The sequence below is a fragment of the Oreochromis niloticus genome, linkage group LG3, assembly GCF_001858045.2.
Source record: "Oreochromis niloticus isolate F11D_XX linkage group LG3, O_niloticus_UMD_NMBU, whole genome shotgun sequence".
NCBI classification, from domain to species: domain Eukaryota; kingdom Metazoa; phylum Chordata; class Actinopteri; order Cichliformes; family Cichlidae; genus Oreochromis; species Oreochromis niloticus.
This window is the reverse complement of record NC_031967.2, coordinates 49,524,401-49,655,384: the sequence shown is the minus strand read 5'-3', so window position 1 is coordinate 49,655,384 and position 130,984 is coordinate 49,524,401. Positions and strand designations below refer to the sequence as shown.

General features: G+C 39.4%; 3 protein-coding genes and 2 long non-coding RNA genes across 13 annotated transcripts; all 5 read right to left on the bottom strand.

Annotated features, from left to right (window-relative positions):
* Nucleotides 1–32,176: 32,176 nt before the first annotated feature.
* LOC112845976 (low affinity immunoglobulin gamma Fc region receptor II-like) lies at nt 32,177–34,959 on the bottom strand. The gene is made up of 5 exons (XM_025905145.1): nt 34,448–34,959; nt 34,176–34,220; nt 32,626–32,886; nt 32,295–32,540; nt 32,177–32,193 (listed from the first exon to the last, which is right to left on the bottom strand). The coding sequence occupies exons 1-5, from the start codon at nt 34,476–34,478 to the stop codon at nt 32,177–32,179; spliced, it is 600 nt and encodes a 199-aa protein (XP_025760930.1). The 5' UTR covers nt 34,479–34,959.
* A 14,081-nt stretch (nt 34,960–49,040) lies between these two features.
* Nucleotides 49,041–50,537, bottom strand: LOC112846492 (uncharacterized). The gene is made up of 2 exons (XR_003219488.1): nt 50,089–50,537; nt 49,041–49,119 (listed from the first exon to the last, which is right to left on the bottom strand). It is a non-coding gene; the product is annotated as an uncharacterized LOC112846492 (long non-coding RNA).
* A 21,082-nt stretch (nt 50,538–71,619) lies between these two features.
* On the bottom strand, nt 71,620–75,553 carry LOC106096983 (uncharacterized). Of its 3 annotated transcripts, XM_019353909.1 has the most exons (9): nt 75,150–75,553; nt 74,878–74,922; nt 74,492–74,752; nt 74,165–74,410; nt 73,475–73,627; nt 73,234–73,290; nt 72,489–72,554; nt 72,261–72,346; nt 71,620–71,958 (listed from the first exon to the last, which is right to left on the bottom strand). In XM_019353909.1, exons 1-9 carry the CDS (start codon nt 75,175–75,177, stop codon nt 71,914–71,916), a joined length of 987 nt encoding a protein of 328 aa, XP_019209454.1. In that variant the 5' UTR covers nt 75,178–75,553; the 3' UTR covers nt 71,620–71,913. The 3 variants fall into 3 exon arrangements, with proteins under 3 accessions (XP_019209454.1, XP_019209452.1, XP_019209453.1); XM_019353907.1 differs by having other exon boundaries at nt 74,878–75,553; XM_019353908.1 differs by having other exon boundaries at nt 72,261–72,343; nt 74,878–75,553.
* Nucleotides 75,554–88,619: 13,066 nt separating this feature from the next.
* On the bottom strand, nt 88,620–122,540 carry LOC102080065 (low affinity immunoglobulin gamma Fc region receptor II). 6 transcript variants are annotated; one of them, XM_019353911.2, is made up of 9 exons: nt 92,302–94,421; nt 92,028–92,072; nt 91,642–91,902; nt 91,315–91,560; nt 90,663–90,782; nt 90,431–90,487; nt 89,489–89,554; nt 89,261–89,346; nt 88,620–88,958 (listed from the first exon to the last, which is right to left on the bottom strand). In XM_019353911.2, the coding sequence occupies exons 1-9, from the start codon at nt 92,330–92,332 to the stop codon at nt 88,914–88,916; spliced, it is 957 nt and encodes a 318-aa protein (XP_019209456.1). In that variant the 5' UTR covers nt 92,333–94,421; the 3' UTR covers nt 88,620–88,913. The 6 variants fall into 6 exon arrangements, with proteins under 6 accessions (XP_019209456.1, XP_013121774.1, XP_013121775.1 ...); XM_013266320.3 differs by lacking the exons at nt 88,620–88,958; nt 89,261–89,346; nt 89,489–89,554; ... (4 more) ...; nt 92,028–92,072; nt 92,302–94,421 and adding exons at nt 110,820–111,169; nt 118,899–118,981; nt 119,703–119,852; ... (2 more) ...; nt 121,966–122,010; nt 122,231–122,540; XM_013266321.3 differs by lacking the exons at nt 88,620–88,958; nt 89,261–89,346; nt 89,489–89,554; ... (4 more) ...; nt 92,028–92,072; nt 92,302–94,421 and adding exons at nt 118,693–118,981; nt 119,489–119,529; nt 119,703–119,852; ... (2 more) ...; nt 121,966–122,010; nt 122,231–122,540.
* Nucleotides 97,165–98,403, bottom strand: LOC109198440 (uncharacterized). Of its 2 annotated transcripts, XR_002059238.2 has the most exons (3): nt 98,199–98,403; nt 98,062–98,122; nt 97,165–97,438 (listed from the first exon to the last, which is right to left on the bottom strand). It is a non-coding gene; the product is annotated as an uncharacterized LOC109198440 (long non-coding RNA). The 2 variants fall into 2 exon arrangements; XR_002059237.2 differs by having other exon boundaries at nt 98,062–98,403.
* Nucleotides 122,541–130,984: the final 8,444 nt, after the last annotated feature.

Genomic DNA, 130,984 nt, shown 5'->3' with positions numbered 1-130,984 from the left:
TTGATCCTGTACAAACAGCAGAATCATGATGGTCATCACTGAAGAGGGACAAAATAGCTAGTTACTATAACAAATACTGTATAATTGCTAAATATACTGTACTAAGTATAAATGTAAAGTATTATTACATCTCATACGTAGTACATAAAAAATACAATAGCCAACTTTTCTTACCTAAAATATAAAACAAATAAAACTGTCATGTTTTTAATCAGAATGAATGACATAAATTTTATAATAATGTAGAAATAGAGAAAGTACTCACACAGTCTGATGCAGAGAGCGCTGATCTCCATGTCGTCTTGATGTATACTGAAGACTGAAGTGTAACAGCAGTGAGCAGGGGTATTTTAAATTTTAGGACTTAGGACACAGTTATCTAGTTTAACAAAACCGTTTCCAAAGAAGCTAAGTTGTCTTTGTGTGAAGCCTCACTGTTTCACATCACTGTCAATGGGCGGAACAACAAACCTGTTCAGAGTAATGCTGTGTTTAATGCAGCATATGGGGCTTTGGAGTGTGATGTCACGGGAGGGGGCGTGGCTGCCGAGGCGCCATATTAGCAGGCCAAATAAAGGGCTAAAGGAGCATAAGCAATGGATCGCACTTGTTGTGGTGTCGGTTGTAATATTAGATCGCACAAGGGAATAAGCTGGAAAATTAGCTCTCTTTTTATCCTTTTCCACCTGGAAGCATCATGAGGGAGCTTATGTGTTGGATGTTACCAAAAGAAGGCATCTAGCCTGGATAGCAGCTATGAGATGAGCTGATATTCAGTTCTCTACCATCCCCAGATATCTGTTGGTGCTCCAGACATTTTCATTCAGGTAAGATCTAAATAAGTTCATATTATTCTTTATACCCTGTTAGTTTTATTTTCAATATGCTCTGAGGTCATAGCAAACTAGAACAAACATCCTAATGAGTGATTTTGCAGATATACATTCTATTTATAGATTTGCTAATTGTTTTTCATTATTGCAGCAAACCAGCCAATGAAATGAATGAAACAAATCCTGACTGGGTTCCAACGCTACACATGGGGCACTACGAAATCCCTGCTTCAAACTACATGCTACATACCACCATGCCAATCAGATTACTTCTTCCATGTGAGGGTGAACATGTGCCCCAGTGTGGTAGTAAAACCAGGGAAAAATGCTCTTGTTAAATATTCTTAAAAGTCTTGTGCTTTATATGTAGTGAAAAGTTTTCAAAAGAGACAGTAAATAACAGAATGCTAGTAGTGGGTGATTTAAATGTTGTCATGATTTTATGTGAACATTTTGTCATTTGTAAACTATAAACAACATGGATTCTACATTGTTACTGATGTGATGTTCTACAAAGTGGTTTTAATTTAAAAAAAAAAGGCAAACGTTTGTTTCTGTATTCAACTTTTTAACAGTGTTACTTAATAAGTACATATTCAATAAATGCACATTAGTTACATGGCAATGCACTTGAGGTATAAATGTAGACCCCCTAAATACAACATTATGGGGCGATCGTGACTCAAGAGTTGGGAGTTCGCCTTGTAATCGGAAGATTGCCAGTTCGAGCCCCGGCTCGGACAGTCTCGGTCGTTGTGTCCTTGGGCAAGACACTTCACCCGTTGCCTACTGGTGGTGGTCAGAGGGCCCGGTGGTGCCAGTGTCCGGCAGCCTCACCTCTGTCAGTGCGCCCCAGGGTGGCTGTGGCTACAATGTAGCTTGCCATCACCAATGGGTGGATGACTGGATATGTAAAGCGCTTTGGGGTCCTTAGTGACTAGTAAAGTGCTATATAAATACAGGCCATTTACCATTTTTACCATAACATTATGGGTTATTCAGAACAGAACTATGCTTGGAGAAATATTTCCCCATCAATTGAACATCAAACTCCTCCACAGTAGCAGGTGGAATTTTTCTTTTTTGAGGACGGCTTCTTTTACCTGTCACTATGGGTGGTCTGTTTATGTTTTGATTGAGAGCCTTTTTTGGGGCAGCCAAATAGAAGAAGTCTATCTTATGGCCAACCACTGACTGTATCTTGGTCATATTACCCCACAAAACCCAGTTTGCAGGTTCATCTGTAACAGTCCTTGTGCCACGGATCAACACTGTTGCTTCTACTTTAAACAGAAGAGCAGTGACATGGGTGCAGGTCTCCACAACTCCGGCCATACAGGTGCAGTGGGCGGCTTCAACCTTCCCTGTGATGCTCACAGTGACCCATGGCTGCAATGCTGGTTCATTCAGTCTTTGAGAGTGCAGCACCTGAAACACACAAAGACAAAGTTAATTTAAAGACAAGAACTTTAATGAGCCAAGGCCGACATAAATGTGTTTAATCGACTTTCAAATCCATTTATCATGAATGTAACAAATAAAGTGTATTTATGTATCCATCTATAGAACGCTGCATGTTATATTCTAAATCTGCCTGTTTTTTTTGTTGTTTTTTTAAATCTGCCAGCAAAAAATGAACCTAAAGTATGTAATGCAAGGATGCAATCAAGATGGGGAAAGCATAAAGTTTGACTATAAGTGACAATTATGAATCACTTAATATGATAAGGAGATTCTGCAGGTCATTAAGGAATGTATAAAACTAAAATAGAATGTATTTTTAGTGACACAGGACACAAACACGGAAGCAAGATGTATAATTAGGATTATTTATAATAAATATGAATTAGTTACTGCAACTTCTTTAACCACAGAGAATGACTAAATCCTTCAGGAGAATGTCACATTGATGCACTGAACTCACTATGTTATCCATCTAACAGAGCCTCCACATGTTCTCACTGTAATTTTCCCCTCATGAATGTGAATTTATGCTGCACTAATCTGAATGTTCGGAGGGAAATCAAACGCATTTGACTCACAGTACGCAAGCTGACTTACCTTTGTTTGAATGATGGCGTATTCACGACGTGGAGGCTTAAAAATAGCCAAATCTTGTACCCAGTCCTTGGTGTATTGGATGTGCGCCTCCAGAGATTTATAACTGCGAAATTGGTGCGCCGTGTATGCGCTGACTCCACAGACAAAGTAGGACAATATATCAGGCTGAGTCAATCACGGTTGGTCTTCAGGGTTTCTACTCCACTGCCGTATTTCCACATTTCCCATGCACGCTATTTTTTGCAAGTACCGTCTCTTTGCATCCGAGTGCAATCTGTCTCTCAGGGCAGACTGCTGCTTTCAGTGCAACTTGCACTCATGTAATCCAATATTTTGGATTTTCTTGAAGCCACACAGGGTCAAAAGTGAGTAGATTGTTCTGGACTCCTGGATACTTGAACATTCTTCTTGCCAGAATTGTTAGAGTTCATTTAAACTAGTTTAACTGGCTTTTAAGCATAGTCTACAAACTTTAGTAGGGAAGTGGGCTTTGGGAAGTCCATTCTAGTTTTCCACCAATCCCAGAGTAAAGATTTGGCTGGTCGAAAAATCTGTATTATCAGTGTCAGTAGAAAACATTATTGTAAGTTGCATACTGAGAGGTTTTGCTTTTGACTACTACCAACAGTTGAGCAAATGTCTGCAGCAGATTTCACCAGTACTACTCTTCCCCCTGCTGTGCAGTATTAAATACTGCACCATTTTTCCAAGGCAGGTACTTTAGTAAAGTTACTTAAAATTTGACACTGAAAATATGTGGATAGAATTTTATTATTTTAAAAAATATTAAACTATAAAATCAACTGTACAAGATAAGTGTGAGATTCATATATTAAAATCATTTAAAATCACATTTCATTGTTTTCTTGTTATACTGTTATCCCTATGTGTTTGATACACCGTGTGTGTTAACGTAGGTCAACAGCAAGCCAAACTCAATTTTCATGAGCCAGGAAACTGAGCGTCTTGCTCCTTTATTGCGGTCTTCTTGACAGCTTACAATTCTTTACAACTGCAGCTTGAATATCTCGATGAAAGGGTAAAGTGAAACTAAAAATAAACAAATTACAAATTACATATGCAAATATACAAACAATTATATAAACACATCAACTCTTATAAAACATATAAAGTGAACCAGCACATTGCTTTCGAAGATGTAAATAAAGACTCAGTACACAGGAGGTGAAGTTTAGACACAGATAGCCAAGTTTTCTGTCCAATGTTTTTTCACAAAGGACTGTGGCTTCTGCTTTCCACAGATTACACCTTCAAAATAAGATACAGATAAATTGATGCTGATTGTTTAGAAAATATTTTTAACTAAATGACTCTCTTTTTTGACATAAATTATCACTGATTAAATATGACATTTTTTAACACTAAATTATTATGAACCACTTTTAACGTTTTAGTTGGGGCCGAGCACTTGTTGTAAACATACCAGTGACAGTGATGCTGACAATGTTGCTTCTGTTCCCTCCTTCACTCTCATACCAGTACTCTCCACTGTCGTCTGGATAAACATTTGAAATGGTGCAGCATGATCCTGTTGGTGTTGTCTTAGTTTTGTCACATGATTCTATTTTCTCTTTGGATTCATGGATAAGTTTGGAAAAATAACCCACTCAAAGTAAAATGTTACTGATTCATATCCAAAGGACTGCAATCTGTTTGGACTGATTCAAAAGGACAGTACATCTCAGAAAATAAGAAGAGAAAAGTTTTGGTTTAGACTTTTAGTGTTAACACTGATAAACAGTGAAAACAACATTTGATAAAATGAAAGCAAAATACTTGAAAAAAGTGCATCACAGCTCCCCACATGTAACTGAGGAGACAGTTCACCATCATCACAAAAGAACTCTGTTTTTTCTACTTTTCATATATTTGGTCCACCAAACACACAACAGTCAACAAAATTTACATCAGTGGGCACATTTTTTATACTCAGCAACTCTCCAATCATGTGCATAAAGAATATCATCACGGAAGAGACAAAAAAGAGCTAGGTTACAAAAAAAGTCAAAGTGATATGACATCTAATAAAAGCCCTGCAAAAAGCAACAGTTGGCCTGTATTTGTTTAGCACTTTACTAGTCCTTAAGGACCCCAAAGCGCTTTACACATTCAGTCATCCACCCATTGGTGATCGGAAACTACATTGTAGCCACAGCCGCCCTGGAGCGCACTGACGGAGGCGAGGCTGCCGGACACTGGCACTACCAGTAGGCAACGGGTGAAGTGTCTTGCCCAAGGACACAATGACCGAGACTGTCGAAGCCGGGGCTCGAACCAGCAACCTTCCGATTACAAGACGAACTGCCAACTCTTTGAGCCACGATTGCCCCATAACTCATCTGAAAACTGAATTTCAGATATATTTCAGATAGATAGATCTATGTCGCATACTTCACTTTGTCAGATGAATTCTCGAACAGGTATTATTACCGTATTTTTGAGACCATAAGGCATACTGGATTATAAGGCGAATTAAGCGAAACAAAACAGTCAGATAATCAAACTTCCCTCAACTCATTCTTCTTGCTTCCTCCACTTCTGTACCATTGATTCATTAATGTTGAATTCTCTCGCAGCTGCTCTATTCCCATAGTGTTGCAGTATATTAACTGACCTCATATTGTGGATGGATTATCTCAGTTGTTCTCCTGATGGAAATTTGGTCCGTTTACAGTATCCTGCCATGCGATTGCATTTGTCCCTGCATTTATCCTGGGAGGATCGAGTGGAAAAAAGTTAGTGTCCATCCTCCAGCTTCACTGTGTTTATATTATGCTAACATAGCTGTGTCGCTAGCGGTCACGTAGCACATCATTATATACCAGCTAGTCCAACTTCAGTAACCCTACAAACGTCACTGCTGTTTAGTTTTCTGTCTTCATTTATGTTGGAAGTGATAGCAGAGCTGTACGTTTTAATTCAGAAATCTCAGTCAGAACATACTATATTATGTTTAAGTGGAAAATAGTGAGCTAACTTCCTGCTAACTTCTAACTCCATTAAATTTAATACATTCTGTTTTCACGGATGCCTGCATTTAAACTTAAATGTTACACCTGGTAAAGCAGCATGATATTTTGTGCCTTCAAGAGATGAGATTAAAAACACATGCAGATATATATGAATTAAATAAAATGTGGAACACTGGTCATTCAATAATATCGGGGGGAATAGGGGAAGACAGCTCTGACGGAGTGGGTATTTTCTTCAAAAAAGATATGGTAAATATAATCAAAAGAAGAGACATAATACCGGGACGACTCCTCCTTGTTGATTGCTGTTATTACGGGCAAAGGTTGCGTATTATTAATGTATATAATGCACCCAATCGAGCGAAAAAGATGCAATTATTGAAAAAACTGAAGTATTTGTTAGAGATTGGTTTTAATAATATTCTATGTGGAGATTTTTATATTGTTACTGAAGCAACTGACAGAACATCTAATGTTGAGTTTAGAGAATTGCGAGAAAGTAAATTGTTGGTCAAAACTTGTAAGGAAGCAGCACTTCATGATCTGTACAGAATCTTGCATCCTCGTACCGTACATTACACTAGATTCGACTCGTTAACCAAAACAAGGATTGATAGATTTTACATATCATCTAATCTTCAAAGCCTTAAATATGACACACTCTTAACAGACTTTTCTGATCACATGGTGGTTATGGCAACAGTATCGTGTTGCTCCCACGAATGTTTGAACTATTGGAAATTGAATACATCTTTGTTAGCAGACGGGTTGCTTTTGCCCGAAGTTAAATCTGAAATTAAGAAAATATTACATTTTAAGATTTTTACTGCCTCCTTCTCTGAACTTTGGGAACTTCTTAAACGACGTTATGTGTAAATTTTTTAAATTTAAAGCGAGAGAATTAAATCATGCAAAGAATATAAAATATAATGAAGATGTAAGTAAATATATATATTTAAGGAATAAGAACGAGAAACAAGAAGAGGAGGAAAATCAAATGATGTCTCTTAAAGAGAACATTGATCGAGTCAATAGAGAAGTTTTATTTAATATGTTGAGACGTACTGAATTTCACGGGAACAGCGATTATAAATAATCAAAAGAAACGTAGAAATGATTTCATTGTCTCAATTAAGGATAAACACGGAAAGTCAGTTTTTAAAGAAGAAGGAAAAAGACAAGTTATTAGGGACTATTGTTCGGAGATGTTTTCATCCACAACTACAAACAGTGACACTGTTAATAATTTTCTGAGTGAGGTTGAACCATTAGATTCTGTCATTTATGAAACCTTGGCTGGAAAAATTAAAAGAGAGGAAGTGAAGTCAGTAATTAATCAACTTGGTCCACCTGGTCTGGATGGACTCCCTTCTGAATTTTACAAACTTGTGAGTAAAGAACTGTCTGAATTATTAACTCAGTATTATAACGAAGGAATAGAAAGAGGAACAATGGGTAAATCGTTTTATGAAGGAGTTATGTGTTTATTATATAAGAAAGGTGATAGAGAAGACATTAATAATTATAGACAATTAACAATAATGAATGTAGATTATAAAATTTTTGCTAAAATAATTATGACCAGACTAGAGGATGTATTAGATAGTATCACTGAAAATGAACAAACGTGCAATTAAGGGACGACTGATGTGGGATAATTTATGCATAAGAGAAATTATTCATAATGGAAAGGATTCAGAGCTCTGCATCCTAGGCTTAGACCAAAGGAGGGCTTTTGATTCTGTCTCCCATTTCTATTTATGGCAAGTAATGAAAGCTTATAACTTCCTGGTTACTTGCAACAATACTTCCTCCTCCGAGAAAAAACTTAATTAAAATAAGTAAAATGTGCATTAAATTTATCTGGGGATCCAATCGTGAGGTGACTAAGAGGAAATTTATGTACAAGGGTAGGAAGCATGGGGGATTGGGAGACCCAGACTTAGAGATTGTTTTGCGAATCCCGTTTATTAAAAATACTCAGCGCAATTTCTCGGGGTGCCCGTGGGTTAGAGGGAAGGAGGAATTGTGGAACAAAAAAAAAGAGGCAAGGCCAGAGCAGGCATACCATACCACAGACTCATGTTTGGAGATTTATCAAGTCAATGGGAACACTATAGTCTAAATATTCTCCAAGATAATACGAAAAATATTTATAAAAAAATTAATGAAATTAAAAATGAAGGTTTAATTCAGTATAAGTACATAGATAAAAACGAGAATCTTTCGATAGTTAAGAATATACAAGACAAATTGTTATCCGAAAACATGAGAGATGTGGTATGGCTCATCTCGCCGTGGCACCTCCCCCGTGAGGGCAGTGGTTCAGTGGAGTTGTTTTGTTACCACAAAGAAATGTCCTATGATAGATTGTAATGAAGATGAGACCTTAGAACATCTTCTATTGGACTGTTATAGGACAACTGAGACAAGGCAGAAGATGACAGAAATTGGTTATGATGTTGATGTTAACATTAAAGAAGTTAAATATGGTTTGTTTAAAGAAAAAATGGGTGAGGACAAAAGGAGACTCTTTTGGTTAGTAATGTGTGTAATAAACACACATATTTGGAAAACCCGTACCAAAGGAGTGATAGAACAAAGGATGATAAGTAGTGATGTGCTGAGTAAACATATCATTAAAGATCTACGGACAAGAAGAACAGTGGACCTGAAAATTGGGAAAGTTTTCCCCTGGGATGTATTGAAACTGTAAGTTTAATAAGTGGTTTGGTGGACTCAGATGCTTGACTTTCCTCTTTTATATGTATGTAATTTTGTATACTTTAAATAGAGTGGTAAAGCAGCAACACTGATCATTTTATCAAAGATGAAAGAATTTAGACAGTTTTTAACTCTCGGTGATGCTGCAGTGTTCATTTGACTTTGGGACCGAAGCAGACGGACTTTTGGACCCAGATTACTCCACAAGGCTCCTGAATAGGGCAGCCATAATACTCTGACAATGCATCAAGCGGTGCTGCTCCGTAGCTTACCAAAGTCGTACTAAAACATTTGAGAGATTTTTGAGTGCCGTGTACCACATAAATCTGTTCGAGATCAGTAAGCACAACCAAAATTCATACATAAAGCGCACTGAATTATAAGGCACACTATCGATTTTTGAGATTTTTAGTGCGCTTTATAGTGTGGAAAATATATTATTTTTGATGTAATGAAATGAAGAATTTTTTTCCTATACTTTGTACTGAAGCAAGGATTTTTTCCACATATGTATTATTTCATGGCAGTTTTATCTAACACAAATGTTTGGGAGTAAGTATACAAGCTTTATGTAATTTAGTGAGATGTGTTAGCATTGGAGTGTGTACAATAGAATAGCATAGTTTATTTTGAACATTTAAATATAACTAAAATAACAAGAGAAAAAACCTAAAAACATCATCAAGTTTTCATGACTATTTCTATATTTACACAATGTATGCGCTCGAAAAAGAAGTTTACACTTTTTTTTGTTCCTGCCTCCTTATTTTAGATTACAATATTTGTAACTCAATATTCATAATATGACATTATATAATCCGACAATATACATGTTTAACTATGTACAAGTCAATACTCACATGCAATACACACAGAAAACAATTTAAGCTCACAAACCAAAACAGCAAACTACATTTTTACACATTAGCTAAACACCCCTGTGATTAACACAGTTTATTTACAGTGGCTTGCAAAAGTATTCGGCTCCCTTGAACTTTCCCACATTTTGTGACATTACAGCCACAAACATGAATCAGTTTTATTGGAATTTCCCGTGAAAGACCAATACAAAGTGGAACAAAAATCATACATGATTCCAAACATTTTTTACAAATAAATAACTGCAAAGTGGGGTGTGCGTAATTATTCAGCCCCCTGAGTCAATACTTTGTAGAACCACCTTTTGCTGCAATTACAGCTGCCAGTGTTTTAGGCAGTGTTGGGTAAGTTACTTTAAATTAGTAACTTAGTTACATTACTAGTTACTTCTCTAAAAAAGTAACTCAGTTACTTCAAGTTACTCGTTACTTTCAAAGTAACTAGTTACTAGGGAAAGTAACTTTGGTTTTACTCAGAATTCTCTTGTTAATGTGTTGCTTCTGTAACTGGATACCCAGCAAGATTGTCAGTCTTCTATCTTGCTTACTTGCCACAAGTGCACTGTGCCACCTACCAATAGAAAGGAAAAAATAATGTGCACATTTCCATGAGAGAAATCCCACGCCTGGACCGTCGTTGACCGCCGCCATGATTCTAGCCTGCTTTTTACATCCAACACAAAAACTGCAGTCGTGGTGCTTTTGATTGTACTCAGAACTTGGAAATTCTGCCTTCTGAATAGGAAGATGTAGGTAACACCAGACTGCAGATGAACTGCATACAGAGCTGGGCTGGGACAAAAAAATCGTCCCGGGCATTTTGACTAGAGACCGGCCCACCATTATAGGAAAAATCATAAAGCCTTTGAATGAAAATAAACACTGTTGTGACAGTGATGTACACTGTTCTGATGGTATATATGTATCAATCTATCAATTGTTTGTTGTAAGACTCAGATAATTATTTTTTTTTAAAGCGAGACATTTTAAATGAGAATAATAAAGAAGTATTTCCTTGTTCCCCCCTTTCCCTGTTAATGCCCTACCTGCCCCCCTGGCAACACTTTGCTAGACCCGCCCCTGCACAGTTACCAGCTGTCAGCTACGTAGAAAAGGATGCTGGTGTTATTTGTCTCTCAGAAACAGTTCATAACTTCCCTTCAACTCATTCATGTCACCTAAAAGGTAAACCTGTTTCTCCATCACCTGTTCAGCTCTGATGATTCAGTAAGGACATCTCCTGGTTTCATCTGCATGTTTCCCTCTCACCAGATAACCAAACCGATATCATGACCAGCAGCTTTACAGCTGTGGCTCCAGCAAACATCAGCTGATACTAGAAATTAATATTAAATAAATTCTAACAACAGCTGATCAAGCTTAAACTTGCTGCTGTTGTTTAACGCGACATCCGCTGGTTTCCTCTTTCTGGCGCAAAGTGGGCGATAAATAAACAAGAGAGAAAAGCCGATCAGCTGATCATTGATCAGTTTCGTGATTGAAGTAGAAACAGGAGAGAATGAGAGAAGAAGAGGCAGCTGTGCAGCTTCAGCTTTGTGTCTTTTTCATTGTAGCTGAAGTCCGGGACAAACTGTGTTCCTTTTCACCTCAGTACGAAACGCGTAATATTTTCTCTGAATACGAGACGATTCTGTTTTTTAGGGGACGGTTGGCAACTCTAATAATTAACCGTATGAACAAAATAAAGTTCAACATCAGTAACATAGCACCCACCCAGCTGTATAGAAACTCCGTCATGCTAGCTAGCACGCAGTACGAAAATGTCAGCATACCGAAAATAAACTCCACCTAAACTTGGTTTATATCTGACTCCGATAGACTGCAGGTCATAACTTCTTACCTGAAGTTCAGTTCACCTGACACGCGGACCGGCGGCCGCTTCGGGTCTCTCCTCTTGCCTCCCTTTTCCTTCATCCACCTGCTGGCCTCCATCACTTGCTAATGTTATTGAATCTGTGGAAGCTCCGCGATATCCACCACACGAAGTAACGAGTAACGAGCCTATCTAAATCCCAGTAACGAGTAACGCGTTCCTGGTTTTGGCATAATAACTAGTTACCGTGCTCGTTACCACAATAATAACGTAGTTACTGTAACGCGTTACTTAATAACGCGTTAGTCCCAACACTGGTTTTAGGGTATGTCTCTACCAGCTTTGCACATCTAGAGACTGAAATTCTTGCCCATTCTTCTTTGCAAAACAGCTCCAGCATGGGCCTCTTGGCTGCATTTCTGATCAGCACTCTCCTTGTTCGGCCTGTGAGTTTAGGTGGACGGCCTTGTCTTGGTAGGTTTACAGTTGTGCCATACTCCTTCCATTTCTGAATGATCGCTTGAACAGTGCTCCGTGGGATGTTCAAGGCTTGGGAAATCTTTTTGTAGCCAAAGTCTGCTTTAAATTTCTCAATAACTTTATCCCTGACCTGTCTGGTGTGTTCTTTGGACTTCATGGTGTTGTTGCTCCCAATATTCTCTTAGGCTGTGTCCCAATTCAGGGTATGCACGCTTGAAGTACGCATTTCAAGTGCGATTACGTCACCGCCACGCGACGACGGCTGTCCCAATTCAAAGTGTACTCCAAATGCATACTCCAAATGTGCCGTCGATTTCCCCAAATATCAAGCGTGGTCCGGTGCACGCTTCGTGGCCCCATATATCCCACAATCCATAGCGCGGCGGTGGGTGTGGATAATTTTGCCGCAAAATACGGCAGAAGGGAGCGGCCGAAGAGTGAACTGTCAAAAGTAAGTACTGAATATTATGTCACTTATTTATGTGCAAATGTTTAAGAACATTAAAACATTACTGTTGGCCACATGTCGGCAAAGTTATGTGACATTAGTGATGTTTGTACTTTCAGCAGTAACTTGGTTTTAAAGCCTCTACTTCTAAATACATATATATAGTTGACCTTAATCTTACAGAGAATGTGATGATTTTATGGATAATTAAAGTCAGTCATATATCCACAAACACAACAAGCTGAAAGTCAGTGATGCTGCTCGGTTTGCAGTCCTGAATATGACGGCACAAGCAGGATTCACTGCACTGTTAATGTTAGCTATGTTATATTGCTGCCTCTGTTCGGTGGTGTCGAGCCAAACGGACTTTAACGTGTGTTTGAACGAGCTGACGGTTCACTCGTTAAGCTGAAAGAAAGATGCTTTAATCACAGGAGTCACACATGTGTCCACTGGACCATCTGGGAACTCTTCTTGTTTAGCACTCGTAATAACACAAACACTAAATCCTCCTTCTCTTGTGCTGTTTTGTAGCAGTGTATACACCTGAGACTGTCACCTGTCTGTCTGTCCTGCACTCTCTCTCGGTTTCTTTCTCTCTGATTGTGGAATAAAAGTATGAACATGTATTTATAAGTTACACTTGTGTTTGAATCCTGCAGCTTATCACACATTTGATTTCCATGTGTGACAACTGCAAGTGTCCAGAGTGAGGACAGACTGAGGGACCCACTGCTGCACATCATCTGTGAGGCTTTGCACCCCTGATGATCCACCAGGACAAACTCAGCAGTGTGTGAGGAAGAGGAGGAGGAAGAGCCAGCAGCAGCTGACAGATGGAGAGAATAGACAGACTGTTCCCTGTTTGTGAAGGACTGCTAGGAAAGTTTAACATAACTAATTGTCTGTCCTGAATCAGTCTTATTAGGTAATGTTCAAATAATGTGATCATCCCAGTGTTTTCAGTGTGGGAGAAAGTACTCAGGGCCTTCAAGTTACACACTATGAAAGGCAGCAACAAGTTTAATATTCAGAAACCTAAAGTATGTATCAGCAGCAGAATGGAGCTAAAAATAAATGTTTGTTTCAGTTCTATGAAGCTTTGAGTATTTTGGATTAGTAGTACTGCTGTGTTTGTTGCATCATATTGCTGTAATTGTTTATATGCTTTATATATTCTGAGCTAAGTTGATCTATAGTGTTACATCATATTCTATAAGGATGTTATGTGTTTGTATACTTTCTGCCCAGTTTGACGCATTTAGCAGAAGTCAGCCTGTTTAAGGCTCTGATATCTATTCTGTATGACTTAAAGCAGTTATGACATGGTCTGATTTTCTCACCCAATAAAGGAATATTTAATATATCAGTCTGATCTTCATTCTATCAGACACAGTTTTCACAGCTCATACATTTGCTTTTTACACATATATGTAAGCATTGAGCCAAATTTAGTAATGCCAACATATTGAAAGAACAATGTTTGTCTCTTATATATAATACATCTGTATATACACTGTCAGAGATACTTGTCTTTGAGTGAAGATTTAAGGTGATAGGAAATATAAATAACTGCTACTTGCATCTTTGACCCAGAGTTCAAGCTCATATATATATATATATATATATATATATATATATATATATATATATATATATATATATATATATATATATATATATATAAATATAAATAAATAAATAAATAAATATATATATAAATAAATAAATAAATAAATAAATAATCTGACAATACATATAATATTGTCCATATTATATTAACATTACCACAGTGAGATGACTTTAGTCTCATGAACAACATTAGCTAATTATTATTTACTAACTAATCTTGAAATGACTGTTCAGTACAGAAATGAAGCCCAACTATCATGCTTTACAGTCCTGTGGTCTCAACTGATCAAAGTGATGTCATGAAAAAAATGAATGACCAACAAAACATTTTTCTCCTTCATTTCTGTCACACAAAGCTGTATGAAACATTTCTCGCGGTTAGTATCATGGTTGCTAGGCAACCTGAACAGCGCGACGAAGGCTAGACCGTCCCATTTCACAAGCCTCTCACTTCCGCACTTCCCGTACTTGTAGTACGCACCGCACGTAGTACGCGTAGTGTGCGTACTTCAAGCGTGCATACCCTGAATTGGTACACAGCCTTAGACAACCTCTGAGGCCGTCACAGAGCAGCTGTATTTGTACTGACATTAGATTACACACAGGTGCACTCTATTTAGTCATTAGCACTCATCAGGCAATGTCTATGGGCAACTGACTGCACTCAGACCAAAGGGGGCTGAATGATTATGCACACCCCACTTTTCAGTTATTTATTTGTAAAAAATGTTTGGAATCATGTAGGATTTTCGTTCCACTTCTCATGTGTAAACCACTTTGTATTGGTCTTTCACCTGGGATTCCAATAAAATTGATTCATGTTTGTGGCTGTAATGTGACAAAATGTGGGAAAGTTCGAGTTTCCAGGGATCCAGGGATGGAAGGAAAACGGGACTAAAACACACTCCACACGCCTACTCTTCACTCTCCACTTTCACAATCCTCTTCAGCGCTCACGCTCACATCCTCTCCACACCTCACTGCCAGACTCAGGGGAACAAATCAGGAAACAGGGATGGGTCCAGGAATCTATATACAAGGAAACACAGTAAGAACAGACTAGAACTTTAAACGGCAAACAGAGACTAATAGAGCTGTACTGACGAGAGTTACTCAACAATCCAGCAAAGAAGCATTCTAAGCCACCATCTTAAATAGCAGCTCAGGTAATCAGGCAGATTCACAGCCTGATTACAACAGGTGCATGGGCCAAGGGCGGGAGCCCAGCTGAGCTCCGGCCAGGCAGACCGGAGAGATAGAGACAAAAACAAAAACAGCATTTAGCCTGAAATTAGGTCAACGAAGGAGACACGGAGACCATGACACATGCAATGTATTGTTTTTAACTAAGTACTTTTGTTAAATTCATCACTACAGGTGTTCCACACACTAACTCCTGTGACTGTAATGCTGTAATATTTTACATTAGTCCTTACTAAAGGCTTGCTGAACATAAGGATTCCTCTCAGGTCATGAGTATTCGGTCTTATTTCGAACAGGTTTTGAATATTGTGGGGCAAAAATTTGTTTGCTGCTTTATACATTGTTTTTGGAGTTCTGAGGTCAATGAAAAACTTAATTTTAAGAATATATTTAATAAAAAGTGGATTTGATGGTTCTCTTGAAGTGGTTTTATTTATGATTCTTATTGCTCTTTTTTGCAGAATGTGTACTGGGTGGCTGCGTCTTTTATAGGTGTTCCCCTCACATACACACAATATATATATATATATATATATATATATATATATATATATATATATATATTTAGGGGTGCAACGATACACAAAATTCACAGTTCGGTTCGATACTTTGGTGTCACGGTTCGATATTTTTTCGATACAAAAAAAATGTTCATGCCTTTTTTAATTTGTAATTTATTAAGATTATAAATATTTCTTTTAACTCAAAAATACAGTTTTTAAATTAAATGTTGCTGAAACAACAAAATAATAAAAGAATAAAAGAGTTTGGAAACGAGTTTATTACAAAGAAATGTCCTTTTCCAAAATAAAAGCTATGCTATACCCTTCTTCTGGGGTAAATTCTCAGGAGCATGTTGAACATATCAGGTCCCCATAAAATGAACTACTCTCTGATGGACCTCACCTCACACTGTGAGGTGACTATTCTTGGCAGAATATAAAACAAACACACCCAATCCCTGACATGAAAATTTTTTTAGAACCATGTTCTATGGAGTACAGAAAACACATGAAAACTTAAATCTGGTAAAGCTATACTTCACATATTTTCTGTTGTGCAGACTTGGCATCATGTAAAACAAAAAAACCACCATGTAAAGAATAAAAAATAAATAAAATAAATACAAATAAAAGCTATTCTATACCCTTCTTCTGGGGTATATTCTCAGTAGCATATATAACAAATCAGGTCCCCATAAAATGAATCACTCTTTAATGGACCTCCCCTAACACTCATCTTCTGGAGTGCTAGCACTTAGCTGCATATACAGTATAAACAACTTAAATAAAAGGTCCTGTTAAATACAAACCAAAACATAGTTTACTCAATTTCCATGTTCTTTTTCAGAAAAATTAGGATGTCCACATGTTCTGCTGACAGTACAGATCTGCTTGCTGTGACAATGTCACCTGCTGTGGAAAACACCCTCTCACTTGGGACAGAGGTTCCAGGTACAACCAAGTAACACTGTGCCAACTTGGAAAGATGAGGGTACAAGCTGTGATGTTCCTTCCACCACCTCAGTGGGTTACCATCTATGGGAATGCAGTCTGCTAACCTCTGCCACTTCGGCTGCAGACCTGGTCCTTGGCTCCTGTGCCATGAACAGTTCTCCAAACAACTCCTTCATGGCTGACTTTTTCTCTGGTGGAGATGCTGATGGTGAATCTGAAGAGTTTCTGCTCGAGTCTCTGTGGAGGTCGCAGTTTCTGTGGTGCCAGCGGCTTGGTCCTGAGGAAATATAAACAACCAAACTGTTAATTGTATTTGTTTAACTAATATTTATAAATCAAGCAGTAGCAAAATAAAATTTAAAAAAGAAAAAAAAGAAAACCTACTTGTTCAATGTTCAGGACAAGTTCTCTGCTGAGTGCTCCATAGACTCTCAGCTGAGTGACATCATTCAAGTGTCGCAGGGACTTGAATCGAGGATCTAAAGCTGTGCACTTGTGTAGGTAATTCTGAAGGGCAGGATCAGCGTATCTCTGCTCCAGGTCCTCCCTGATGTTTTTTTTACATCTCTCACTGCTGGACTGTCATCATCAGACTGCGCCATAGAGTTCAGGATGTTCATTTTAAGTGGCAGGATCAGGGATGCTGTTGGAGATGACGCTTCACACATCATGACTGTCACAGTTTTTAGGGTTTTCATGACTGTAACAAGATTTTCAGCCAGTGCATGTTCTTCCTGAGTTAGATTCTGAATGGTCTTCATACTCTTCTTCACAGTGTTGTCGGCCATAGCAGCATACACTGCAGCTTGCTGTTCAAGGTACAGGGAGTGCAGAATTATTAGGCAAGTTGTATTTTTGAGGAATAATTTTATTATTGAACAACAACCATGTTCTCAATGAACCCAAAAAACTCATTAATATCAAAGCTGAATGTTTTTGGAAGTAGTTTTTAGTTTGTTTTTAGTTTTAGCTATTTTAGGGGGATATCTGTGTGTGCAGGTGACTATTACTGTGCATAATTATTAGGCAACTTAACAAAAAACAAATATATACCCATTTCAATTATTTATTTTTACCAGTGAAACCAATATAACATCTCCACATTCACAAATATACATTTCTGACATTCAAAAACAAAACAAAAACAAATCAGCGACCAATATAGCCACCTTTCTTTGCAAGGACACTCAAAAGCCTGCCATCCATGGATTCTGTCAGTGTTTTGATCTGTTCACCATCAACATTGCGTGCAGCAGCAACCACAGCCTCCCAGACACTGTTCAGAGAGGTGTACTGTTTTCCCTCCTTGTAAATCTCACATTTGATGATGGACCACAGGTTCTCAATGGGGTTCAGATCAGGTGAACAAGGAGGCCATGTCATTAGTTTTCCTTCTTTTATACCCTTTCTTGCCAGCCACGCTGTGGAGTACTTGGACGCGTGTGATGGAGCATTGTCCTGCATGAAAATCATGTTTTTCTTGAAGGATGCAGACTTCTTCCTGTACCACTACTTGAAGAAGGTGTCTTCCAGAAACTGGCAGTAGGACTGGGAGTTGAGCTTGACTCCATCCTCAACCCGAAAAGGCCCACAAGCTCATCTTTGATGATACCAGCCCAAACCAGTACTCCACCTCCACCTTGCTGGCGTCTGAGTGGGACTGGAGCTCTCTGCCCTTTACCAATCCAGCCACGGGCCCATCCATCTGGCCCATCAAGACTCACTCTCATTTCATCAGTCCATAAAACCTTAGAAAAATCAGTCTTGAGATATTTCTTGGCCCAGTCTTGACGTTTCAGCTTGTGTGTCTTGTTCAGTGGTGGTCGTCTTTCAGCCTTTCTTACCTTGGCCATGTCTCTGAGTATTGCACACCTTGTGCTTTTGGGCACTCCAGTGATGTTGCAGCTCTGAAATATGGCCAAACTGGTGGCAAGTGGCATCTTGGCAGCTGCACGCTTGACTTTTCTCAGTTCATGGGCAGTTATTTTGCGCCTTGGTTTTTCCACACACTTCTTGCGACCCTGTTGACTATTTTGAATGAAACGCTTGATTGTTCGATGATCACGCTTCAGAAGCTTTGCAATTTTAAGACTGCTGCATCCCTCTGCAAGATATCTCACTATTTTTGACTTTTCTGAGCCTGTCAAGTCCTTCTTTTGACCCATTTTGCCAAAGGAAAGGAAGTTGCCTAATAATTATGCACACCTGATATAGGGTGTTGATGTCATTAGACCACACCCCTTCTCATTACAGAGATGCACATCACCTAATATGCTTAATTGGTAGTAGGCTTTCGAGCCTATACAGCTTGGAGTAAGACAACATGCATGAAGAGGATGATGTGGACAAAATACTCATTTGCCTAATAATTCTGCACTCCCTGTATCTTTCCATCATATCATGAGAGGAGTTCCACCTAGTTGGAACATCTTGAATCAGTTTTTTTTCACTAAGCTGCAACAGTTGCTGTTTTTTCTTAACACATTACATCCTGTTGTGCTTCTGTGAAAGAAGGAGACAATTCTTCTCATCTTTGCCAGGAGATGGGAATCCTTCTGCACTGCCATTCCTTTCTGAGCAGCTATATTAATAGTATGTGCAAAACATCTGATTTGTGGCCCCAGTCCAGCAGCTGTGACGGCATTAACTATGTTCTTAGCATTGTCAGTAGTTACAGGTATTGTCACATTTGGTCGCACTAACTTCCAATCTTCCACAGCTTCAGAGAGACCTTTGGCTAAGTCGTCAGTGGCTTGACTTTCGACCAGGCGTGTCTGCAAAACACAGTTTTTCATCTGCCATTCTGGATCAATGTAATGTGCGGTGACAGTGAGGTAGCTCTGTGTAGCTCTTGACGTCCAGCCGTCTGAGGTCAGAGCAACAGCGGTTGCTGCTGACACTGCTGTCTCTAATTTAGCTTTTGTCTCCATGTACAAAGCAGGAACTGCGGTATCGATGAAATAGGTTCGTGAAGGAATACTGTAACGGGGCTCAAGTACTCTCAGCATTTCCTGAAACCCGCTGTTTTCTACTACAAAAAAGGGTCACATGTCCACAGCAATAAAAGTAGCAATTGCCCAGTCGATTTCTTTTGCCCTCTTACAATCATGCGCTAAAGGCTGTCTAAATGACTCTGGCAAAGTTTGTAGCATGTGCGTTTGTTGTTGTTTTTGTCTGCCTTCACTTGTCTTTGCACTAGGGTGATGTTGGCGTAAATGTGCATTCATATTTGTTGTGTTCCCACCGATGTAATTAACCATGGCGTGGCACATCCGACATACTGTTGTAGTTTTGTCCACAACGCACTTACCATCAGGGTCATACTTCACAGGAAAGCCAAAAAAGTTCCAAACGCCATATTTCAATGACAGTGGAGGAGGTTCAGCTTGCCATGTTGCAATGAGCTTAACTTCTGTCTCGCTAGCTTGACTGAATGCATGTAGGTGGCGCTCAGTGGATCTGCGCTTGACAGTGCAGCCTAGGCGGAGTAGTCAAATGCAGATTCACTGAGCGCTCAACACAGACAGCATCGTCAGAAGAAAAGTTGATAGAATAAATTAAAAAATTTGTATTGTTCGATATATATGCATACCGAACCAAAAGCACTGTATCGAATGATTCAATATCGATACGAGTATCGTTGCACCCCTAATATATATGTATAGATATATATATATATATCTATATATATAGAAGGGGTCCTCTGCTATGGGCTGGTTTATACCTGGTGACAGGATCTTTGTGATGGGTTCTGATTCTGCTTTGATAACTGGTGGAAATAAACTAGTTGGTAGCCCAATTTTTAATGTAATGAAATGCTTATTTACCTTAGATTGTTTCAAATTGCTAGGTGATGTCTGCTGTTGCTTTGCTCGCAATGCCACCATTAAATAGCTCTTACTCACAATCAGTCTCACCTTGTGCCCGAGTATGACTCTGGGCTAAGCTGTAGAAGACAGAAGACAATATTCATCTGCTAGAGAAAAACAGTGAGAGAGAAAGGACAGATAACGACAGAAATATTGGTGATGAGACTTTTTTTAAAAGATGCTTCAGAATTACGGAATTATGGACTGTGTGGTTTTCATTTGAGGTGTAAGTTCAGTAAGGTCAAATTTTATTAGTATCTGTACATTTAGAGTATAAATAACATATAAACATAAAAAAACCCATTCAGCACTTTTTTCTGCTTGCAACTTCATATGAATAATGTGCTGCCCTTGTTAAAAAAATCTCAGTAACATGCCATCGTGTTTTTTTTTCTCACAGCAGCAGATGTTGCTCTACCTGCATTCACTCTGCTGGCCTTTATGGACAGGGAAGCTCAAAACAAGAAAAACATTAAAACACTGAAAAATTTCTCAAATATTCATAGTTTTCAAATACTGGTGTCTCCTGTAAAATGTAATTCACCCACAATGCAAGGAGATATTTAAAGAAAAGTAACCATTATTCTGGAATTGTATTTATTTATTACAACTTTGTAAACTCAAGGAGGAGACACAAATCCCTTTGATGTTCCATCTGCCAAATAAAACATGTGACTCCTTGTGATAAGGGACCTTTATTATATATTTTAATATTACATCTTCTAAAGTCACATATTTCTGAGATAAATGAATAAATGACCCTAACCCTAAAACTACTAGTTTTTTGTTCTTTTTTCTTTCTTTTTTCTTTAAAAAAAATATTTTACAAGGGGTGCTGTAACGACTGGCTTTTGTGACAGAGGGTGCTGCCGCACTTCACATTCACCGTATTTCACATGGCCTTTCTCTGAATCGCACCAAATGAATCATTTGCATGCAATATCATACACATTGGAATCACATTTCAACAACATTAGTCACATAATTGTTCAATCTTAAACTCTGGTTTCAATAATGATTGCAGTCCCAGTTTTGCTGCTGAAACAAAACAGTATTTAAAAAAATATTTTCAGTGTTTTCTATCAAACCAAACTAATGCTGCGTTAAATACACCTTGTAATTTAATATTCCTCATGTTCACATTCTGATTGTGATGCATTAACATACTAACACACTCTTATTATCACTAATCCCACAAGTAAACAGTTTTACACATATTTGCTCCTTTTTGTTTTGACCAAGATATACTACAGATAATTGATATTTTTAAAGGATAAAAAATGATAGAAAATGTATACAAAAGTACTGTTTTCCAAGCAATGGTGGGTCCTTTAGAGATGGTTAACAGAGCTTTGGTGGGATTTTACAGACAGTTATATTTTTTAAAACTGTCCCACCACATGATGCATCTGCTTATAGAAGCCCAAAAATACAGCCCTCAAAGTAATCAGTGATGTATGAATGATAATATTAACGGTTTATATTTTAGTTTATGATTTTGGTATATGGCTTATATAATGGTTTGTATTTTCCATATATAGTATTTATGATCATTGCTCTGACTTTCCTACAGCGAGGGAGTCCCAGCAGCAGCACCAAAGCTGCCATTGCTGTGATGAGCACAGTCTGTGAGACGAGATACATACTGCAGGCTGTGAGGAGGAGTCTTTCTGAGTTGCTGTGTGAATGACTGCAGAGATTATATAAATAAACTAATTAGCTGTGCTCACATTTGGCAACCATCTAATATATATTGTGGAGGTAAGCATTAACGGCACAGAGCTCTCAGTTCTCACTCCTTCTTTATTCTTCTCCAACACAAACTGCACACATCGCGCCACACAACACAGGAACACACTTCCTTAACACTGGGTGTGAGTGGAGCCCTCTAGTGGTCCACCACACATGCCCCCCCCGAACACCCAGCAGAACTAGTCCAGGACCCGGGGCTTAAGCAAACGGCCGGAACGGCGGAACTGGGGGGTGGGAAACTGACAGAGGGCAACCCAGCCCGGGAGCGAGGCTGGCACTGGCGGTCAGAAAAAGCTGCAGACGAGTCAGACTCCGTTGATTGTGGGTCGCTCCTGGGGGAAAAAACAGAATCCATCAGCCCGGTGGCAGGTGGGCGGCCGCGGCGAGGGGCCTGGGCCGGGACCACCTGATCCTCTTGCATAACATGTGCAGGCTTAAGTCTGTCAACAGAGACAACCTCCTGCCGACCGCCAAAGTCCAAAATGAAATGTTTGTTGCCTGGTTTAAGAACCCTGTATGGCCCGTCATATGGTGGACGCAGCGGAGTCCTATGGGCATCGTGCCTGACGAAAACGAAACGAGCAGAGTCCAACGAACTGGGAACAAAAGTGTCAGGCAGGCAGTGGTGCACAGGACCAGGAACAGGAAATGAGTCTCTTGGGGGGCGAAAAGGCAACAAAGAGCTATCGAAACATGGGGGAGGGCTCTCAGGCAAGAATTCCCCGGGGACCCGGAGGGGCTGGCCGAGGACCAGTTCAGCCGGGGAAACCCCGAGGTCTTCTTTAACAGCGCTACGCAATCCCAGCAAAACCCACGGGAGACGGTCGACCCAGTCGCCACCTGTTAAGGAAGCCCGGAGCGCGGCCTTAAGTGACCGGTGAAACCGTTCGCACATCCCGTTAGCTTGCGGGTGGTACGCCGTGGTGCGGTGGACCTTGACCCCTAGGCCGTCAGCCATAGCAGACCAAAGCTCAGAAACAAACTGGGGGCCCCTGTCCGAGGTAATGTCAGCAGGGGCACCGAAACGTGAAACCCACGTTGACAAAAATGCTCTGGCCACCGTCACCGCTGTCGTGGACGCCAGGGGTACCGCCTCCGGCCACCTGGTGGTGCGGTCCACCACAGTCAAAAGGTGCGTGAAACCCTGCGACTGCGGCAAGGGACCAACCAGGTCCACATGAACGTGATCGAAACGCCTACCGGGGACACGGAAAGGTTCGAGGGGTGCCTGCGTGTGCTGGTGGATTTTTGAGCGTTGGCATGGGATACAAGCCGCCGCCCATTCCTTCACCGTTTTGCGAAGGCCCGGCCAAACAAACCTGGCGCTGACCAGCTTAACCGAGGCCCGGACGCCGGGATGAGAGAGGGCATGCACCGAGTCAAAAACACGCCGACGCCACGAAAGGGGAACCACTGGGCGGGGCGGCCGGTGGAAACGTCGCAAAGAAGGGGCGGACCGCCGTCCCACACCGGGGTGTCCTCCAGCACGAGGCCCGTTTTCGTTGACTGAAGGGCCAGGATGTCCGGGTCAGCACGTTGTTCAGCGGCCATGGCAGCGTAGTCGACGCCGACATACACCGGAGAAACCAACACACGTGAGAGACAGTCAGCGACATGATTGGACTTACCAGCCACATGCTGAATGTCTGTGGTAAACTCTGAAATGGCCGCCAACTGGCGCTGCTGGCGTGCGCTCCATGGGTCAGAAACCTTGGACATCGCAAACGTCAAAGGTTTGTGGTCAACGTATGCAATAAATTTGCGACCCTCGAGGAAAAAACGAAAATGCCGTGTCGCGAGGTGCAGGGCCAGCAACTCCCTGTCAAAAACACTGTACTTGCGTTCAGCATCCCTGAGCGTACGACTGAAAAAGGCGAGCGGTTGCCAGAGACCTGAAACCCGCTGTTCCAACACCCACCCACTGCCACGTCGGACGCGTCGGTGGTCAGCGCGATCTCCGCCGACGGAAGCAGGTGGGCCAGCAGGGCGGCGTCAGCCAGTGCAGACTTGGCTGCGGAAAACGCCTGGATGCGTTCCGGCAGCCAGTCAACAGGATCTTTGGCTGTTTTACCTTTTAAGGCAGCATAGAGTGGCTGTAGCAGGTGGGCAGCTCTGGGGAGAAAGCGGTTGTAAAAATTTATCATCCCCAAGAACTCCTGCAATGCTTTAACCGATGTAGGACGCGGAAAAGCTGAAACGGCCCGGATTCTGTCGGGCAACGGAACCACACCTTCAGCGGAAATGCGGTGCCCGAGGAAATCCAGAACAGGCAACCCAAACTGGCACTTGGAAGGGTTGATGATCAGGCCGTGCGCTGCCAAACGCTGGAAAACCTGGCGCAGATGGGACTCGTGCTGGCTCGCTGAGCAGCTGGCCACCAATATATCGTCCAGATAAACAAAAACGAAGGGCAGCCCACGCAAAACGGAGTCCATCAGCCGCTGAAAGGTCTGGGCGGCACCTTTCAGGCCAAACGGCATGCGCAAAAACTCGAACAAGCCGAAGGAAGCCAGGTAACACACACCAATTAGTTAAACTGCAGGAATGTCTTAAAGACATAAAGACCTGGATGGCCGCTAACTTTCTGCTTCTTAATTCAGATAAAACTGAGGTTATTGTACTCGGCCCTGAAAATCTTAGAAATATGGTATCTAAGCAGATTCTTACTCTGGATGGCATTACCTTGGCCTCCAGTAACACTGTGAGAAACCTTGGAGTCATTTTTGACCAGGACATGTCCTTCGATGCACATATTAAACAAATATGTAAGACTGCTTTCTTCCATTTGCGCAACATCTCTAAAATTAGAAATATCCTGTCTCAGAGTGATGCTGAAAAACTAGTTCATGCATTTATTACTTCCAGGCTGGACTACTGTAATTCACTATTATCAGGAAGTCCTAAAAACTCGCTGAGAAGCCTTCAGCTAATCCAAAATGCTGCAGCAAGAGTACTGACAGGGACTAGAAAGAGAGAGCATATTTCTCCTGTTTTGGCTTCCCTTCATTGGCTTCCTGTTAAATCCAGAATTGATTTCAAAATCCTGCTCCTCACATACAAGGTCTTAAATAATCAGGCCCCATCTTATCTTAATGACCTTGTAGTACCATATCACCCTATTAGAGCACTTCGCTCTTGCACTGCAGGCCTACTTGTTGTTCCTAGAGTATTTAAAAGTAGAATGGGAGGCAGAGCCTTCAGTTTTCAGGCCCCTCTTCTGTGGAACCAACTTCCAGTTTGGATTCGGGAGACAGACACTATCTCTACTTTCAAGATTAGGCTTAAAACTTTCCTTTTTGCTAAAGCATATAGTTAGGGCTGGACCAGGTGACCCTGAATCCTCCCTTAGTTATGCTGCAATAGACGTAGGCTGCCGGGGATTCCCATGATGCATTGAGTTTTTCCCTTCCAGTCACCTTTCTCACTCACTATGTGCTAATAGACCTCTCTGCATCGAATCATATCTGTTATTAATCTCTGTCTCTCTTCCACAGCATGTCTTTCATCCTGTTTTCCTTCTTTCACCCCAACCGGTCGCAGCAGATGGCCGCCCCTCCCTGAGCCTGGTTCTGCCGGAGGTTTCTTCCTGTTAAAAGGGAGTTTTTCCTTCCCACTGTCGCCAAAGTGCTTGCTCATAGGGGGTCATATGATTGTTGGGTTTTTCTCTGTATTTATTATTGTGCTATCTACTGTACAATATAAAGCGCCTTGAGGCGACTTTTGTTGTGATTTGGCGCTATATAAATAAAATTGAATTGAATTGAATTGAATTGAAGGGGGTAATGACAGCGGTTTTAGGAACATCTTCGGCGCGCACGGGAACTTGGTGATACCCCCGTACCAAGTCAATTTTAGAAAAAATCGACGTTCCAGCGAGATTGGCAGAAAAATCCTGAATGTGGGGGATGGGGTAACGGTCATTCTCCGTGGCATTCTTCAAACGGCGGAAATCTCCGCATGGCCGCCACCGACCGTCCGATTTGGGCACCATGTGAAGCGGAGAGGCCCATGCACTGTTCGAACGCTGTACAATGCCAAGGCGCTCCATGGCTGCAAACTCTTCCCGAGCGACGGACAGTTTCGCGGGGTCGAGGCGGCGCGCGCGCGCGAACACCGGGGGCCCAACCGTGGGAATATAATGCTCAACCCCATGCTTCGTTACCGTGCTAGAGAAATTAGGGACAGACAGCGATGGAAACTCTAAAAGCAAACACTGAAAAGCATCCCCGGAGGTCACTACATTAGCCCGAAACAGGGGCTCGGCAGCCCGAGTAAAACAGGGTAGCGAAGAAAACGAGAGAGCATCAATTAAACGTCTGTTAGCAACATCGACAAGCAGTCCATGAGCGCACAGAAAATCAGCACCTAAAATAGGTACAGAGCTAGCGGCGACAACAAAGTTCCACTGGAAATCCCGGCCATGAAAACAAACAGTCACCAACCTTTCCCCAAACGTTTTGATGGGAGAGCCATTAGCTGCCATGAGCTGCGGTCCACAGTTCGCTGCTAGTCCGTCGGCAGCGGTAGGGGGAAAGAGGCTCTTCTGTGAGCTGGAGTCCACGAGAAAACGTCTCCCGGAGCGCGAGTCCTCTATGAAGAGCAGCCTTTCTGTAATGCCAGCGGTCGCGGCTGCTACGGCGCGCTGGCGGGTCCGTTTCCCTGGGCCGTGAAAGCGCAAGGCGGCAGGCAGCGACGCGCTCTGTCACCAAAACGCTGATGGTAGAAACAGATGCTCTTTCGGCGGTGCCGGCGTGTAGCAATCCCTGCCGTCAGCAAGGGGCGGATGCCCCGGGGGAGGCAGGTGGAGGCGTGGAAGGCGCCGCCGGCGAGTCCGTAGCCAGGGCGTGAACGTCGAAAGTGCGGCTAGCCAGGAGAATGCGATCCGCTTCTTCAGCCAGGGAGCGATAATCCTTCGCAGGCAGAAGCGGGGAGTTTGCGAGGACAGCTCTCACGGCGGCCGGTAGTTGGCGGAGGAAGAGGTGGACGAAGAGGAATCCCCCGTCATCCGGCCCAAGCAACGATAGCATGTTCTCCATGAGCTCGAGCGCGGTACCGCCACCCAAGCCTGACAGGTTGAGGAGCTGTTCGGCTCGTTCAGCGTCGGAGAGGGCATAACGCCGAAGAAGCAGCTCTTTAAGGGCGGCGTATTTCCCTTGGGCGGGTGGGTCCCGGAGGAGCGTCATCGCGCGACGGGTGGCCAGCGGGTCGAGCGAGGCCACCACATGGTGATACTTCGTGTCGTCAGCCGAGATGCCGCGAAGGGCGAACTGAGCCTCCACGTGAACGAACCATGATGGGGGGGTCATGGAGCCAAAAGTCCGGCAGTTTCAGCGCCACAGCGAACGTAGCTGCAACAGGAGGCGGAGGTCCGGTGGCCGCTGATGCATCCATAGCAGAGTCAGCGTTATCTGCAGCCCGTTGCATGCTCGAGTCAGGGGTCACCAATGTGGAGGTAAGCATCAATGACACAGAGCTCTCAGTTCTCACTCCTTCTTTATTCTTCTCCAACACAAACTGCACACATCGCGCCACACAACACAGGAACACACTTCCTTAACACTGGGTGTGAGTGGAGCCCTCTAGTGGTCCACCACAATATCATCATTATTGTTTAGCATTGGCAAATTCAAGAACTGACAATTGACCCGAAACTGCAGTTCCTCTAATGTCCACATGAGGCTGTCTCCACTTTCTCTCTAACTGTGAGTTTGTGTGTGAGTTAACCACGCATTACCTTACAGGGGCAGAGTCCTCCTGGGATCTCCGCCCCTTCCTGCACACCTGTGCTAATCATCTCACCTGTTCATCATCTGGTGATCAGCTGGTTCCTTTAAATGCAGAGGGTTTTCCTTCAGTCTTTGTGTCACGGGGTGGAAATGGACAAGTTGCTTTGGGTTTTTATTGTGCATGTTTTGCTGTGTTTTACATTTTAACATTTTAATACTGTACAGTGGTTTATTTTTATGAGTTTTACTGCATGTTTATTGTATTTATTGGTAACTTGTCCGGAAAGACTCCGCCCCTCCCTGATTATGAACCATATACACCTGCGAGGTTCCCGGAGGCCAATAAGAGGGCCTACCAGACGACAAACAGGCCTGAGAGAGAGAGTAACAGGATGGTGCTCTAGAAGTGGCAGCTGATGGCCGTAAGCGGCGGCGGCGCCGGAGTTGGCGTCAGTGCGAGTCTGGGAGAGCTTGGCGTGAAAGGAGGGAAAGCCAGCGATGCGGGGCGAGCGGTCCGACTGCTGCAGAAACGGGAGTCCAGATTACGCGGCTGCGAAGGACTAGAGGCGGCGAGCCGGGCCAGTGCCATTTACCAGTCACAAGGAAGCGGCGGGCGGAGTTGAGAGCTCTGCCCACCCGGGGTAAGTCTCGTTGACTTGTCCCCTTTTAATGAACGATAGCTCCCTAAAAGAGTAGTGACTGCTGCTGCCTTTCCTTTTTTAGCGCATCGGGGCGCCGAACGCGAAGAGGAAGGCGAGGACACCGCCGGTTCCCTCCCTGTATTGCTTCTCCGGATTTGTTATTAGTGACTTTTATACCGTGGCGGACGCCACTGGACTTTTAACGCTGTGTTTTATTAATTTTTATTGTTGTCCCTTGGCCAGGGTTGTTTGTTTTTTTTTTTTAATTCATTTTATATTTTTAACTGTTTAAATATAGTAAATTATATTTTATCCTTATAGTTTTAAATTGGTGTGCATTCCCTTGGCTGCCCCACTGCTCTGTCCGTTTTTAGGAGGGTTTCCCCCCTTTTAATAACATCTGTGCGAATAAAACACCTTCCCTCCGTTACATTTGTCTGACTGCTAAACCAGTCGCAGTAATAACAAGCCTCTAAACTGTAAGTCTGTTTGTATGCCTGCCATTTTCTTACCCGTCTGCTCCTTTGCCCAGGAGCATGTTCTGTTTTCCTCATGGAGAGGATTCTGTCACACTGTCCTGTGTTAAGGATAACACTATCAGTCTACCTGAAAAGTATGTAGAGATCGTGGATTTTTGTTCTTTAGACATTTCGTAAATTGTTTCCTCATTCTTACTATAAATAAATCCACTGTACTCGAGTCCCGTGATTGGCTTGCTATAGACTTATAGAGACTTTTATGTCTCTTCATAAATGAATTGATGGGCCAAGGTGTGAGTAAACATCATCCACATTTTAGAACAGTATAAATTTACATTTTCAGTTAAATTGATTGGTAATTTCTTTAATTGATAATTGCATTAATAAATTTTATCAGCACACAATTTTCCTCAATATGATTTTCCATGTTTATTATACTATTATGTAACATTGTGTAAAACTAAGTCATGGCATAGGGAGGGGAAATTCTGATTAAATAATTCTTATTCACTGACCTTATTTAGCCTCTCAAAATATAACCTACTGTAACCTGTTGAGGCCAAACCCATAAGAGCTGAACACTTCCTCTCTCAGCTCCTGACTTCTGCTTTCACACAGTCTGACCAAACAAAATTAGGGCTTCAAATCATTTTGTTTGGCTTTATCAAAGCGAAGTTCCTGCATGAATTAAGACACCACCTATTTTGTCTGGGTAATAGACCACACTTAAAGTCAGTTAAAGTCATCCCAGTATCAAACTTGGCAGTTATATTTCGTTGCTGACCACAAACTCAGTACGTCTGTTTTGGAAAAAAGTTATGTGACACTTTGACATTAGCGGTTGACCACAGTGGGTGTCTTTGAAAGCTGCAGCAGCTTCTTTATTGTAACAGCATTCATACATGTGTAAAAACAGAAAGATCAAAGGCGCTGGTTAAAGTTCAACTTCTAAATAACAGTCAGGTGTCTTTGCTTGTGTTCAAACTTTATACATACTTATAACCAAATCAGAATCGCAACTAGCTCTATCTGACTAAATAAAGAAACGTTATAGCAGTCCAAACACTTGTACATCGAGCCCTGATGACAATGTGCAACTTGGCTAATTACAAAAACAAATATGCGATAAAACCGGGTTAGTTCTTTGTTTTCACTCTCACTCAGATGTGATTATGCCCTCAGACAGCTCTCTCTCTCCAACCTGTAAGACACACACGCAATAGCTTAATAATACAGTGGTGATAAGATAAGCTAAGATAACTCATCGTCACTACAAAGTCATACTTAGCACAAGGTAATTTCTAAGTTATTACCACTCATTTACCAAAGTAATAACTGCTTAATATCCAAATAATATCATGGTAGCAACAGTGGTCACAGTTGAGTAATATTACATTGAAAAATGCTTCTTTTTATTGTAATGAAAAGGGACAGTGGGAACGAAGGGAAAAATAACCACATCTATATTATTCATGATAATCTCTGTCTGTTATTCAGTGTATTCATTAGGCTTGATTTAAAATTTTAGGAAAATTTGACATTGAGGGTTACAAAGAAAATCGATGTCATTCCTATATCCCCCCATTTTGTTGCTAACAGAAGACTGAACTAAATAAAAACTTAAATTTCTAATTGAATTTTTGCTGTTTGCCTCGTAATTCTACTTTGACAACAAGAATATGAACTACTCTAAACAGCTTGTTGGTTTTAATGCTGCCTTGGTACAAAACAAAGATATTACACTTTATACTTCTGATCTATTTGTATTATATTTACTGTATAACACACATTTATGTTTTTTTGTTTATTTATTTTCAAATTTATGAGTACTCCATCCATTTTCATTTGTTTTATGGGTTGTCAAAAAGTAAAGTTCTTGGTTGTATTTTTCATTTTTTTCTCCTGCAGTAGAACAATTTGTGAGACAAATAATGCTAGTCATGCTAGTTAAATGCTAGTTAAACAATAAAAGTCAATGCTGTTATTGTTCAAAGGGGAAAGTAATTGAGTTCAACTTAAAGTTAATTTTGAAACTGAATGAGGTCTGAAGTCTTCATGCCAAATATTTTGAGCTGTTGTGATAAAGAATATGTCTAAAAGATCAGCTTTAAAATTGTATTTTATGTAGTTTTCATTTCAGGCATACATTTCGGAAGCTCAAATTATCACTCGCATCTATACATTTATAACTATTACATATATGTCTAACAATGATACAGACAACACCACATGAGAAAACAAAGATAATACCTTTCACAGAATTAATTTTGTGATACTGTTGCTCAGTAAAATATCTGCTGTCTTTCCATTTTATTTAAAAACTGGATAAGAAAATCAGATGTATCTGACAAAAAGATAAAAATTTTAATATACTACTACTAATAATAATAATAACAATTATTTTTATTACCTCTCTTAAAGCAATCTTTGCCAATATGATACAGTCCCACTGCCACCAACAGAGCACTAAATGAAATGGTAGAAATGATCCAAGGTGTGGCAGCAGAGGAGGAATGGCTCCCTTCTTTGTCTGGATTTGTTGTTTAATTTAATTTATTTTGAGAGTCAAAATAATAGTTAGAAAAGACAGGAAGGTTTAAATGAGAAAAGAATGGTAAAACATCAAATGTCAATTTTAGCTTCTTCATAATAACATTAAACCTCTTGGCAATCAACTTAAAAGCTTCTAAAACACTATGGAAAGTTTGGGACACCTCCATCCATCCATCCATTCACTTCCGCTTATCCTTTTTCAGGGTCGCGGGGGGCGCTGGAGCCTATCCCAGCTGTCATAGGGCGAGAGGCGGGGTACACCCTGGACAGGTCGCCAGTCTGTCACAGGGCTAACACACAGGGACAGACAACCATTCGCACTCACATTCACTCACACATTCACACCTAGTGGCAATTTGGATTATCCAATTAACCTATCCCCTCAAACTGCATGTCTTTGGACGGTGGGAGGAAGCCGGAGTACCCGGAGGGAACCCACGCAAACACGGGGAGAACATGCAAACTCCACACAGAAAGACCCCGGCCTGATCGTGGAATTGAACTCAGGACCTTCTTGCTGTGCGGCAACAGTGCTAACCACCGTGCCACCGTGCTGCCTATTTTAGTTAATTTAGTTTAAGTCTGCAATTAAGCTTTGCACAGTGGAAACTTCTCAGTATTTCAAATATGCTAATACAAACAGATTCAACAGCTTTGCATCAAGAGAATCAGCTGTCTTTCATATCTCAGTTATAAATAAAACCTTATTTTAAAACATCTCAGTGTCTCACCTGTGACGTTCAGCCAGCTCTCTGGTGATTCTCCAACGCCTGAGATGCTACACTTATAAAGTCCTTCATCTGACTTGGAAACTCTCTGGATGGTCATGTTTCCTGTGGAGCTTCTGTGGGTGAAAAATCCATTTTTGTAGAAATCAGCTGTGAAGTTGGAGGATGCAATTTTGTTCCTGCAGCTCAGAGTCACAGTTTCTTCCATTAACACAGGAACAGCAGGACTCTCCAGGATCACAGGACCAGCTGAATGACATGCATTTGATAATTAAATGCATGAAATAAATTCAATTAAAAAATATTAGAAATATTGTTATTTCCTCAAAAGTACCAGTGACAGAGAGGTTGATGCTGTTGCTTCTTGTTCCTCCTTCAGTCTCATGCCAGTACTCTCCACTGTTGTATGTGTAAACAATTTGAATGGAGCAGGATGATCCTGTTGGTGTCCTCTTATTAGTTTTACTACATGATTCTACTTTCCCTTTAATTCTATGCACAACTTCACAATAATCGACTCCTTCACAGTGAAATGTCACTGATTCATATTCAGAGAACTGCAATCTGTTTGGAACGATACGAAGAGAAACTGCATCTGAAACAAAGAAAAAGCAAGACTTAGTTTAGAGTTTTACTACTAAAACTGGCATACTGCTCTTCAACAGTGAATGAATAAAACATTAAATAATGTGCTATCTCATTTTTGGTTTTTTTTGTCCCGTTTGGCTCTTCAGCCATCAGAATTGTTGTCTGAAGGCCAAGAAAGATGCCCAACAGATTTACTTTACCAAGTGGATCATCGTGGCCTTGCCATATTGGTCCATTTGATTGAACTTTATTATTACTATGTATTTATTTTATTTTATTTTATTTTCAGTTGTTACAGATGGGACAGACATAACTGGGCGATAAGAAAGGGAGAAAGAAAGAGAGGAAGAGAAAGAACAACAGAGCGGAAGATGGACGGTAAGAAGGGTCACTTAAAAAATCTCCTGGATGACCTGTTGAGAGAAGAAAAAGCAGAAGAGAAAACAAGCAAAAAAGAGAGCAACATAATAAGCGCAACACCATCACCATAATCTAGCTAACAGTAAATAACATTAGATACTTAACTGAATTTTCTTATGGAGCACGCAAGACCGACAGCGCACAATGTGCTTTGACGTAGCAGCCAAGAAAGGTGTAGTTTGTGTCTGAGAACAAGCGTGTATACACCTGTGTGCACACCTGTGTGGATCAGCACGCTTGTATTCAAAAGGTTTCTCTATGTTATGATCTGCTAGAGGGTGTGGGGAGTGATAGCCCTGTCCCCCAGGGCATGAAGAAGGCATGGAAGAGATCCAGGCACCAGACATCCAGAGGCCCCAGAGTATGAGAACCCAAGGAGGACCATCGGATGGGTAACCGTGCCACCCTCCTGGGAAGAGCTAAGGAGAGCCCCAGACGAGGGATCACACAGCAGCCATGGAGCAGAAGCCATAAAGGGGCTGCAGTGACATGCCCGCGGGCTCTGCCGGCAGCCAGCTGTGCCAGAGCGCACCGAGCCCCAGGCCCAGAGGCCTGAGGGCCCCCCAACCCCGGAAGCGGCCTGTCCAAGCCACGGGCCCCAGGCCCCGCCAAGCAGCTTGGCGTGAGCTGGTACATACCCGATCACCCGGCCCCGGACACCAAGAACCACCAGCGTTTGAGGGCATCAGCGGCAGGGAGTGTGCTCACATATACAAATAGTCGGCACTCACCCAATGTGGAGACAGACAGAAATAGACACTGTACACACAATCATACTCCCCATACATACTGTACACCCAGGTCCAGGCTATCTGTGCTATCTCGTTCAAAATGTGACCTGATATTGATAAACACATGCAAACAGCTGGTACTCACCAACTTTCTGATCCTGTACCATCAACAGAATCATGATGGTCATCACTGAAGAGGGACAAAATAGCTAGTTACTATAACACATACTGTATAATTGCTAAATATACTGTACTAAGTATAAATGTAAAGTATTATTACATCTCATACGTAGTACATAAAAAATACAATAGCCAACTCTTCTTACCTAAAATATAAAACAAATAAAACTGTCATATTTTTAATCAGAATAAATAACCTACATTTTATAATAATGTGGAAATAGAGAAAGTACTCACACAGTCTGATGCAGAGAGCGCTGATCTCCATGTCGTCTTGATGTATACTGAAGACTGTAACAGCAGTGAGCAGGGGTGTCTCTTTGCTAGTAAAAGTATTTTAAATAGTTTTAGAACCTAATGCAACTATCTAGTTTTAGAAAAGCTGTTTCCAAAGAAGCTGAGTGTCTTTTGTGTCAAGTCAAGCCTCACTGTGTCAGTTCACTGTCAGTGGGCGGAACAACAAACCAGTTCAGACTAATGCTGTGTTTGATGCAGCTTGTAGACTGGTTCCTGTTTCCTGTGCTCAGTTTGGTGAACTGTGCTGAGATATGTTACAAAATAGTAAACATTTAAACCTCTTCTCAGGGTACTCAGCCCACTCAGGGAATCACCAAAGTCATTGAAGATATGTTCAATCACAGGACAGTAAATGTTACTATACAAAGTAATGCCATTCTGACATTCAAACATAGTTCATTTTTATATTGTTCTATGTCATAAATGTGCAAAAATACTGAGATTTAATGAATGAAACCTAAAAATCATTCAAGTTGAAATTACATCTACAAAACAATACCTCATTACGCCTAAATATAGTTAAAAAGTGAACTGAGACCTTTTCTCCTTAACATCTCTTTAATCTTCTCAGAAAACCACACTACATGGGAACAATAAAGTTTGACCATGCATAGGCTGAAGCTAATTTGGTAATCATGCAACTACCCACACCTGGGCAGAGCATGTGCAGTGTGTGGGCATGATGTTGTCTCTGAGGAAGCCAGTTTTCACAGCCAACCCAAAGAAGTCTGTGGTTGGATGGATGGATAAAATAAATAAATAATAAATAATTTGTTTGACATATTGGACTTTCAGTGTGTTGTATATATTTTGTATAAAGGTGTGGATACAACAATATTTAATACATAGAAATGCTTAATGCTATGATTGTCTTCACCCTGGTTAGTTATGCACATTACTATCTTCATTTGTAAATCATCATATATGCATCACTGGAAAAACTGACTGCTATAAAGTAAGCCCTGGTTTCAAAGGGTCTGTCTAACTTTCAGACGTCTGAAAGAAAATGATGATGAAAGAAAATGATCACAAAATTCGCAGAATGAATCTGTTTTTCCTTGGTTGGTTTAGCCAAAGGAGTTCATTTTCCCTCATCATGCACAAGGGACGTCCTAGTTTAGACTTATACTAAAACTATTGTGATAAATGAAAAAACAACAACACTTGAGCAATTGGAAGCAAAAAAGAGGTGTGTTTTAAATACAGGCTATTACATGTTCCAGAGAAAGAAGTTCAGTAAAAATACTTGTTTCCCCTGCATTTTCTGCTCCCTCAAACAAAATGGTAAGCAACTTTCAAATCAATGAGCAAATTAATGGCACTCAGCGGCTTTCTGATCATGTGCACACAGCAGGATCATGAGGGTCATCACTGAAGAGAAAAAAAAAAGAGCCCCAGATTATAAAAATTCTGTTGACTCCTACACTGTTCCAAAAAATAGTAATGTCAAAGTATCTTACTGTATATTTTACAGTTTTGTACTGTCTTTCTAGAATATCATTAAATTTACATAAGTAGACTGTGATTTTACATGTCAAATGTAAAATAACAAAACATCACTGTAAATATAGTAAAACACAATTTACTTGTTTTTAAATATATTTTTTTGTACATACGCGTATTTAAATTGTAAAAATACATTCAGAAATGTATCATAATTTCACAAATATTTGTCTGTTATGTGAGAGAATGATCTGTTAAATTCAAATGTAATACTGTGGAAAAATATATAAAATGATCGAAAATTAATGAGAATAATCAATAATTAAAGGAGTATTTGAATTATAATTTTGCTGAAAATTTCATGTCATCTAGGTCTGATTCAATAATTCAGAGGTAACAAGTGAAAATATAATTAATAGGAATAAAAACAAACAAACATATAAAACATTGCACGGCCACGCTGTGCTAATTATATATTTTAAAAAATAAATGTAGAGGTAGGAATTGCAATTAATATAAATCTCAAAGCATTCACAACATTCCTGAACAGAAATAGGCCTCTGCACCTGGGGTGAGGGTGTGGCCATGAAAACAATGTGACATGCCATTGGATGTTGGGACACATAATAACATGACGCTAAGCATCGGCCATTGCTATTTAGGGCGATCGTGGCTCAAGAGTTGGCAGTTCGCCTTATGCTCAGAAAGTTGCCGGTTCAAGCCCTGGCTCGAACACTCTTGGTCGTTGTGTCCGTGGTCAAGACTCTTCACCTGCTGCCTACTGGCGATGGCCAGAGGGGCCGATGGTGCGATATGGCAGCTTCGCGTCTGTCAGTCTGTCCCAGGGCATGCGATCCATTATTATTTAAACCAACTGTTAACTGTATATTTCTGTACATTTACGTATTATGATTCATATTGCCACATTCATTGACCTTGTTTATCGGTAATTTCATTGTTTAATCAGGTTAAAATGTTCCTAATTTAATGTCTAAAGGCACTTGGAAAAGGCAGAATCCCATGTAAAATTAGCGCAACAAACTGTATTGTCATTACTGGAAATAACCGTATTTTTATGAGGAAGTTATTTTCTGTTATTTTACGGTAGTATTTTGGCGCCCCAGCTGCCGGAATATTACCGTTTTTTTAAGATGTTTTTTTTAACAGTGTACAGTTGCTTACAAATGGATTGAAACATCTCATAACCACTACACAAAAAAACAAATAAAAAATAAAGGTAATTTTTTGGCATTTAATACATTTTTTAGGTTTAATAAATTAGTTGTAGTTTAGTAGTTATGTGGAAATAGACACACAGTCTGATACACAGAGCTCTGACCTCCATAATGCTGTGGTGCTGACCATGTGGACAACTGCCAAATGTAAAAAATGGGCTTGGCCCTTCTCTTCTTAGCGATTACCAACCAATCTCACACTTAATGTTCATTGCTAAAAAATTTTAAAGGGTTGTAGCTAACCTGCTGACAGTTGTCTGGGACAAATAATTTGTATTTGACAAATTTCAGTCTGGTTTTCGTAAAGCTCATTCTACTGAGACTGTTCTTTCAAGTGCAAGTGAATGTTGTATTTTGGTGATGTTGTCCTCTGTTAACCAACACATTTTGCTTAATTAATTCATTAAATAAGCAAAAGTGTTTTTGTATCTGCTTTGCAGTGGTCTACATCATATCTATTTTGTCTCAGTACTAGACCACACTTAAAGTCAGTTAAAGTCATGCTCAGTTATATTTCATTGCTGATCACAAACTCGATTGTTTTGGAAAAAAGTGATGTGACACTTTGACATTAGCGTTGACCACAGTGGGTGTCTTTGAAAGCTGCAGCAGCTCTTTTATTGCAACAGCATTCATACATTTGTGAAAACAGAAAGAAGATTGAACAAGTTGGTTAAAGTTCAACTTCTAAATAACTGGCAGGTGTCTTTGCTTGTGTTCAACTTTCTATACTTACAACCTCGTGGGAATGGCAACTAGCTGTATTTCACTGAATAAAGAAAAGCTATAACAGTTTATAGGCATGCAAATCAAACTGAGATAAAAATTTGCAGCTTGGTTAATAACAAAAAACAATATATGACAAAAACAGGTTACTTCTTTGTTTTCACTCTTGCACAGATGTGATTATGTCTTCAGTCAACTCTCTGCAACCTGTAAGACACACAAAAGAAATGTGGAGGGGAAAAAAACCCAGAATAAATCACAGCAAAATTTTCTGGCTCAACTTCACCTACTTCCAAGGTGCATGGGGAAGATGAAAAAAATCATAATGCAGGAAAAAAAAACAGAATAGACAAAAAAATTATTGTGATGCATGTCTGTGAGGGTCTGGACTTCTTTAAGTTTCCTTGAAAAGCCTAGCCCCAATATCATGTGATTTCACCGTCAAAGTGGCTCTTCTATGTTGTTCTGAGTGTGTGGTCTGACTCAGTTAAAAACTGGTTCATCCCAAAGACAAAACTGCTAAACACAGATGTAACAATGTAGTGTATGCTGTACCGTGTAGTGAGGAATGCCCGGACCTCTACATTGGAGAGACCAAACAGCCACTTCACAAACACATGGCTCAACATAGAAGAGCCACCTCCACAGAACAAGACTCAGCAGTCCATCTGCATCTAAAGGACAAAGGTCACTCTTTCGAGGATGCCAATGTTCACATTTTGGACAGAGAGGACAGATGGTTTGAAAGAGGAGTGAAAGAAGCCATCTATGTCCACTGTGAGCGACCATCTTTGAACAGAGGCGGTGGTTTACAACACCAACTGTCTGCCATCTATAATCAAGTTCTAAGATCCCGTCCCAGACGCCTTAACGCCCACTCACATCCTGGGCCATCTGACCTCAGAGAAACACATGATAGGATGGGGCCAGGTTTCACAATGAGCTCACCCAAAACCCTGGCTGATTGTGACCTACACCCGCTTTCACACCTTGGCTCATGTGAGTAGGTAGAGGATCATTAGGGGGTCTATGACCCTCTTGGGGGAAACTCCCATAGGGCTTAAAATCTGGGACTCTCCACCAATTGCTCTTAAAAGTGAAGAAGCTTCTCGGATGAGAGGTGAAACATCTTCAAGGAAACTTAATAGAAGTTCAGAGACTTTTTCTTTTCAAGCTCCTTAGACTATGGTACATATTACAGACCAATATTCACTTCTTAGAGTAGTTCCCAAACAAGCATGTTCATTGAAAAACATTAGTTTTCTTATTCTGTGTACTGAAATCAGCATTTTTACATACACATTGGGAGTTAGTTACTGGTATGAATAAAAAAGTATACTTAAGCCATGTATGAAGTTGTCTATTTCACCCATCGCAAACTTAAAGATCTCTTTTATCCATCACAGATTGTGTGAATGCAGCACATAAGGCATCCCTGTCCCCAGTCTTACTTACAGTATTGTAGAATAGAAGGGATCCACAGTGATGGGTTGGCAAGGACTTCCTGAATAAATCGCTCTGCTGGTTCCTGCTTCTGCTTTGACAACACATGAAATTAAATCAGTTGGTAGCCAAAAATTTTTACATATTAAAATACTTATTTCTTTTAGATCAAATTACTTGCTTATGCTTTTCAGTGCCATGATGGAGATGCGTTTGAATCACAATTAGTCTTACCTTGTGGTTGAGCGAGGCTTAAGTTGTAGTAAATGGGTCTAGAGGGTGATGCATCTTCATCTTGTAATGAAGAGGGACAGTGCGAGTGAAGGGAATTAAAACCACAGCAATATCAGTCATGATGATCCCTGTCATTCAGTGTATTCAATAGGTTTTTAAATTTTACAAAAATCTGACATTCGAGGTTAGAAAAGGAAACTGATGTCAGTCCTACATTGGCCGATTTTATAAGGTGTTGCTAATGGAACACTGAGCTAACAATGAAACAAAATCATTACACTTTACAGTTCTGATCTATTTGCATTAGATTTACTGCACAACACATACTTTATGCCCCCAAAATCTCAGATATTTTTTAATGTAATTTTTTGATGTTTCATTCTTTTTGTTTGTTTTTTTGACTACCGCATCAAAATTTTCTTTGTTTTATGGGTTGTCAAATGGTAAATTCTTGGTTTTATTCTGCATTATTTTCCCCCTGCAGTAGAACACTTTGAGACAAGTAATGCTGGTCCCTAAATATTTTTATTTAAAAGAGAAAGTAATTGGGTTCAACTTAAAGTTAACTTTGAAACTGAATGCATGTCTGAAGGTGAACTTCATGCCACATGTAACTATTTTGAGATACAGTAAGTTTCTAAAAGATCAGCTTTAAAATCATATGTGGTTTTTGTTTGAGGTGTACGTTTTGGAATCTGAAATTATCTCTCACATCTATACAGTTATAAATATTTCATACACGTCAAACAAAAACGCAGACAACACCACATGAGAAAACAAAGGCAATCCTTTTTGTTGCTGAGTAAAATACCTCCCGTCTCTCTTACAGCAGCACCTGTTGCTCTGCCTGCATCTATGGAGATAAAAAAAGAAAAAGCATGCATTTTTTGTTTTTGGTTTTTTGGGGTTGTTTAAACACGTTAAACAGATATAAACAATTTGTTCAAGCCAATTAGTTTCTGACATAAGAAAATCAGACAACGTATCTGGCTGACAAACTAAACCATATAGTAATAATAATAATAACAATTATTTTCATTACCTCTCTTCCAGTAACCTTTGCCAAAGTGATAAAATCCCACTGCCACCAACAGAGCACTGACTAAAATGGTGGCAATGATCCAAGGGGTGGCAGCAGAGGAGGAATGGCACGCCTCTTTGTCTGGATTAGTTGTGTAATTTAAATTTTGAGAGTCTAAATGATGGTTAGAAAAGACAGGAAGGTTTTAATGAGACAAGAATGGTAAACCATCAAATGACATTAAAAATCTTGCCAATCAACTTAAACATTTCTAAAACACCATGAAAAGTTTGGTACACCTATTTTAGTTGTTAATGTCCAATTAAAATTTGCACACTGGAAACTTCTGAGTATTGCAAACATGCTAATACAAACAAATTTAACTGTCACGGCTGCGGTGGCAGACGTGTGACATGACTGACTGGGGAATGAAGAAATACACACAAGCGCAGAATTAAACCTAAGAGCTAGAAATCACAATCCTGGAAGATCAACAGAAAACAAAACCCCAATAATCAAAAACCAAGAACCAACAGACTAATAAACAATACAAAATCAAAACACTGGGCCACGAGTCCAGGACCGTATAATTAACAGTTTTGCATAAAGAGCATCAGCTGTCATTCATATCACAATTATGTCTAAACCTATTTTAAACCATCTCAGTGTCTCACCTGTGACTTTCAGGCAGCTCTCTGGTGATTCTCCAACTCCTGAGATGCTACACTTGTAAAGTCCTTCATCTGACTTGGAAACTCTCTGGATGGTCATGTTTCCTGTGGCTCCTCTGTGGATGGGACATCCATTTTTGTAGAAATCAGCTGTGAAGTTGGAGGATGCAATTTTGTTCCTGCAGCTCAGAGTCACAGTTTCTTCCATTAACACCGGAACAGCAGGACTCTCCAGGATCACAGGACCAGCTGAATGGCATGCATTTGATAATTACATACATGAAATAAATTCAATTAAAAAATATTAGAAATATTGTTATTTCCTCAAAAGTACCAGTGACAGAGAGCTTGATAATGTTGCTTCTTGTTCCTCCTTCAGTCTCATACCAGTACTCTCCACTGTTGTATGTATAAACAATTTTAATGGAGCAGGATGATCCTGTTGGTGTCTTCTTATTAGTTTTACTACATGATTCTACTTTCCCTTTGACTTTATGCACAACTTCACAATAATCGACTCCTTCACAGTGAAATGTCACTGAATCATATTCAAAGAACTGCAATCTGTTTGGAACGATACGAAGAGAAACTGCATCTGAAACAAAGAAAATAAAAGACTCATTTAGAGTTTTATTACTAATATTGGCATACTGCACTTCATCAGTGAACAAATAAAACAGTAAATAAAAGAAGAAAAGATATAACATTCATTTCTTTCTCTTACAAAAAAGCTATTTTACCCCCCCCACACACTGCTTGTTTGTTCAAAATGTGACCTGATATTGATAAACACAAGCAAACAGTTGGTACTCACCAACTTTCTGATTCTGTACCAACAACAGAATCATGATGTTCATCACTGAAGAGAGAAGAAAAAAGAGCTACACAGTAACTAAAACACACACTGTATAATGGCTAAATTTACTAAAATCTTAAAAGTAAATTATTATTACATCTCATACATAGTCCACAAAATGCAATAGCCTTCTTAGTATAGTATAAAACAAATAAAATTATCATATTTTTTTATCAGCATGAATAACCTAAAAAATGTTTTTAGAATAATGTAGAAATAGACAAATTACTCACACAGTGTGATGCAGAGAGCTCTGACCTTCATGTCGTATCGCTGTATATAGAAGACTGAAGCTTATCTGAAATGAGCAGGGCTGTCTCTGTGCTAGTAAGAAATATTTTAATTTTAATTAAATAGTTTTCAGACTTAATGTTATTATCTAGTGTTACAAAAGCCAATTTCAGAGAAGTTGAATGTCTTTTGTGTTAAGTCAAGCCTCACGGTTTCAGTTCACTGTTAGTGGGCGGAACAACAAACCAGTTCAGACTAATGCTGTGTTTGATGCAGCTTGTAGACTGGTTCCTGTTTCCTGTGCTCAGTTTGTTGAATGTTGCACCTCTTCTCGGGGTACTCAGCCCACTCAGGGAATCACCAAAGTCATTAACGTTATTTTCAATCACAGGACAGTAAATGTTACTGTTACATAAAGTAATGCCATTCTGACATTCAAACATAGCTTAATTTATATTGATCTTTTTTACGTGATTTAATCCAGATATACTCAAAATGATAAGATAAAATAAGATAAGATAACCTTTATTAGTCAGACACGTGGGAAATTTGTTTTGTCAAAATGATGTCAGGAAGAGAATCTTTTCATGTGTGATAATTGGCATATCTGCTTAAAATGTGTTGCTCTGGTGGCAATAAGCAATAAACACATAATATAAAAAAAACATAGTGTAACATTTCAACATTTATTTAATCTTTGTCACTGAATTGTACTCCATGTTGATGCTATTTGATAAGAGAAACAGATTTCCCATACACATAAAAGTGAAGACATCCCACCAAAAGCACCAGCAGAGCCACCATCATGATAGCAAAGACAGTTCATAAAATAAGGTAAATATGACAGCCATGGTCTCTCTGAGTCTCTTTCTGATTGGATACAGAGATGATAGAAGTTATATTGCGAGACACAGTGGATTACCAAACTGCTGAACTTCAACTGTCTGCTATTTCCTTTAATGAACTTGTAAAGCATTATAGGAAAATAGCAGACAAATGTTCACCAAACAGACCAAAATAAATTGTATATACATATATACATATACATATATGTATATGTATATATGTCAGTGGATCACCAGCTTCTTGACAGACAGAAAGCAACAAGTGAGGCTGGGGGAGATCACCTCTGAAACTCGGTCCCTCAGTATTGGTGCCCCTCAAGGATGTGTCCTCTCACCACTACTGTTCTCCCTCTACACTAATGACTGCACCTCCAAGAACTCAGCTGTAAAACTCCTAAAGTTTGCAGATGACACCACCATCATTGGCCTCATTCAGGATGGTGATGAGTCTGCATACCGGCAGGAAGTTGAGCGGCTGGTACTCTGGTGCAGTCAGCACAATCTGGAGCTGAACACTCTTAAAACTGTAGAGATGACAGTGGACTTCAGGAGACATCCCTCAACTCTGCCCCCCCTCATCATATCAGACAGCCCTGTGTCGACTGTGGAGATCTTCAAGTTCCTGGGTACCACCATCTCCCAGGACCTGAAGTGGGAGACCAACATCAACTCCATCCTCAAAAAGACCCAGCAGAGGATGTACTTCCTGAGACAACTGGGGAAGTACAGTCTTCCACAGGAGCTGCTGATCCAGTTTTACACTGCAGTCATTGAGTCTGTCCTGTGCTCCTCCATCACAGTCTGGTATGGTGCAGCCACAAAACAGGACAGGAGCAGACTGCAGCGGACTGTACAGGCAGCAGAAAGGATCATCGGCGCCCCCCTGCCCTCCATCCAGGATCTGTACCTCTCAAGAACCAGGAAACGGGCAGGGAAAATCATCACAGACCCCTCACACCCTGGACACAGACTTTTTGACCTGCTGCCCTCTGGCAGATGGTACAGAAGCCTGCAGACCAGGACCACCCGACACAGGAACAGTTTCTTTCCCCTCGCCATCTCCCTTCTAAACAGTTGACCTGTCACACTGCTCCCACTGCCAGACTGCAACTGCACCTTATGTACATTCTGTAGTATTCATTCCACCTCATTTCATTTCTGTATTTTATGTATATACGTTTAGATTAGTTATTTATAGTTGGTTTACACAGCTTTGTGTATGTATGTGTATGCATGTGTAATGTATATATAGATACGTGTGTGTGTGGGTGTGTGTGTGTGTGTGTGTGTGTGAGATTTACATTGCTGTGCTGGAGAGCCACCATCTACCGGAACCAAATTCCTTGTATTTGTCTGCACATATACTTGGCCAATAAACACGATTCTGATTCTGATATATATATATATATATATATATATATATATATATATATATATATATGCTTTGTTTTGTTTTCTGAGTCATAGATATCACTTAAGATTTTTAGATAGAAGTGATTTAGATGCTGAGAGGTGTGCTCTGCTTGTTTCTGCTTGATATGACAGGCTATATATTTGTTCTCAAAAGGTCCAAATGGAGATAAACCTTACTGGTAGTAGAAAGAAATGTGCATATGCAAGTGAAAGATGTCTTAATGGTGCACTTTCTGTATTTCATGTTAGAAAAATTGCTTTGAATCAAGCGCTTTGATTTAAGCGCACACACAATAATATACATAGACTATGTCAGCCGACCATTCATGATAACAAACAATATGAAAGGGCAGTAAGTAAAGAACTGATGTACAAGCATTGGTTGAGTAGCAAAAATATGAACACTACAGAAGTGTTAAGTAATATTAAAGCAGTTTCTTTAGCTGTTTCATTGATGTTTGATGATCTGTGGATGATCACAGATTATTATGTAGTGAAGGGAAAAACTTTTCCCCTGCTGCAGTCTAGTGGTTACTCTCTGTACTGTGTCATGTCATCTGACTTATTACAGACTCATTACACTGTGATACAGTGTCTGTGGGTGTGTGGCAAAATTTCAGTTATCTGTGATTTCATTTCCCTGTTATTGGCAGAACTTTGTGCCATCAGAAATTGAATTTGAAAACATTAAATTCGAATTTGAATTGCTCAGATTGAATCTGATTAATTTGCTTTGAAATTTTATTTCATCCTTGTTTAAATTTAGCTCTTGGATGCTTTCAGTTTCACTTCTCATCATTCAATTTCAGTTCTTAAATTCAGTTTATGGGGTCATTCATCCGGGTCCTTCAAGAAAGCCGCAGAGTAATCGAGCGCTGATTAATAGAGCGCCGATTAATAGAGCTACATTATACCTGTGGACCCAGAGTGTTAGTGAGCTGAGTGTTATTACAACATCTTGAGCTGGAGCAGGGCACAGATTACATGTTCAGCAGATAAACTCTCAGGTTGGTAATAAATGTATTACGTGTATAAGAAAAAGCATTATGTAAACAAATGATAGCCTAAGAGTAACTGTAATGCTTATTGTAGCTGTTAGCTTAAACAATTTTATGAAACTTTGAAGTTTCGTAAAATTGGGGACCCAAGGAGCCCAAAGTGACCCAAGAAAACACTCCCAACATCATTCAACCAAAAAGCAACATTTTTCAAATTTGTCACTGCAAAATAGATCAAAGATTTCTGAAATGCTGAGACCAGGCAACCTAACCAAACAAACCTCTTGTTGTCAAGGGCTGTGGGTAGCCAGCAGCAATGGACGACCCAAAAAGTCAAAAGGCAAATGGTAAACTCAAAACAGCTTTATTATTGAACACTTGGAAAATCAACACTAACTAAATGGGCAGGCAGGGAAGCTGGCTGACAAGCAGGCGGAACACACAGTGTGGAACGAGGGACAATACAACACAGGATGGAAGAAAACAAGGGGCTTAAATACACAACGAATGCCAAGGAACAGGAAACATGGGGAACACAATTTTGGCTATTTACACACAACAAGACAGAGGATGCAAACAATGGGACCACACACACACACAGGCCAGACCCAGACAGACATGACACAGACGAGACCGGGAAAGAACAACAATCAAAACATAACTGAGGCAATGAAACACGAGAACACAGAGAAAGCACTGTTACAGTGTACATTTTAGGACATCCTCAGGTCTCAGGAAAAAAGCCGTCAGGTCTCAGAAGTCAGCCAGTCAGTCAGGTCATCAAGTAAGTTGCAGTTAGGTTGTGAAAGTTACATAATGCATATCAGAGATATACCATACCATCTCAGGCGTGTGCCTGCCCAAATCAAATTGAATATTTTTTTCATGTCATGATTGAACATGGTACACTGACCAGGTTGGGCATTCAGATATATTGAATTTAATGTGTTATTTTACAGATGAAGACCCTGAAACTAAAGTGGGTGGTGATGAAATTTGCAGTTTAGGTGAATGCCTGGACATCTAACTAGATCATTAACATTGACCTTTTTTTTTGCATCACATTTCCAGCCCTTACACACTTGTTTACTATGCTTGGTCATTGCACAGTTACAGTATGTAATATGCATCTTATTTTGCAGATGAACTTCCTGAAACTCACATAGGACAAAGTGCTGCAGACCAGGTAAAACCATGGCTTCATCTTGAACTGACCAATTAATTTCTTATAACTGTCATAAATGTGGATTATTTCACAGTGCATCCTACAAAAAGTATATCTTGTCTGAATGTGTTCATAGGATTTCCATCTAGAAACATCCAGCTCAGCTGAATTTGATGCAGGGAGGGTCAGAAAGAAAAGCCAGTCCAAGCAAAGGAAGGAGGAAAATGTAGGGTCATCTCTAGGTCCAGGTGGAGCAGTGAGCCATGGCATGTTACCGCATGCAGTTGTAGAGGCAAAAGAAGCTATGGAGAGAGCTGAAGAACTATCTGAAGGTAATGGAAATAGTGGGCATTTAATAGTTTTTGCAGAGTCTTTCAACACAACTCCAAAATTACCATCATGTAAGCATTCTTTCCCATTTAGGGCTAAAATCAAATCATACGACGAAATTGTAAATAAAGGCATAAATGTTTTCATTCTTCACTATTTGGTGCTCCAGTTGGATAAGATATTCTTCTACTAACTGCTGGATCAGTAATGATTAGCAGTAGCTGTATGTTAATGTATGCTACTGTGTGTTTTTTATTTCCAAGTGTATCTTTCACGTGTTCCATATGTGAAAGAGGCTTTAATTACATACAAGGGACGTTTGGCAAGGTATATAGAGGTTCTCTTCATGGTACTCCAGCAGCTGTTAAAAGGATCATGTGTGGCCAACAAGGGATGGAGGACAGCGACATTCATCATGAGATAAACGTTTCATTGTAATAAGTTTTACATGCTTGTTTTGTTTGATTGTTTGTTTGTTCCTAAAGCTGTAACATACTATGCCTCTGTTTTGTGTTTTGTTTTTTATTCTATTGTATTAGGAGACTGACAATGTTGGGATGAGACAGACTCATGGCAGTTGCCCGCACTGAGTCCTGTTTTTTGTTGGCAGCTGAATACATTCATGACACAACCCTGGAGCAAGTGCTTCACACAGACAGCTGCTTGGTGAAGGTACCAATAGTCATATTTTTATGTTTAATATATTTATGTAGATGTTAATAATGTTATTACATTCATATTCAAAAAATACTTTTTATTGCTGGCATTTGTTTAAATATGTACTTGAAACCATGTTTGTGTACAACATATAAAAAACTGATTACTTTTTTCTTTCTCATGTTTTCGACCATTTAGAATTACCAAAATGATTTTTCTTTGCCAAATGCCAGAAAAGTATGAACTTGGTAAAAGAATAATCTTAACTTTTTCATATTAAGCTTCCTTAGTGTTTTGGTAGAATTGCTTTTTAACATGGATGACTTAGTTACACCAGAATGGACCAAAGTTCCTGTAAAATATTGTGAGAAGCTAGTGGAAGAAAACCTAAAATATTTGAACTGAGTCAGATTTGTTGGCCACCATCAGAGGTGGGTCGAGTATCCAAAAATTGTACTCAAGTAAGAGTAGCATTACTTTAAAATATTATTACTCAAGTAAAAGTAAAAAGTAAAAAAAAAAAAAAAAGTAGTCGTCAAAAAAGTTGCTCAAGTAAGAGTAAAAAGGTACTTGGCGAAAAGACTACTCAAGTAGTGAGTAACTGGTTGTAATGTCCGATTTATGTTTAAATAAATGCTATCAGACAAACAAAAATAAATAAATATATAAATTTTAGTATTTTCAAATATAATATATGTAAAAACATCAACAAAATAAGGCACAACAATTCTAATTTCCAGATTTCAGTTTTTCACAACAAAGCTTTTTCACCAGTACCTACAGTAAATAATATAAATATATAAACAGTGCAAACAATTTCCAGTGACAAGATATGCTGTAAACTTGTAAATATTTTGCTCCAAATGGCACAGCAGCCTCAGAGAAAACATTAGAAAGAGGCATCTTGAACATATGTACATACAAGGCAGCTCACTTTACCATAAATTGTATGGCTGTGCATTTATTTCTGCATATTTAGCAAAAATGTGCCATTTCTTAACTCAGTGAGGTGATGGTTAAGCTTCAGCAGCAGTTTGCTCTCAAGGTTCTTTCTGTGAAGCTGCAACTGTTTAGCAGTGAACAGGAGTCCTGCATGACTAAGAAGTCCTTCACAAGCTCCAGAAGCAGGAAGAGCTGTATTGAGTTTGATCGACAGCTTCTTGATGTGAGGAAAGCCATGCAATAGATCCACACCTCCAGTGAATGGACATAAAAGGTACCTCTCCAGCTCTCCTGCTTCTGGCTTTCCTGACCTAATGGATCCATCATCTTCGTCGGTTAGGCTGCTGTTTGTGCTGGCCTCATCCAGCTCTGTGTCTAGGTGATGTCTGATGAAGTGGAGACCTGTGTAAAGATGTTAGGTTTTCAAAAGAATTAGATGTGGTCATTATAGTGCTGTATATACTGCCAAGCTGCAGATGTTTGTTTGGAGCTAGCCTCCAAAAGCTGGCCATACACTGTGCGATTTTTGGCCCATTTTGAGCCGATCTTTCAGTCACGCAACCGTTTTGGGGATCAGCCTAAGTTTTGCCTTAATCGTGTGTGCATCGTGTAGTATACATGGGGTAATGAAAAGCAGTTAACACCTCACGATCATCTCTCAATCATCAATCGTATGGTCGCAAGATAATCAAACCTGTTTGAAATCCTGTCGCCCCTCAACGCAGCCTCTCACACTGCGCACGCACAAACACAGAAATGAAAGTGAAAAGGTGGAGCAGCACGGCAGTGCAGCGTGTGATCTGGACACAAGAGATGGAGGCACAACTTGTAGGATGAGGCAAGCTCATCCGAGTACGTAAGCGTAGAGCTGCCACCCAGGCAAAAGAAAAATAGAGCTATATCACGTTATAACGTGAAAGGTTTATTGTTCTAACAAAATACTTTTCATGTTCGTGCAATATACCTTTCACGTTTGAACAATATAATATCACGTTCATACAATATAATATTTATATTGCCCAGCTTAATGCAGACTGTTTAAACTAAAAAAGCTGCTGCTTCACATAATAAACTCTGTCACCTGCAGTATTGCCTTCTGTTTTAACAGTTAAAGCAGTAGAGACGAGCTGTGTTTACATGTGCATGGAAATCTAGCGTCATTATCCAGGCTAGCTGTTGGCTTATAGCTCACGCTAGCTAACCAGCGAGCGGTTAAAAGGATAGCCGAAGCTGCACAAAACACCCACAAATTTATATCACTACAATGTAGCGCCGAAAATATGACTCGCCGCTCGAGCTCGACACAGCTGCTGTAACATAAGACTGACATCCAGCTAACCACAGCTAAAAAGATATTTACAGAAAACTTACCGTTTCCTCAGGTTACACGAGTTGAGTTGTTTCACGCTGAAAAGTTGGTTTGTTTTGGCTCTGACTGAAGACACCGACACTGAAGACATAGCTGTTCTTTTGTGCTGCTTTTAAGAGAAACATTGTTAGTATATGAGGCCAAGGGTGTTCATCCTCTTCAGCTCTAGCGTAAACAACTGGCTCTGCCATGTTTTCATGTGTTTCTTCTTTCCGTGTGTCCGCTACTTTGAAACGCTTGGGCGGCTCTGCCCGCCACAGTTTCAAACTGGTCATGTGACTGCATGGCCACATCTGATTGGTAAAAAAGTTACCGGAAACTCCACTGGCGGCATATTATCTAATGTGTTAAACTAATTATTTTTTTTAAAAATAACGAGTCGAATTTTGCAAATGTAGCAGAGTAAAAGTACCGTTTCTTCTTCACAAATGTACTCAAGTAAAAGTAAAAAGTATCGTGGAAAGAAAGTACTTTAAAAGTACATTTTTTTCAAAAACTTACTCAAGTAAATGTAAAGGAGTAAATGTAACTCGTTACTACCCACCTCTGGCCACCATGCTCTCACACACACCATTCACCCCTGCTTTCAAATTTGCAAGAAGACTGCAATCAGAGCTTTTTGATGGTCCCTTCCACACATTGACTTTGTTGGTCTTAGTTCCCATTGTAATTGATTGAAATTGAAATTGTAATTGCATTTGAATACTAGTCCAATTTGGAGTAATAAAGTGTTGTTCACATAATTCACAAATTTCCAGTGGTAGACATGTATGTTAGATTGTCAGACCTGGCTCCAGATTGTTTTATTAATATCATACCTCCATGCCTGATTCCCAAGATCTCGCATGTGAAATGCCATCTGCATTTGACCCACAACATAGAACCTTCCTGGAAAATCTGAAAAGGCAGAAACAGTAAAGTGGCCACTCGTACATAGGATTGAATCATGTTTGGCGCTATGTTTGGTTTTTGGCCTCTGTTACATTCCCCAAGAGGATGCTGGTTTTCCCTTGTGCTCTGCCTAGGCTGTGTTTCTGGGCCCTCCGGCCATTTTGACTGCCATAGTTGCACAGGCTTACATGCCTTTGGGATTGTATGTGCCTCTTGACTGTGTTCAGACTGACGGTAGGGGAGAGCTGCCTTTTGTTTTGTAATCCCTTGTATTTTCCTGTTTATGTGTTGGTTAGGCAGGTTATCGTTTTAAGTTGTATATTTGGTGTTCTTTGGAGCTAAGTAAGTTCCTTTTAGTTTCTATTAGGGATGTTTTGTTTGTTATGTTGGTCTTGGCTCTCCCTGAAATTAACTGCCACTCTGAAATTGAACTTTAAAACTAGCAGGAAATAAACCTTTTAAAAACTGCCTTCTTGAATCCTCCTTCACTATTCATACTTTATCTTGGTCCCCTAGACCAGGCTTGGCCAGCTCCAGGCCTCGAGAGCCGGCATCCTGCAGGTTTTAAATCTTACCCTGGGTCAACACACCTGAATAAAATGACTAGTTCATTACCAGGCCTCTGGAGAACTACAAAACATGTTGTGAGGGTAATTCAGCCATTTAAATTAGCTGTGTTGGATCAAGGACACATCTAAAACCTGCAGGACACCGGCCCTCGAGGCCTGGAGTTGCCCACCCCCTGCCCTATTCTACTCAGGGGAGATAACACCTCAGTTTATCTCACATCCTTAAAGCAACTTTGTACACTGAATATAATAAAATTAAGCAGTAAATGCCATATTCAGACCTACCTGTCAATCCCCAAATGTATCCACATTCCAAAGAACTTCAGTTTATCATTGCCTATATGAAACAACGAATAAGAATTACAAATTGTTTCGACAGAAGTACCATCAAAACATGACAGGAAGGTTAATTGAAAAGATAAAATAAAAACCATCAATGTGCCAGGTGTCATTTGGACCGCGGCTGATGTAATTCCGACAGGGAATTTTCTTCTTTCCAGGAGATCTCCTCTGAAGACCACTGGCATTCATATCCCTCATTATTTTAGCAACATTGTCTCTACAGTGACAATAGATTTTACTCTGAGCTCAACAGTAAAACAAGAGAATACTTGATTATATTAACTAGACACTATGGAAACCAACCTGTAACAAGGCCGCACTCCTCTGACATCACTTACCCACTTTACCATTGCCCTTATTCCTCAGGAGACCACTGTTTCATCTCACTCTAAAAAAGAACCAAACAATTAAATGATTATTTTAAACAATAACTAGAGAAAATAACATTTATTCTTTCTACAATAGCTCATACCACAGACTTCAGGAAAATATATATTTCTTGCAGTGATGTTTTAACGCTTACCTCCACAGCTTTGTGGATTTCAGTAAAAGGTCGTTGGGGGCATCTCCGCGTCAACCCTAGAAGTTTTAGAACTCTTCTCAGATGCCTCTCACTGTTAAAAGACAACACAGACTGGTGACAAGGCTAGTCGCTTGTTGGCACATCAGTTACGACGTCAGGCCTCCTCGCGTGTGATACCCAGTATTAAAAACTCTTATGACATTATCACTACAGATCCCTTGGAAACTAATTCTACCTTTAAAACATTTTACTCTTCGTTGTATAAGTCCGAATTTCCAACGGACAAAGCTAAAATGAATGAATTACTTCATAATCTTTCAAACCCTGTTATTGGTATTAATATTGCCGGGCAATTGGACTCCCCATTATCTGTTGAAGAAGTATTAAAAGCTATTACAGCTGTGCAGTCTAATAAAGCCCCAGGCCCGGATGGGTTTCCAATTGAATTTTATAAAACATTTATTGGTAAATTGGCACCATTGCTTTTATCTGTGTTTAATGAATCCTTAGAAAGGGGTTCATTACCACCTACTTTCACACAAGCCACCATAGCGCTCCTTTTCAAAAATGACAAGGACCCAACCTCCTGTGGTTCCTACAGGCCATTATCTCTGCTAAATGCCGATGCAAAGGTATTGGCTAAAGTAATTGCATCTCGCCTTGAGGATGTGCTTCCACGCATTATATCTGAAGAGCAGAATGGCTTTATAAAGGGACGGCAATTGTTTTTTAATACCCGTACACTCTTTAATGTTATTTACTCAAAGCATCTATCTGAATTTCCCGAACTTGTGATTTCCTTAGATGGTGAAAAGGCTTTTGATAGGCTGGAGTGGGAGTACTTGTTTGCAGTTTTAAAGAAATTTTGGATTTGGCGATACATTTATTTCTTGCTTCTTTATTTGTACCCCAAAGCCAGTGTTCATACTAATGATGTTTACTCTGATTATTTTGCGCTGGGTCGTGGTTGTCGTCAAGGTTGCTCTCTGTCACCTTTACTCTTTGCCATTGCCATCTGAGATCTTCCTCTGTATTCAGGGGAATCATCCGTAATGGAATTGCACATAAAGTATCATTGTATGCAGATGACTTGTTATTACATATGACTGACCCTGCACGCTCCATCCCTGCTGTTTTAAGTATTCTGGAGAACTTCAGCTCGTTTTCAGGTTATAAATTAAATTTGGGGAAAAGTGAGTGTTTTCCCGTTAATACGGCAGCACATCAACTTCAACAGTCCGATCTACCCTTTCATCTCAGTCTATCAGGGTTTAAATACTTGTGGATTAATGTGACTCGCCCTCTGTCTGGCCTTAAATCAGCTAATTTGATTCCCCTCATATCAAGGATTACATCTGATATTCAAAGATGCGATAATCTCCCCCTTTCTTTAATCGGTAAGATTAATGTTGTTAAAATGAACATCTTACCAAAATTTTTATTTTTATTTCAGTCGATTCCCTTATTTTTGCCAAAACATTTGTTTTGTTTCACTGGACAAGATTATTGGTTCTTTCATTTGGGGAGGGAAGCCACCTAGGGTTTCTCAAACTTTACTGCAGAGATGCAGATTTAGTGGAGGACTAGCATTACCTAATTTTCTAGCTTACTACTGGGCTGCTCACATCCTTAAACTTTGCTACTGGCTAAAATCTTCTGGTTCCTCGTGGTGTAAATTGGAGCTATCATCATGCAAGGGCTCTTCTATACCAGCTTTGCTCTATTCCTCTTTACCCGTAAAACCCTCTCTGTATACTGATAATCAGGTGGTTCTTAACACACTCAAGATCTGGTTTCAGTTTAGACGGCACTTTAATTTTGTAATGCCGTCTTCCTCGCGTCCTCTAAGTGACAACCATTTGTTTCCCCCTTCACTCTTGGACTCGACATTCTCAGTGTGGTGTGACAAGGGTATAAAACAGTTCAAACATTTATATGTGGATGGTGTTTTCGATAGTTCCCAATTTGTCTTCTCATTACGATCTCCCTATTACCCATTTGTTTCGCTATTTTCAAATTCAAAATTTTGTTGCCAAGTGTTTCCCAAATTTTCCCTCTTTACCTCCAGAACAGCAGTGGGAAACCATGTTATCATTTATTCCTCATCACAGAGGAACCATTTTGAAACTCTATGATACTATCCTGTCTTTGTTTTAGAGTGTGTTTTTGTTTAGTTGTTTTTTTCTATATATGACTAGGAAAATGAAGAAAGGTTAATTGTATTTTGGTAACTGCAAGCACTGTGTTGTTTTCTTTTTTCAATAAAAAATATTTGCAAAAACAAAAAGACAACACAGACTTACATTATATTAAAGGCAAACTGCATGTTTTGTAATTTTAGAGATTTGTCATGGAAACTGTTGAAATGCAGACTTACCTTATTTTATGCCCATATGAATCCAGTACACAGCTGATTTCCCTTTGTTTTAAGCCTTTGTTGAACAACGTTATTATCATCGTATCTTAAAAGGTTAAGTGTGACAACAACAGTCTAATTGATCACCCACCTCTTACACTGAACATAAGTAACTAACCAGTAAATTATCAAATCTTTTTGGTGGTAATTACACTAAAAGCAAAATCTATTCAGTGCACACAAAGAAAATATGTGTAGCAAAAACACAACAAAATTCATATCAATGGGCAAATTTTTGATACTCATCAACTTTCTGATCATGTGCACCAAGAAGTATCATAAGAGTCATCACAGAAGAGACAAAAAAAAGAGCTAGGTTACAAAAAGTCAAAGTGATATGAGTTGAATTTCAGATAGATTTCAGATAGATAGATAGATCTATCTCGCGTACTTCACTTTGTCAGACTGTTCCCAAACAGGTATTATTATTTTGATGTAAGGAAATTAAGTATTTTTTTTCTATACTTTGTACTGAAGCAAGGATTTTTTTCCACATACAAGATATATCATGGCAGTTTTGTCTAACACAAAAGTTTAGGAGTAATTGTGCAAGCTTTATATATTTTAGTGATATGTGTTAACATTGGAGTATGTACAATAGAAAAGGATAGTTTATTTCGAACATGTAAATATAACAAAAAAAAGAGAAAAGAAAAACCTAAAAATATTATCAAGCTTTGATGAATATTACGTTTGCGCTCAAAAAAACATTATGACGAAGTTTACCTTTTTTTTGTTCCTATTTCCTTATTTTAAATCCCATTATTTGCAACTCAATATTCAGAATACGTCATTTTATAATCCGACAATATACATGTTTAACTATGTATGACTATATAGTCAATACTCATATGCAATACACACATACAACAATTTAAGCTCACAAACCAAAACAGCAAACTATATTTTTACATTAGCTAAACATTGTGATTAACACCCCACTAAATCTGAGCTTTATAAAATTAATCTCATTTATGTTAGTTTGTTTTTTTGTTTTTCTTTTTTTTAATGTTTATGTTTAGACATGCGTTATATGGAGTTATATCAGTGTGACAAATAGCTCAATGAATACCTTAAGTGTGGGTTACTCACACCTTAATTAATAAACATGAAAAAAGGCTTCAATAGAACACAATGAGACAGGTCAATCACTGAGAGGAACATTTCCCATATTTATGCAATTTATTGTTTTTAACTAAGCACTTTTCTTAACTTTATCTGTATAGGTGTTACACACACTAACTCCTGTGACTATAATGCTGTGATATTTTACATTTGTCCTTAATAAAGACTTGCTGAACATAAGGACTCCTCTCAGGTCATGGTGAGTTGGTCTCAAGTTCAAGTTCTGAATGTTGTGGGGCAAAAATGCGTTTGCTGCTTTATACATTGTTTGTGCAGTTCTGAGGTCAACCAAATCCTTAATTTTAATAATATAAAATTTAATAAAAAGTGGATTTGATGGTTCTCTTGAAGTGGTTTCATTTATGATCCGTATTGCTTTTTTTTGCAGAATGTGTATTGGACGGCTGTGTCTTTTATAGGTTTTCCCCCTCACATCCACACAATATATACATGTATTGTCTAATTCAATGTTCTTTATTGTCAGTGTACTATTAGTAGAAAACTATGGATACTTTGAAACCCATATTTATTCATTTTTATGACGTATTATTTTAATTCAGCACATAAGGTATAACTTTCACCACCCTTACCAACTAAATTGCAGAATAGAAGGCGTCCTCTGCTATGGGCTGGTTTATACCTGGTGACAGGATCTTTGTGATGGGTTCTGATTCTGCTTTGATAACTGGGGGAAATAAATTAGTTGGTAGCCCAATTTTGTATGTAATAAAATGCTTATTTACCTTAGATTGTTACTTAATTGCTAGGTGATGTCTGCTGTTGCCTTGCTCTCAATGCCACAATTTAATTGCTCTTAATCACAATGAGTTTTGCCGCGCTATAAATTCTGGGATATGGTGGGCCACGAAGGATACACCCGACCCATCCTTCAAATCTGGGGAAAAGGAGGATGCATTTGTCAGCCGCATTTAGAGTCTACAAATTTGGACAGCCTTTATCGCGTCTCTGTGACGTAATCGGGCTACAAATGCGTCCTCATGAGGATGCAGCCCATGAATTTGGACACCCCCATTGTGTAAAACTAAGTCATGGCATAGGGAGAGGAAATTCTGCTGAAATAAATCATATAGTCACTGACCTTATTTAGCCTCTCAAAATATAACCTACTGTAAGCTATTGAGGCCAAGCCCACATGAGTTGAGCACTTCCTCCCTCACTCAGCTCCTGACTTCTGCTTTTCACACAGTCTGACCAAACAGAAGTAGAAGTTCACATAATTTTCTTTGGCTTTATTAAAGAAAAGTTCCAGAATGAAATAAGACACCACTTATTTGTTTCAGCACTAGACCACACTTAAAGTCAGTTAAAGTCATGCTCACTATCAAGCATGGCAGTTACATTTCACTGCTGACCACAAACTCAGTACGTCTGTTTAGGAAAAAACTAATGTGACACTTTGAGATTAAACGTTGACCTCAGTGAAAAGCTGCAAAAGCTCTTTTAGTGCAACAGCATTCACACATGTCTAAAAACAGAAAGACGATCAAACAAGTTGGCTAAGCTTCAACGTCTGTATTTCAGGCAGGTGTCTTTGCTTGTGTTCAAACTTTATATATACTTATAACCAAATAGGAATGGTAAATAGCCGTATCTGACTAATTAAAGAAAAGCTATAACTGTCCATACACTTGTACATCAAACCCAGAAGACAATAACAACAACAAAACCAAAATGTGATAAAACCGGGTTACTGCTTTGTTTTCGCTCTCACTCAGAAGTGATGATGTCTTCAGACAGCTCTCTCTCTCTGCAAACCTGTAAGACACACAAAAGAAGAGTAGAAGAAAAAACAGAATAGAAAGAAGCTTACAATGGCTTAATAATAAAGTGGTAATAAGAGAAGATAAGCTAAGATAACTCTTTATTGTCAATGTAAAGTCATACTTAGCACAAAAGCACAGAGAAATTGGAAGGTATAGTATGGTAACAAGGCAAAAACAAAAACATAATAATCTTCTAAGTTATTGCCACCCAATTACCAAAGTAGTAACCAATTAATGTCCAATTAATATCATAGTACAGTGGAGCTATATTACAGTAAAAATGCTTCTTCATCTTTTAATGAAAAAGGACAGTGGGAGTGATGGGAATAATAACCAAATCAACATTAGTGATGATGATCTCTGTCTGTTATTCAATGTGTTCATTAGGCTTGATTCAAAATTTTAGGAAAATCTGATATTCAGGGCTACAAAAAAATCGATGTCATTCCTACACCACCCCATTTTGTAAGACTTTGCTAACGGAACACTGAGCTAACGAAAATCTTACATTTCAAAATGAATTTTTGCTGTTTGGCTGATAATTCTATATTAATCACAAGAATATCAGCTGTTCATAACAGTTTGTTGGTTTTAATGTTGCCTTTGTACGAAACTAAGATATTGTACTCTACAGTTCTGTGTTTGTATTAAACTTACTGTACAATATATCCTCTATGCCTCACAAATTTCAGATAGTTTTAATGTTTTTTTTTGTTTGTTTTTTTAAATATATGATGACCTCTCCAGCATTTATTTCTTTGTTTTTTGGGTGGTCCAATGGTAAAATTCTTAATTGTATTATACATTCTTTTTTTTCTGCAGTAGAACAATTTGTGAGACAAATAACACTTAATATTATTGTTTAAAAGTAACTGGGCTCAATTTAAAGTTAATTTTAAAACTGAATGCATGTCTGAAGTTGTACTTCATGCCACATGTAACTATCTTGAGCTGTCTGGGATACAGTATGTGTCTAAAAGAATAACTTTAAAATTGCATGTTGTGTGGTTTTCATTTGAAGTCTATGTTTTGGAAACTGAAATTATCACTCACATCTATACATAATAAATATTACATAAAAGTCAAACAAAGCTATAGACAACATAACATGCAAGCTTTTTCTTCACAGAAGTATTTTTGTCATATTGTTGCTCAGTAAAATACCTCCTGTTTTTCTTACAACTTTCACTTTTATTTAAAAACTTTGGAAAAGAAAATGAGACAGTGTATCTGCCTGACAGGCTAATTTTTAATATAATTATTATAATAATAATAATTTTAATTACCTCTCTTCCAGTAACCTTTGCCAATGTGATACAGGCAAGCTGTCACCAACAGAGCACTGACCAAAATGGTGGAAATGATCCGTGTGGCAGGAGAGGAGGAATGGCTCCCCTGTTTCTCTGGATTGGTTGTGTAATTTACAGAATCTGAATGATCGTTAGAAAAGTAACAAAGGTTTAAATGAGGCAAGAATGGTAAACCATCCAGTGTTAATTTTAGCTTCTTCATAATGACATTCAACAACAGCTTTGCATAATGAGGATCAACTTTTATTCATACCACAATTATGAGTAATAGTATTTTAAAACATCTGAGTGTCTCACCTGTGACTTTCAGCCAGCTCTCTGGTGATTCTCCAACTCCTGAGATGCTACACTTGTAAAGTCCTTCATCTGATGTGCAGACTCTCTGCATGGTCATGTTTCCTGTGGAGCTTCTATGGATGAGAAATCCATTTTTGTAGAAATCAGCTGTGAAGTTGGAGGATGCAATTTTGTTCCTGCAGCTCAGAGTCACAGTTTCTTCCATTAAAACAGGAACAGCAGGACTCTCCAGGAACACAGGACCAGCTAAATGAAATGCATTTGATAATTAAATACATGAGATTACATTTTATTAAAAAAATGTTATGAAATATTCTTCTTTCTTCAAAAGTACCAGTGACAGAGAGCTTGATAATGTTGCTCCTTCTCTCTCCTTCAGTCTCATACCAGTACTCTCCACTGTCCTCTGTATAAACAATTTTAAGAAAGCAGGATGATCCTGTTGGTGATGTATCATTAGTTTTACTACATGATTCTACTTTCCCTTTAATATTATGCACAACTTCACAATAATCGACTCCTTCACAGTGAAATGTCACTGATTCGTATTCAAAGAACTGCAATCTGTTTGGAACAATACGAAGAGAAACTGCATCTAAAACAGAAAAATGAAAGAGTCATTTTAGAGTTTTACTACTAAAACTGGCACACAGCACTTCAACAGTGAACGAATAACACGTTAAATCAAACAATTTAAAAAATCTCAGATACATTTGTTTTTCTCTCACAATTTTTGTTATCCTTTGTTTGTATTCAAAATGTGACCTATAATTGATATAGACAAGCTAAAAGCTGATACTCACCAACTTTCTGATCCTGTACACCCTGTAGAATGATGATGGTCATCACTGAAGAGAGATACAAGAGCTACACAGTAACTAAAATATGTACTGATTGCATTATTGCTAAACATACTCAAAAGTTAAATGTAAAGTATTATTAAATCTCATACATAGTACCCCAAAATACTAAACTGTAATTTTTTAATCAGGACAAATAATGTAAATTACATAATAATATAGAAATAGAGAAAGGACTCACAAAGTCTGAAGCAGAGAGCTCTGATCTCCATGTCCTCTGGATGTAGATGGAAGACTAAAGCATAACTGAAGCAAGCAGGGGTGGGACTTAATGCAATTATCTAGTTTTACAAAATCTGTTTCCAAAGAAGCTGAATGTCTTTTGTGTCAAGTCAAGCCTCACTGTTTCAGTTCACTGTCAGTGAGTGGAACAACAAACCAGTTCAAACTAATGCTGTGTTTGATGCAGCTTGTAGATTTGTAGACTGGTTCATGTTTCCTGTGCTCAGTTTAGTGTACGCTGCTGAGATATGTCAAAGTAGAAATCTCTTCTAGGGGTACTCAGCCCACTCAGGGAATCACCAAGGACAGTCAACATTACTATAGTTAAAGTAATGCCATTCTGACATTGACAGAGTTCATTTTTGTATTGATCTGCCCAGTGATTTAATTAGAATATACTCAAAATGATGTCAGGGAGAGAATCTGTTCATGTGTGATAATTGCCCTGTCTGTCTATGTATTATGACCGTTAGATGCCATATCAGATTAAATGTGTTGCTCTGGTGGCAATGAGCAATAAAACATCACTTTGATGTAGCGTAACGTTTGAACATTTCACGTTATTACGTCTTTGTCACTGAAGTGAATTCCACAGTGATGCCATATGATAAGTGAAACACACATAAACAGGCTTAAAGAGATATAGAGGTTGCTTTTGTGCTGGGAATGATAATAAAAAACAATGACAGAAATTTGGAATATCTTAATGTTTTTGCAAAACAGAAGAAAGTTAATGATATAAAATGTGCATGGGAGGGGATTGTATCTAGGTATTAGTGACACCACGACTCACCCATGAAAACTGAAAGACAAGCACAACTTTCCTAGAAATGCAATAATATTGAGATTTTAAAAGCCTAAAATGTAAAAAGTTAGCAGATTAATTTGAAAATACATTTAAAAGTTAATGGAGACCTTTGCTCCTTAACATCTCTGCAATCTCAGCTGATCACCAGAATATATGCAAACAATACAGTTTGACTAGGCAAACCTCAAATAAATGGGCTACACACAATAAGACTTTCACATGACCAACTTAGTTTCAGTTTATCCTATACACTGCTTTATTAGGTACACCTTAGTAGTACCGTGTTGGACCCACTTGTGTGCCTGCAGGCAGACAGCAACTCTCAGCCTCCCTGTGATGGCAAGGTTTTTGTTTGGAAATGTCCGTCAGGCAATTTTGGATCACTCCCTACCCTGAGGTCCATCGCCCAATCTTCTGGGGAAGTAGGATTGGATCGGAGGACAGCCCCTTTGTTTATGCCTGGTGATTGCAGGACACAGCAACCAGATGGTTGGAGCTTGGATATTGAAGCAGGTTGACCTGGAACACTTTGTGGAGGGCCAGTGGAGGGTGTCTGCTGCCACTGGTAGGCTAATTCGTGCTCTCGTGTGGAGCAGCACTTGGAACAGGTGTATTGGAGGTGCAAGAATGGGGACGTTGTTCTGCATCACTGGGGCTCCTATCCTCCAATCTGGTGGAGATTGCACTGTTAGCCAGTAAGGGTGGTATATGTTATGCCTTTGCATGTAATCCCTCGGCACCTTAGTTGGATGTATGCATGGAGATATCCACAAATATCCCATACTGCCACTGGAAATAAAATATTAAGGGCAAAAAGTACAGAGAAAAGGCATCCATTAATTCTGGGAACAGATTGGTCCGAGGTTTTAAAATGCGGGACAGAGTGGGGATCTGTTTGCAATCTTTAGCAGTGTGCAGTATCTGCACTGCACACAGTTGTGACACAAGGTCATCCATCACTGACTCTGGGGAGCAGGAGACAGCAGGACCTTCTTGTAAGGCCCCATTGGCTCAAGTAATTGATCGCACAAAACATTTCCGACTAGTGCAGTCTCATGATGATACCCTTTGACCGAGTAATGGTCACATAGTGCATTCTGATGCAACCCTGACCTAGCCCCACCTTGTGTTGATCAAAGATGTATCTCTATCTCTGCATCACTACATCGAGTAAGTCGTGACATTTGCATGGAAGAGAAACACACAGTTGTTGGTACCTATAAGCTGCGAAAATTGTTTCCAGGCAACTCATTATAACACCATAGCAGGGCATATAAAATATTACAAAAGTCTGGAGCGAATAACTGCCCAATTTTATTGGTTTCCTTCAGGCACTGGAGTGTGGATCAGGCACTGTTTCAGGTTATCTCTTGAGTTGGCATCTTGAAAGCCATACTGACCAACCAGGGCACATTGTTCATGTCTTGTGCATATGAACATCTGAGAAAGATTAAAGAAAGATTCAGTTTAGACTTGTGGATAAAAAGTGAAAAAACAACGACTTGAAAAAACAAAGCAAAATGACTGAAAAAAGTTTAACTCCAGATGATTATGAGTTCCAGAGGAACAGGTTCAGTAAAAGTATTTGTCTGCTCTTTCAAACACTTAACAACGTTCAAACCAATGAACAAATTTATGATACTCACCAACTTTCTGATCGTGTGAGCACAGCAGGGTCATGAAGGTCATCACGGAAATGACAAAAATGAGCAAAGCTTTGGCTAGAGGAAAAACTAAAGCTCAAAGCTGAAAAAAGAAAAGAGTTAGTAATATTGACCTACTGAAGCCTTCATTATTTATCAAGAGAAAAAAAACCAAACAAAGCTTGACCCGTCTTTTCTTAGCAGTTACTGACTTAGCACGTACCTACCAATCTCAAAATTACTGTTTATTGCTAAGATTTTAGAAAGGGTTGTAGCCAACCAGCTAACAGTTGTTTTCGGCAAATACAGTGTACGTTGCAAATTTTCTTTTCTTCTTCAAATTCAAATTGATTTTAGAATTTTTGTTAGAATTCTTGTTTTAACATACAGAATAATAAATGGCCTGGTCCCACATTATTTATCCAAGCTTCTTATAAAATACACTGCTGCTCGTTGCCTCTGCTCACAGGCTCAGAGTTTGTTGGTTGTTCCCCGTACAAGACTGAAGACGAAAGGGGACAGAGTCTTTTAGTCTGTGCCACCAAGGCTGTGGAACAGTCTACCACCAACCACATCTTTGGTTGACTCTGTGGAATCCTTTAAAAAGCAGTTAAACTTTTCTGTTTAAACAAGCCTTCTGTTGATCAATGCTTTTGAATTTTTACATTTTGTATTTACCTTTAACGTTTTATATTGCGATTATTGTCTATTTTGTTACTCAACTTTCTGTTTATTTTAATCTTTGTGTACAGCCTGTCTATGAAAAGCGCTTAATAAATGAAGTTTACTTACTTACTTACTTAAATTTTCTTTTCCTCAAGGTATTTTGCGCTTGTATTTTGTTGCGAAGTAAATCCACAAGTGAGCCCTGTGTCTGCCAGGCTTGGTGAACAAGTTTTAAATTATTTTGGATTTTTTCTAAGACACACAGGGTCAAAAAAGAGTAGATGCTTCTGATATAATTCGGTCTGGATACTTGACCACTCTTCTTGCCAAAATTAGTAGAGTTAATTCAAACTGGTTATTTTCCTGCCACAAACTTTGCTTTTAAGCATAGTCAACAAATTTTCAGTAGGGATAAGGGAAGCAGGCTTTAGAAAGTTCATACAACAACTTTTCCACCAAGCCCAGAGTAAAGGTTTGCCTGATCAGAAAAATCTGTATGATCAGCGTGGCAAGTTGCCTACAGAGAAATTTTGCATTACGTAACCAACAGCTGAGTGAACGTCTGCAGCACATTTCACCAGTCCTACTCCTCCCCCTGCTGTGCAGTATTAAATATTGCAGCATTTTCTCCAAGGCAAGTACTGTAGTAAAGTTACTTAACGTTAGACACTGAATTTATATAGATGGTATGTTTTGGCTGTTAACAACAGTACTGGCTAAATCAACAGAACTGACCTCCCAGCCCATTGTTCCTTCAGTGGGCTGGTTTCAATCATTATGCAAATGTACTGTTTATAAGATTGGGGAAACCTGCAGTCAGCTGAGACTGAAGAAGTCACTTGGATGATGAGGAAACGTTTCTTCCACTGAAAACATTATGTACAGATGAACAGAATCAACTTTTGTGGATTTACATTCCTGGATGATTAAGCATGCATCAAGTTGTATCATATCCAGCTTCATAGTTCCATGTATTAGCATGTTAACCCAGGTTTATTAGCAATAAACCCAAATTTAACATTTGACAGGTGGATAATTCATTATCAAAACACAAAAAACAAACAGACAAACAAAAAAAACCACTAATTACTATTTCAGTTTCTTCATCATTAATAATGATTAATCTAATATGGGAAACTAAGACCAAATACTCATACAATGCACACTTTCATCTTCTCTATAACATATCCATAAATAAAACAAAAATTAAAAAAAAGAAAATGTTGAATATTTAGTTTATTGATGAATTACCAAACTGACGATCTTTAACTGTACAATAACAAAATTAATTTTTAAAGCATGATGGGAAAATAGCAGACCAGGGCATTTTTAGCCCATTTTTGGGGCTAAATGAATCAAAGCACCCCAAAGGATTTCTTACTGTTTTGAGAATATTTGCTGTTTCTGTGACACACTACTAAAAATATAAAAACCTTACAGTACTAGGTTGAAACTTAATATTTTACCAACCCATTTCAAAGACTCTTCTATTTTTGGAGTGTATTTTTTATGTATCTGTATTATATTATTCAAACACATTAAAAGTGAATCTCTGTCCAAAAAATGCACTCAGTTTACTTTTTACTCACTATGAGCATCATTCATTATTCTCCCAGTAATTAAGGTTAGGATATGTATTTTTTTTATTCCAGTCCATTCTTCTTTAGCAGCATTTAAATAACCTTTATCAGATTTGATGGTTTTGTTACAAACTTTTCAAAAAAGTGTTTTGCTTTTCTTTCACAAATATGGGGATTAAATTGTGTTAAAACGTACAAAACAGTGATGTCATGTTTTGTGACGAGGACCCAGGCACAGAGAGACTTGATGAATTTAAGAATCTTATGATTTAATAAAGAAATTTGCAGACTTGCACAGAGAGGGTAAATTATGATGAATGATAATGGAGACGAAGACAACAGACGACAAGGACAGGGAGGAACAGGGATTTAAATGCACCAAAGAGACAGTCAAAGAGAACTTGGGACAACTGGAGACATTTAAGGATGCAGGGACTGACAGACACAGGGAAGAAGTCTCATCATGATGAGTAAAGTTTATCTTCCCTGGCTGGGCAGCTCTCTGGGTGCTCAGCACCCCCAAAGCTCTGATCCTAGAATCGCCCCTGTAGCAGACAGATGTTCACCAAATTCACCAAAAATATAATTTGCAAATTTTCACTTCTCCTTCTCTAAAATTTCATATTTCTGTCAGTAACAACCTATAACTAACACTTATTATAAAATCAATCAGCGTCAGACTGTGTCACTAATCAAAAGACACCAGATAAGACACTCTAATCTTTTCTGTAGATGACAACCTAAACAGGGAATCACAGATAACTGAAATTTTGCCACATGTCTACAGACACTGGATCTTTACAGTTTAATGAGTCTGCAGATGACGTGACATCATTTGTGGTTCTGGTATCCTCACATTGCAGGACCAAGAGTAACCACTAGATTGCAGCAAAAGAAAGATTTTTTTTCTTTTCACTACATAATGATCAGTGACCATCCACAGATTATCACTTATCAGTAAAGCAGCTAAAGAAACTTCTTCAGTACTTTATTACTTAACGCTTCTGTGGTGTTTATTTTTTTATGCTACTCAAGTAATGTTGGTGCATCAGTTTCTTTACTTACTGGCTCTTGTTTTTTTATGAAGAATGTTTGGCTGACATAGTCCATGTACATTATTCTCTGTGCAATTGAAGAATCAAAGCAATTTTTCTAAGTTGAAATACAAAAAGTGCACCATTAAGAAACCTTTCACATGCATATCTACTTTTTTGTAGAAACTTGTGGGTTTTTTTTGTCAAATTCAAATTTTTTAATGAAATTTGAATATGCAGTGTAACAATTTACTTTGCATATTGTCATTCATGACAAAACATGATGGAGCTTTGTAATATCATAAAAAGACATGCAAAAAGTGCAACAACAGACTGAACAGAATTATGCAGACACAAGACAGTGCCTGCAATAGAAAAGATCAATAATGACAGTGGGCTGTGCAACAATGACTGTAAAAGGTATTTGAGGTAATTGGAATGTATAAACGTGTGTGTGTGTGTGTGTGTGTGTGTGTGTGTGTGTGTGTGTGCGCACGCGCATGTGTCAATCCAATCACTGAGTATTCAGGAGTCTGACAGCTTGGGAGAGGAAACTGTTTCTCTTGCCAGAAGGCAGCAGGTTGAAGAGTGTGTGTGAGGGATGTGTGGGGTCCTCCACAATGCTGGTGGATTTGTGGACCAAAGTCGAGTCCAAAAGTCCGCAAAACTACAGATAACAATCCAGCTGAAGAGCAAAAACAATTAATCTTTCAACTTTGCTGGGTTTGCCGCCAGAGGTAGGCTACTGTATTTGTTAAGGAAGGGCTTTTCACATATTTGGGCAGTGGAGATGGGCAAAGAGAGTCTCAGCTGCATTCTCAGCAGGGAAAAGATTGATTACTATATTTGTTAAAAAAGGGTTGTTCATAACTTTAAGCAGCGAAGACAGGGCAGGAATCTCCCATGAGCATCTTTAGCAGTGCCACGTTCAATTAACCCTATGTTTGGACTTGTCACTGTTGGCCATAACCCTAACCCTAACACAGCAAAGGTTATTTATTGATCCTAATTACTACATTTCAAACAGTTTGGATCAACAGGTGCTCATACAACAAGTGGCACAGACTTCATTAATTTAATGTTACATAATATTTGACCAAAATATGTGGGTCTTGTGATTTGAATGTGAAGGTTAATTGCTTGACACAATGATTCCATTAGATAAAACCACTGACTGTATAAAAGATGGACGACGCGACACCGCCTCCTCCCATTGTGCAAAAATGAAGCCAAAATATCCCGCTTGTGGAGGCTGCCATCTTGCAAATTTGGAGCCAGAGTCTGCGCAGTAGTGACTTGAGGTGGAGCGACTGTGTAACGCTCCCGCCCACACACCCGCTGGACGTGACCGCTAACACGCCCCTCTACACTTTTTACGTAGCCTGGCGACTCGAGTTTTTTGCTGGTTTACCGCGACTGACGACTCGTTTAATTAAGGTAAATACAACCATGTCACTGTTATAAAAAAAAGACGCACAGCTTATCATCTTATAGTTCTAAAATCACTTTGTTGTTAATTCGTTTGCTAGATTAGCCGCTAGCATCCGCACTGTGTTGGAGGCTTGTTGCTAGCTAGTTAGCGATGCTACACACCTGTTACTCTAATAGTCTGTTATTGAAGGATTCAGCACTCCTTAGGTTTTGTTATCCATTTTTAGACAGCGATGAGATCATCTGCACACTCTACAGAGGCCCAGAGTTACTGTTACTATCAAAAATGTAATGCTGTCCTTTGAGATTTTAACATAAGACTGTGAGTGTCATGGATCTAAAACTGTTGAAATCTTCAGAGCCCTCTACAGCCTGGTAACATGGAGACTTTAAAAACAGCAGCATGAGGTTTTGGTAGTGTGGTGTGATTTGTTCTTTTCATTTAATAATAGAGTCCATATTATATCAACAGCTACATTCACCCTGGAGAGAAACTAGTGAGGGAGACCATCAGGACCAAGCTGGGTTTCCTGGGTCCAGAGGTTTGGAGAAACTTCTTGCCTTTCTTTCATCACAGCTGTCCTGTGCCAGAAGTTCTGTTTACCCACTGAAAGAGGCATCATTTACGAAACACCAGGAACACTGAAGCTCATCGGATTGATCAAGCAGGACTCATGATCTTCATCAGCAGCTCCCTCACAGGGAAATCTTCAGCACTCCTTCGTAGGCCCGCCCCAGGAGATGGATAAACCCAGCATTTCATGAACACTGTGATGGAGACCTTTGCTTTGTGTAATGTTATAAATACTCGGATACTCCCCAGAGGCTCCAGACTTTTACATAAACATAATATATTCAGTCCTGTAGAAAGTTATATATTTAAAAATATATGATCCTCTCTGGTTACTCTGGTATGAATAACTCTGAATCACTTTATGGTAAATAACACACTATCTGCAAAAAACTGTGAAAGAATTCCAGATGACAAGTTTGTAGTTCAACATACAAGTGACGACCTTTGACCTTCATCAGGTTTTATTTAATTGTGTCAGAGAAAATCTCATATGCTCTTCATGCAGCTGAGTACATTTAAAACGGAAGCTGTGCAGGTCTGAGATCAGCAGCTTTGTGAAACACCAAACTGAGGTCCAGTTAATGCTGAAATATAGTGACACAGTTACATGGGTGATTAATCCTTTTGTTTTTTTGTCTTTAACTTTATCAATAAAACAGCTGCAGCTTTCACTGACAGCACATGTGGTACTTTAACCTTTGTACTATTTTCATCAGTTCATTTTGCAGTTAACATATGAACATGTTGGATGATCTGTCTACTGTCACTGGGTGGTGCTGAGGTCTGAATCTGAGGGCAGCTCCTGTAATCACAAAGACAACAGAACCATCACAAACTCAAATATGAGTTTTATCTCTCAAAATTGAAATGAAGCTGATTCTTCTGTCCTCACACACTCAGGATCTGAAGTTCTTCTCTTGCATTTTTTCAGTATTACAGTACATTACAGTACTTTAATCCATAGTTCCTGATTAATGAGGAGTTACTGAAGTACAAGCTTTTAAAAAAAATGTTACTGTCTTTACAGATGTGGCAAGAGACTGAAAACATGCTGTTGTTTGCACATATTTAATAATCAGCTCTGCACAGGAGCCGCAGCAGGGTGCAGCCTGTTGTTTTTAAAGTATAATACTTGTAATAAAAGTACAGTAACAGTAATTAGTGACTGAGCAGCCCGGGGTGTTTCTCTTGATTTCTTTAGTCAGGGTAAATTCATTCACCTGCTAGCTAAACGAACCCTGACAGCCGAGTGTTAGCTAGCTAGGTCTCAGGAGCTAGCTAAGGACGGTAGTTACGGATTAGCTTACAAACACGTTTAACTTACCGAAAAAGTGCAGCGGGGCCTCGGGTCCTTCAGTCGGGTAGTCCAGTTTACTGAAGAACACCTCAGGCTGTCAGGTTAAAACACTCGGTCGTGTTTTCGTAGCGTAAACGCTGGCCCTCCTCTCAGACCCTACGCTCTATCTGCTATTCCCGAACAGAGATACACAAGTTTCTCCGTGACTGCAGCTGCCAGTCAAAGCTGCTATGATGACGTTTCACCCCAATTTAACATCAGCGCGGTAGGAATTAGAATCAAACTTATGGGAGAGGAGACCCCTTGGACATCAATCAGCGTGATGAGAACTATTGATAACAAAAGAAAGAATCTTTGGAAAAAACATTATCTGAGGAGAATAAATTTATTTTAGTCTGACCCCAGTCCCATCCGCTAACATGGAGGAGGCGGGGTTTATGACCTATACTGCAGCCAGACACCAGGGGGTGATAGAGACGTTTTGGCTTCATTTTTGGGGAGCTGTCGCATCGTCCATGTGTTCTACAGTCAATGGATAAAACACTGAGGTGTAGGTTTATGTAGTGTATGCGAGTACAGTGCAACCCCGACTTACGAATTCCCCATATAACGAAAAATTTTAAGTTACAAAGGCACTTAACGGCAATATTTTGGCCCAATGGCTTCCGAATCATGTGACAACCCCTTGGCTTTCGTACTTGCGCTTCGCTGTTCCACTTGAACGACGTATTGTCGTTGCAGTTAGCAATTAGCCTATAGCCTATCGTTCACTCAAAAGGCGCAGTGGGTGTTTCGACTTACGAAAATTTTCGACTTACGAAAGACACTAGGGAACAAAATAATTTCGTAAGTCGGGGTTTCACTGTATATATGATTACATAGGTTTATATGTAATAAAAAAATCCCCAAGAAATTACTTTTGATCAATGGTTATGAGTGGCATGTACAGAGAGTTGGGGAATGGCTGCAGTCACAGCATTGTAAGATGGTGAAAGATGTACCCTTAGGCCCCCTCCTCGATTCAGAGATGGTCTTTCCTTTTTCATGTAAATGGCCTCCTTGACTCCACGCTTAAACCAGTGTTCCTCTCTGTCCTCATCATTGAAAGAGTGTCCACTGGCCAGTATACAGGCCACTACAAGGTCCTGGCCTGACGAGTTGGCTCTTCTGCATTGTGCCATCTGCTTATCCAGAGGTTTTTGATTTCCCTGATGTATCATGAATCATGGCAATGCTCCTGGTATTGTACAGTATCACTCTGTTTTTGTCAGGGGACCTGATCCTTGGAGTGGAACAGTTTTTGACGCAGCGTGTTTTGGGGTTTGAAAGTCAAAGAGACGTTTTGTTTAGAGAAAAGGATTCTTAACTGTTCTGATAGTCCTGACAGACAAGGGATCATTAAGGGTTTTTGAAGCAGTTGTCCTTCTCTTCTCCTGAATCGGCTGGAGCTTTCATTTGGTGCCTTCCCAGCTTTGACAAAAGTCCAGCTGGGATAACCACATTTACTCAGGGCTTTCTTGATATGATGTTCTTCTGCTTCCCTGACTGCTGGGTCTCTGGGGATGGTGTCCGGGTTTATTATTGTAGCGTCCTGATGACACCCGGTTTATGCTCCAGTGGATGATGAGAATCAGACCTTAAATACTGATCTGTATACTTTGATTCACTGTAATCAACTTTTAAACGTCCTCCATTACTGATGGAAATCTCACAGTCTACGAAGGCTAACCTGACACTGACACTGACCTGACAGTATTTTGAGTTGGCTGTTTTGGTTTCTGTAATTAGTTTCATCCATGTCTCCCAGGTGTTTGCTCTTTACCCTGTTCCCCTTTTGTATTTAGTGTCTGTGTGTGCCTGTTTGTTGTCGCGTAGTCCCTCATACTAGCCTGCGTGTTATGTTTCATGCACCGATTCTAGCCATCAGTTAAGGTTTTGTTTTGTCTAGTGTCCAGCAATAGAGCTGCCATTTCGAGTTTAAGTTTCACCTCTTTGTTTGAGTAAGCATATTGGGTCATTTTCCTGCCTGCCCGAAAACAGACCATGACATGCTCATTATCTAACTTTGTAGTTATACTTCATTGCTGACCACAAACTCGGGAAAACTTTTGGGAAAATGTAATGTGACACTTTGAAAGTAGCGGTTGACCACAGTGGGCCCTTTTAAAAGCTGCAGTACCTCTTTTATTGTAACAGCATTCATACATGTCTAAAAACGGAAAGAAGATCGACCACGTTGGTTAAAGATGAACTTCTAATTATCAGGCAGGTGCCTTTGCTTGTATTCAAACTTTAGATCTAGTTGTAACAACATGGGAAAGGTAACTAGCCGGATCTGATTGAACAAGAAAATAAGCTAAAGCAGTTTATGGACTTGAACACCAAACTAAGATGATAATGTACAACTTTCTTAGTAACAAAACCAATATGTGAAAATGCTTCTTTGTTTTTGGTCTCATTCAGATGTGACTATTTTTTCAGGCGGCGCTCTCTCAGCAACCTGTAAGACACAAAAGAAGTGTAGAAGACACAATTAAAAACACAGAACAGACAAAAAGTGACTATGGTGCATATTACACACCAATATTCACTTCTTTGAGTAGTTCCCAAACAAGCATGTTCAGTGTAACAAATTACTTTTCTTATTCTATGTAGTGAAATCAGCATTTTTACATATATACATCACCACAAATTGAATATTATGAAGTTGTCAGTTTTACCAATCCCAGTCTTATACATCTCTATTATCCAACACATATTGTGTGAATGCATCACATAAGTTATCCCTGTTCCCAGTCTTACCTGTGGTTTAGTGGAATTGAGGGGATCCTCTGCTTTGGGTTTGCAGGGACCTGCTGAGGACATCTCTGTGCTGGTTCCAGCTTCTGCTTTGACACATGATGGAAATAAATGAATTGATAGCCAAAAGACTTTACACAATTAAAAAAAAAAACACTTATTTGTCATTTCAAATTATTTTTCTGTCTCAATGCTATAAAGGAAATGGCTTTAAATCACAATTAGTCTTACCTTGTTGCTGAGTATCACCAAGGCCTACGCTGTGGCAACTAGGTTTAGAGGGCAATGTATCTTCATCTTGTAAGAAGGACAGTGGAATGAGGGAAATAATAACCACAGCAATATTAGTGATGATCCCTGTCTGTTATTCAATGTATTCATTAGGTTTACAATTTTTGGAAAATTGGAAATTCAGGGTTGGAAAGAAAATCAGTGTCGTTCCTACATGGACCCACCATTATGCAAGGTGCTTCTAAGAAGTACTGAGTTAACTAAAAATTTAAATTTCTATTTGAATTTCTGATGTTTGTCTGGTAATTCCACTTTGAACACAAGAATATCAGATGCTCATAACAGCTTCTTGGTTTTTTAATGCTGCCTTTGTACAAAACAAAGATATTACACTTTACACTTCTGAGTGACTTGTATTAGATTTTTTCCCCCAAAAAGTCTGATATTTTGTAATGTCTTTTATGTTTATTTTGTTTTAAATTTGTAACTACTGAAGTTGTCATTTATGTCACATGTAACTATTTTGAACTGTATGAAATACAGCATGTGTCTAAAAGAAGAGCTTTAAAATTATATTCTATGTGGTTTTCATTTGAGGCGTAAGTTTTGGAAGCTCAAATTATCACTCACATTTATACATAATACATATGCGTTGAATAAAGGTACAGACAACACCACATGAGAAAAAAGGGTGAAACTTTTCTTCACAGAAGTAATTTTGTGATATTGTTTCTCAGTAAAATACCTCCTGTCTTTCTTACAGCAGCATATATTTCTCTGTCTGCATCCACTGTGCCGGTCTCTATCAAGATACATAAAAAAAAGAAAGAAAAAGTTTTGTGTTTTGTTTTTTAAACACGATAAAAAATATAAGGATTTCTTGCTTCAAGTCTTTTAGTCCATGACATTCACTTTTATGTAAAAAGTTTCCACTTTCTACTTTCAATAATAAAAACAATAATGATAATAATAAAAATTTTCATTACCTCTCTTCCAGTAACCTTTGCCAAAGTGATGCAGTCCCACTGCCACCAACAGAGCACTGACTAAAATGGTGGTAATGATGCAAGGTGTGGCAGCAGCTGAGGAATGGCACACGCTATTGTCTAGATTATGTGTGTATTTTAAACTTTGAGAATCTAAATGATGGTTAGAAAAGACAGGAAGGCTTAAATGAGAAAAGAATGGTAAACAATCAAATGTTAATTTTGGCTAGTTCATAATGACATTAAAAATCTTTCAAAACAACTTAGGAAAGTGCCAGACTTTCCTATGGAAAGTTTAGCACACCTATTTTAGTTGTTTAAATTTGCAATTTAGATTTGCACACTGGAAACTTCAATGTATTTCAAAAATTATCATACAAACAGATTTAACCTCTTTGTTTAAAGAGGTGATTCTTATACAGAGCTTTTCTACTCTTCTGGAGCTTTATACAATATGTCACATTCACCCTTTAACAATAGCAATTCCTCCTATGCTTTAAAGCTAACATTCACATTCGGTTGGATGCATCGGAGAGCATCTTCAGCTTATGCAGACTGGGGGAGCCAGAAATTGAACCACCAACATTCTGATCAACAGATAACCTGCTCTACCTACTGTGCAACAGCCTCCCCCAAATCATATGTTATTTATGTAGAAACACATTATTTTAAAACATCTCAGTGTCTCACCTGTGACTTTCAGCCAGCTCTCTGGTGATTCTCCAACTCCTGAGATAATACATTTGTAAAATCCTTCATCTGATTTGAAAATCCTGTGGATGGTCATGTTTCCTGTGGAGCTTCTATGGATGAGACGTCCATTTTTGTAGAAATCAGCTTTGAAGTTGGTGGAAGGATTTTTCATTCTGCAGCTCAGAGTCACCATTTCTTCCATTAACAGAGGAACAGCAGGACTCTCCAGGATCACAGGACCAGCTAAATGACATGCATTTGATAATTAAATACATGAAATCAAATTCTATGAAAATAAATTTCATAAAATGTTTGTTTAAGTACCAGTAACAGAGAGGTTGATAATATTACTCCTTCTCCCTGCTTCAGGCTCATACCAGTACTCTCCATTGTTGTCTGTATAAACAATTTTAACAGGGCAGGATGATCCTGTTGGTCTTGTCTCAGTAACTTCACTACATGATTTTATTTTCCCTCTGAATTTATGCACAACTTCACAATATTTGACTCCTTCACAGTGAAATGTTAGTGATTCATATACAAAGAACTGCAATCTGTTTGGAACGATGCGAAGAGAAACTGCATCTGAAGAAAAAGAAAAAAGAAAAAACTATCAGTTTAGAGTTTTACTAAACCCTACTACTAAAACCACCATAATGCATCTAAACAATGATTGAACTGATATAGATGATCAAACAGCTGGTACTCACCAACTTTCTGATCCTGTACAAACAGCAGAATCATGATGCTCATCACTGAAGTGAGAACAAAAAGAGCTACACAGTAACTAAAACACATACTGTATGATTGCTAAATGTACTAAAAGTTCAAAAGTATTATTATCATTACAACTCATACATAGTCCACAAAATGCAATAGCCTTCTTAGTATAGTATAAATCAAATTAAATATTCAAATTTTTATTAGCACGAATAACCTAAATTTTATAATAATGTAGAAAGTAGAAAAAGAAAGTACTCACACAGTCTGATGCAGAGAGCGCTGACCATTCTGGCGTATTGCTCTATAGAGAACTGAAGCTTAACTGAAATTAGCAGGGGTGTCTCTTTGATGATAAAAATATTTAAATTTTAATTAAACCGTTTTCGGACTTCATGCAATTATCTAGTGTTAAAAAAGCCAATTCCAAAGAACCTGAGTGTCTTTTGTGTCAAGTCAAGCCTCACTGTCAGTGGGTGGAACAACAAACCAGTTCAGACTAACTTGTAGACTGGTTCTTGTTTCCTGTGCTCAGTTTGGTGTACAGTGCTGAGATATGCAATAAAATTTGTGAACATTTGAAACCTCTTCCCCGGGTACTCAGCCCACTCAGGGAATCACCAAAGTCACTGAAGTTTTTTTCAGTCACAGGACAGTAAGATAAGATAAGATAAGATAAGATAAGATAAGATAAGATAAGTGTCACGATCTGGGGGATCAGCAAGGCGCTGATCATTATGTTCCCGTCTCTCGCTCACTCTTTCTCTCTCTCTCTCTCTCTCTCTCTCTCTCTCTCCCTGTATTGGAAACACCTGGACCTCATCAAGACCAGCCGGTATTTAAGAGGGGAAAGGTCTGCTGTTTGGCACTGGATCGTTGTTAAACTCTCGTCAGTAACATTCAATGTTCAAGCCAAAGTTTCTCGTGCCCGTGTGCAGAATATTAACGTGCGTTTCTTTGTATCTAGATTCCCCGAACCCATCCCTGTGTTCCCTGAGCAGTGTGTGGAAGGAGCGACTGGTCACAAAGTGGAGAGAGAGAGGTTGGAGTGGAGTGTGTGTGTGATGTCTCTTTTCCCCGGATCCTGGGAGCCCTGCCCCCCTCATGTCTTGTATATAGCACTATCCCCGCACAGCCTGTAAATACACTTGTTGTAAATAAACTTTCATTGTTAACTCGCTAATCCAGAGTCCTGCGTGTGGATCCTCAAGGACAAACCATGAGCATAAACTCAGCCACTTACAACATTTTGAAACACCTTACTACCATCCTGGTACCTCTAGGGGGGAACACCCCACATCATATCAAGAACTCCACCGACTTCACCGACAAGGTCCAGAAACTTACCCTTAATTCAGATGAAACCATGGTGTCCTTTGATGTAGTCTACCTCTTCACTTGCATACCCACCACGGAGGCAGTGGAGACTGTCAGAAAACGACTACAGGAAGACAGCTCCTTGGAAGACAGGACCAACTTCACACCCGATCACACACATGTAAAGGAAGAACTCAAAACATGCGGTTATCCTATTGGGCGTTTATAAAGGCAGCAAAGATGCACTGAAAAGAAGACCAGACACCAGCGAGGGAGGATAAGAAAGACATACGCAACAACATTGTCATCCCCTATGTAGCCTTTGTATCAGAGAAACTCAGGAGAGTTTTCTCCAAGCACGACATCCCAGTGCATTTCAGACCCAGCAACACACTCAGACAAAAACTGAAAGACAAAACTCCAAAACACAAACTTAACAATGTAGTCTATGCTGTACAGTGTAGCAAGGTATGCTCAGACCTCTACATTGGAGAGACCAAACAGCCACTTCACAAGCGTATGGCACAACATAGAAGAGCCACCTCCACGGGACAAGACTCAGCAGTTCATCTGCATCTAAAGGACACCTCACCCCTGGCGTCGTTGCCCACCTCTCAATTTTAAATACACGTAGACATTGAGGGCTAGCAGGAGGGGCTATGCGCTTACCTGCTGCTCTGGCAGGTAGCTCCATGCCCTCCTGGGTTTTAAATGCACCTTAGAACACACATACATCAACACTACATATGAGCGGGTGGAGGGAGGTTTGGAGTCTTCACACACCCCCGTTCTCTGCGGCCTGTTGGAGCGGGGGGGCTAGGAGGAGGAGTTGGCCGTCCGACTGGGGTCTGGAATGTGGGGCCTCCACGGTGAGCAAATGTCTGCTATGCTAATTCTGGAATAAAGACGGCTCTGTTTTGAGCATACTGACTAGGACATGTTCAGGGAGGCTGCAGCAAATGGTGAACGGGCCAACTTGGAGGAGTACACGTATCATTTTGTCCACGTTTAGAGACTCTACATTAGTTGGTTAGTTGTTGCATCTCCTCTCTAGATGATGACTCATCTATCTTGCTGATTAGACCCACCACAGCCTTGTCATCTGCAAACTTGATGATGTGGTTCGAACACTGCATTGCTGCACAGTTATGAGTCAGCAGAGTGAAGAGCAGTGGGCTGAGCACACAGCCATGAGTGGCTCCACTGCTCAGTGTGGTGGTGTTGGAGATGCTGTTACTGATCGGGACTGAGGTCTCTCCTTCAGAAAGTCCAGACCGGTCTGTCTAGAAACTGCCAAGAAAGAACTGCTAATAGCTGCTAAGAAACCACTACTAAGGAAAAGCAACAAGCAGAAGATATTTGTTTGGGCCAAGAAACACATGGAAACAACATTAGACCAGTGGAAATCTGTGCTTTGGTCTGATGAGTCCAAATTTGAAATCTTTGGTTCCACCTGTCGTGTCTTTGCGCGATGCAGAAAAGGTGAACGGATGGTCTCTACATAAACAGGTTCCCATTGTGGGAGAAAAGAGTGTGGATGTAATTGTCTGGTGTATTACATGGTGGTGGTGTAGTTCATGCATATCCTGCATATTCATGCATATTCCCAAGATGGCGACACGTAAACTCTCGGCGTAGCGTAGCGTCTCCCTCTGGACTGAAATAGGACTTTGGATAAAGCGTCTAAATACTGACTCTGGGTAGCAGGCCGGTCTAAATACTGACTCTGGGTAGGCAAATCTGTGTCTACCGTGTCCGCCTCCACCCGGACTCTGGATGGGCCGGAGCCTGCCGGTGCCTACTGTGTCTACTAGACTTGGAGCTAGCAGGCCGGGGCCTGTTGTGTCCCCCAGACTTGGAGCTAATTAAGCCTGGAGCCCGCTGCATTCCCCGGACTCGGAGCTGGCAGACCGGAGCCGGCTACATTAACCATATTTTGAAGCTAACGAGCCCGGAGTCTGCTACATCGCCCGGACTCGGAGCAAACAGGACGAAGCCTGCTAACTGCCTGGACGCAGAGTAAACAGGCTGGAAGCTACTACATTGCCCGGACACGCAGCAAACAGGCCGGGCTGGAGTCTGCTACGACGCACCTCCATCTGATCCCCGGATTGTTTAGTCCACCTCTGCTCGGAGTCGGAGCTAATAGGTTGGAGCTTTTTGTATTCACCCCCACTTTGGACCCTGGGCTATCATTATGAAGACGAGGACACTCATCGAAGCTTTATTGTGTGTATTCGTGGTTTGGGACTTTGGACATTGCGGTGCTCCTTGGGTGAGAACTGCAAAACACGAGCTGAGTTTGGGTGAAACTTATTTTGGTGGCACTAGGTCAACTGTAGCAGTGCACCTGGAGTCACCAACGATTCAACTGGCTTTGGTTGCTAGTTTAAATCGATATGAAGTATTACCCAAATTACAAGGTTCCCTTGTTCTGTATAATCTTTCACTTTCATTTAAGAAAAAGCAGTATTTGTTGTTAACATCTGCAAAGTACGAAAATGCTTTTAAATGTAACACAAAACGAAGGTTAATGATGATTGTTTTACTTTTACTTATATCCGGAGATGTGCAACCAAATCCTGGACCTGAATTGAAAAGTGTCCAGACCCCTGCTGATTTTAAATCTCAGCCAGGGTTAAAATGTGTTCATCTAAACGTACGCAGTTTATTACACAGAATTTGGTCAGAATTTGGGCGAAATCAACAAATGCGGATATTGTGATTATCTCCGAAACTTGGTTGTCCAAATCTATTACAGATGATGACATCAGCATAACGGGATACAATCTATATCGCACAGATAGGCCTAGGAAAGGTGGAGGCATAGCAATTTATGTTAAATCAAGATATGAAGTATCCATTGTTTTATCCGTATCTATTCCCAAACAAATGGAATTCTTGGCTTTGGATATTAAAATAGTAGAGTCTCTTTCCATAACAGTTGTTGGGTGCTATAGGCCTCCGTCTGCTGTAAAGGAAACTTTATTATCTCTAAAGCATCTTCTATCTAAATTAAAATACAACGAACTTCTATTGGCCGGAGACTTGAACTGGGACTGGCTGAATATAGTTTCTGATGATTTTAAATCTTTCTGTGACTCTGTTAATCTTAGCCAGTTGGTCAACCTACCTACAAGGCCAAATATAAAGAGTCCTGATAAATCTACTTTGATTGACCTAATCCTAACAAATGTCCCTCATAAGTTTCTGTCGCTAGGCGTGTTTTGTAACGATTTAAGCGATCACTGTGTAGTTGCTACTTGTAGGAACACTAAAATCCCTAAATGCAAACCGCGTGTCATTTATAAAAGAAATTTTAAAATATTTAATGAGCAAGCGTTTCATTATGATTTCTCTATGGTAAACTGGGAATACTTGAGTCTGACAAGATCGTTCCAAGCCTGTGTGAGCAGTAAAAGTTTGAAGTTATGGCTGAACTGTCCCAGGCATCTTCTGTTGCTCTAACTACAAATGGGTGGAGCTCCAGGGCAACGGAAAGCCACGTGACCGTGACCGCTTGTTATATCACAGCGGAGAGGTAGATACAAAGCCCTGCACTGCTCTATAGATTACATTAGATTAGATCAGGGGTGGGAAATCTCAGTCCATGAGGGCCGGTGTCCCTGCAGGTTTTAGATCTCACCTTGGGTCAACACACCTGAATCACATGATTAGTTCGTTACCAGGCCTCTGGAGAACTTCAGGACATGTTGAGGAGCTAATTTAGCCATTTAAATCAGCTGTGTTGGTTCGAGGACACATCTAAAACCTGCAGGGACACTGGCCCTCTTGGACTGAGATTGCCCACCCCTGGATTAGATGAAACTTTATTTATCCCTCGGGTGGGTTCCTCCAGGAAATTTTGTTTCCAGTTGCACAGCACCGACAGAAGTTGCAGAATGTGAGCAGAAATAAACCATATATACACATATATAAATACAGAGTATACAAAAGGGATAAATATAAAATAAATAGGAATAAGAATACAAGGGAACGGCACATTTCAAGTGAGTCTATTGGATATTAACAAAAACTATTGCACAGTGAAAAGGCACTACAGCTTACTTGTTCCCCTCTCCTTTGTCCCCATTTCCCCTCCCTCTCGAGAGGGAGGGGAGAGGGCGTGTGGGACAAAGGACTTTTTAAGTCTGCTGGTCCTTGACTTTGGGAGAAGCAACCTGTCACTGAACAGACTCCTCTGGTTGTTTATGGCCGTGTGCAGAGGATACAGAGGATACCCAGCATGGTCCATAATGTCCACATTGCACCTTAATTTGTTTTTATATAAGTGCGTGGAATGAGTCTTCAGTCGAATGTTTTTTAATAGGCAAAAAATACTTAAATAAATAAATGACGGGTCGAGTTTTTGTCTTTTTTTTTCTATTTTTGCTGATCCAAAAATTGATCCGATCCGTGACTTAAAACCGTGATCCGATCCGAACCGTGAGATTTTTGATCCGTTGCACCACTAGTTTTAAGCATACCTGAGACCAGAGGTTTTGGTCTAAACTGATCGATAAATCTGCTTCCCATTTAACAATAGGAAGGGATATTGATTCATCTATTTTGGAAAATGTTCTGTACATTTTAGACAATAATTTGGGGGATTTAAGAGTAAGACATTGTACCACACTTGGTGGTGTTTGTAATTCAACTTGACAGGGTTTAAATTTCTTTTTTACTATGGATTTCATTTGTTGATATTCTAAAAATCTTTTCTTGTTGATTCCCTATTATATAACTAGTTTGTCAAATGGAATGAAGTCTGTTCCTTCTAATATATGTTGTAAGTATTTAATTCTTTTAAAACTACAATCTGGAAAATTAATCATATTGTTGTTTTGCAATATGTGAAAGTTAGGGAGATCTAGTCCTCCTTTATCCTTGGTCCTTTGTAGCATTTTTAAGCTGATAAGGAAAGGAATTTAGAAATATATGAATCCAGAGATCTGAACCAATCTTGTGCTGGTTTGTTCGGGATCATTGAAAATAAATAATTTATTTTTGGCAAGACCATCATTTTTACAGCGGCGACCCTTCCCATGAGTGATATGGGTAGACATTTCCATCTAGCCAGATCGCGTTCTACTTTCTTTAGAAGTGGGATATGGTTTAATTTAGTTAAATCTGCAAGCTTAGTAGAGACATTAATACATAAACATATAATATTTCAAGATTGTAGTGGGGTAGAAGAAGAATTATGGAAGGAGCAATAAATTGGAAGAACTGTAGAATTTGACCAGTTAATTGAATAATCTGAAACTCTTGAGGACGAGTTTATTAGTGTAATTACCTCAGAAAGGTTGGTTTGTGAGTTTTGGAGTAAAGCAACACATCATCCGCATAGAGACTGATTTTATCTTCTACTTTCTAGCCCCCTTTTTATGCCCTTAATTGTTGTAGCCTGTCTAATTGCTGATGCTAGCTGAAGCTGTAGGATGGTTGGTCATTTGTTCTGGCACAAGCTGTTGGGAATTATATAATAGCCAGTTTATGAAAGAGTTTCCAAAACCAAATTTGTGCAAAGTTGCAAATAGAAATTTCCCATTAACTCTGTCAAATGCTATTTCTGCATCTAGAGACAATATTGTGGTTTCAATATTTTTACTGCACGAGTAGTCTATTAAATTAAGTAATCTACATGTATTTATTGATGAATGCCTACCTTTTATTAACCTCCTAGGACCTGGCGTTCACATATGTAGACATCACATTTTGGGTAATTTAGACCAAAATGCTCAATTTTGCTCTACAAGGGCCTGATATCTGCATACAAAGACATTATATTGCTACTGTTCTATCGAAATTTTAAACGAATATCCTCATATGTGGCTCTCATTTTTGTTAGTAACAAAAATTAGGTTAAAAAAAAATCTGACGATTCTTTGTTTTTACATTCATCAGGTCCCAATATGCCCAAATATCAAAGAGAAATTAAAAATGCATGCCGTGGAAGAGTTCAGGTCTTAGGAGGTTAAACCAGTTTGGTCAGGATTAATTAAAAAGGGCAGGGGGGTATCTTCTCTAATCTTTTTGAGAGAGCTTTGCAGATTATTTTGAGGTCTACATCAATAAGAAATATTGGACGATAGCTTGAGGAAAATACAGGGTCTTTGCCTGGTTTTAGCAGGAGACTAATATTGGCAGAATTTGGTGGTAGTCTGACATTTTTCTTGATCTCCTCTAACATGCTGTGGAATACAGGTTCCAGAATTGACCAGAATTGTTTGTAGAATTCTGCTGGAAAGCAGAATAAAGCTGGACATGGAGCTTTATTATTGGGCATACTTATCAGGCCTTCCTGGAGTTCACCTGGTGTCAGTAGCAAATCCAGTGCCATTGCTTGAGTGTCTAGTAATTTTGGAAGAGTTACAATGTCAGTAACATACAGTGGCTTGCTAAAGTATTCGGCCCCCTTGAACTTTCCCACATTTTGTCACATTACAGCCACAAACATGAATCAACTTTATTGGAATTCCACGTGAAAGACCAATACAAAGTGGTGTACATGTGAGAAGTGGAACGAAAATCATACATCATTCCAAACATTTTTTACAAATAAATAACTGCAAAGTGGGGAGTGCGAAATTATTCAGCCCCCTTTGGTCTGAGTGCAGTCAGTTGGCCATAGACATTGCCCGATGAGTGCTAATGACTAAATAGAGTGCACCTGTGTATAATCTAATGTCAGTACAAATATAGCTGCTCTGTGACGGCCTCAGAAGAGAATATTGGGAGCAACAACACCATGAAGTCCAAAGAACACACCAGACAGGTCAGGGATAAAGTTATTGAGAAATTTAAAGCAGGCTTAGGCTACAAAAAGATTTCCCAAGCCTTGAACATCCCACGGAGCACTGTTCAAGCGATCATTCAGAAATGGAAGGAGTATGGCACAACTGTAAACCTACCAAGACAAGGCCGTCCACCTAAACTCACAGGCCGAACAAGGAGAGCGCTGATCAGAAATGCAGCCAAGAGGCCCATGGTGACTCTGGACAAGCTGCAGAGATCTACAGCTCAGGTGGGGGAATCTGTCCATAGGACAACTATTAGTCGTGCACTGCACAAAGTTGGCCTTTATGGAAGAGTGGCAAGAAGAAAGCCATTGTTAACAGAAAACCATAAGAAGTCCCGTTTGCAGTTTGCCACAAGCCATGTGGGGGACACAGCAAACATGTGGAAGAAGGTGCTCTGGTCAGATGAGGTCAAAATGGAACTTTTTGGCCAAAATGCAAAACGCTATGTGTGGCGGAAAACTAACACTGCACATCACTCTGAACACACCATCCCCACTGTCAAATATGGTGGTGGCAGCATCAGCTCTGGGGGTGCTTCTCTTCAGCAGGGACAGGAAAGCTGGTCAGAGTTGATGGGAAGATGGATGGAGCCAAATACAGGGCAATGTTGGAAGAAAACCTCTTGGAGTCTGCAAAAGACTTGAGACTGGGGCGGAGGTTCACCTTCCAGCAGGACAACGACCCTAAACATAAAGCCAGGGCAACAATGGAATGGTTTAAAATAAAACATATCCATGTGTTAGAATGGCCCAGTCAAAGTCCAGATCCAAATCCAATCGAGAATCTGTAGCAAGATCTGAAAACTGCTGTTCACAAACGCTGTCCATCTAATCTGACTGAGCTGGAGCTGTTTTGCAAAGAAGAATGGGCAAAGATTTCAGTCTCTAGATGTGCAAAGCTGGTAGAGACATACCCTAAAAGACTGGCAGCTGGAATTGCAGCAGAATGTGGTTCTACAAAGTATTGACTCAGGGGGCTGAATAATTACCCACACCCCACTTTGCAGTTATTTATTTGTAAAAATGTTTGGAATCATGTATAATTTTCGTTCCACTTCTCACATGTACACCACTTTGTATTGGTCTTTCACCTGGAATTCCAATAAAATTGGTTCATGTTTGTGGCTGTAATGTTGAAAAATGTGGAAAAGTTCAAGGGGGCCGAATACTTTTGCAAACCACTGTATCAAGTTCATTTTTAGACAGGTTTACTTGTGGTGACTATAAATTTTCAAAGAAATCCCTAAAAATGCTGTTTATTCTTTCAGGGACATTTATTGTATTCCTAGATAAATCTTTAACAGCACATATAGTCGTTGTTGTTTTTTTTCTTTCTTTCTCTCTAACTGGGTAGATAAAATTGACCAGATTTGTTACTGTGTTCAAACTTCTGCAAGCGAAGTCTTTGTACTAGCAATTGGGTTTATTTATTAATAATTTCATTTGATGCTAGTTTTGTTTTGCATAATTCGTTCATTGTTTTCTGATCTTGGTCGGACACTTAGGCTTCTTCTAAGGATTTAATGGCTTTTTTTTTCTAGTTCCTGAATATTTTTGTTTTCTTGTTTCTTTTTATCTGATGAGAAAGAAATTATTTTACCTCTCATCAAAGCTTTCCCTGCTTCCCATAGAACAGATGCTGATGTTCCAGGAGTGCCATTATAGTCTAAATATAGTCCAGTCTTTTTTAATAATATTTAATAAGGTCTTCATCTTTGAGTAGGGATGTGTTGAATCTACAGTTTTTACTTGGTGTAGCGTTCCTCTTATGTATTCTTGTCTGAGATACAGGAGCATGTTGGCTGATCTCAGTGTCTGAAATGTCACTCAGCAGTGAGCTGCTGACTAGGAAAGAATCCAGACGAGAGTAGGAGTGATGAACATGTGAGATGAAAGAATATTCCTTACTGCTGGGGTGAAGGGAGCGCCATGCATTGCAAAGACCAAAATTGCTCATATACTGTTTCATTATATTTGTGGACTGCCAGTTGCGCCGAGCTCCTGTTGTGTTGAGCGTATCCATTTCTTCATTTAGTCCCAGGTTGAGGTCGCCTCCAAGAACAAGTGTGCAATCAGGTGTTCAGAGAGTGCACTAAAAAAGGTTGAAAATGGGGATTCATCAACATTTGGACCATATATACTTACAATACATAGCTTTTTGTTAAGTATAGATAGTTTAACAATTAGGAATCTACCTTCTGGATCTATAACTGTATCGAATACTGCAAAATTAACATTTTTATGTATTAACCTTTTAAAACCGATCGGAGTGGGCATGCTCCGTTTTCCACAACTATTTTTAAATCCCTGTAGAACTGCAACCGCGTAAGCTAGCACAATATTTTTGAGTTTTTTTGCATAAGAAACCGTAGGAGTTGTACTTACATCTTATGCTATCAGCTTGCCCTAGGTCACGGTTTCCTTCCACATATAGCTTTGCAAAAATTGCATAAAAAGCTCTTGCAGCAACAAAAACATAATATTCCAGAAACACGCTTTGACGATCTGACCACCTGTTAATAACAATTTCTATGTTGGAATAGACGTCAGCGCGAACTACAGCATGTCCGCCATTACCTGCCCGAAACCGGAAGGGACATTTTCGCGGAAAATGTAGTTTTTTACCTTCGGGGCCTTATAAGCCTACACTGGTGTTTTTAAAAGTCATGTTTGACGGTATGCTTTTCTGTATAGTTTCTGGGATGCTTAGAACTCATATTGCACCACTGGAAATAGTTTATTTTCATGCATATGCTGTTTTTTTTTGTTGTTGCAAATTTCTGTTATAATATTTTTTTTTTCGTTTTTCCTGCAGTATATAAAAATATAATATAAAAATAACTCAAAATAATTTTCCTGTTGTTGGGAAACTATTTTGTGCAACTTTTTTGTTTTTACAGTTTTAAGGGATAAACCTCTAACTAGAAATATATGTAAAAAAAACCCCCAACAACAACGATTTTAAATTTTTTTGTAGTTTATTGCACTTTTTTGCAATTTGTGTGGTTATTATGCACTTAATGCATATATATTATTGAAGTTTGGGCTACAATGGTTGTATTGATATATAGCAATTTGAAATCCTCCCAAAAATGGCACTACAGCATGTAAAAATATAAACTCTGGTGGACTTGGTTCTATGGTAGGTCTTAAAGAGTTAAAATTGCTACCCCCCTTCGTCTAGAAATATAACAGGGTGTGAACACGTTAGGAAACTCAGGTATTTTAAGTTTAAACCTGTGACAGGCCTGTGAGTCTCTTGTAATAAAACAATGTCTGCCTGTAGTGTTTTGAGCTGGTTAAATATCTTTAACCGCTTTTCTCTGGTGCCAGCTCCATTTACATTTGTTAAGGGTCCGATATTGAGGATGAGAATAAAACAACGATGGTCCAGAAGAGCTTGATCAAAACAATTGATTTTAATGAATACACACAGCGTGGGGAGATGTAAACTGCAAAACATCAGTTTTAAATCTCCGCCCAAAAATTCACTTCAGATTGCTTTTATAATATCAGGGTATTATAACGCCCCCTCTTGCGTTTACAAGCACATAATTTGCATCTTAAGAACATTATTTGCCTCATTTATCTCTTAAAATTGATCATTGTCTTTTACAGACAATGATCAATTTTAAGAGACACAGTTCCCCTTTCTGGCATCCTCTTCCAAATATGGTGATGATCTCAGGCCTTTGAGGTCCCCATGGACTCGTCCTCCTTCTGTCACCTGTTGTCAAGTAAACTCTAGTGCAACATGTTGCTGAATACACTGAGGCCTTTGCTCCGCTACTATTTTTACTGTAACAATATACTCAGCATATAAGCTTTTAAGATTATAGATTTAACTCAACGATTTAAAGTGGTTATAACTGCACCTGTAATAAACATGTTAATATGTGATTATAATAACCCCTGTAATACAAATTATAACATAATGCCAACAGCTTCAATAAATGCTTTGATGAAATGATAATTAATGCAACGATAAAGATGATGGTTATGAACAGTAGCAGTAAAATAATTTCTTTAATCCTACACATTCCATGTGACAAACCTTTTTGTGCCCATATTTGGTGTATGGCTAATGATGTACGCTGGATGTTTTGCTTAGATGGGTTAAGAGAATGGAAACACATTACTTGCTTGTAAATATAAAGAAGAAAAAAGTGTCAAGAGGCTGTGGTTGACGAGACAACCTCAGTGGTTGACAAGAGTTAGACCTTAAATACTGATCTGTATGCTTTGATTTACAATAGACATCAACTTTTAAATGTCCCCCATTACAGAGGGAATTCTCACAGTCTAAGAAGGCCAACCTGCTACTATTCATATCTTCACTGGACAATGGGGTCATTAAGAGTTTTTGCAAGAGTCTTCTTTCCTGGAGCACCTGGAGCTTTCTTTGAGTGCCTTTCTAGCTTTGACAAGTGTTTAGCTGTGATAACCACATTTACTCAGGGCTTTCTTGAGGCGATGTTCTTCTGCTTCCCTGCCTGCTGTGTCTGTGGGGATGGTTTTTGCTCTGTGTTGTAGCGTCCTGATGACACCCAGTTTGTGTTTCAGTAGATGATGAGAGTCAGGCCTTAAATACTGATCTGTATGCTTTGATTCGCGGTAGACAACTTTTAAACGTCCCCCATTACTGATGGAAATCTCACAGTCTACGAAGGCTAACCTGACACGTTTCATATTTTCACTGGAGAATGTTGTGTTGGTCTACGGAGTTAATGTGATCAGCAAATTGTGGTACGTCCTGAGATTTGATTTTCACCGAGGTGTCATCCACATCTGAATCAATAAATCGTGGTGTTCCAGGGTAGATAACACAGCCGTCTTTCCCACACACATGTTTCTGCCTTTAGTACTGACCCTTGTATGTGAAATATGTGGAATGAAAAGACATTCTCCATATTTTGCTGTGATTTCCAAAGCACAACAAGTAATTCAAACTATCATGCAGTTCTAGCTGGACCACACTTAAAGTCAGTTAAAGTCATGCTCTGTTACAGTTCTCGGTCATTTTGACCCAGTATTTTGAGTTGGCTGTTTGGGTGTCTGTTTGTTTTTTTGAGCCGCTTTGTTCTGTGCCTACCCTGGACCCTCCTGTGGGTTCCCTCTGTCATGTCAGTCATAGTGTCTCCTCATGAGTTAGTTCAGCATACTTCCTGTTTTACTTTAGTAGTCTTCAGTCTGTGTGCGTAATGTTCTGTTTGCTCTCCCCGTCTCATCTATGTAATTAGTTTCATCCATGTCTCCCAGGTGTTTGCTCTTTACCCTGTTCCCCTTTTGTATTTAGTGTCTGTGTGTGCCTGTTTGTTGTCGCGTAGTCCCTCATACTAGCCTGTGTGTTATGTTTCATGCACCGATTCTAGCCATCAGTTTAGGTTTTGTTTTGTCTAGTGTCCAGCAATAGAGCTGCCATTTCGAGTTTAAGTTTCACCTCTTTGTTTGAGTAAGCATATTGGGTCATTTTCCTGCCTGCCCGAAAACAGACCATGACATGCTCATTATCTAACTTTGTAGTTATACTTCATTGCTGACCACAAACTCGGGAAAACTTTTGGGAAAATGTAATGTGACACTTTGAAAGTAGCGGTTGACCACAGTGGGCCCTTTTAAAAGCTGCAGTACCTCTTTTATTGTAACAGCATTCATACATGTCTAAAAACGGAAAGAAGATCGACCACGTTGGTTAAAGATGAACTTCTAATTATCAGGCAGGTGCCTTTGCTTGTATTCAAACTTTAGATCTAGTTGTAACAACATGGGAAAGGTAACTAGCCGGATCTGATTGAACAAGAAAATAAGCTAAAGCAGTTTATGGACTTGAACACCAAACTAAGATGATAATGTACAACTTTCTTAGTAACAAAACCAATATGTGAAAATGCTTCTTTGTTTTTGGTCTCATTCAGATGTGACTATTTTTTCAGGCGGCGCTCTCTCAGCAACCTGTAAGACACAAAAGAAGTGTAGAAGACACAATTAAAAACACAGAACAGACAAAAAGTGACTATGGTGCATATTACACACCAATATTCACTTCTTTGAGTAGTTCCCAAACAAGCATGTTCAGTGTAACAAATTACTTTTCTTATTCTATGTAGTGAAATCAGCATTTTTACATATATACATCACCATAAATTGAATATTATGAAGCTGTCAGTTTTACCAATCCCAGACTTATACATCTCTATTATCCAACACATATTGTGTGAATGCATCACATAAGTTATCCCTGTTCCCAGTCTTACCTGTGGTTTAGTGGAATTGAGGGGATCCTCTGCTTTGGGTTTGCAGGGACCTGCTGAGTACATCTCTGTGCTGGTTCCAGCTTCTGCTTTGACACATGATGGAAATAAATGAATTGATAGCAAAAAGACTTTACACAATTAAAAAAAAAAAAAAACATTTGTTATTTCAAATTATTTTTCTGTCTCAATGCTATAAAGGAAATGGCTTTAAATCACAATTAGTCTTACCTTGTGGTTGAGTATCACCAAGGCCTACGCTGTGGCAACGAGGTTTAGAGGGCAATGTATCTTCATCTTGTAAGAAGGACAGTGGAATGAGGGAAATAATAACCACAGCAATATTAGTGATGATCCCTGTCTGTTATTCAATGTATTCATTAGGTTTACAATTTTTGGAAAATTGGAAATTCAGGGTTGGAAAGAAAATCAGTGTCGTTCCTACATGGGCCCACCATTATGCAAGGTGCTTCTAAGAAGTACTGAGTTAACTAAAAATTTAAATTTCTATTTGAATTTCTGATGTTTGTCTGGTAATTCCACTTTGAACACAAGAATGTCAGATGCTCATAACAGCTTCTTGGTTTTTTAATGCTGCCTTTGTACAAAACAAAGATATTACACTTTACACTTCTGAGTGACTTGTATTAGATTTAATGTACAAAATATACTCTTTCCCCCAAAAAGTCTGATATTTTGTAATGACTTTTATGTTTATTTTGTTTTAAATTTGTAACTGCTCCATCATATATTTTTTGGTTTAATTGGTTGTCAAATGGTAAAATTCTTGGTTGTATTCTGCATTTTTTTTCTCCTGCAGTACAACACTTTGTGAGACACTTAATGCTAGTCACTGAATGCTATCGTCGAAAAGAGAAAGCAATATGATTCAACTTAATTTTGAAGCTGAATTCAAAACTGAAGTTGTCATTTATGTCACATGTAACTATTTTGAACTGTATGAAATACAGCATGTGTCTAAAAGAAGAGCTTTAAAATTATATTCTATGTGGTTTTCATTTGAGGCGTAAGTTTTGGAAGCTCAAATTATCACTCACATTTATACATAATACATATGCGTTGAATAAAGGTACAGACAACACCACATGAGAAAAAAGGGTGAAACTTTTCTTCACAGAAGTAATTTTGTGATATTGTTTCTCAGTAAAATACCTCCTGTCTTTCTTACAGCAGCATATATTTCTCTGTCTGCATCCACTGTGCCGGACTCTATCAAGATACATAAAAAAAAGAAAGAAAAAGTTTTGTGTTTTGTTTTTTAAACACGATAAAAAATATAAGGATTTCTTGCTTCAAGTCTTTTAGTCCATGACATTCACTTTTATGTAAAAAGTTTCCACTTAATAATAAAAACAATAATGATAATAATAAAAATTTTCATTACCTCTCTTCCAGTAACCTTTGCCAAAGTGATGCAGTCCCACTGCCACCAACAGAGCACTGACTAAAATGGTGGTAATGATGCAAGGTGTGGCAGCAGATGAGGAATGGCACACGTTATTGTCTAGATTACGTGTGTATTTTAAAGTTTGAGAGAGTAAATGATGGTTAGAAAAGAATCTTTAAATGAGAGAAGCTTCTTTAGCTTCTTGACAATGACATTCAAAATCTTTCAAAACAACTTAAAGCTTCTAAAACAGGTGTGCCAGACTTTCCTATGGAAAGTTTAGCACACCTGTTTTAGTGGTTTAAATTTGCAATTTAGATTTGCACACTGGAAACTTCAAAGTATTTCAAAAATTATCATACAAACAGATTTAACCTCTTTGTTTAAAGAGGTGATTCTTATACAGAGCTTTTCTACTCTTCTGGAGCTTTATACAATATGTCACATTCACCCTTTCACAATAGCAATTCACATTCGGTTGGATGCATCGGAGAGCATCTTCAGCTTATGCAGACTGGGGGAGCCAGAAATTGAACCACCAACATTCTGATCAACAGATAACCTGCTCTACCTACTGTGCAACAGCCTCCCCCAAATCATATGTTATTTATGTAGAAACACATTATTTTAAAACATCTCAGTGTCTCACCTGTGACTTTCAGCCAGCTCTCTGGTGATTCTCCAACTCCTGAGATTTTACACTTGTAAAATCCTTCATCTGATTTGAAAATCCTGTGGATGGTCATGTTTCCTGTGAAGCTTCTATGGATGAGACGTCCATTTTTGTAGAAATCAGCTTTGAAGTTGGTGGAAGGATTTTTCATTCTGCAGCTCAGAGTCACCGTTTCTTCCATTAACAGAGGAACAGCAGGACTCTCCAGGATCACAGGACCAGCTAAATGAAATGCATTTGATAATTAAATACATGAAATCAAATTCTATGAAAATAAATTTCATAAAATGTTTGTTTAAGTACCAGTAACAGAGAGGTTGATAATATTACTCCTTCTCCCTGCTTCAGGCTCATACCAGTACTCTCCATTGTTGTCTGTATAAACAATTTTAACACGGCAGGATGATCCTGTTGGTCTTGTCTCAGTAACTTCACTACATGATTTTATTTTCCCTCTGAATTTATGCACAACGTCACAATATTTGACTCCTTCACAGTGAAATGTTAGTGATTCATATTCAAAGAACTGCAATCTGTTTGGAACGATGCGAAGAGAAACTGCATCTGAAGAAAAAGAAAAAAGAAAAAACTATCAGTTTAGAGTTTTACTAAACCCTACTACTAAAACCACCATAATGCATCTAAACAATGATTGAACTGATATAGATGATCAAACAGCTGGTACTCACCAACTTTCTGATCCTGTACAAACAGCAGAGTCATGATGCTCATCACTGAAGAGAGAACAAAAAGAGCTACACAGTAACTAAAACACATACTGTATGATTGCTAAATGTACTAAAAGTTCAAAAGTATTTTTATTATTACAACTCATACATAGTCCACAAAATGCAATAGCCTTCTTAGTATAGTATAAAACAAATAAAACGATCATATTTTTTATCAGCACGAATAACTTTAATTTTATTATTAGAATAACGTAGAAATAGAAATAGTACTCACACAGTCTGATGCAGAGAGCACTGACCTCCATGTCGTCTTGCTGTATACAGAAGACTGAAGCTTAACTGAAATGAACAGGGGTGTCTCTGTGCTGATAAAAATATTTTAATTTTAATTAGTTTATTGTCTGAATGCAATTATCTAGTATTACAAAAGTCATTCTAAAGAAGCTGAGTGTCTTTTGCATCAAGTCAAGCCTCACTGTTTCAGTTTACTGTCAGTGGGCGGAACAACAAACCAGTTCAGACTAATGCTGTGTTTGATGCAGCTTTTAGACTAGTTCTTGTTTCCTGTGCTCAATTTGGTGGACGCTGCTGGGATAGTGAACATTTGAAACCTCTTCTAGGGGTCCTCCGCCCACTCAGGGAATCACCAGAGACACTGAAGATATTTTCAGTCAGTAACAGTAAATGTTACTATACATAAAGTAAAGGTACTCTGATATTTAAACATTCGTTTTTAAATGTATCTGCTCAGCATTGTAATTCAGGTATACTCAAAAGGTAGAGAATGTGTTCAATTGTAATATTTGCCATATCTGCTTAAAATGTGTTGCTCTGGTGGCAATAAGCAATAAAAACATCACTTTAACAGTAGTGTAACATTTCAACATTTATTTAATCTTTGTCACTGAAGTGTACTCAGTGGTGATGCTATTTGATAAGAGAAACAGATGTATATGCCCCACAAAAACAGGCTTGAAAAGATATAGAATTTGCTTTTGTGTTACAAATACTAGCAAAAAATAATAGTGAGGAAAATACTGAAAGTTTTTTTTTTTAGTCCATTTTTGCAAAAGAGAAGAAAGTGTTAGTCTTAGTCTTAGTAACACTACGACTGAAAATATTGTGATTGAAAAAATGAAAAGTTAAAAAACAATCACTCAATTTGAAATCATTTAAATTTATCATATACAGTGACTGCTTTATTTGGTACTTTAAATCTTGATAGTGTCATCTTGGACCAATTTTTGCCTCAAGAGCAGTTTTAATCTTTGTGGTTAATGGTTCAGGAAACATTCTTCTGAATGTTTTAGTCCATATTGACATGATCAGTTAGGCACTGCTTGGGTTTTCAAGACTTAAACAAGGGATTATGGCAGAATTCTATGTCAAAAATGGCCTCCCTGTGGTTCAGATCAATTTGCCACACATCTGTTCAGTTTCTTCAGAGCCCTGAACATTCCTGCACCTCGTGAACAGGGTGCTATATTCACGTGCTTCACATGCTGCTGCGCACCTGGATGGATAAAACAGCAGCCATTGCATCCTGCCTGTGTGCCAAAGCTAAAAAAAAAGAAAAAAAAAGAAAAGGGAGATGAGGTCGTTCTTGGGGCTAGTTGTTACTACTGCTTTTTCATTCCTGGCTTTGACCAGTCCTTTAATTGGTCACAACCAAAAGGGTGCCCCAGATCTGGTCCAGTGGATGGTCCAGTGCCAGGTGGCATTAGTGTCAAGTCAAGTGGCTTTATTTTCATTCCAACCATGTCTTCACAGTGAAACAAGACAGTGTCCCTCCAAGACCATGGTGCTACATTTGACATATAACATATGAAAGTATGCGTGAATGTTTGTGTGAGTACAGCCACTGAGTGTTCAGGAGTCTGATGGCCTGGGTGACTAAACTATTTCGCAGTCTGGTAGTGAGGGCCCGAATGTTCCCGTTGCACTTGCCAGAAGGCAGTGGGGTGAAGAGTGTGTGTTAGGGGTGTGTGGGGTTATCCACAATGCTGGTGGGTTGCGGATTCAGTGGGTTTCATTAAGGGTCTGGGATGGAGATGCTCCAATTATGTTCTCAGCTGTTCTCACTATCAGTTCTACGGTATTGCGATCAGATGCGGTGCAGTTACCTTACCAGACAGTGATGCGGCTGCTCAGGACACTCTCAATATTCCCTCCGTAGAAGGTAGTGAGAATGGACGGTGAGAGATGGGCTTCCCTCAGTCTCTGTGGTAAGTAGAGATGCTGTTGGGTGTTTTTAGTTATGGAGGTGGTGTTGAGGGACCAGGAGAGGTTCTCCGCCAGGTGGAATCCAAAGAATTTGGTGCTCTTGATGACCTCCACAGAGGATACATGGTAAATGGTAAATGGCCTGTATTTGTATAGCGCTTTACTAGTCCCTAAGGACCCCAAAGCGCTTTACACAACCAGTCATCCACCCATTCACACACACATTCACACACTGGTGATGGCAAGCTACATTGTAGCCACAGCCACTCTGGGGCACACTGACAGAGGCGCCCCAATGTTAAGTAGACAGTGCTGTCTCCATGTTCTCCTGAAGTCAGTTGCTGACTCTAAAATAGTCCATTAGCTGTTGCATCTCCCCTTTGTATGCTGACTCATCATTCTTACTGATGAGACCCACCACAGTTGTGTCAAACCCAATGAGGTGGTTCAAACTGGGCATTGCTGCACAGTTGTGAGTCAACAGAGTGAACAGCATTGGGATGAGCACACAGACCTGAGGGGCTCCAGTGCTCAGTGTGGTGGTGTTGGAGATGCTGTTACTGATCCGGACTGAAGTCTCTCAGTCATAAAGTCCGGGATCCAATTGTAGAGAGAGGTGTTCAGGCCCAGTAGGCTCAGTTTTCTCATCAGATGCTGAGGAATGATTGCATTGAGTGCTCAATTGATGTCTGTGAACAGCATTCATACATATGTGTCTTCATTGTCCAGGTGGATAAGGGCAAGAAGGTAGGGTGGTGGCGATGGCATCATCTGCTGACCGGTTTGGGCGATAGGCGAACTGCAGTTGGTCCAGTGTGGGTGGTAGCCAGGTCTTAATGTGCTTCATGATGAGCCTCTCAAAGCACTTCATCATGATGGGTGTGAGTGCAAGGGATGGTAGTCGCCTCAGGCAGGACACTGAGGACTTCTTTGGTATAGGAATGATAGTGGTGACCCTGAGGCATGTTGGGACGACAGCAGTGGTCACGGAGAGGCTGAAGATGTCAGTGAGGACATCTGTCAGCTGGTCTGCGCATTCTCTGAACACTCTTCCAGGAATGTTATCCGGACCAGCAGCTTTCTGTGGGGTAACGAATAGTTTTCCTTACATTAGCCGAGGTCAGACACAGAACCTGATTGTTGTGAGACGGGGTGGACATTCTCACCAAGGTCATTCTGAGTGTCAAACCGTGCATTAAAGTTGTTCAACACATCTAGTAGGAAAGAGTCACCCTTGCAGGCAGGTGTCGTCTTCCTGTAGTTGGTGATGGCCTGGATGCCCTGCCACATGTGCCACGTATCACTGCTGTCCTGGAAGTTAATGTAAATTCTTCTGCCATGTGTGCGCTTTGCTGCTCTGATGGCTCGAGATAGTTTTGCACTCGCTGTTCCCAGCCGCCTTGTTGCCTGCTCTGAAGGCAGAGTCTCAAGACTTTTGCAGCTCATGCGCTTCTGTAGTCATCCACAGTTTCTGGTTGGAGCTTATTATGATCGTCTTGGAGACTGTGACATCACTGAACCACTTCCTGATGTAGCTGGTCACAGATGATGTGTACTCCTCCAAATCATTTGCCATTTGTTGCAGTCTCCTTGAACATGTAACAGTCAGTGAAACTCAGTTTCTTGAAGCTTTTTTGTTTATTTGAATTGTGTGTGTGTGTGTGTGTGTGTGTGTGTGTGTGTGTGTGTGTGTGTCGGGGGTGGTCCTGCCTTTGTTCCTCAACAACAAGATGGCAACATGATAAATAAAAGGATATGGCTTGCATCAGTCACCTGATGACCATTAAGCAATGCTCACCCTTGACAGCAGAACGCTCTATTTATAAGCCTGGATTGAGCTTGCAAAGAGCACGTCCATTTTTGGTGCAGAGCTGTAGGGAAAACACACAATTTAACTGGAAGATACAGACCAATGCAACAGAAACCAGTAAGTAGGGTGTACAGCATACACTATAGTCTATAGCATAGAGGAGTGATAGGTTATTATGTACACGTTGTTAAGTTGTGCCAACTGACAAATTGAAACAAATGAGCATGCTGTGTGTGCACTGTGCAATAGGGTCGCAAAAGATTACCTGTTCTTTAATTAAATGCACAAGTAGTGGTGGTCATTAGCCATGTTCCCTCTAATAGTTCATGTGTCTGAGCGAACACACAAACTCCCTGAGCGATCCCTTGGACCACTGTGAGCAACAGCAGACGTGTGCACTGTGGTCACGTCAGCATCGAATCCATCCAAGTTACATGGTTTATTAAAATAATCAAATTACAGCATTTACATTTATGTTAGACTACTTTTAATTAACTGCTTTAGCCCACTTACAAGGAAAATTACAAAAAAACATCTTGTTCATGACCTGTGTAGTATGTTAACACTATTGGAAGTAAAAATAACTTGAACTCCAATTTTGAAAACACAGTTGTTTTCTTTTTTAATAAAGCTCTGACTTGTATTATGAGTCTGTGGTCTGGGATAGAGTCCTGTAACTCTCTGTCTGCAAAATGCAGTATTTAATGATCAATGTTGGGCAATTAATTATATAGTTAGTTCTTTAAAAAATTAGCATAAAAAGAGTTATGCAAATGTAGCGCCTCTACTCAGGACCAGTACACTTTCACCTCAAATAGAGACCCTAGACATCTTTCCAGGTTCAGAAGGAGGTTTTGTTTTGGAGACTCACAAAAGGAGTTGGCTTGGAAGTGAATAACTGGGACCTTTATTGCCTCAGTACCATTCATAACATGTACAACACAATAAACCAAATTGCACACTAATAGTGCGTTTTAAGGTGAATAGATGCAAAACAGAACAAAATAAAATAAAGACACTTAAATGGAAGACTTATACTGAATTGTATCAGAGCTCTTTTGAATGAATGAAACAGATTAAAGTGTTCCTCTTGTGAAGTTTGAATTGTCCAGTCTGAATTGTCCTTTAAAGTCGTTGAAACCCAAACAGGTGTACTGTAGGGGAATTGTCAGTGTGCAGACCCTATTATCCGGGTAGGAAAAGTAGTGCATAGGGCTTATCTGAAATCCAGGGTTGCTTGAATCAGTTTCTCAGGCAAGATCCACAATCCGATCGCATGGCTGGCCACACCATTTCACGATCATCCAGGATCTCATTTGGGCTGTTCTCGCCGTCAGTGGTTCTCCAGAATCCTTTCTGGTAGTTCAAAAAAACCAATCTACACAAACAGTGCAGAACAATCAATTTCTTTCCCATCTTGCGTACTTAACATGAGCTCATTAACTTCTTTTCCAAATGTATTAATAACAAATGGCATTCTCTTTAGCTTGACCAAGTTACAAGGGTTACAGTAACTTGTTTGTACCAGTATCAACTATTTTATCAAAATTATATCACAAAAAAGAACATCAGCAGCTTAAACAGTAATATAAACAGACATAGCAATGAAAGTGACATTGATCCTTAAGGCTTACAAGCAAATGTGACTTAATTCACAATGCAAATACTATTAAACTTGTAATATGCTCATATCTATTAAGACATAACCATTCTAATATATACAGAGCTAGTGCTTCTATCTGAATACCTCCCCGATCGGAATATGGCTTCGGGCGGTGGGGTGGCTAACAGCTATTAGCAGCTAGCATCGCCAGTAAAACATTGTTAGCTCAAAGCATTCAACACTTATAAACACACTGTAAAGAACAACAAGAGAAGCAAAACAACACACCAGATTCTCATAGCTCCCGATTGGTTTTTGTTCAAAGGTTTCTGAGCTGAATCGGCTAGTGAAATACATTATCTAACTTAACAGGTAGCTAACAAAAGCACGTGACTCACCGGGATTTTCCAACACAAATAACTTGACAGATGTTATTCCTTTGTGGTCAGAGTTCGGGGCCTAATAAAACAGTAGCTTATTAGCATTTATACATAAAACAATCTGGTCTCATTAACCGGGTTGCAGCATTGCATACCAAAATATTATTTTCCATGCGCTCCGACACGCACTTGACCGCCATCAGAGGGAAGATCTCACAGGAAGAGACAAGTAATGCTTCCTGCGCACTAGACGCAAGGTCGTCAGAACACAAGACTGCATCACAGCACCCCCTTGTGACAATAACAGGCTATAGCCTTAAATAACAAAAAGGGATTTTGCAGCCCTGTATTTCACATGGGTTACACAAACAACAAAGTTTTTGCAGCTGTTTATCTACAAATGCATTCAAGTATTTTTTTTAAAATAAACATTTCGAACTATTTACAGAACAATCAGCTGTTCTGCATCAAATCTGATGCCACACAAATCATTTGTGCCACTCCAAAAATAATTTGTGTCCATAATGAGATAAAGTAAAACAACAGCCTGATACCTGCAGGCCTGACAACAGGAGATGTATCACTCCTGTAACACCTGTAACATTTAGCAGTCGCCTCATTGTTCTGACACACACAACAAAACTATTGACTACACTACACACTAACTACACACTAACTACACAAGATTTGTGCTAAACGTCACAAATCTCTCACATCTCAAACACCGCCGTCACTTCTAAAACTTCCCCCCTCCCTAAACAATCAATGCCATGTTGCCATATCATTTTTTGAATTGGTCGACATGGTACATTTTTCCACCAATAGGAAAGGGTGGGGGGTTTTTTGGTTTTGTTTTTGCTCACAGGCTTTTGAGCGTTTTCCTTATAAAACACAGTTTTTCTTCCCGCAGTAAATATAAACAACGACAGTATTCAGGAAGAAAACCAAACATTGCAGATATTTTTATCATAACTCTGGTTTTACGTGGCCTATCAACACAATTTAAAAACTGGTATAAAGTCCACACTTTTTCCCTCAATTGTTCCGTCTGTCCTGCTCACCTCTCCAATGGTTGTACACGTTGTCATTAACGTGGCTTCACTCCACATCAGCCACGCCGCTTTGCTAGCTAAAACACCGGTGTCGGCACATAAGGACGCTGTCATAGCCTGTCAATGACGTTGATTAGCTGCATATATATGAATGTGAAGAGCATTAGTGGCTGGACTATGGGATAAGGTGGCATCGTTCTAATCCCATACAGGAGCAGCCAGTCACTTACTGACTAACACTGCAAAACAGAATTGTTAAAGTATTAATTTTAATTTCGATTCAGGTTAGATTTTTTTTTTTTGTGCGCAACGCAGATTTTCTGTGCGCAGAGACCGTGCCAGCAGTGCGCAATTGTGCACGCGCGCAGCTTAGCGAGAACATTGGTCATTAGCCACTAGCTAACTGAGTAAGAGTGTCACGGGTCTGTAACTCTCTAATCAGCTAACATCTTTCCCAAGGACTTTTTAATGTCTACAGTCAGATCAAAGCAGCCCTGCCTGCACAGTGTTGGGTCCTTGTGTTGCAGTAACATTTTTCAAATCTTCTATTGTGCAGCTTTGGTAAAATCCATGTAAATCAGCTCACATAACCCACCAATCCCAGCAACCATTGCAAATTCAAAGTCACTTGTCTTGCCAATTCTCATATATTCAGTTTGAACTTCAGGAGGTTATCCCAATCATATCCCTTTGCCTAAATCCATTTTGGCTTTGCCATGTGTAGTGGAGGTGTGGTCCCCAGCTCAGGTGCAGGGGAGGGGTGTTGCTGGGTGGAGGGTGAGCCCAAATGTGTGGCAATCCCACTAATGAGAGTCTTCTCTATTATGGTGAGGTGTGAGACCAGTGTGGGGTGTGCCGGTACCAGCTCTGAGTGGAGACTGAGTGACATTATATGCACAAGATATCAATAAAATCTGCAACTGTGAGCACAAACATTGTGTGTTTATTAGATATTTGTTTTAACCCTTTAAGACCTACCATAGAACCTGTCATGATCCTGGGTCGCTGACCCAGTGTTTTGTGTTCCTTTTTGGTTTCATCTTGTGTTTGGTGTTTATTCTGATTCTGTATTAATTCTTTGGGTTGGTTGTCGTGTTTATTATCCCTACCTGTGTCTCCCCTCTGTGCTCCGTTCAGGTCCCTGCGTGTTTTGTTGTAAAACAGTCTGTGTTTCTGGTTTTACTTTGTAGGTCTGCTTCTAATCATTTCCATTAGTGTCAGCTGTGTCCACCCCTGCATGTCATCTCCTCATTACCTAGTGTGTATTTATAGTGTGTGTTGGCTTCTGTTCGTCGTCGGATCGTCTGTGTTTCTCAGTGTTACGTCGTCTCTCTGCATTCTCCACTCTCCGTCTCATGCTTAGGTTTGTCTTTTAGTTTTCCCAGTCTAGGTTTTTTCAGTCGTTCGTCATTCCTCACTGCCTGTTCTGTCACTCCACTTCTGTAATTAAAACATCACTCTCATCACCAGTCAACTGCCTGCATTTTGGGTCCTTTTCCTCCTACACCACATGGCTCACCCCGCCAGCTGTGACAGAACCAAGTCCAACAGATCTTATCTTTATATTTTTACATGCTATAGTGCCATTTTTGGGAGCATTTCAAGTTGCTATAGATAAATACAACTGTTATAGCCCAAATTTTAATAATATGTATGCAGTAAGTCCATAGTAACTACATAAATTGCAAAAAACTGCAATAAACTTCAAAAAAATTGAAAATCATTTTTGTTTTTGTTTTTTTTACATATATTTCTAGTTAGAGAAATTTAAGAGGTTTATCCCTCAGAACTGTAAATACAAAAAATAGTTTCCAGCAACAGGAAATTTATATTGAGTGTCTTCATAGTTTTATTTTTGAGATACACCAATTTTTGTATACTGCAGGAAAAACGAAAATAAATATTATAATAGAAATTTGCAAAACAACCAGCATATGCATCAAAATAAACTATTTCCAGCAGTGCAATGTGAGTTCTAAGCATCTCAGAAACTATAAAGAAAAGCATAACGTCAAACATGACTTTTAAAAATACCAGTATAGGCTTATAAGGTAAAAAACTACATTTTCCGTGAAAATTACGTCACTTCCGGTTTCGGGCGAGTAATGGCGGACATGCGATAGTTCGCGCTGACGTCTATTCCGACATAGGAAATGTTATGAACAGCTGATCGGATCGGCAAAGCGTGTTTCTGGAATATTATGTTTTTGTTACTGCAAGTGATTTTTATGCAAATTTTGCAAAGCTATTTGTTGAAGGAAACCGTGACGTAGGACAAGCTGATGGCATAAGATGTAAGTAGAACTCCTCCTGTTTCATATGTAAAAAAAAAAAATGCGCTAGCTTACGCGGTTCTGGTTCTACAGGGATTTAAAAATAGTTACGCAAAACGGAGCGTCCCCGCTCCGACTGGTTTTAAAGGGTTAATGAGCAACTGAACAAGCATAAAGAAGTGGCTGATAAGTGTTTATATAGATAGCATAAGCATAGCATAAAGAATTGTCATCATGTTGACATTCAGTTGATCCCAAATGTTTGGAACTCCTGCTCACGCAGTTGCGCCACTGGTCGGTGGTGTACGGATATTTTGTACGTCTCTTGTTTTGTTGTGTAGTACCTGCTGAGTGAATAACATCTACAGCTGACATGATTGGAGTAAGTTACTTTGAGAGTGTAACTGGCAAATTCATCCACTTGCATAAGATACCGGTGGAAATAGCGAGGAGACCAGGCTCTCTGTGGATTGTTACCCCTCTGGGGATGAAGCGCAGGCGGCATCGAGGGAGAAGGAAAAGGCAAGGCTGCAGGGCCGGTGGACTGTCCAGGCTATGAAGGCAGCCATTCAAACCACCGCTCTCCAGTCTATTCATCGTTAATGCCATGTCCCTCTCAAACAAGTTGGATGAATTGAGGCTGCAAATACTAGCAAATAACTACGTCAAGATTCATGCATGCTTCTTATCACCATGTTCCGGCTTCATCAATCCGTTCCAGACTCTGAGCTAGCAGGCTACACCACACAGTGCCCCGACCGAACAGTGGACTCCAGTAAAAGCAAAGGAAGGGGGCTCTGTCTGTATGTGAACAACAGTCAGTGTACAAACAGTGATCACAGACCATCACTGTTCCCCGGGCATAGAATATCTGACTTTTAAATGTGGGCCCATCTATCTTCCAAGGGAGTTCACTGTTGTCATAATAACAGCCATTTACATACCACCTGTTAAAAACCCTAACTTTTTGATCTTCAGGCTGAAGGAAGAACAACACTCGGTGTTTAATCTTCATTCAACAATCACTTTAATCAGTACAATTCTCTTTATTCCACACGATACTTTGAGCATTACAAACGTTCGGATATGTGCATGGGAGGATGTCCGGCAGATCTCGAAGTGTCTGATCGTTTCTCACATTCTTATAGCTTTGGCAACCCTCCAAACTAAGCATTCACATTCTTTCTCTCCGCCTTGGCTTCCTGTGCAGTATCTTTTGTTCTCCCTAATCAGAGAAACAAAATCATGATTCTACACAAACAGCATTTCTTATAAATCAACAATACAGGGAGTGCAGAATTATTAGGCAAGTTGTATTTTTGAGGAATAATTTTATTATTGAACAACAACCATGTTCTGAATGAACCCAAAAAACTCATTAATATCAAAGCTGAATGTTTTTGGAAGTAGTTTTTAGTTTGTTTTTAGTTTTAGCTATTTTAGGGGGATATCTGTGTGTGCAGGTGACTATTACTGTGCATAATTATTAGGCAACTTAACCAAAAACAAATATATACCCATTTCAATTATTTATTTTTACCAGTGAAACCAATATAACATCTCCACATTCACAAATATACATTTCTGACATTCAAAAACAAATCAGCGACCAATATAGCCACCTTTCTTTGCAAGGACACTCAAAAGCCTGCCATCCATGGATTCTGTCAGTGTTTTGATCTGTTCACCATCAACATTGCATGCAGCAGCAACCACAGCCTCCCAGACACTGTTCAGAGAGGTGTACTGTTTTCCCTCCTTGTAAATCTCACATTTGATGATGGACCACAGGTTCTCAATGGGGTTCAGATCAGGTGAACAAGGAGGCCATGTCATTAGTTTTTCTTCTTTTATACCCTTTCTTGCCAGCCACGCTGTGGAGTACTTGGACGCGTGTGATGGAGCATTGTCCTGCATGAAAATCATGTTTTTCTTGAAGGATGCAGACTTCTTCCTGTACCACTGCTTGAAGAAGGTGTCTTCCAGAAACTGGCAGTAGGACTGGGAGTTGAGCTTGACTCCATCCTCAACCCGAAAAGGCCCCACAAGCTCATCTTTGATGATACCAGCCCAAACCAGTACTCCACCTCCACCTTGCTGGCGTCTGAGTCGGACTGGAGCTCTCTGCCCTTTACCAATCCAGCCACGGGCCCATCCATCTGGCCCATCAAGACTCACTCTCATTTCATCAGTCCATAAAACCTTAGAAAAATCAGTCTTGAGATATTTCTTGGCCCAGTCTTGACGTTTCAGCTTGTGTGTCTTGTTCAGTGGTGGTCGTCTTTCAGCCTTTCTTACCTTGGCCATGTCTCTGAGTATTGCACACCTTGTGCTTTTGGGCACTCCAGTGATGTTGCAGCTCTGAAATATGGCCAAACTGGTGGCAAGTGGCATCTTGGCAGCTGCACGCTTGACTTTTCTCAGTTCATGGGCAGTTATTTTGCGCCTTGGTTTTTCCACACGCTTCTTGCGACCCTGTTGACTATTTTGAATGAAACGCTTGATTGTTCGATGATCACGCTTCAGAAGCTTTGCAATTTTAAGACTGCTGCATCCCTCTGCAAGATATCTCACTATTTTTGACTTTTCTGAGCCTGTCAAGTCCTTCTTTTGACCCATTTTGCCAAAGGAAAGGAAGTTGCCTAATAATTATGCACACCTCATATAGGGTGTTGATGTCATTAGACCACACCCCTTCTCATTACAGAGATGCACATCACCTAATATGCTTAATTGGTAGTAGGCTTTCGAGCCTATACAGCTTGGTGTAAGACAACATGCATGAAGAGGATGATGTGGACAAAATACTCATTTGCCTAATAATTCTGCACTCCCTGTATAATGCATCACAAAAAAGTGTAATATTCCATTCCTGTTTTTTTCTCAAAATAAACAATCAATTCATTTTATTACATGTACATGGGGATTTTCACAGCTCAGGATCCAACATCAAATTCCCCTGGGGCAGTCCCAGCAGCACTCATTTTATACACAGACATCGACAACCTTTGTCTCTCAAAACTAGGTGCCTGCTGATCCCTCTCTCTTCTGCCTCCCTATCTCATGTCCTTGCTGCACACTTCTTTGCACACTATTTTGTCCTTGCTTTGGCTTACCAACACCTTATCCCACTAACGGCAGCATTCTGTCGCCTCTGCTTCTCAGATAAACCTCTGACCTCTGATTCTCCCAATTCTGTGTGTGTGCTCTATATGTGAATGTTTAGCAGCTTGAACTATGACCTACTTAAATGAATAAGGAATATAATGCTTTACTATGGTTAATACAACTAAATCCCTAATACTACGACAATGTATTCTTACACACCAGATGCAAATGATCGCACGTCTGCATACAAATATCAATAAATGGCAGACTTTTGCTTACTGGGAGTCGACATAGAGAACCTTTCCTAGTGCATGAACACCTCAGAGCTGCTGAAAAAGGCCCAACAGAGAGTGCTGGTGTCCTACAGAGCCTCCATTGAGAGCACATTAATGCACTGCATATGCATCTGGTACACTAACTTCACAGTGGCTGCCCTCTCCCCACGCTGGAAGATCTACACAATACTTGCTGTCTTAAAAAAACTTAGAACATTGTAAAAGCCATTCCCTGTTTGAACTGTTGCCCTTGGGCAGACGATACAGGGCAATAAGCGTGAGGACAAACAGACTCAAACACAGCTTTTACTCAACCTGAATAACATATCTGAATGCTGTCGCTAAAAAATGACCATCACGCTACCCTTGAAATGATCTATGCACTGACTGAGGCATGTGTGTGGAAATGTATGTAAATGTTTGTACATACAGTAAGATTATTCTTATTAGTAATATATATAGTATATAGTATTTTATTTTATTCTATTCTGTACAGTTGTGTACTGTATTTATTCTTATTTTATTCTAATTATTGCTTCATAACTTTTGCACTGTCCACTTCCTGCTGTGACAAAACAAATTTCCCACGTGTGGGACTAATAAAGGTTATCTTATCTTATCTTTAAGTATCTTATTTTATTGATTGTATTGACATTTTTTTATTTTTATGGATGATGCACTGGTTGGAGACCACTTCTAATTTCATTGTACCTGTGACAATGACAATAAAGACATTGTGATTTTGATTGTTACTGGTAGCTGAAATGAACATTGTATATTATATTTATATAAAATGATAAATATTGTACCAAATAATTAAATAAAAACAACAAGATCCTGCCAGGTTCTGCCAGTGGCCACAATTTTCCTTCTGGCAACCAACTTCATTAGTAATTATTAAGATGTTTCACAGTTGAAACTATTTTGTTTTTGTTTTTTACTTTATCTTTACAGTATATTTCACTTGATTATGTTCAAGTAAAGAAATAACTGCAGCCCTAAAACCTGAAAGCAAAATCAATTTTCAGAGAGACTTTTCACAGACAGCCTCACAAAGGCAGGAGAGAGATTCCAACACTGGAAAGAAGAAAACAAAATGCTTTAAAGACACAGGGAATGAGGGAACATGAAACTCATGGGGAACACTGCTGGGGAAAATTACACACGAGGCAGAGAAGGCAAAGCTAAACATAATACATGCTACAAGGTACCTTCAAAGTAAGAGGAGCAAAGCAAAACATGGTGCACACAGACGCCATATTCACAGACACACACAGAGACTACCAAAGTAAAACAGGAAGTAATGGAAACACACACAGAGGTGCAGATAAACACAAAAACAAAGATAAACATGACAAGCAGGGGGGAACAGAATGAAACACGAGACACGAGAAAGAGACACAGAGGGCAACAACACAAGAGGGAATCTAATAATCAAAAATCAAAAGCTAAACAGAGAACAATCTTGGCACTATAGAATAAACTCAAGACTAACAAAGTAGATTTAAACATAAATTATAATACAAAATGACAAAAACACATAAAAACTCAAAATGCTGGGTCAAATAACCCAGGACCATGAGACATATAAAATTATTACAGAAGATAAATCACTGAAATGCAACAAGTGACTCACAAATGTAGTTTTAAAATGATCTACTGTCATGTCCAACGTGATATATATATATGTATTTGATATGTGTCTTGTATTTTATGGCCAATTATTAAGGTACATAATAAAATCTTTGTTTTCTGTATTGATTTTTTTTAAGGAAAATACAATCAGGTAAAAAGAGAGACATATCAGTACGCAGAAAATCATAGGTCACACGGGTGTCCACAAACACACCACAAAGTTTATTAATAGACAAGTAGCAATACAATTGTGACTTTGCAGATATTTGTCAGACTTATGGTGTCTGTTTTAAAAATTGTATTTACATATATGATATTTTTATTCTCAAATATTCTCTCATCTCACAATGACATTTATAGCCTGGCAAGCATGAGATAGCTATAGCTCTGATTTTCCTAAAGTGACGACGTCCCACAAAAAGCAGGGCCAAAGCCAACATCATGATAGTGAAAAAAATTCATAAGACGAGATGAATATGATGGCTGTGGTCTCTCTGAGTCTCTGTGTGATAGGATGCAGAGAAAACAGAAATTACATTGTGAGACAGAGTGAACTTTCTGTGTTGTATACATTTTGTATAAATGTCTGGATACACTTTGAAATGCTTAATACGATTATCCGTGTTCACCCTAGTTAATTATGTACAGTACTATCTTCATTTACAAATCGTCATACATTCACCACTTTGGAGGACCACAAGTCCCACATGCATGGAAACAAAGAACGCTGTGCTTAAATAATGAATGGTACAACAAATTATGCATTCGTAAATTGATTTACGAAATTATGTTTTTAAAATTATTTTATTTACCCAAACAGTGCTAAAGTAATTTATTATTTAATAATTCAATTTTAAATAAAAACACTATTTTTCAAAATGAATTATTAATACATCAATAAATACTTTCGAAAATTAATTTCACAAAAAAGAAATAAACTCTCAATAAAAACCTCATTTCAAAAACCAGTTTCTAATTTCAAAATCAAAAATCTATTATTTTAAAAATTAAAATAGTAGATTTTCAAAATCATTTTTAAAACACAATTTAAAAAGAGAAATAAGTCAATGATTTCAAAAATCAAAGATTTAGTTCTGACATTAACATTATATTAGCTATTGGATTAACTACTGGTTTAGCTAGCTCAAATCCCAAAGCAATACAAACTAGCCATGTGGTGCGATGTAAAGAGCTCTCTGATTGGTTGCTCAGACACTGAGTAGCTGCCTAGATTTTCTACGCTGCCGTTTGTGGGCATAGCTTTGCCCTGCTAAGAAGTGTGTGTGCTTGTACAATACACATTAAGCTCCTGAATTTACACTTAGCTTGACACAGATATGTGAAGAATGAAGGGACCCTACAGTGAAAAGGCGAATTGAACCACACCAACCTGGTAGGAGTACAGATCATCTGTGACCAGCTGCATCAGGAAGAGCATCGATGATTCTTTCAAATTGCTAGGTAATGTGTCTCCTGTTGCTTAATCTCAATGCCACCATTAAATAGCTTTTAATTACAATGAGGCTCACCTTGTGGGTGAGTATCAGCCTGGGCTGAGCAGTAGTAAATGGGTCTAGAAGAAAGTCTATATTCATTGGATCGAGAAAAACAGTGGGAGTGAAGGGACAGATAACCAAAGTAATATCAGAGTTTTCTTTACCTCTGTCACACTAACCTAAAATAATACAGTCCCACTGTCACTACCAACAGAGCACTAAGTAAGATAACGTTAGTGATCCAAGGTGTGGCAGCAGAGGAGGAATAGATCACCATTTGTGACTGTTTGGATTTGTTGTTGAATTCACATTTGAGTGTCTAAATGAACAGTTTGAAAAGAGAGAAGAGTTGATCTTCTCAAATTTTTGACTATACTGAAAGTAACAGAAATTTTACTGCTTCATATTCAAAGAACTGCAGTCTGTTTGGAACAGTATTACCAGAACCTGCATCTGTAACAAAAGAAAAATGTTTCAGTGTAGATTTTTACTACAGAAACTGCTGTATCCTATAAAAGTTCTGTTCTGTTCATCTGGACATAGCATCTTCAATGGGAGAAATGTTTTGTCATCCATCCAAGTGATTTCTACAGCCTCAACTGACTGCAGGTTTCCCCAACCTTTGCTCAATGACTAAAACTACTACCTCTGGTGAACAATGGGCTGTTAGGTCAGTTTCTTTATTAATATGCAAATTGTCATGACCATTGATCAACAACCAGTGATCAAAGACCATTGATCATTAATGAATGATTATTGCAAAGGCCATAAATAGCATGTACAGAGAGTTGGGGAATGGCTGCAATCACAGCATTGTAAGATGGCGAAAGATGTACCCTTAGGCCCCCTCCTCGATTCAGAGATGGTCTTTCCCTTTTCACGTAAATGGCCTCCTTGACTCCGCGCTCAAACCAGCGTTCCTCCCTGTCCAGGATGTGTACATCCTCATCATTGAAAGAGTGTCCACTGGCCTGTAGGTGTGAATGCACTGCAGTGTCCTGGCCTGACGAGTTAGCTCTCCTGTGTTGTGCCATACACTTATCCAAAGGTTGTTTGGTTTCCCTGATGTATAAATCCTAGCAATCCTCGAGGCACTTAACAGTGTACACTATATTATTCTGTTTGTGTCGAGGGACCCGATCTTTGGAGTGGAACAAATTTTGACGCAGCATGTTTTGGGGTTTGAAAGTCACAGAGATGTTGTGTTTAGAGAAAAAGATTCTTAACTGTTCTGATATTCTTGACAGATAAGGGATCATTAAGGGTTTTTGCAGCAGTTGTCCTTCTTCTTTTGTGAATCGCCTGGAGCTTTCTTTTGGTGCCTTCCCAGCTTTGACAAATGTTTAGCTGGGATAACCACAATTACTCAGGGCACTTCTTGATGTGCTGTTCTTCTGCCTCCCTGGCCACTGTGTCTGTGGGGATGGTGTTTGCTCTGTGTTGTAGCGTCCTGATGACACCCAGTTTGTGCTACAGTGGATGATGAGAGTCAAACCTTAAATAATGATCCGTATGCTTTGATTCAGACAATTTTGAAATGTCCCCTATTACTGATGGAAATCTCATAGTCTACGAAGGCTAACCTGACACTTTTCTTATCTTCACTCGAGAATTTGCTATGTTGGTCCACCGAGTTAATGTGATCAGCAAATTGTGGTATGTCCTGAGATTTGATTTTCACCCAGGTGTCATCCACATACCTGATCCAATGACTTGGTGGTGTTCCAGGGTAGATAACAGAGCCCTCTTTTCCACTTCTTCCATGTAAAGGTGGGCAGAAGGGGTGAAACTAGGGAACCGTGGCATACACATTTCTGCCTTTAGTACTGACCCTTGTATGTGAAATATGTGGAATGAGCTGACATTTTCTGTATTTTGCTGTGGTTTCCAAAGCACAACAAGTAATTCAAACTATCCTTTGTTGCCTGGTTTTAGACTTAACATGCACTGCTAAATGAGCCTTCTCACTCAATTCAAATACCTTTTGAGGAGTATTCTCATCTAGAAGCATTCTAAGTCTCTGTCAGATCCTCTCCTCTCTGCACATCGATGGAAACATTTTTTTGTCTCACCCGTTCATTAAGCAGCTGGTTCTATGTATTTTTGAGGATTCCCCAACTCCCTTGAATGATATAAATGGCCACTGATCAATGGTCATTGATTAATGGTCTTTGATCAGTGGTTGTTGATCAGTAGTCATGAAAATTAACATATTAATGATCAAGTAACTGGCATCACAGCCTATTGTTTGCCAGTGGTGCTAGTTTCAGGCATTGTGCATTGTATTGTTTATAATTTGGGGGAAACCTACAGTCAGCTGAGACTGAAGAAGTTGCTTGGATGAGTGAAGAAACATTTCTCCCACTGAAAACACTACATCCAGATAAACTGAGTCCATCTTTTGGGATCTACTTACCTGGATGATTGAGCAAGCATCGAGACGTAATTACAAGTTACCCCTGTAGAGACATTGTTATTTTTGACTACTGCCAACAGCTGAGATTAAAGCTTAAAAAAAAAGAAAATAATCAACTCTATTTGCCTACTTGCATTATGTATGTAGAGCATGTGGATTTTTTTTAAATTAATTGCACATTTAAGTAATTCATAAATGCATTAATTATATCTTTAAATTGAAGACACATTATATTTGCACAAAAGTGCAAATATAGAGCTCCTGATTTATGCTTTTCACACAGTATGACCAAATGTAAAGTAGAAATTCAGATCATTTTCTTTGGCTTTATTTAAGAGAGGTTTTAGAATGAAATAAGACACCACTTATTTTGTCTGGGTAATAGACCACACTTAAAGTCAGTTAAAGTCATGCTCAGTATCAAACTTGGCAGTTATATTTCATTGCTGACCACAACCTCGGTGCGTCTGTTGTGTAATAAGGAATGTGACACTTTGGCATTTGCAGTTGACCACAGTGGGTGCTGTTAAAAGCTGCAGCAGCACTTTTATTTTAACAGCATTCATACATGTGTAAAAATGGAATGATCGAACACATTGGTTAAACTTCAACTTCTAAATATCAAGCTGGTACCTTTGCTTGTATTCAAGCAAAGGTTTATATATACTTATGACCACACAGGAATGGCAAATAGCTGTATATGACAGAAAAAAGAAAACCTATTACAGTTTATAGACATGTAGACCAAACTGAGATGACAATGTACAACTTGGTTAATTACTAAAACAATATGTGATAAAACTGAGTTATATTTTTGTTTTCACTCTCCTTCAGATGTGATTATTTCTTCAGTCAGCTCTCTCTCTGCAACCTGTGAGACACACAAAAGAAGTGTAGAAGAAAAAATGTAAGACAGTAATAATAAAGATAATAAAGAAAACTCTTTATTGTCATTGCACAGTCATACATAGTACAATGAAACTGGAATACTGTCCCAAGTTGGCACTACGTACAACACAACACAACACAACACAACACAGTAACTTTATTTAATTAATAAAAAGAAGAAGACTTGCATGTGTATTGCTGATTGTTATTATTGCTATCATGATCATTATTCCACCTTGTTGTAAATATAAATATTATTATTGTTATTGTTGTTACCTCCCCAAAACGTCCAAGGAGGTAGCCAATCAGGTAAGCTGTTAGCATTGATTAGGTCTATTGCCCTCTTGTAAAAGCTGTCCTTGAGTCTCTTCGTCTGAGACCTCAGCAGCCTTAATCTCCTGCCAGACAGCAGCAGCTTAAACCCGGTGTCCTGGGTGTGTACAGTCCCGTAGGATGCTGCGTGCCCTCTTGAGACAGTGAGTGCTGTACAGGTCCTTCAGGGAGGGAAGAGGATGTCCAATGATTTTTTGGGCCATGTTAATGACTGTCTCAAGTGCTTTTTTGTGTGCAGTGGTGCAGCTGGAAAACCACAGACAGATGCAATATGTCAGCACACTTTCAATGGAGCAGCGGTAGAAGACGATCAGCAGCTCCTTCTTCAGGTCCATTTTTCTGAAGATTCTCAGAAAGTGGAGACGCTGTTGGGCCTTCTTTAAGACCGCAGAGGTGTTAGAGCTTCATTGGAGGTCTGTGTCTATGTGCACACCCAGGAACTTAAAACTGGACACCCTTAACACAGACTCTCTGTTGATGCTTAAAAACTGCAGTTCATACTTCCACCTTCTGAAGTCGACTACCAGTTCTTTTTTCTTGGTGATATTGAGGTCCAGGTTGTTGTCTACACAACAGTCTGACAGCCTCTAAACTTCAGCTCTGTATGCCGTCTCGTCTGCCCCAGAGATGATCCCCACCATGGTGGCATCATCTGCAAACTTAACGACTGTGTTGTCTGGGTGGTGTAACAGCAGTCTGGCGAGGAAGGAGAGGCTAGCAGGTCCAGCGGGCATGTGGTGTAGAGGTTAGCCAGATAACTCGAAACCAGTCAGTTAAATTAAACAACAGACCTTTATTCGTTGTCAGCAACATAAGACCATACAAGCCAGGTCTCCACGGCTCTACTCTGTCCGTACATACATGTGCGGGGCTCGGTAGTCGTCGGCGCCAGGCCGTTACAATGGTGAGGTCTCTCCTGAGAACAGAACACGAGCAGCATGTAATGGCTGCCACGCTATACTCACACACCCACTAGGAGACTCCCCCAACTACTACAATAGCAGGGCAACCCTCCCTAGTGGTGCTATAACACAATAAGGGTTGTTACATCGGGAATTAACACAGTCATGTGTGTACAGAGTGTACAGTAGGGGACTTATCTTTCCCCAGCCCTCAGTACACCACCTTGTGGAGATTCGGGGTTAAGGCTGAGGCTCCTCTCTAGCTCTCTCTACATAGTCTGAGAGGAAGTCTCGGACCCAGCGGCAGGTGGTAGAAGGAAGTCCAATATCCAGCAGTTTCACTATTAGTCTGTTCGGGAGTATCGTATTAAAAGCAGAGCTAAAGTCAACAAAGAGAAGCCTGGTGTAATGCCCCTGTTGTTCCAGGTGAGAGATGGTGGTGTGCAATGGCATTTTCAGTTTATCTGATAGCTTTGTATGCGAACTGGAGTGGGTCGAGTGTGGGTGGCAGGCAGGACGTGATGTGACGTCGGACCAGTTTCTCGAAACACTCTCGAAACTGGTTGGTAGTTGTTGAGGCTGCTAATGTTGGTCCGCTTTGGCTGCCTCTGGTCCCTTCACCTCAAAGTGTGCAAAGAAGCAGTTCAGCTCCTCCGCAAGCATAGTGTTGCCATTTAGTCAACATGGTATTGCAAGGTTTATAGTTGGCTAAGTGCTGAACTCCCTGCCATACCTGTTGTGAGTTGTGGTTGCTGAAGTGATCTTCAATGCTTCTCTTGTACGCTGCCTTGGCCTCTCTGATACCTCTGTTCATCTCAGATCTGGCTGCACTAAACTGCATACCATCACCGGATGTAAAAGTGGCATCACGTTGCTTCAGAAGGACCTGGACCTTTTTAGTCATTCATGGTTTCTGGTTGGAATACACCCAGAGACTTTTGTCCACAGTGACACTCTTCACACAGAAGTTAATATATGAGAGTGTAGCAGAATGAATATTATGTTCTGGCTGATCCTACTTTTAGTCAGGCGCTTTAGGGGGCACTAATATAAATAGTAGAGGCCATCTGAGCATGCCTGAATCGCATACCTGTTGTCATCTCCTTTCGGTCACCTGAACTCCCCCGGAGTTGCAGGCCGTCTGCGCCACACCCAAGGTTTAATTTAGTTTGTTGAATGCCTGACTCTCTGTTGTCTTGATTTGTAATTTTGTTTTTTTGACACCACTGGTAGGAGGCCCTTTTTCTAGCTGCGGATCACCAGTTTAGTCACGCAGTTGGGCTAACCCTAGTGTTTGCATATTAGTTTAAAAAAAATATATATTACAATTTTCTTTGTTTCTTTTATTCTGATGCAGTGGGCCTGACATGGAGGAGACTGGGGTGCCTTGGTGGTGGGATCCTTTGAGTATTACCATTGAGATTTTATTGTTTTTTTTTATTGTTTCTGTGTGTGGCATCCCTGTCCCCGCCACACTGGTAAGCATTCACTGTGAATACTTTTTAGAATACTTGTATATTGATATGTCTGCTTGTTCTTTTATAAGTTGTTTTAAATAATTATTAATGAATTGTCAATCTGTTTTATCATTGAACCACGTCTCTGTAGTGAGTATAATGGGTCTGAGTGTCTTCCTGGTAATTAGTCTGACTTCTGTCCAGTATTCTCTGGGTGAAATTCCCAGGGTAGCGTTGTCTGTTAAACTGTGAAGAGTATTTATTCCATCCCCACCTCCTGCTGTCACAACCTTAGCGTTTGTTTAAAGAGATACTCTTTAAAAACAGAGACGTGTGTTCCTTTGTTTTATTGTTATCTGGTGTAACATAAACTGTTTCTTTTAATTTGTTCTGTACAGGATAAAGGCAAAGCAGCAGCTAATTTGGTGTGGAATTCCACAGCTGTCTTACAGAGATGGAGGAAGAGTTGCAGGAACTCGGGGATTTGATTGCACAGCTTAAAGCAGACAATGAGAGGCTGCGTCAGGAGAGGACTGTTGGGTCAGGTACTAGCGCTACACCTTCTACTTCCACTACGTCATCTGTTAACCCTCCAATTGCTAGTGTATCTGTAGCAGAGGGACTAGTTTTTGTGCCCCGTGACAGGAAATGCCCTATGTTTAGAGGAAAGTCAGGTAAAGGGTTGAATGAATGGTTGGAGGAAATGTAATGTTCTGCAAGGGGACATCATTTGTCCGTGGCTGATTAGACGCAAAGGCTGAAGCAATTCTGTCCCTTCTGTCTATGGCATTCAGTATGGGGTCCATAGCTGTCCTTCTGGAATAGCCCAGTCCACCCATCTGTCTGAGATGAGTGAGATGAAGGAATTGCCGTCTGAATGCTGGACACTCGGAGACCTGTGTCTCTGAGTGGGAGACCAGAGATCACATCAACATGTGTAAAAATAAACTGGGTAAGAAACTGATAAGAAAAACAGTTTATTTTTCTTATCATTGTTGTGAGAAGACCATAAATAGCACTTGCATTTTCTGTTGTACAGTTCATTTGCTGTTATGGAGTTCTTGTTATGGACAAAAGTTGTCTTTTTTTGTTTCAAAATAGCTGATAACTTTTTGCTGATAGCTGCCAACATCTGCGAACAAATATAATTTTATAAAGTGGTTTTATATAGTGTGTAACTATTAATATAGAGTGTTATTAAATATATCGCTAATGCAATCATGTGGCACATTGAAATTTTAGATGGCACTCATCATCAGAAAGGTTGCCACCCCTGGTCTAAACTGTCAGCAGAGGAACAGGGGCAGGTGAGGTCTCTCCTGCAGTAACTTCATGGGAGAGTAATCTCCCATGACATCCTGCTTGTAGATAATGTCCCCGTGAGGCAGCGTTATAGGCGCATCCCCCCTTCTGAATATGAGGTTGTGAAAGAGCAGATTAACCAGTTACTAGGGGCTCAGATGATTAGAGAGAGAAGCAGCCCCTCATTGTGCTCGCTAAGACAAAGGATGGCAGCCCGCGCAAGACAAGGAAAGATGCATTCCGCCTGCTGCGCATTAAGGAATCCCTAGATGCACTGACTGGTGCCCGTTGATTTTCCACCATGGATCTAGCCAGTGGCTACAATCAGGTCCCAGTTACGGAAGAGGATAGGACCAAGACTGCGTTCTGCACTCCCTTAGGGTTATTTGAATGTAACCAAATGCCGTTTAGGCTCTTTAATGCCCCTAGCACCTTCCAGAGACTAATGCAACACAGTTTTGGTAATCAACAATGCCAGTCTCTGCTTCTCTATCTTGATGACATTGTAATCTTCTCATCAACAGTACAGCAACCTCTTGAGCGACTGTATGTGGTGCTATTTCGGCTCCAGCAGGAGGGTTCAAATGCAAAACTTGCCGAATGTCGCTTTTTCCAGCGGGAGGTTCACTACTTGGGCCACATCATCACTGAGCAGGGTGTTTGCACAGACCCTAGCAAGGTAGAAGTAGTGGCTAACTGCACCCCCCCCCCCCCCCCCAAGACTGTTTCGGAACTGTAACCTGCTAGCTCAATAGCCGAGTCCAGAATTGATGGCTGCAGCCAAGTCTCTGTACAATGCTGCTGTCCTGTACATACTTGACTGCAATCTGTAATCTCAGTTTGTCAATTCTGTTGGTTATGGACATGACGTTTAAGAGAAAGATACTCGGAAGCAGTGGCTTAAATGGTTGTTTCTTTAACCGTGCTAGCAGACTTACCCCGCAGCCACACTTTTGCCTCCTTTGTTTATATTTGTTTATATTTCTTCTTTGGCTTGCCGCTGGGAAGAACCAATCACGGAGACCCCGGTGTTCTTATTATTTCCTCCGGAATGCTGTGGAATTGGTGATAGTCTGACGTAATATTCATTGCACAGCGTAACTCCAAATTCAGAAGGTCTTGGCGACTGTAAGTGGACTCTACTCGATGTATAGTAATAGAAAACACATGCACCTACACATATACCCGTATAAAAAGTAAAAAACTAAGCACCAAACGTGAGGAGCAGTGAGCCACTGCATCTGTGCACGCCACCTTCTTTGCTCATACATGTACAATATAGACAGAGAAAAAATGACTATGGTGCATATTCCACACCAATATTCACTTCTTTGAGTAGTTCCCAAACAAGTATGTTCAGTGCAAGGGTGTAGATTTGGTTTTGGCATTGGTGGGGATGGATGATTCAACCACCGAACCCTGCCCTGTTTCTTTTTTTCCTTTTTGTCTTTGCTTCTTGATAACAAAAGGAGAAATATACTTGCCTACATATGCTATTCTACATGCTTTGAAACCATTTAAAATTACAATTCATAGTTTTATATGTGAATTATATAATGTTAAATTACTATTAAACAAATGACTGACTAAGTATTTTAGACTTTAGTTTACTTCAGCCAAATTCCATATAACTCAGGTATCATACAAAAATAAAAATAGCTTCAAATACAATCATGACAATAAAAGAATATGACTTTAAGGACTTAACAACAGTGCACCAACATCTCTGATACATTAGCACTAAGGGAACACTAAGTGACCTGGTGGTTTTTGTCCATAAAACTACTCATCTAAGATGACCACAAAGTAAAAGACCTCTCAGCAAAATGATGCAACATTTTAGGCACTATTGCCCCGATCAGATCAGTGAGCTGGGATTTTTTATTCTAAACATGAACTACAGTTACAGCAACAGACATGGACTACTGGTGCCCCACACAACAACTCAATGTCCACTATGTGAAGGAACCAAACACATGCCTGCTCCTCTCTTTAACTGAGATAAACTGCTGGCATATTTGTTTTACATCTATACTGTCCAGTCTCTCCTGGTGGACATGGCAACACGTTATTCATGGTTACATACAATTTTAGACTGATGTGGGCCAAAGCCTAGCACATACTTGCCAACCTTGAGACCTCAGAATTAGGGAGACATTCAAAAGGGCTGTTGGGGGGGGGGTGGCATATATCTATCTATCTATCTATCTATACATACATACATATATATATATATATATATATATATATATATATATATATATATACACGCACACATATATATGTATACACAACTTGAATGTTACAATGTTTATTTGTCAGATAAAATCAGTAAAATGTCACCGTTATTATTGTTCGGCCAGAAACAGGCCGGGGGTGTCCAAATTCAGAGGTTGCGTCCACCTGAGGACCAGGTGTTGTGCCAAAAAGTGATTGTCTGCCAAAAACTGATTTCCGATATTTGCCAAAAACTGATTGCTTGTATTTAAACTGCTATGAATAACTTGTTGGTCTATAATATCTGAAACCTATGTCAAATATATCCCTCATGAATTATATCAAGTCATCTTGAGCAACAAACAACATTCCGGTAACAAGGTAGAAGCCGCAATCAGTTTTTGGCAGTGACTTTTATGTATCCTTTATTTATGCAGTTAAAAAACTTCTTGTTTACTTTATAAAGGTCTCTCTTAAGAGTAATCTGGTCAAGAGAACAGCTGCAATTGCAACAAATACAAAAATAGTTCTGTAAACATATTTTAAGTAGACAAAAGGAAGCTGATTGATTATAATGTAAGTACAAAAACACATATATTTGAAGTTTACACAGCTACATTCTCGCCTGAAAATATGTTAAAAGTTTATTTTGCGACCCAGAAAGAGTAATAAGAGTAATATTAAAACTAAGTAGCTGCAGTAATAGAAGCCATTGTTGGAAACTGGAATTGGCTGGGCCAATCTGGGATATGGTTTTTCAATTTTGTTGTCCACGTGGAAAAAAGGGAGAAATTGGGGAGAATGGTGGCTGCGGAAGATTTTTGGGAGGAGGGCACTGAAATTCTGGATCTCCCGGAAAATCGTGAGGGTTGGCATGTATGGCCTAGCATAGCCTGTAACGTTATTATGACGGACACATTTTATGAGTTATCTTGTCTTTAAGTGACTTACAGGTCTCTTTGAAAAATACTTTCTTATAACCAGGTTCTTCCTTTTTACTGCCATCCTCCTCTCCTCCTTGCAGGTCCTCGCAGTGCAGGCTTGCCGCTGCTAAAACTAAACAGAGCTCCCTGAAAGGCACAGCCAATCACATTGGCCATATTTGTCACATGACGTAGGACTCCAGTAGAGAATGTAATTTAACTCTTTGTGCACCGCTGGGCGAATGAGACGTTGACAGATCGTTTTTTTTTTTCTTCTTTCTGTCGGGTTTGTTTTTCTTTACTCGAAGAGATCAAATTATTGGTGGGGACAATTCAATAATCGCTGGATATTGGTGGGGACATGTCCCTTCCGTCCATGCCAAATCTACGCCCTTGGTTCAGTATAAAACATTAGTGAAATCAGCATTTTACACATGCAAATCTAGGAGTGAGTGATATGTGTGAAAAAGTGTAAATATTCCATGTATGAAGTTGTCAATTGTACCAATTCTTAACTTATAGATCTCTATTATCCATAACAGATTGTGTGAATGCAGCACATAAGGCCATAGTTTTACCTGTTGTTTAGTAGAATAGAAGGGATCCACTGCTACGGGTTGCCGGGGACCTGCTGAAGACATTGCTCTGCTGGTTCCTGCTTCTGCTTGGACAAATGCCACGATTAATTTTACATTGAAAAAATGTATTTGTCTTAGATCATTAACAGTTACTTGGTGATGTTTTTGATGGTCAAATGGTAAAATTCTTATTTTGCATTTTCTTCTCCTGCAGTAGTGTACTTTATGACACAATTAATGCTAGTCACTGAATGTTATTGTTAAAAAAAGAAAAAGAACACAATTGGGTTACATTTAAAGTTAATTTTGAAACAGAATGCATGTCTGAAGGTGAACTTCACATTTTGATGTGTATGAGACAGTTCGTGTCTAAAAGAAGAGGTTTAAAATTGTATCAATGTGGTTTCGATGTTAGGCGTAAGGTTTGGATGCTCAAATTATCGCTCGCATCTATATATTCATAAATATTACATACACGTCTAACAAAGATACAGACAACACCACAAGAGAAAACAAACAAAAAAAAATCCTTTTCACAGAAGTAATTTTGTGCTACTGTTGCTGACTAAAGAACCCCCCGTCTCTCTTACAGCAGCATATGTTGCTCTGCCTGCATCCACTGTGTCGGCCTCTATGAAGATTAAAGAAATAAATGGCAAAATGTTTTTTTGAAATTGCTTTTTAAACATATATGACAGGTATAAATGGTTTCTTGGTTCAAGCCAATTAGTTTATGGGATTCACTTTTCTTTAAAAAAAATCAAGTTTTTAAATAATAATATAAATAATAATATTTGTCATTACCTCTCTTACAGCAAGCTTTGCAAATGTGATACAGTCCCACTGCCACCAACAGAGCACTGACTAAAATTGTGGAAATGATCCGAGTGGCAGCAGAAGAAAAATGGCACGCCTCTTCGTCTGGATTAGATTTGTAATTTTTATTTTGAGAATCTAAACAATGGTAAGAAAAACAGGAAGGTTTAAATGAGACAAGAAAGGTAAACCATCAAATGTTAATTTTTGCTTCTTCATAATGATATTAAAAATCTTTCCAATCAACTTAAAGCTTCTAAAGCACCACACCTGTTTTAGTTATTGAAATCTGCAATTTAGATTTTGAAGCTGGAAAGTTAGCAGTATTCAAAAAATGGCAATAGAAGCAGATTTTACAGCATTGCTTAAAAAGGTGAATTGACTGATTTTTATACATCACTTTTCTACTCTTCTGGAACTTTATGCAACATACCACATTCACCTATTCTTTACTAGGGATAGGTACCGGTATGGCACTGGTTCTGACATAAACGGTAGTAACCAGACCGAAAAGCAGCGCACATTTCGGTGCTTTATTTTGGTGCTTTTTTTCCCTGAGATGTCATACACTTTGGATCATTTTACCTTTCCAAGGATAGTAGGCGGGGCCAGGTAGGTACGTTCTTTTAGAGCAGAGCTACAGATTAAAAATACTCAAGGCGAAGCGGTCAAAAGTCTGGCTGTACTTCACAGCAAAAGATGCAAACTCAGCAGCCTGCAACAAGTGCTTTAAGCTGATACTGTGCAAAGGAGGTAACTCCTCAAATCTGACAATGAACCTGGCGATGCATAGCGTTTTTTTAAAAGCCGAGGTCTCGCACATCTACTGTGGGTGTGGTGCCTGTTATCGGACCCGGAGTTAGCAACATCCCCCAAAAACCCGAAGAGGAGAGTCCTGGCCCCTAGCCCTGTCAGTGTAGCAGAAATTATGATGATGGCAGCAGCAGCCGTTCTTCTCTGGGCGAGTAGCTTCATGTTGTTCATGTGTAATTTACGTTGAGTAGGCAAACCATGTTATTACATTAATGCATGTAAGGTGAACTAGCAAACACTGTCGTAGTTACATGCGGCTGTCTTCTTGTTTGATGGCAGATACTCCCTTCACCCTGGCCAAAAAGGCTAAAATGACCAAAAAAAAAGTGGAAAACAGCTAAACATGAGAGGTTTTTGGACAAAGTTTGTGTTCTCCATTCTTTAAGCACCGGTTTGAGCACCGTTTAAGCACAGGCACCGTTTCAAAAGTACCGGTTTGGCACCGGTATCGGATAAAACCTAAACGATACCCATTCCTATTCTTTACACAGCCATTCATACTCCAATGCATGCATCGGAGAGCAACTTAAACACAGACTGTGGGAGGGGGGAATGAAACCACCAATCTTCCAATCAGAAGATAACCTGCTCTAACCTCCTGAGCAACAGCCACCTCCAAATCAGCTGTCATTCATATAATATTTATCTGTAAACCTTATTTTAAAACATCTCAGTGTCTCACCTGTGACGTTCAGCCAGCTCTCTGGTGATTCTCCAGCTCCTAAGATGCTACACTTGTAACGTCCTTCATCTGACTTGAAAACTGTCTGGATGGTCATGCTTCCTGTGGAGCTTTTATGGATGGAACGTCTATTTTTGTAGAACTCAGCTGAGTTGAAGTTGGAAGAATGAGTTTTGTTTCTGCAGCTCAGAGTCACAGTTTCTTCCATCAACACAGGAATAGCAGGACTCTCCAGGATCACAGGACCAGCTAAATGAGATGCATTTGATAATTAAATACAATCGATTAAAATAAATGTCATAAAATGTTTGTTTCTGCAAATATACCAGTGACAGAGAGGCTGATAATGTTGCTTCTTCTCCCGCCTTCAGGCTCATACCAGTACTCTCCACTGTTGTCTGCATAAACAGCTTGAATGGAGCAGGATGATCCTGTTGGTGTCCTCTTATTAGTTTTGATACATGATTTTATTTTTCCTTTGAATTTATGCAAAACTTCACAATAATCGACTCCTTCACAGTGAAATGTCACTGGTTCGTATTCAAAGAACTGCAATCGGTTTGGAACAACACGAAGAGAAACTGCATCTGAAACAAAGAAAAAAGAAAGATCCAGGCCATATTGCACTTAATCAGTGAACGAATATAACAGCAAATAAAACAATAACAAATATCACAGAAACAGTTTTTTCTGCTAAATTCCTTACTTATCCAAAATGTGAACTTTGATATGGATGATTAAACACCTAGTGCTCACCAACTTTCTGATCCTGTACACCCAACAGAATCATGATGGTCATCACTGCAGAGAGATTAAAGAGGTACAGATCAACTAAAACATGTACTGTAAAATTTCTAAATGTACTAAAAGTTTAAAAGGATTATTATATCTCATATGTCCACAAAAATACTATAACCGATTTTCCTAAGCTAAAATATAAAACAAAATTAAACAGTTATATTTTTAATCAGTATGAATAACCTACGTTTTATAATAACTTAGAAATAGACAAATTACTCACACAGTCTGATGCAGAGAGCTCTGATCTCCATGTCGTCTTGATGTGTATGGAACACTTAACAGTCGTGAGCAGGGGTGTCTCTTTACCACTAAAAGTATTTTAATATCAATTAAAAAGTTTAAGGAGCTAATGCAAGCATCTAGTTTTACAAAAGCTGTTTCCAAAGAAGCTGAGTGTCTTTTGCATCAAGTCAAGCCTCACTCTTTCAGTTCACTGTCAGTGGGCGGAGCAACAAACCAGTTCAGACTAAGGCTGTGTTTGATGCAGCTTGTAGACTGGTTCATGTTTCCTGTACTGAGGTTGGTGCATGCTGCGGAGATATGTCACAAAAATAGTGAACATTTAATACTCTTCTAGGGGTACTAAGCCCACTCAGGGAAATTCATTGAAGCTATTGTCTCTCACAGGACAGTAAATGATACTACATATATAATAAGGCCATTCTGACATAGTTCATTCTTATATTGATCTACCCAGTGATTTGTTTTTTTTGTGTGTGTGTGATATTTGCCATATCTGCTTAAAATGTGTTGATCTAGTGTCAACAAGCAATAAAAACATCAGTTTAGTGTAAAACACGAACATTTACTTTCATCTTTGATACTGAAGTGTACTCCATGGCGATGCTATATGATAAGAGAAAGTAATGACTATGGCCCACACAAACAGTGTTAAAGAAATATAGAGGTTGGTTGTGTGTTGCAAATACTAATAAAAAATGATAAAAATATTGAATGTTTTTTATCTTTTTGTAAAACAAAAGAAAGTTAATAAGATAAAATGTGGGGGAAAGAAATTCTACTGATGTCTCTGTAAAAATATTGTGATTTAAAAAAATAAAATGTAAAAAATCATTAAATTTGAAATAACATCTATAAAATTTACTTTAAAGGTTAATGGAGCCCTTTCCTCTTTAAAATATCTGCAATCTCCTCAGAAAACCAAAGTGTCTGAGAACAATACAGATTGACTATGAAGAAGCTGAAACAAATGGCTTCATCATGCAACACACAGTGTTACTGTGAAATGGCAAAAATCATTTTAATTTATCATATACACTTGGTGGCTTCTTTATTAGGTACTATACACCTTGCTAGTTTCATGTTGGACCCACTTTTGCCAACAGCACAGTTTTAGTCCATTCTGATTCTGCCACGAACTGGCTGTGCAGCAGGCGTAATAGGGCCCAAATGCAGACTTATAGGTGGGACATTAACTCAAAGCACAGCTTTGTTTGCTAAATGGAAAAAACAATAAAAATCTAAACTGGGAAATATAGGAACTAAACACACAGAGAGGCACACAGAGAAACACACAGCCATGAAGGAGAATGTGACACAGGGCAGAGGTAGACAGACCTAAATACACAAAAGGGTAATGAGAGAGGTGGAAACACATGGGCAACACAGCTGACACAAATTAGACCTGAGAGGGGAAGGAAAGCAAAACTGAAAACACAAACCCAGGACACGGACTGTCAAAGTAAAACAGGAAACATGGTGAGACACAGACTGTGACAACCAGACATGCAGACATGAAACACATGACTGACTGGGGAGAATGGGTGGAACACAAGAGGGACACGTGAACAGGGGAATAAAACATAGACACTCCTAAGAGGGCAAGGGAGAGCGAGAGGAGAACACAATGAAGAGGGAAAGGGTGAGGGAACCCGAGAGAGCATGAGAGGGAGAGAGAGACCTGACATGCTGAGAAATATGGACACACAAGATAGGCAGGGGGAACATGGGATGTCACACATGGGAAACCAGACAAAAGAACTCACAAACACCCGCAAACACAGACGCACAGGGAGGGACACAGAGGACAAAGAGACAAGGGGAGCCTACAAGAAGCAAACATAGAATAAACCCAGGGTTACGAAAGGAACCTTAAACAATCAACCATAATACAAAATAACACCATAACACAGTAACTCAAAAACACTGGGTCAAAATGACTCAGCACCATGACAGGTTCATGGTTCAGGAAACATTCCTCTGAGATTTTCATCCATATTGACATGATAGCATCACACAGTTTCTGCAGATCTCTTGGTTGGCACTAATGTGGCCACTGTGTAAAGAAATGATCCACTGAACCATTACACTAGCTGCAGGGGATGGGTGGAGATCCAAGGCAAAAATTAGAATTCAATACATTCTTGATGTGGTAGATGAGTTTGATGCCTACCCCATGCCCCAGGTCGACAAGCTCCCGGACCAGTTAGGCACTGCTCGTTTTTTTACAACTCTGAATTTAAACAAAGGATTATGGCAGATTCCCATGTCTGCGGAGTGCAAGGCAAAAAACGGCCTCCCTATGATTCATACCAATTTGTCACACTTCCATTCAGCTTGGTTGGAGCCCAAGTCGCCTTCCAGCACCTCATGGACAGATTGCTGCGTCCACATGCTGCTTATGCTGCTGCCCACCTGGATGGATAAAACAGCAGCCATTGTATCGTACCTGCATCCCAAGACCAAAAAAGAGGCAAGGGAGTTCTTAGGGCTAGTGGTTACTACTCCTTCTTCATGCCTTGCCCAGCAGAAAGGATGCCCCACATCTGGTCCAGTGGATGGTGCAGTGACAGGTGGGATTAGTGCAGTTGAAGAAGGTACTATGTAGGGAGCCCCCATTCCACACCCCTAACTTTTGACTCCCTTTTCTTCTCAATTCAATTTCTTTTCTTGCTGCAGCATCGGGTAATGTTCATATGTTGATTCATGGTTTTCTTCAGTTTTAGATCTACTGCAGAATATTTTTAAGATTATCTGCTATAAAAAGACAGGCCAGGAAAATCTCCTTCATATTTTTTTTTCCTCAGTTACTTTGACACAAAGGCATCTGCTGTGATGCTTACACCTCTGATGACGTCTCACACATGCCAGCTTTTTTTCTACATAGATATAAAAATATGGACATGTACTGATAAATGATTAGAAGTATAATATCTCTGACTGTCTGAGTCAAAATTGAATTGAATCAAATAGAACAGAATTGGGACCTTGTGAATCAGAGTTGAAACGCTTATTGAAATCAGTGATGATACGCAACATCATTTGTTGTTCTGGTCTCCTCATGTTGCACTACCAAGAGTAACCACTAGATAGCAGCAGGTTCAAGGTTTTTCCTTTCACTACATAATGAGCTGTGATCATTCACAGATTTTGAGTCATCAATAAAACTGCTAGAAAGAAGAAACTGCTTTACTATTACTTAACACTTGTGTTGAGTTCATATTTATGCTAGTCAACCAGTACTGGTGCATCAGTTCTTTACTTGCTGGCCATTTCATAATGTTTATCAAGATTCTCAGTTCTCTATCAAAGAGAATCAGAATCAGCATACTTTATTAATCCCTAAGGATATTATGAAAAAGGAAAAAGACAAACACATACAGAGTGTAGTCTTTTAACAATGGTGGCAAAGTTACTATTACTATCAGCATCAGGCCAAAACCTCATTATGAGTAACCCTTCAGTTAAAGAGAAGTCCTAACTACTAAAAAATTCCCAACTCTGACTCTTGTAAACGAATAAAATAGTCACACAGTTGTAATGAAATTCTTTATACACCTCTCTGCATTTAATTATTAGTTATTATTAATCTACAGCTCTCTTTTACAGTGTTTTATTTCCTGCTCCCAAACAGTTGCGGCATATGGCCAGCAATAATTGAGCCTAATTGTACCAGAGGTTTCTTTCTGTTAAAAGGGAGTTTTTTATTTCAGACTGTCACCAAAGCACTTGCTCATAAGAGGTCAGGTCCTTTTCAGAAATCTTCCTTTGTGTACACTACTTTTTCCAGAGTTCTGCACATCACGATATTAGGAATTATAGTTTATATTTGAAACTGCTAGGATTTTTTCTATCATATATTTACTCCTTGAATGCACAAATACTGTCTCCCTTTTAAAATTAGGCATTTTACAGACCGTGACCATTTAAAGGCAATACGATTCGTGTGTTGTCATTTGAAACATAGAAACACAAACAGAAGAAAAAACTAATTGTTAATAAATAGGAAGTCAGGGATCATGTCTCCACAAAAACTCCACAAAGTTTTTAATAGAGAAGATTCGAAGATTACACACAGATTATTTACCTGTGTGCCTGTTATCTTCTGCTCCACCACATCCTAAAGGTCGGTACTGGATTAACATCTGGTGAATGTGGAGGCCAATTCAATATAGTAAACTCCTATTCAAGAAACCAGTTTGAAATTATTTGAGCTTTGTGACATGGAAATTACAGTAATGGAAGCAGGCATCAGAAGATGGTACATTGGTCATAAACACCGTCAGGAGCAATACTCATACTAGACTGTGGCATTTTGTTTAAACTACCCTCAGGTTTTACAAAATGCACAAAGAAGCATTCACCTACACAATTTCACCGAGAGGTAACATTTCTCAAGTTTTCTATTGTGCAGTCTTGGTACACTTTATTATGGAATCAGAATCAGAATATTTTATTAATCCCCAAGGAAATTATGTTGAACACTCTTAAATCACTTTTCTTCCCTGTTGTTATTTTCAGTTTTTACTCCAGCAGGTCATCTTAATGTCTGCCTAAAACATTGCTTAGCACATGTCTGTGAAGGTTCTCAGTCATCCAGGTCATCGTAGTCAAAGGAGTTTGCAAAGAAAAGCGTCTGGACTTCTTTAAGTTGCTTGAAGACGTTTCACCTCTCATCCGAGAAGCTTCTTCAGTTCTAAGGTCAAATGGCCGAGAGTCCCAGATTTAAACCCAGTGGGAGTATCCCCCCAAAGAGGGACAAAGGACCCCCTGATGATCCTCTAATCACATGCGCCAAGGTGTGAAAGCGGGTGTGGGACCTAATCAGCCAGGGTTTCGGGTGAGCTCATTGTGAAACCTGGCCCCACCTTGTCATGTGAATTCCTGAGGTCAGATGGCCCAGGATGTGAGTGGGCGTTAAGGCGTCTGGGGAGGGATCTCAAAACTGGATTATAGATGGCAGACAGTTGGTGTCGTAAACCACCGCCTCTGTTCAAAGATGGTCGCTCACAGTGGACATAGATGGCCTCTTTCACTCCTCTTTCAAACCATCTGTCCTCTCTGTCCAATATGTGAACATTGGCATCCTCGAAAGAGTGACCTTTATCCTTAAGATGCAGATGGACTGCTGAGTCTTGTCCTGTGGAGGTGGCTCTTCTATGTTGTGCCATACGCTTGTGAAGTGGCTGTTTGGTCTCTCCAATGTAGAGGTCTGGGCATTCCTCGCTGCACTGTACAGCATACACCACGTTGTTCAGTCTGTGTTTCGGAGTTTTGTCTTTTGGGTGAACCAGTTTCTGTCTGAGTGTGTTGCTGGGTCTGAAGTACACTGGGATGTCGTGCTTGGAGAAAACTCTCCTGAGTTTCTCTGATACACCGGCTACATAGGGGATGACAACGTTGTTGCGTCTGTCTTTCTTATCCTCCCTCGCTGGTGTCTGATCTGGTGTCTTGCTTAGCACACTTTTATTAGCTCTAAACCAGAAGTGAAGATTTGAACTGTGGAAAAGTCACTATCAAAAGTGAAATAAAGAAAAAAAAATAGAACCTTTCATGGCTTCATCATTCACAGCAACCCATCTACTGGAGGAAACTGAGGCTATAGTTCACACAGGCACATAAGAATACGACAAACTCTTTCCTTTGATGATTTTTGAGTTCCAGTATAACACTTTTTCATGGTAGATGTGTAGAAATGAAACAAAAACCCAAACCTCACAGAAACCTAAAATAGAAACTGGAATGCTAGAAAACACTATCTGACATTTATTGGATACTAACATTACATTACCTAATGTAGAAATATGTTACACCAACGCTTAAATGTTTAAAACTCTAACAGCAGTAAATGTAATGTCAAATCCAGATATCAATGGAGAAAAATAGAGGCTTCAGTGCTAGGTAGCTGAGTAGCTCGATTTGGCTACATTCACCAAGATGCAGTGATTTAATTTGCTGCAGTGACTCACACAGTGCACATTTTAACTGAACTGATGTTTACCTCAGTGGTACCCACTTTGACTTATCTTACAAAGGACAAAAAGCCACTTAGAGAGTGGCCATAGTTGCAACTGTTTTATTATTATTATTTATTATTATTATTATTGTTGTTGTTGTTGTTGTTGTTGTTGTTATTGTTAATAATAATAATAATAATAATAATAATAATAATTTTTTAAATTATAACTACAATTTCTCTTAAGGCATAGTAACATGATATACTATGACCTTTTTTGCTCACAGCATGCTAGAAACTATCTAAATGTGAATATTTAACCCAGTCCAAAACCCACATTTGCACAGGAAACAAAATGTTCATTGCTCTTTTCAAGGAAAGGGAAAAGTATAAAATTATTACTTAATGATGATGTTGACCTGCTCATAATAGGCAAAAATGTAGTATTCTTCTGGCTGTACTGTTTTTATGCTTCAAATGTTACTTGCTACTTAAATGGCAGTTCCTAATGATGAGCACTCACGAGGTGAGTCTCTTCTGCTTAATGGTGGACCATAGCCATTACTATATTCTCAAGTTGGAGTCGTGATCATTTGGATGAGGCCAACAAAAGGACACAAGGCGTGTTCTGAGAAATTGAGCTCTTTAATTTGCTTGTTTTCTGTTGTGTTCTTTTTATCAGCAAACAAGAAAAAGATTATTTAATAATACTGTGATAGCGGGTACCTCACTATGAAAAATCCATAATTTTTAAATACTGGTGAATCTTGTGCAATATAATTCATCCATAATGCTTTGAGTTATTTAAAGAAAAATAACCATTATTCTGGAATTGTATTTATTCATTATAACTTTCTAAACTTATGATGTTGCACCAGGAAGGACATCTAAAAATCTGGCAAATAAAACATGTTAGTGGAGTTATCCGCTGTAATTACTCCTTGTGACAACGGGCTTTACTAAATTTTCCTAAATCATGTATTCCTCAGATAAATGAATAAATGACCCTAACCTTAACAGCAGTAATAGTAAAGAGTTTTTTCTTTCTTTTTTATTTTTTAATTTCACATTTTGTGAGGGATACTGTAAGGGCTGCCTTCTGTGACAGGGAGTGATGCAGCACAATGATTCCTTTGGATTAAACCTTTTTAAACATCATATGCATTAGCATCACATTTCAAAACATCTAAATTTTTTAAATGTTAAAATTTATACTTTCAATGATTTTTGGATTAATGTATAAAGAGACAGTGGATTTTCCTTTTTTAGAGATTTTGTAAATAGTTTCATCATTCTGTGTAAATAAGACCACTGAACTTGCATCCTGAGCCCTGTGTTTGAAAGCTGCAGCAGCTTTTATTTTAACAGCATTAATACATGTGTAAAAACCGAAAGAAGATCCAACAAGTTGGTTAATCTTCTACGTATCAGGCAGGTGTCTTTGCTTGTGTTCAAACTTTATATCTACTTATAACCACGCAGGAATGGCAACTACCTGTATCTTACTGAACAAAGAAAAGCTATAACATTTATAGACATGTACACCAAAGTAAGATGACAATGTACAGCTTGGTTAACAACAAAAACAATATGCAATAAAACTGGGTTACATCTTTGTTTTCGCTCTTACTCAGATGTGATTATGTCTTCAGTCAGCTCTCTCTGTGCAAACTGTAAGACACACAAAATACTTGATAATAGTAGGTTAATAAGGCAGAAACAAAAACATAGTAACGTGTTAATTTCCAAGTTATTACTACTCAATTACCAGCATAATAACCACTTAATATCCAAGTAATGTCATGGTAGCAACAGTGGTACCAGTTGGGTAACAGTACACTGAGAGACAGTGATGCAGCTTCATAGAATAGAATAGAATAATGAAGAGGGACAGTGGGAGGGACTGGAATAACAACCACAGCAATATTAGTCATGATGATCCCTGTCTGTTATTCAGTGTATTCATTAGACTTTATTTAAACATTTAGGAAAATCTGACTTTCAGGGTTAGATAGAAAATTAATTTCATTTCTACATTCACCCATTTTCTAAGGCGTTGCTAAGGGAACACTGAGCTAACAAAAAAAAAATTCTGCTGTTTGCCTGGTATTTCTACTTTGACCACAAGAATATCAGCTGCTTTTAACAGCTTCTTGGTTTTAAAGATGCCTTTGTACGAAACTAAGATATTACATTTCTGACCTATTACCGAACCCATGTCTGAAGTTGTACTTCTCGTCACATGTAACTATTTTGAGCTGTATGAGATACAGTACATGTCTAAAAGAGGAGCTTTAAAATTGTATTCTATGTAGCTTTTATTTGAGGTGGAAGTTTTGGAAGCTCAAATTATCACTCACATCTATACATTTATAAATATTAAACACACGTCTAACAAAGATACAGACAACACCACATGAGAAAACAAAACCAATAATTTCCTTCACATAAGTAATTCTGTGATACTCTTGCTCAGTAAAATACCTCCTGTCTATCTTACAACTTATGTTGCTCTTATGTTGCTTATATTGCCTGCATCCACCATGCTGGCCTCTATGAAGATTAAAGAAATAAGTGAATTGTTTTTTCTTGTTTTGTTTTTTTTAAAGACATTAAACATATATAGATGATTTCTTAGATCAAGTTATTTAGTTTATGATATTCATTTTTATTTAAAAACTTTGGATAAGAAAATCAGACAATGTATCTGGCTGACGATTACATTTCCATATGATAACAATAAAAATAGTTGTCATTACCTCTCTTCCAGCAAGCTTT

Coding starts and splice junctions, on each gene's coding strand:
- LOC112845976 (XM_025905145.1), bottom strand. CDS start 34,478: ATGGAGATCAGCGCTCTCTGCATCAGACTGT. Junction 34,221..34,447: donor CGCTCTCTGCATCAGACTGT/GTGAGTACTTTC, acceptor GTCCCTCTTCAG/TGATGACCATCATGATTCTG. Junction 32,541..32,625: donor CATCAACCTCTCTGTCACTG/GTACTTTTGAGG, acceptor CATGTCATTCAG/CTGGTCCTGTGATCCTGGAG.
- LOC106096983 (XM_019353907.1), bottom strand. CDS start 74,965: ATGTGTTTTAGTTACTGTGTAGCTCTTTTTGTTCTCACTTCAGTGATG. Junction 74,753..74,877: donor TGTACAGGATCAGAAAGTTG/GTGAGTACCAGC, acceptor CTTTTTCTTCAG/ATGCAGTTTCTCTTCGCATC. Junction 73,628..74,164: donor GAGCTGGCTGAAAGTCACAG/GTGAGACACTGA, acceptor ACCATCATTTAG/ATTCTCAAAGTTTAAAATAC.
- LOC102080065 (XM_019353910.2), bottom strand. CDS start 122,261: ATGGAGATCAGAGCTCTCTGCATCAGACTGT. Junction 121,797..121,965: donor TGTACAGGATCAGAAAGTTG/GTGAGCACTAGG, acceptor TCTTTGTTTCAG/ATGCAGTTTCTCTTCGTGTT. Junction 119,853..121,209: donor GAGCTGGCTGAACGTCACAG/GTGAGACACTGA, acceptor ACCATTGTTTAG/ATTCTCAAAATAAAAATTAC.